General features: G+C 44.3%; 4 protein-coding genes across 7 annotated transcripts; 1 reads left to right on the forward strand and 3 right to left on the reverse strand.

Moving 5' to 3' along the window:
• Positions 1–7,565: 7,565 nt before the first annotated feature.
• mlpha (melanophilin a) lies at positions 7,566–21,264 on the reverse strand. 3 transcript variants are annotated; one of them, XM_085431188.1, is made up of 15 exons: positions 21,155–21,264; positions 18,700–18,921; positions 18,464–18,576; positions 18,312–18,356; positions 14,710–14,768; positions 14,539–14,622; positions 14,359–14,461; positions 13,646–13,839; positions 13,310–13,393; positions 12,989–13,225; positions 11,771–11,941; positions 11,052–11,213; positions 10,827–10,883; positions 10,404–10,446; positions 7,566–10,254 (listed from the first exon to the last, which is right to left on the reverse strand). In XM_085431188.1, the coding sequence occupies exons 1-15, from the start codon at positions 21,262–21,264 to the stop codon at positions 10,214–10,216; spliced, it is 1,725 nt and encodes a 574-aa protein (XP_085287314.1). In that variant the 3' UTR covers positions 7,566–10,213. The 3 variants fall into 3 exon arrangements, with proteins under 3 accessions (XP_085287314.1, XP_085287312.1, XP_085287315.1); XM_085431186.1 differs by having other exon boundaries at positions 14,533–14,622; XM_085431189.1 differs by lacking the exon at positions 11,771–11,941 and having other exon boundaries at positions 12,989–13,222; positions 14,533–14,622.
• A 31,351-nt stretch (positions 21,265–52,615) lies between these two features.
• Positions 52,616–58,413, reverse strand: LOC146693094 (atypical chemokine receptor 3-like). The gene is made up of 2 exons (XM_085433458.1): positions 58,117–58,413; positions 52,616–55,362 (listed from the first exon to the last, which is right to left on the reverse strand). Exons 1-2 carry the CDS (start codon positions 58,392–58,394, stop codon positions 54,249–54,251), a joined length of 1,392 nt encoding a protein of 463 aa, XP_085289584.1. The 5' UTR covers positions 58,395–58,413; the 3' UTR covers positions 52,616–54,248.
• Positions 58,414–63,495: 5,082 nt separating this feature from the next.
• On the forward strand, positions 63,496–101,027 carry LOC146693095 (protein NLRC3-like). Its single transcript, XM_085433459.1, has 8 exons — positions 63,496–63,652; positions 67,469–67,626; positions 84,174–84,458; positions 85,121–86,912; positions 93,844–94,017; positions 97,430–97,603; positions 100,151–100,197; positions 100,352–101,027. Exons 2-8 carry the CDS (start codon positions 67,587–67,589, stop codon positions 100,891–100,893), a joined length of 3,054 nt encoding a protein of 1,017 aa, XP_085289585.1. The 5' UTR covers positions 63,496–63,652; positions 67,469–67,586; the 3' UTR covers positions 100,894–101,027.
• Positions 101,028–113,969: 12,942 nt separating this feature from the next.
• Positions 113,970–126,711, reverse strand: LOC146693096 (sorting nexin-9-like). 2 transcript variants are annotated; one of them, XM_085433460.1, is made up of 17 exons: positions 126,526–126,711; positions 123,061–123,147; positions 122,910–122,984; positions 120,306–120,417; positions 120,066–120,222; positions 119,548–119,632; positions 119,343–119,468; positions 119,018–119,135; positions 118,812–118,942; positions 117,940–118,043; positions 117,532–117,635; positions 117,360–117,437; positions 116,457–116,533; positions 116,256–116,345; positions 115,889–116,003; positions 114,306–114,397; positions 113,970–114,215 (listed from the first exon to the last, which is right to left on the reverse strand). In XM_085433460.1, the coding sequence occupies exons 1-17, from the start codon at positions 126,535–126,537 to the stop codon at positions 114,168–114,170; spliced, it is 1,611 nt and encodes a 536-aa protein (XP_085289586.1). In that variant the 5' UTR covers positions 126,538–126,711; the 3' UTR covers positions 113,970–114,167. The 2 variants fall into 2 exon arrangements, with proteins under 2 accessions (XP_085289586.1, XP_085289587.1); XM_085433461.1 differs by having other exon boundaries at positions 120,066–120,210; positions 126,526–126,708.
• Between the last annotated feature and the right edge of the window lie 10,075 nt (positions 126,712–136,786).

Genomic DNA, 136,786 nt, shown 5'->3' on the forward strand with positions numbered 1-136,786 from the left:
AAATCCTTATATGCAAATTCAACAACCAGCCTATTGCATTTTTTTCAGTGTAGGAGCATGAGAGAGGTCGTACCTTGTCTTATTGTTTTACGGTAGGATTAACGTAGTTATGTCAGTTTTAGTCTAAGTGCCTTTTGTTTAGATGAACTACTGGACTTCTTCACTGTGTTATCTAGGGCGAACCATCTAGGGTGAGGGGGAGACTACCCTCTTCCTGACCAAGGATGTACCTTTTGTGCTTTCATGTTATATGACCCTTTGATCAGCAGGAACACATACACACACATACACACACACGCACCCACTGAAGTATAAATAAAGACTGGGGCAGTTTCTCAGCGCGAGTCTCTCAGTCTGGAGGCTGCCCTTGCTAGCAAGAAGTTCTGTGTGTTTCTCTTCTCTGAGTCTTTACTGAAGAAGTGTTTAGAGTATATTTCTTAACAGCACCCCACCTCCGAAGTGGCCCGAGCGAGCCCCAGGCTCCAGGCCCCGACAAGCAGCCACCAAGGAGTGAGCCAGTTTGTACCTGGACGCCCATCCCCAGACACAAAGAACCACCAACGCACCGATGTCTGAGGGAGTCTGCCACTGGCAGGGGAAGTGGTGGGGGGAGATAGGCCTCCATACCTTAGAGGGCCCGAGATGTCCCCAGAGAGGTGGCGTCTGATACCCAACCTGACATATAGACACAGACATACAGGAACACACAGATACAAACATCCATTCCCACCCTCATGCTCTCATATGCACTTACTCCACACTCAACCAACGTGGAGACAGACATAAAGAGACGCTGTACACACAATCACACTCCCCAAGCGTACTCTAAGAACCGGGTCTAGGTACCTTTGCCCCTGGAGGGGGAACTGCACCCAGACCCAGGTGGTGTTACCCTTTTCCCTGCGGTGGGGGGAGGAAGACCGCCCCGACTCCGCAGCAGCAGGGAGGCCCCACACTCCAGACCCCAGTCGGACGGCCAACTCCTCCTCCTAGCCCCCCCCCCCCCCCCCCCCCCCCCCCGCTCCAGCAGGCTGCAGAGAACAGGGGTGAGAGAAGACTCCAAACTTCCCTCCACCCGCTCATATGTAGTGTTGATGCATGTATGTTCTAAGGTGCATTTAAAACCCAGGAGGGCATGGAGCTACCTGCCAGAGAGCAGCAGGTAAGCGCATAGCCCCTCCTGCTAGCCCTCAATGTCTACGTGTAAATTAATTAATTAATTAAAATTCTTCATTGTTGTCAGAAAGTCATTGGAAAGAAATACACATCATCGCTTACATTTAAAATACGTCAAATGCCTGTGCAACACTGTGCTTTGTTGAAGACACTGTGGCAATATACTGCAGGCAGTCCCAGTGCTGTCAGCAGCACTCTCCTTATTCCATCAGAGCAGAATACTGAGGCATCTGTGAGTGTCACTCAAGCAGTCTGATCACACAGTGTGTGGCATCTGTCATCAGCAGCCCTGCTCATACACATTGACATACATTGTCTTACTTTTCTCTGTCTATTTAAGACACCAAATGTTTGTTTGTTTGTTTGTTTGTTTGTTTGTTTGTTTGTTTGTTTGTTTGTTTGTTTGTTTGTTTGTTTGTATGGGGATCTTTTGGGGGGACACTGATTGACAACAGCTGCACTCAGTGCTTAACACCAGCCTTAACCCAAATTAAACCTCAACACTAAAACCAAAAATGCCTTTAAAGGTTTGTGAAACGACCAGACACTATATCAAACTGGTTTCTATAAAGATAAACACACTTAAACACAATTTGAAAGCATTGCATTTGGAGAAGCACAGCATGCTTTGTGTGAAGCTCTCTTTGTTTGTCTCACTCTGACAAGCCTTAGTGCCTTAAAATAAGCAACCACTCTGTACTTGAAAACTTCTCCATCTCCCACCACTTTATTTATTTATGCATATATTCCTTTGTGAAATATGTTAAAACATGACAGTAAAGTTTTTTCTTAGATAGTCTGTTCAGAACCACATCTGTCTTCAGCAAAGCCTTCTAACTGAAAGACATGGATGACAAACCAAATGCCTACAGACAGTGTCACGCATTATATGACAAGTGTTAGTGAGCACAAATGTAAAGGCATCTCTGTATTGTCTATTCAGGCCTCCACCAGACTTTTGTTATATTCCACTGTGACACTAATCGAGTTAAACAAAGAATAGAGTTGTTGGCATTGTGGAAAAGTGTTTCAAAGAAGCATTTTTGGGAAACAAAAGCTGTTTTAATAATCATTGTTTGAATAGAAAAGTGGAAAAAAAACCTCTCAGTTAGTGTTTTGACCATTACCTGTAGCTCACAACACAGTTGTACAATGCATTATGCAATCCTAATATTAGCATCAAGAACAAAGTGTAACTGAGGGCATTTTAAAGTATGTAACTATGCAGGTAACTGAGCATAAATGCAACAAGTCTAGGGTTGTGACTTCTGAGTCTATCTTGAAGTTTGCACAGTGTCTGAGGTGGTTTCCAAGTTAATTGCGATTTGAAGATTGTGAAAGTATTTGTTTCTCTGTCCGGTGTCCGGGGATGGACTGGTTACCTATTCAGAATGTATCGAGGTCTTTTTAAAGATCTGTGGTTTCTGTTCTAAATCAGGACAAAAACCTTTCTTCTTTTCCATTTTCAAAGGTGTTTCCTTTTTGCAGTGCTGTTGGGTCACAAACTTTAAAGCCAGTATGATAGCCTTGTCCCACCAATGCTGTGAAGGTCCAGCTTGTCAGATCCAATTAAAATCAAATCACTCAAAAAGATCCTCTGGAAAAGAGTAGATTTCTTAGAATAGAGATTATTAAACAGTGTCATATGAACAGCAGAAACCAGTACATTTACCAGTATATTTAAAGCAAACGAAAGCGAAGCAACCGTGTAGAGCCTTAAAGCACAAACAGAAAAGACACACAAAAAGACAGACAGGAAAAAGCAGCAGTCCGGGTCAAATCGACCCAACGCTTATATACGATCAGTGACCCCTCCTCCTGCTGTTGGGTACCCTTTAATCCTTTGTTCTTTCTTTTCATCTTCCACTTATGATACATAACTTTCTGGCCCTACCACATAACTTCCCGAGAACCAGTCTTACATCCATCATTGAACTGGGTCCCTTTGTCAGTTTGCAAAACGGCAGTTAACAATTCAACAATTTGACAATTATTTCGGGCGTGCATGCCAAAAGTAAACTGCTATCTATGCTAAGAAAGGGTTTTTCTCAGCTTCTGGCAGCTGAGGTGGGAAAACAGAACCCCAGGTGCATGCCTGGTGGGGCCAGGTTTGTTTAACGTATAGGCAATGGAAGGGCTGGACACAACGTGGGGCGGTACAGATGATTGCAGATGAACACCGAGGAAGGGTTTAACCCAATATCTGGACTAGTCACCGTTGGCCATAACACAATTAAAGAATAGAATAGAATTATAATTCAACTTTATTGTCATTGCACATGCACAGGTACAGGGCAACGAAATGCAGTTTGCATCCATCCAGAAGTGCTTTAGTGATATAGATATATTACAATATATATTAGCAATAATATAGATATGTGAGTATATTACAGAAATGGGTCTATTATGGTATGTTATAATGTACACGGTATGAAGTATGTTGTGAATATTCTATAACTATAAGTATGTACAGGCTGTAGTGAGTACAAGCTATGTACAGGCTATGAACAGGATATAAATATGAAAAACTATACAGAATATGAAATAAATAACTTTACAGAATCTGAGATATACAGCTATACAGAAATGGGAACTGTGCAAGTTGTAAACAGTTGTAGGATTAAAAATTATCGTATGTACAGAATGATTATTTACACAGAGCTATACAGTAGTGCAGTTAAGATAAGTGAGATATAATTCCTACAGAGGCTATATAAAGTGCTGGTGGTTGTGAGTGGTGGTTCAGTCCATGTTATTATTGTGTGTTTGAGGGTACAGTTGTCCATTGTGGGTGTGTGTATGTTCAGTCCATGAGTTTAACGTGGGTCAGATGTCAGGAGGCAGAGTTCAGGAGTCTGACAGCTGTGGGGAAGAAGCTGTTCCGGTACCTGGTGGTCTTAGTCCGGAGGCTCCTGTAGCGCCTCCCAGAGGGCAGGAGGGTGAAGAGTCCATGTGATAGGTGACTGGGGTCTTTTCAGATACCGCTTCCTGTAGATGTCTTTCATGGCAGGAAGTGGTGCTCCGGCGATGCGCTGGGCAGTTTTCACAACCCTCTGCAACGCCTTCCGGTCCGAGGCAGAGCAGTTCCCGTACCAGACTGTTATACAGTTGGTCAGGATGCTCTCGATGGTGCAACGATAGAAGTTCACCAGGATGTCTGAGGACAGGTGGTTCTTCCTCAGAGTCCTCAAGAAGAAGAGGCGCTGGTGAGCCTTCTTGACCAGCTTGGAGCAGTTGGTCGTCCAGGTGAGATCCTCGGAGATGTGGACTCCCAGGAACTTGAAGCTGCTCACACGCTCCACAGCCGTCCCCTTAATGTGGATGGGTGGATGTGGGTCAGCATTCCTCCTGTAGTCCACGATGAGGTTACTTAAGGTTACTTACTGATCCTAATTACTACATTTTCAAACAGTATTGATCAACATGTGTTCATACAGCAAGTGGCACAAACTTCCATTAATATACTTGAAGATAATATTTGACCTATGGTCTTGTGAGGAAGTGTAAGTGTGTTTTTAATGTGATTCATGAAAACAAAGCAGCACACATTCAACCATCTTCAAACTGTCACATCTCTGATATCAGGAGTCATCATCAAAGTGTCAATCAATGAACAGATGATGGATCAAAAACTGCAGCTGGATTGTGTTTGTTCTCTCCATCAGATTCCTGTCAACTCACAATCGACACAAACACAGTGAACACAAACCTCCAACTGTCTGACAACAACAGGAATGTGACAAGTGTGGAGGAGATTCAGTCATATCCTGATCAGATTTGAAGTTTTTCTTCAGCTGCTGTGTAGAAATGGTCTGACTGGTCGCTGTTACTGGGAGGTCGAGTGGAGAGAAGACGTTTATATATCAGTGAATTACAGAAGAAAGGAGACAGTGAAGACTGTTTGTGTGGAGACAATGATCAGTCCTGGAATTTGGACTGTTGTCATGATGGTCCTTGTTCAGTCAGGCACAGCTGCTCTGCATTTCCAACAAGCCTGAGCTCATTAAAATGAATCCAAATGTCTGGTTTCTCTTTCTTAATGGGATTTTTCCATCATGGGTGAATAAGTGGACATCCAGTAGTGCTCAGTGTATCAAATATTAAAGGCATTCAGAATATCTCATGTTTCCGTCATTCTATAAAAACAGCTGCTTTTAAAAACTGATCCAATCAAAGAAACATGAACTTCCATATTGATCAGATCAATATGTACAGCTCTGATGTCACTTACATGTCCTTGAACTTTTCATGGATGGTGATTTGTGGCCCTCTGCTGGTGAGAAGATGAACTGCATGATGTCGGTTGAATGAACACAGATGACATGAAGTGTTTTTAAATCTGGTTTCATCAGCTTCAACAAACTCTGACTTTCAAAATAAAATCAGTTGATGTGACTGTTTTTGAAAGCTCTTATTTTGGAGGGAGCTGACATTTAATAATCAAATGTCAGTGTGGACACAGTATCTGAGCAGCGATAGGAATACATTTACAGAGCTGTAACTCAGACTAAACACATGGTCGGAGACTCGCTGTGCTTCGGGTCTTTATATTTACAGTCGAACCCTCACCACCCGCTCTGCTCATCTCAGTGAGCTAAACCAGTGCTACCATTAAGAAAACAAATATTATTGATCATTTTCAGAATAAGAGTGGAGATTACAGTTGTTTCAGGACAAACTGCCATGGTTTGAGTTGAGTTGAGTTGTCTGAGTTGGACAAATCCTACTTCAGAATTGATTTTAGTTGCAAGAAAATGAGTTATCTTTTCACTAACTCATCTACTGACATGTTCAGATTTTTCAGAAAGAATTCAGGAGAAATATCTTTAATTTAAAAAGATTTAATTTGCTTCAGCAGCTGAAATTACAAGTTACAGCGGTGGACCTCTGTGTTAAATCAAACATCTGTCTTCACACAAAGGATGACCCTCATCGGGCCATAAAGCTTATATAGTGTGACAATAACAAATGATTATTATGTCTGTCAAACTCTGGAACCCATCCTTATGTCTCCATTCAACCTCCTCTTCAAACTGTTCCCGGCAGGTTTTTGCAGTGCACAGTTTAGGGTAAATAGTCTTCCGCACGGCACATTACAATGTCACTAAATTACCATTAAAGTGCTTTATTGCAACGGCTGCAGATCAGTGACAAGTAGCATACAGAAACGGAGCTGGGCAAGTGGCTCCTCCTCCTTTGCGCGCTCTCATAAATGGGGCAACAGTTTTTGGCACGAAACTGGATGTCACGATCCTGGGTCTTTCGACCCAGCGTTTTGAGTTATGCTTTATTTTGTGTCAGCTGTTTCCCCATGTGTTTCCACTTCCCCTAATCACCCCTGTGTGTATTTAGTCTGTGTGTTTCTGCTCATTCATTGTCATGTCGTCTGTTGTTTCTCCTCATGTTTCCGTGTCTACGGGTTTTTTTCTGTGTTCAGGTTTTTACGACATTCTAAGTTTTGTTTTTTCGTTGCGTGTTTAGCATTTAGTTTCTCCCCTGTGTGTATCTGATTTTTGTTTTTCCACCTTTTTTATATTAAACAGCCTGCTTTTTGTTAATATTCAAGTTTTCTTCCATGTTCTTTGTGTCTGCATTTTAGGTCCTTTCATCAATGCATACACTCTGCCTCTGCCAGACTGTGAGACTGGAAATAAAAACACACACAGTTTGTTGTGTGAAGAAATCAAACATGAGCTGAACAAACAGTAAAGTTCGTAAATAAAAAAAGTTCACATGCTGGTTAGTTTTTCACCTGTGTTTACGTCCAAAGCTCTACCAGTCTGTACACATCTGTATGTTTCATGTTTGTAGAAGTCCTTCAGTCACAACATGGTTCATCTTCATCTTTACAAGCTAGCTAGCTAACTTTCTGCTAGCCTCTAACTTAGCTCGTAAATGCTCTTTTTCATGACGTGTGTACATTTAACACTTTTATTGGAGCTGAGTGAATTTGGAGTGTTTCATGGGTTTGCCTGATGTCATTAGCCAGTAACTAGACACTCTAAGTACTTGGACACACTGTGAGCTCGTATAAAAGGAGCTACAAAGTGCCCTCTATGGATTAGATAGTCCACTTCTCCTTTATGTAGAATCCACCCTCCTTTGCAGGAATTATCGCCCCCTGCTGGTCAGAGGATGGACTGCTTCAGTAATCTCAAGGCTGAACACACTGATGGTAAAGAATCCTGTAATTTTCTCATGAATATATGAAATAAGTTAAAAATGCAGAATTGATTTGATGTTTTATGGATCATAAAGGCAAATGCAGATCAATGTTATCAATAATCAAAGAAACTAAATATGTTAAACTCTAAATGTGATCAGTTCTGATGATCAGTACCATTCATCCATAAAATCAATACATGGATCAAATAAGAACAGGGTTTGATTTTAAAATTTATTGATCGTATCAGCAGTGATACAAACACAAGTTTAATAAACAGCTGACCAAAGTCTATAGAAGCTCAGTGGTGCCAGAATTAAACATAAAAGTAAAAAGTGAATTGTCTGTCTGAGCCAATCAAATTGCGTCAGAGGAGATTAAGTTTAGAAATGGTTTTAAAGTTAATAGATTTTATTTTGAAATAAAGTTTTTATATCTGTCTTCTGTCAGTCACCAAAAGTTGATTCTGTTCATCTGGACTTTTTCAGTGGGAGAAATGTTTCATCCAAGTGACTTCTTCAGTCTCAGCTGACTGCAGGTTTCAATCTTATAAACAGGACATTTGCATAATGACTGAAACCAGCCCACTGAAGGAACAATGGGCTGGGAAGTCAGTTCCTTGATCATTAATATGCAAATACTCATGAGCATTGATCAAAGCCCACTGATCAATGGCCATTAGTACCATTCACAGAGAATTGGGGAATGGCTGCAATCACAGCATTGTAAGATGGTGACCCTTAGGCCCCTCCTCAATTCAGAGATGGTCTTTCCCTTTTCACGTAAATGGCCTCCTTGACTCCGCCCTCAAACCAGCGTTCCTCCCTGTCCAGGATCTGTACATCCTCATCATTGAAAGAGTGTCCACTGGCCTGTAGGTGTGACTAGACTGCAGAGTCTTGCCCTGACTAGGTGGCTCTTCAGTGTTGTGCCATCCGCTTCGCCAGAGGGTGTCTGGTTTCCACGATGTATAAGTCCTGGCAATCCTCCTGGCACTTAACAGCGTACACTATGTTACTCTGTTTGAGTTGGAGGACCGATTGTTGGGGTGGACCAATTTTTGGTGCAGCATGTTTTGGGGTTTAAAAGCCACAGAGACCCGGTGTTTAGAAAAAAAGTGTCTCAGTTGTTCTGATACTCCTGACACGTACGGGATCACTACAGGTTTTTGCTTAGGCACTGATTGCCCTTCTCTCCTGGATTGGCTGGAGCTTTCTTTCGGTGCCGTCCCAGCTTTGACAAATGTCCAGCTAGGATAACCACATCTACTCAGCGCCTTCTTGATGTGATGTTCTTCTGCTTCCCTGACTGCTGTGTCTGTGGGGATGGTGTTCGCTCTGTGTTGTAGCGTCCTGATGACACCCAGTTTGTGCTCCAGTGGATGATGAGAGTCAAACCTTAGATAATGGATTGGATTTATATAGCGCTTTTCAAGGCACCCAAAGCGCTTTACAATGCCACTATTCATTCACTCTCACATTCACACACTGGTGGAGGCAGCTACAGTTGTAGCTACAGCTGCCCTGGGGCAGACTGACAGAAGCGAGGCTGCCATATCGCGCCATACTGATCCCTACGCGTAGGTTTCCGGTACACTTTAGCTTTTAGATGTCCCCCATTACTGATGGAAATGTCACAGTCTAAGAAGGCTAACCTGCCACTTTTCATATCCTCCCTGGTGAATTTGATGTGTCGGTCCACCGAGTTAATGTGATACATGAATTGTGGTACGTCCTGAAATTTGATTTTCACCCAGGTGTCATCCACATGCCTGAACCAATGACTTGGTGGTGTTTCAGGGTAGGATAGCAAAGCCCTCTTTTCCACTTCTTCCATGTACAAATTGGCCACAGCGGGTGAAACTGGGGAACCCATGGCACACTGACCCTTGTATGTGAAATATGTGGAAAATATGATCCCTGATGCTGAGAGTGGTCCTGTTGCTAAGGTTGGTGTCATCCTGTAATCTCTTACTACCGCCAACGCTTCCGTGACTGGGATGCAAGTGAAAAGAGATGTAACATCGTACGAGACCATGGTTTCATCTGCCTCCATAATGACATCTCTCACCTTCTCAACAAACTCCAAGGTGTTCTGGATGTGGTGTTCAGAGCTGCCTACCAGCGGGTTGAGGATCGAAGTCAGAAACTTTGGGTTGTTATAGGTGACCGAGTTGATCATACAGACAATCGGTCTTAAAGGTGCATCCTGTTCATGTATCTTCGGTAAACCATACAGACTTGGTGTTGATTACCCTGGGTACAGCCTGTGGTATGAGATCAAGTCCATAGCATCGTCTTGTTCTAACTGCTTCAGACAGACAGTCCACTTCATGGGCCTCGTTTCAGGGGCTCATAAGTATTTTTGTCACTGAGTAGTAACAAAATTTTCTCATGACAGTCTTTCTGGTTTAGCAATACTGTGCACCTGCCCTTGTCTGCCGGAAGGATGATGATTTTGTTGTCATCACTAAGTGATGTGAGTGCCTTCCTCTCCTCCATGCTGATGTCGGATGCTGGGGGCTTTGCGTTGCTGAGACAAGCCGAAACTTTGTCAGTGTTAAAACGAAATATTTTGGATTTATACATTTTTAAACATTTTCATGTTACTTCATTCCCATGTAATTCTCTCCAGCTGCCTCTGAGCTTCAAAAAATATTGTAATGACTGTACATTTGAATACTCATTTAGTTTGGTACGTACTTTTTCACGTTTTCTCATATTTTGTCTAAATCTACCAGCTGTAATCATGGGTTATGTTTCTAACACATAAGCAGCAGCAGTTACAGATAAAAGTTGCTCTTTGAGTTGCTCTATGATGAAGGCTTCATGACGAAGAGGAGCAAGCAGCAGCTGCTGAAGGTCTGTTTCTGCTTCAGAACATGTTGTTGGATTTCCACTGAGTGCCGTTAGCTTCTGAAACAAGAAATGCTCATTAACACGGTTCTTCGCTGTTAATGAACACGCATCACAACTTTGTAATGTCATGGCCTGGAACGTGACTGTAACATGTTTCAGCTTCTTCACTTTAAACGTGCAGAAAGCAACGTGAGTGTGTTTCTTACTCTGAAAATCCTGAGTCGACTTTTTTCTCTGAGTTCCTGAAACCTGCAAAGAAACATGGAAGTTTTTAACTTAGTCCTGAGTGATGTTAGAAAGAAACTGTTTCCATGCAGCTAACATGGCATCCAGTCAACCGTCTACCTCTGAAAACCAAAACCTGCAGTTCCTCTGGTGTCCACTAGAGGCTCCAGCAGTGACTCAGTCCTCATATACTCCCATGTTAAAATTAGGGATGGGTACCGATATCCAGTGCCATTATTTCTCTTCAGTAACTCAGTCCAGTCTATGCTCTGAGTTTCCCTTCAAAAAGGTTACACTAGAAAAGTGATGACCGTCTAACAGCTGAAGCCCGATAACTTTTTTATTTGTTCCTGTGAGTGAGCACACGTTAATGTAACCTTGACATCATTTCCTCACACACTGACCTTCTTCTTGGATCCGGCGGCGCTCAGAGCAGCGATTTTACTCTCAATATCAGAGACCTGCAGATGGAACAAACATGAAGGGAAACTGTTGAGTTTGCTTATTAAAAACAGGAAGACTTGAAAAGCTTCCTGTAAGTAAGAAATTTGTGTTTATTCCAGCATCAGCCATTTTGTTCCTAGACACCGCGTAAACATGACCATGTCCATCCAGAGCCATTGACCCACCTCGCTCTCAGCACTCTGGACTCTGGCGGCGGTCAGTGCCACCACGTCCTCAAGCTCAGACAGTTCCGAGTCCGTCGCCCCTCCAAACTGATTCTTGGCACTCTGCTCGAGCCGCCGCAGCTTCGACTCCAGCTCGTAGGACTGACCGGCCGTGATGTACACCTAAACAGGTAACAGGACAGACCCCTGGGTCAGCTGACACGCCTCCAGACCACTGAGAATGATGGTGATGATGATGAAGACAGGCCTGAGCATCAGTGAAACACACTGGTTCTCTGACTGACTCAATCACTGAACAGGTAACAGGAGAAGACCTGGTCTCATCAGAGGATGTAGAGTTCAGTCATGACATTATGACCTGATGATGAAACTAGAACAAATCCCTTATATTGTACACATTCTCCTAACGGGTCATTTTTACTGATAGCTTTAAGGCTATTGAACAATAATGAGCATCGACCTGGTTTTACCAACTGTTCTGGGGCATGTTTCAAATGATCACGTAACCTTTTCCTAAATCTAGAACTGCTGTAACTGGACTCAAACTGGACTGAGACTGGACCCAGTGTGTTTGACCGACACCAGCCCTGTCGCTGATGGACGGACACACAACAGCCGGGAAGGTTAAAGCCAGTCCAGACATTTCCGTCATGCTTCGGACGAGGTAGAGGGTTGGGTTTCAGGGACAATGAGGTGTGCAGTTCATGTTGGAGGCTTACATTTTCCTCAAGTTCCCTGAACGCATCATCGGCCTGCTTTACGTCAGTGCCTACTAAGTGGGACCTGTCGATCGGCTCTGAGAGGCCGTACTCGACCATAGCGTTTTCTGTGGCATTAATGGTTCTCAGGACCTCAGTGGTGAGGTCACAGAGGGCGGCGGCAGTCGATCTCTGAAAGCCATGTAGAGGGACAGATGTTAGCAGCTGGAAAACAACATCCCATCCTGCAGCAGCTACCGGGCTGGATGCCCCACAGCACCACAGCATTTCTTGTGTCTGACTTGTGTCTCTGGGAGGTCATGTTGCGATTAAAAAGGACTCTGCACATAAAAAAAACTTTCTACTTTTAAATGTGGTGCACACCTTTTGTTCCTAAAATGGTGGCATGTGTTTCAGACAGACCTGACTACAGTGTTAAAAACTATGCTGCTGATTCCCCAGCTATGATTCAGAGGCAGACGAAGAGGTTTCCCAACACTCAGTGCTTTTACAGATTTCTCCTTCTGTTTGGTGTCACATGACTGAGCAGAGGTTTAGTTTTTAGGTGAACACCTGTACAGGTGAGGGGTCATGTGGTCCAGGCAGGTAGCTGCTGAGCTTCACAGTAACAGTAACCTAACAGACGGCTGTTAGTCAATGCAGGAGGCAGCAGGTTAGTGAGGACTAGTCCGTGATGCATCAGAAAGAGTTCTCCTCCATCAGGAGGTCACTGGACATCTAGTCTGTAGATGTGGATTTACTAGGACAGGAACCACACCTCATTTCTCATTATTATTTTTTTGTCACAGATGGAATAAGAAAACCAATGAGAAGTTTAGAGAAACGTTCAGTATTTTCAGGAGTGGATGAGGACAAAAACATGAGAATGAACAAGAAACATGGTGTTCAGACCCGTTATAGATGGAGTAAAACAGCGTTTTTGGGGAGAAGCCAAGCCATGCTGTAGAAGCACTGAATGTATCACACGTGGGAACCTGGATGTTTATGAGACATCGGACAAAATAAAGAGTTAAAAAACCTTTTAGACTTTATTTTGTTCTTTGAAAACAATGTTAAAAACGAATTCGCCATTAAATGATTGTGCACTGATCCAAAAGTAAGCTTTTTATAACATCGGATCCACTGATGGTCTGAGAAACCTCCAGGTTCCCATTCTCTGGATTTATGGGTTGGAATTCAATTAATTCTGTAAACAGTGGACTGAATCAGTCTTCCTACCTTTTGAGCCTCAGTGGGCATCTCATCACTGGATGAGCTCAGTTCTTTGTTCTTCCGGGAGTTCAGAGCGATTGCTGGGCCACCCTTCAGTCCGGCCAAACCTTTACCCACAGAAAAGGACTTCTTCCCAGCTTCGTCGTCCGATGACGGGCCCTTATCGCTCAGGTTCCCCGCCAGCTCACTAAGCTTCCTTCTCAGTTTCTCCTCCTCATTCTGAGCTGATGGATTTGATGCCTGCTGTAAAACAAAGTTACAGAATGTTTGTACCGACTGGTTTCAGGAAATGATCTCACATTATCCCACATCCTCATCGCATCTCACCTCGTTTACACCAGGTGTAATCTTTTCCTCCAGGCGGCTCAGCAGACTCTCGATGGCCAACATTCGTTTGCTCAGTTCATTTATCTGCAATGTAAAATCAACATGAACACCAAGGAGATGATTTTGTATGACAAAAAGACTCCGTGTCAGTTAACAATATCTCCTGGTTCTTTATGGCTGAGATTATACGGACTGAAACTTTTTGTACAAAATACCATGAAGAAGAAAAAAAGGCAAAACATAGAATTAAAACAGGTTTTCCAAGAATCAAGAGAAGAAAATCCAATGTTTATGCCACCAAAATTTAACTTAAAGTGACTGGTTGATTGTCCTTACCGGCGGGGCTTGTCCCAGGTTCTCCTGGGAGGAGGTTCTACTGCCCCTTCGGCGGTGGGGTGGTTGTTGGTACATCTGCGGGTACCTCTGGTACTCCTCCTCGTCTGATGTGTCAATGTACTGCTGCCGAGCCACCGACGAGGTAATCTTGGACAGAGAGCGAGTCCGGACCATCCGATTCTCTCCGTTGTCATCTGATAACAAACACAGGTAAACATGGACACACAAAAACACCCAGGTGGATGCAGATCTACAAAGATGGACAGGTAGGTAAAAACATTCAGGTAAATGTACATGTTGGAAATAAAAAGCAGCATGTCGGACATCCAAAGTAGAAATTTTTTCTAAACCTGATAATAAGTAAAATTTGCAATTAGTTATCCAGTCTCACAGGTTTGTTTTGAAGGCATCTGTTTGATGTGATAAATCTGTGAAACAAAAGCTGTGATTCCTCCAATAGACAGCAGGTGGAGCCCCAGTGAAAACAGCTACAGGACAAACAGCATTTCCATTAATTCCCGCATTTCCATAGGGTTACTCCCAGAAGTTTTCTGTGGGAAGGTAAATCATGGTGGACAGATTCTGTGGGCCCCAGTAACCCCCGTATAGACCACAGTGGTTTAAACAGTTTATTTTGTTGGACATGTGAAATTGGTTGTGTATTTTGGGACCTGCATCATGTTGCTGGAAGACTGGTATGCTGGTATACTGACCAGGTCTCATGGCATATCGGTCCAGGCTCTTCCTGCGGTTTCCTCTGTGGCTGTAATGGTCGTAGTCCACGTCATTCCTATAGTACCGATCATCCTGCTGCTGCTGTGAATCCAAAGTTACACACATGGTTTTAGATCTCTTTTGTATGTTTGCTTTTCATAACTTTGACTTACCTGTACAGACGGACGCCGTGAGTGAGGCAGATAATCCTCATTGTCAAAGTCCATAGGATGAACAGACAGCAGACGTTTGTTCTTCCTCATCTGAAAACACATCACGTTACGCCTGAATGTGGATTATTTCATAAAACAGATGTAGAATCACATCTTTATCACTTTTATGTTTATTACCACTTTGTAGCGCTGACCCTCGAATTCTCCTTGATCATCCTCATTGCCATTATACGCGTCTGAAAATGCAACATGTTTTGTCATTATTCTGTCCAGTTTTAGTTTTAGATGATGCTCCTTTTGAACCATTTGATTCCACAGCTAATTTTGAACAGTGCTTTATAAAAAAGCAAATCATTATTAATGTGTACACATTTGTATGTATACCACATGGTTAACTATGGAGTTCCACAAGGTTCTTTACTAGGACCAAATCTATTCACAGTATACAGTGGGATGCAAAAGTTTGGGCAACCTTGTTAATAGTCATTATTTTCCTGTATAAATCGTTGGTTGTTACAATAAAAATGTCAGTTAAACATATCATATAGGAGACACACACAGTGATATTTGAGAAGTGAAATGAAGTTTATTGGATTTACAGAAAGTGTGCAATAATTGTTTAAACAAAACCAGGCAGGTGCATAAGTTTGGGCACCACAAAAAAAGAAATGAAATCAATATTTAGTAGATCCACCTTTTGCAGAAATTACAGCCTCTAAACGCTTCCTGCAGGTTCCAATAACATAAGATAAGATAACCTTTATTAGTCCCACGCGTGGGAAATTTGTTTTGTTACAGCAGTGGACAGTGCAAAGTTGCATAGAAAAATTAGAAGAAAAAAACACTGGAATAATATATTCATAAGATACTGTACACAATAGAATAGAAGAAAATAAATTAAAATAAAATACTATATACAATCGAATAAAATAGAATACAAATGCTATATACAATATGAGTATAATACAACGATGCCAGAAAGAGTATTGTACTTAGTGTTATTGCTATTGCACATGTGTGGATGTGTTTAATCAGTTGAAGTCTTTGTTGTGGAGTCTGACAGCAGTGGGGAGGAAAGACCTGTGAAATCTCTCCGTTCCACATCGTGGGTGCTGCAGCCAGTGAAGGAGCTGCTCAGTGCTGTCAGAGTCTCATGCATGGGGTGGAAGATGTTGTCCAACAATCAGAGTCTGGATTGTGGTTGAAGGTATTTTGGACCATTCCTCTTTTCTCTAGTTCATTCAGGTTTGATGGCTTCCGAGCATGGACAGCTCTCTATAACTCACACCACAGATTTTCAATAATATTCAGGTCTGGACTGAGATGGCCGTTCCAGAACGTTGTACTTGTTCCTCTGCATGAATGCCTTAGTGGATTTTGAGCAGTGTTTCGTTGTCTCGTTGAAAGATCCAGCCCCGGCGCAGCTTCAGCTTTGTCACTGATTCCTGGACATTGGTCTTCAGAATCTGCTGATAGTGAGTGGAATCCATGTGTCCCTCAACTTTGACAAGATTCCCAGTCCCTGCACTGGCCACACAGCCCCACAGCATGATGGAACCACCACCATATGTTACTGTAGGCAGCAGGTGTTTTTCTGGGAATGCTGTGCTCTTTTTCCTCCATGCATAACGGCCTTTGTTATGCCCAAATAACTCTGTTTTAGTTTCATCAGTCCACAGCACCTTATTCCAGAATGAAGCTGGCTTGTCCAAATGTGCTTTAGCAAACTTCAAGCGGCTCTGTTTGTGCTTTGGGCGGAGAAAAGGCTTCCTCTGCATCACTCTCACATACAGCATCTCCTTGTGTAAAGTGTGCCGAATGGTTGAACGATGCACAGTGACTCCATCTGCTGCAAGATGATGTTGCAGGTCTTTGGTGCAGGTCTGTGGGTCGACTCTGACTGTTCTCACCGTTGCTTCTGTCTATCCGAGATTTTTTTTGGTCTGCCACTTTGAGCCTTAATTTGAACTGAGCCTGTGGTCTTCCATTGTCTCAATATGTTCCTAACTGTGGAGACAGACAGCTTAAATCTCTGAGGCAGCTTTCTGTATCCTTCCCCTAAACCATGATGGTGAACAATCTTTGTCTTCCGGTCATTTGTGAGTTGTTTTGAGACCCCCATGTTGCTACTCTTCAGAGAAAATTGAAAGATGAGGGAAACTTATAATTGACCCCCTTAAATACTCTTTCTCATTATTGGATTCACCTGTGTATGTAGGTCAGGGGTCACTGAGCTTACCGAGCCAATTTCAGTTACAATAATTAGTTCTACAGGTTTTGGAATCAATAAAATGACAACAGTGCCCAAATTTATGCACCTGCCTGATTTTGTTTAAACGATTATTGCACACTTTCTGTAAATCCAATAAACTTAATCTCACTTCTCAAATATCACTGTGTGTGTCTCCTATATGATATGTTTAACAGACATTTTTTTTATTGTAACAACCAACGATTTATACAGGAAAATAATGACTATTAACAAGTTTGCCTAAACTTTTGCATCCCACTGTACGTGTGAATAGACATGTATTTTCACTGCTATGCAGATCACACACAACATTATCTATAAGCCAGATAACACACACCAATTACTGTAGTTTTGGACCCAGATTACCCCGTGAGGCTCCTGACTACTGTAGCTGTAATACATCAAGCGGTGTGGCTTCGTAGCTTACCAAAGTCATACTAAAATGGCCTGTATTTGTATAGCGCTTTACTAGTCCCTAAGGACCCCAAAGCGCTTTACACAAGCAGTCATCCACCCGGCGAGGCTGCCGGACACTGGCGCCACCGGGCCCTCTGACTACCACCAGTAGGCAACAGGTGTAGTGTCCCCAAGGACACAACGACCGAGACTGTCCGAGCCGGGGCTCCAACTGGCAACCTTCCGATTACAAGGCGAACTCCCAACTCTTGAGCCATGATCGCCACTAAAACACTTTTGACAGATTTTTGAGTGCTGTGTACAACATAAAATGGGTTTGAGGTCAGTAAGCACAACCAGAATTCATATATAAGGTGCACCGGATTATAAGGCACACTGTTGATTGTTGAGAAAATAAACGATTTTAAGTGCCCCTTATAGTGCGGAAAATACGGTTGTTAAACTGCAGGAATGTCTTAAAGACCTGGATGACCTCTAATTTTCTGGTAGTCGTTGTACTTTCTGGTACTCTACTCTCTACTCTAAGCCTTTGAGCGTATGTTCTTTTGATTGGCTAAGTCCCGGTGACGTTTGGTGAGTCTTAGCTTTGGACCAGCAGCTGTTACCTTTACATGATTAATTTGAACCTTTGCCCATAATTAGAATAGAATAGAATAGAATAATCCTTTAATTGTCCCACAAGGGGAAATTTGGTTGTAACAGCAGCCAAAAAGACAAATATACAAACAAACAGTACACAGGACACGGAAAAGAAACATACACAATTTTTCTTACATATTTACATTACATACTAACCCCTAACCCTAATTACCAGGAACATTTAATAATAATAATAATAATAATACATTTTATTTAAATAGCGCCTTTCAAAGCACCCAAGGACACTGTACAACAGATAAAAACTGGAAATATACACAATGGTAAAAATAGAAGATAAAAGTTAAAACATACAGAAATTTAAGAATAGGCAATTTTAAACAGATGAGTTTTGAGGGTGGACTTAAAAAGAGAGAATGAACTAATATTTGACAGTAACATATAAATAGCATGGTAAATGGGAAGAAAATTTCCAATTAAAATCTATTAATAGTAAAACATTTAAGAAACTCACGACTGTGGACATCCGGCATACTCTGCGTGTCATCATCACGCCCACCTGAAGCACCAACACAAGTTGTCTGTTAGCGTGTAACTTCAATAAAACCCTAAAAAGCTCACAGTTGACTCATTATCTCTGAATTCTTTAACATAAGGCAAACTCACCTTCTCCGTTCAGCCTCTTGTACAATGACCTCATCACTTTGGCACTACCAAAGCGTTTGAAACGGTTTCTCACGTTGTCATGGTACCAGCCCAGAGTCCCGATCTTGAGCACCCTGAACAACACAAGTGCAGAATATAGAGAATATAATAAACATCTACCATAAAAGAAACTACCATGACCACCAAATAACTCTGAGCTTACGCTGACGCAGTGCTCTCCGCTGCCGGAGGCTCACCTGTTCATGCGGCAGTTGTCGCACACCCAGCCGTGCTCCTTCTTGTTGTAGCGGCTGCAGGACTTGCAGGTGTACATGCGACAGTCCAGACACTGGCGTTTGCTGTTCACCAGGAACTTGAAGGGCTGCAGGCAGCGGATACAAAGCGAGTCGGACAAGTTGCTCTGAGAGCCCAGCAGTTCTCGTTTTGAGTCCTCCTTCTCAATCTTATTCTTCAGCTCACTGCAAAAGACATGAAAAGATAGTCCCCGAGTTTATCATGGAGTAGAGACCTTGAGGTTTGGAAACTTAACAAATATAACAAATGAACATAGATTTCATAAAATTAGAACACTCTGACCAATCCAAGGAATGCACAAACAACTAAAACCATAACAGAGAACTTCTTGAGGAATTTTGAGGATCTGAAGGAAGACCTGATGATGAAGATCTGGAAGATCAAACACTAGAAACAAAGGCATTGACATTTCGTTTCTCAAGAACAGTGTGGTGATGGATTTGCTTTCCAGGACAAAGAGTAGGTAAATCTCTGTTTGAGATGTTTGGCTATGTTTGGTTTGTGCCTATCTTTATTCAATCAGGCTCGTGATCAGAGTAAAGCACCAAAGGATCAAACCTCAGCAGCATGCTCCACAAAAACGGGAAAGGTCGGCTGATGCCAAATATCCAAAGGTCCAGATCACAAGGTGCAAACAACAACTCAAATTCCACTCCAGGTGATCTTATAGAAACCTTGAACCTCGCTGACAGGTAGAATAAAAAACAAAGGAAGACGAACCAGAACAAAGGAGCTGATTCCCTCTGGAGATGGAGCTACCATGGACTGTTGGATGAAGGTATTAATTATTAAACTGATAAAAAAAACAACGTGAGACTTCGGTTCTTTACATTTTCACAGAGAAGAGAGGGAACAGCAGTCATAAAGAAGATAAATGACCAATCTGTGACTCACCCACAGCCCCTCAATAATTGGCTCTGAATGAATCGTGTGTTCTCCCTGCTTCTTGTGATCCATCCCTTTAGTAATGTCCACATGGAGGCCCACCAGCCTCAGACTGAGAACCATGGAGGGGCTGAGCCACAAAAACCTTCAGAGTATGTGACGACCACAACTGCAAGTCAGATCTGTTTATCTGGCAATGGGTCACAGGGACAGGAATGGAGAGAGACCTCCCTCTCTGCAACCACCAACCACTAGCTTATCTGGAGTAACACAGAGGCCTTCCCAGGCCAGCCCAAGGATCTAATCTCTCCTGCTGTCCCGGATCTACATCAGGCCTGCTCCTCCTGGTAGGAGCTGGCAGTGTGCTCCTTTTGAACTCTAGTCCAAATCCCTCCCAAGAGTCTGAACTCCTCACCTGTCCAGTTTATCAGTCCACAGTATAAAAAAAGTCTTCTTACAGATTTCATTTTGGCTTCTTTCATAGTTTTAAATGTTGAATTCTGATCAGTTTTTATTGATTTCTCGGTTTGTTTTGTATGCTTGTTAAAGGATGAAGATGACAACATGTTCCTGATGATTTCTCTCCAGTCATGAGTCCCTGTGAGGCTGCTCCCTCCCCCCGGGGGCTGATGGGAGTTGGAGTGTTTGGAGGAGACACAGAGCGTCTTTGTGAGGCAACTCCGTGTGACCGGGGCGTGATCGAGTGCAACAACAACAACGTCTTTCACGCTGGAATTCCTGCAAACTTCACATGAACGAAAACAGTTCAAACTCCAGGACTCACACAAAGTTTAGCTTCAGAGTCACAGAGAGAAAGTCTGGGAAAGTCTGGGGTTTATCTAAGATACAGGTAGTGGACTCCAGGCCTCGAGGGCCGGTGTCCTGCAGGTTTTAGATGTGTCCTTGATCCAACACAGCTGATTTAAATAGCTAAATGACCTCCTCAACATGTCTTGGGGTTCTCCAGAAGCCTGTTAATGAACTAATCATTTGATTTAGGTGTGTTGACCCAGGGTGAGATCTAAAACCTGCAGGACACTGGCCCTCGAGGCCTGGAGTCCCCTGATCCAAGACTTAAAAATAGCAACTCTGAGAGGAAAGCATGCCAAAAACAGCTCAAAATTCACTGAGGGAATGTCTGAAGATCATTTCAGTTTGTTTGTTTTTACTGTTTACTTTTGTTTCACTAACCTGACAACATATTTGATGCTTAATCAGTTTCAAAAAGGACTTAATTCACTCTCTGATTCTTTGTACATTGATTGATTTTTGATTTGCCCGTTTTTTGCCCAATTTTTAATAACACTGAATACAAACAATATTAAAACTTCCATTAAAATGTGTAGAAGCTTCAAAGCATTTTTTTATTTATTTTGTTGTATTTCTGCAGCAAGAATTTTCTGTGTGCTATTATTAATGCTGATATTTCAGCTTCAGTTTGAAAAACACCCTGAAACTTTAGTAATGTTTCTGATATTTGTACATGAAAACTCTGAGTGTGGGAACGAGTACCTGAGTCTCTCTTCTTCTTTCTTGCGGAGGTTGAAATCTCGTTGAATCACTTCCCAAACATGTTTGGCCTCTTCATCCGTTAGACGGGAAAGATCCAGCTTATGCTCCATGACACTAAAGGAATCACTCAATCAATCAAAAAAACAATCAATCAAACAGTCATATGAGGTGGCAGTGGTTCTTCAGGGTTTCGTTGTTGGTCCTCTGCTTTTAGTAACAAGGTTTTCTTTTTTTTAAGTTGTATAACTTGTTAAAATGTAAGGATATTCTAGAAATACTTGAAGTAATGAATAAAATATTTTAGAAAAATATAGTGCATATATAATACTTTGATAATAAAAGCATGAAAAAGACAAAAGTTTTCAGATTAAAAAAACTTTTCACTTAACAAATCTTTAGAACCAGATTTTGTGATAACACATTTTAGACAAACAAAATGAAGGTTTTATAATTCAATATAATGAGAAATTTGAAAAAGATATCTTAATAAATAAATAGTAAATTCCTATTAAAGCAAGAAGCTGGAAAAATAATTTACTGTTTATGTGCCTTCAGAATAAAAGCCTGTCCGCAGTATGAAGTTAAATAAAGACAACTCAGTGAGCGCTGTGTGATATGTTGTGTGCGACAGAGGCTTCATTCAAAGCTCAGATTAGATTTAAAAACTAATTTGTTTAAATTTAAAGTTTATAAATGAGATTAAAATTCAGTGAAAAACAGTAAAAACTCACCCGATGTGTGTCTGCAGCTCAATGATGAGATGAGCGAAACTGAACTGAGAACCTCAGCTGATCATATGACGACACCTCTTGACACAGACACACACACACACACACGCACACACACACACACACACACACACACGCACACACACACACTGTAACACATCTGCAGGCTAAACTTTGAAAAACGAAATCAGACATCCACGGTGCAGACGACAAACATCAGGGACACAAACTGAAATTAAAAGTGTGACAAGTGTGAAGCATTCAGAGTCAAAGCTCAGTTTGTCCAACAGCAGGTCATGAGACCTGAGATCATTTGACATCATCAAACGCTCAGTGAAGACTTTTATTCTGACATCGAAGATATGACTGAACACACATTAGATATTAAGACTTAATACTAGATATAATAAATACAAAAACAACTTATTCTGAATGAACTTGAGCGTATTTATCTTTAATAATAATAAATGTGACTGTAAGCCACTTACAACCATAAATACACATGATATGGAGAGAATCTGATAATGTTGTTGATAATAATTTAATGTCTTATAACATGATGTCATAAAATCACAAGGTGTTCTCTCTTGGCTCTCGGCGAAGGTGGTCGCACTTTTCTCCTCTCCTCCTCTCCCTTAGTTTCCCTGCTTAGCTCTTATGCCCTCATCTAGTCTCATGTTTTTTGTGTTACTTTCCCCTGAACACTCGCCCACAGTCTGTTCTCTAAAACCTAAAAGAGAATTATGGATTCAATCAACTGGTCCCTGAATGCTATTGACACCCTTTTCTCAACGAGAAGTCTGGGCTCGGGAGAGCCTGAGTTTCCTGGAGGTACTTTCCCTGCCAGATACACGATGGACGGGTGGCAGCAATGGAGAATCGTGTGTCTGGCGGGACTGTCGATGGAAGACGCTGAAGATATCTACCTATTCTGAACCATAGTAACAGGGTTCTGGCTTATCGGAGCTGGCTTGGCCCTGGCTTATCGAAGAATTAAGAAAGCGGAACCAGCTGTTCAAACCCCCACAAGGCTGACACTGGGATTGAAACCAGTGAGAGACCAGTGTCGGACTGTTAAAAACAGCTTGAAATTCTCATGAGTTGTTCGCACTAAAGAAGAAAAAAGCACCATCATAATGCGGCTATCCCTTCAGTGCCAGCTGTGGGCTCAAGTCTGGAGCTGAACAACAACACCCTGATAACGACTGTGCTTAGACTGTTCTTCCCATCCCATGCAAGGCCACCTGGGTTGGCTGGAGGACTGTTTACTTAGGCTGGCAGGGCGAAGGACACTGTCTCAGCTGAACTCTGGACACACATACACTGATAGGCACTCACTCATCCCCCCTCCCTTTCCAAACGCCTTCGATGTTTGTTCCCTCCTGGAGAACATGGCAGGTCTGGGCCCACGCGGGAATGGTTGCGCTGGGCAGGATGGCTGCTGTGTTTGCCTCGGATTACTCCTCATACCCTACCCAACCCTGTTGCTGGTCACGTGCTCTATAATGTTGTGCTGTGGACATTTATGTGCTTTTTGTGAAGAGGAGTTTTTTTGCGTCCTGTTCTCATGCTGTCCTCCCAGGAGCTCAGCATGGGTAGAGGTCTCTTTTTCAAATCAAATTCAAATCAAATTCAAATTCAAATTCAAATTTTATTTGTCACGTACACAGTCATACACAGTACGATATGTAGTGAAATGCTTGGACAACTGCTCGTGACCTAAAGAAAACAAAAAAGGAAAAGGCTATGAATAAGATAGGAAATAAATATGAAAAATTAAAAAGGGTAAATTTAACTAGGAAGGAATAAAATATAAATTAAGGTTAAAAATGAAATAACTGTACAACACAAATTAGAATGAAGGGTAAATTTAACTGGGAAAGAATAAGATAAAATATATAAATTAAAGTTGAAAATAAAATAACTGTACAACAAAATACACAATATCGAACTATATAAGAATGTATGAAGAAATATAAATATAAATAAATATATACACAATAACAGCAGCTGTACAAGTATTAACTGGAAATGAAGAATATAGTGACCAGTGTTGTGCAATCCACATTATGTCTTGTGCAGTGCAAATATGCTTAAAGTGATTTAAGTGATGAAGTGAAAACAATGTCCAGAATGTCCAGTGTGTGTAAGAACCATATGTGTGGGTCAGTACTGTGTGGTGGTGTGATTGAGAGACCGTATCGCCTGCGGGAAGAAGCTCCTCCTCAGTCTCTCTGTGTTGGTCTTCAGGGAGCGGAATCGCTTTCCTGACCTCAGCAGAGAGAACAGTCTGTTGTTGGGATGGCTGAGGTCCTTCACGATCTTCCTGGCCTTGGTCCAGCACCGCCTGCTGTAGATTGAGTGCAGGTCAGGGAGCTGTTGTACTTTCCCATTGTAGTGTACATTTCTGTACTGCAACCGATCTCCAACCTGTATCCCCATGTGATGTCTGTGTTGTGTGTGTAAGGTCGGGGGGGGGGGGTCCCATTTCACTGCAGGCCAACCTGCATGTGCTGAATAAAGCCTTGATTGATTGATTGATTGATTGATTGATTGATTGATTGATTGATTGATTGATTGATTGATTGATTGAAACTTTTTTCCCCAGTAAAAAGTTTATTGTCAGACTTTATGCGTCATTGCTTTAGCATCACAGACTGGGAAGTCTTCCGGACTGCCGCGAACAACAACACCAACAATTATGCTGAGTATTCTTAAATGCATCAATGACGTCGTACTGCAGGCTGTTGTACAAACTTACCCTAACCAGAAGCCGTGGGTTAACAGAGAGGTCCGCGCAGATCTACAGATGATGCAATAGCAGTTGCACTTCACACCACCTGCGACAGACTGGCGACCTGTCCAGGGGGTACCCCGCCTCTCGCCCTATGGCAGCTGGGATAGGCTCCAGCGCCCCCCGCAACCCTGAAAAGCATAAACGGAAGTGAATGGATGGATGGATGGATGGATGAACCCACAACACGATTCATAAAGATTTAAAATCAGTGACCTAAACACATTTAAACATTAAAAACAGTCTTATTATCGTACTGGAAACACTTAAAACATAGATGTTTTAATTTATTTTAAGATTAAAAGTACTTTAAATATAACTATTTAATTTAAATGATCCTGCTGTAGTATAAATAATCGGCTGAAACACGAAGCTGCAGTTCCTGTGACGTCCAGCAGGGGCAGCAGTGAGTTAGCCGCCCATGTTGCAGTAAACAAGCTTACAGCCTGATACACAAACAGGTTGGTCATTTGACCATTTAACCAAATGGGTAAATTTAGCCCGGTAATAGTAGGTGGGTGCTAGGCAACATCAAAATATGTGACCTCGATAAGAACCTTCAGGTGCTTAACATGTATGGGTGTTGCATGTTTGGTTGCCGAATTCCTGATGTGTAGGGGCAGTTCATGTATGCTGGTGATGTAGTATATGCACGATGTTCTGGAAGAGGCAAGTATAATGAGTAGAATGACAGGACTTCGAAGAAGTCACGCAAGGCTGCTTAGTTGTAATAAACTTATAATAACAGTTCTTTTACATTGATTAACAGAATTACTCATTGACTTTATTAAAACATAGAATTTATTGTCTTGACTTTTATTTGCAGTTCAAATGCAAATATTAATAACAAAGAAAGGAATGAAATAAACGTGCCTGTTCTGCCTTTTATAACTTAAACTGAATATTACGGTTGTAAACTGTCCTAGAGCTCCTTCTAGTGGCTGCTTTGTAATATGGGTTTGACTACTTTGGGAAAGAAAAAATGGTGGAAAGTGATGCCGTAATGTTATCGTTCTAAGCTGATACGGACCTTAAAATATTGTTGCCTTGGACAGGATATGTCTGTAAGTATGAGTGACTGTGACAAAGTGGCTAGGACAGAATTCATTTGCCATTCATCACTTGCATATATTGTTATTTTGTGTTCTGTTATCTTACAGTCTATCATAATGCTTTAATGTAAACACAGCACATGTAACCTTGGCTCTACATACTATCCCAGGTCTGTTTGTGGTAGCATTGGTTATATTCATTTCATCTGTGTAAATGTACTTAAAGCTAAATGTCACTTCATCATTAATTGATTTGGATCTTTCATTTGTTTATGTAGTTTGGTTATACTTACCATTGTGTGTTCCTTTGAGCAGGTCCTATTGTCATGGTGCTGGGTCGTTGACCCAGCGTTTTGTGTTTTATGATTATTTTCCTCTGTTCTAGTTATTCTGATTTTGGTATTCTGTGTCCTCCCCCCTTGTGTCCGGTTCGTGTTCTAGATTTCCTGTTTTATTCTGAAGGTCTCTGTCTGTTGTCATTGTGTTCAGCTTGTGTCCTCCAGTCATCATGTGTATTAGGATCAGCTGTTCTTCCCTCCTGTGTGTGATTACCCGATTACCTTGTGTGTGTATATTTAGTGGGTGTCGGTCTGTGTTCGTTGTCGGCTCGTCTGCCTTCGTCTGCATTTCTGTGTTCCATGGTGTTTCGTTCCTGTCTCTGCGTCTCTCTGCCGCGCACCCCTTTTGTATGCTCTCAGTTTTGTTATTTAGTTCTCCCAGTTTTATTTTTCTTCAGTTTTGTCATGCCTCACTGCTTGCTTGCCACTATCCCACCTTGTAAATAAACATCACACTCTTCATCAGTCAGCTGCCTGCATTTTGGGTCCTTTTCATTCCACAACACGACTGCTGCCCCAGCCATGACAGTACGAGCCGACCAAACATGGACCCAGCAGCATCCGCACCTTCCCAGGAGTTTCGGGAGGAATTAACTGACTCTGTTTCAAATCAAATTCAAATTCAAATTCAAATTTTATTTGTCACGTACACAGTCATACACAGTACGATATGTAGTGAAATGCTTGGACAACTGCTCGTGACCTAAAGAAAACAAAAAAGGAAAAGGCTATGAATAAGATAGGAAATAAATATGAAAAATTAAAAAGGGTAAATTTAACTAAGAAGGAATAAAATATAAATTAAGGTTAAAAATGAAATAACTGTACAACACAAATTAGAATGAAGGGTAAATTTAACTGGGAAGGAATAAGATAAAATATATAAATTAAAGTTGAAAATAAAATAACTGTACAACAAAATACACAATATAGAACTATATAAGAATGTATGAAGAAATCTAAATATAAATAAATATATACACAATCACAGCAGCTGTACAAGTATTAACCGGAAATGAAGAATATAGTGACCAGTGTTGTGCAAAAACAAAGTCCAGAATGTCCAGTGTGTGTGTAAGAACCATATGTGTGGGTCAGTACTGTGTGGTGGTGTGATTGAGAGACCGTATCGCCTGCGGGAAGAAGCTCCTCCTCAGTCTCTCTGTGTTGGTCTTCAGCGAGCGGAATCGCTTTCCTGACCTCAGCAGAGAGAACAGTCTGTTGTTGGGATGGCTGAGGTCCTTCACGATCTTCCTGGCCTTGGTCCGGCACCGCCTGCTGTAGATTGAGTGCAGGTCAGGGAGCTCGGAGCGGATGGTGCGCTCAGCTGACCGCACAACCCTCTGTAGAGCTCGTCTGTCCTGCATGGTGCTGTTCCCGAACCAGGTTAAGATGTTTCCCGCCAGGATGCTCTCTATGGTGCACGAGTAAAAGTTCCTGAGCACCTTGGAGGGCAGTTGGAAGTCTCTCAAGCGTCTGAGGTGGTAGAGACGCTGTCGGGCCTTTTTCACCACGGTGTTGATGTGACAGGACCATGACAGGTCCTGCGTAATGTGAACTCCGAGGTATTTGAAGCTGTCCACTCTCTCCACTGGGCACTCGTTGATGACGGGGGTCTGGTAGTTCCTCTCCTGCTTAGTGCTGAAGTCCACTATCAGCTCCTTTGTCTTACTGACGTTTAGAAGGAGGTTGTTCCTCTGGCACCAGTTCTCCAGATTCCTAATCTCCTTCAGGTAGGCCGTCTCGTTGTTATCAGAGATCAGGCCCACCACGACGGTGTTGTCAGCAAACTTGATTATGGTGGTGGAGCTGGTAGTGGCCACACAGTCATATGTGTACAAAGAGTACAGCAGGGGGCTCAGAACACACCCCTGGGGGGCTCCAGTGCTGAGAGTGGTGGAGGCTGAGACATGTCCGCCCATCCTTACTGCCTGTGGTCTGCCAGTTAGGAAGTTGGAGATCCACTGACACATAGATGAGCTGAGTCCCAGATGCTCCAGCTTGGTGGTGAGTGTGGAGGGAATTATGGTGTTAAATGCAGAGCTGTAGTCTATGAAGAGCATTTTAACATAATTCCCCCTTCTAGTGTCCAAGTGAGTGAGTGATGTGTGGAGGAGATGAGAGATGGCATCGTCTGTGGAACGATTTGGACGGTAAGCGAACTGTAGTGGGTCCAGTGTGTCTGGTAGTGAAGAAATGATGAAGTCTCTGACCAGGCGTTCAAAGCACTTCATCACTACTGAGGTGAGGGCTACAGGGCGATAGTCATTGAGAGAAGCAGGGTGGGGTTTCTTCGGGACAGGAACAATGATGGACTCTTTGAAGCATGTGGGGATCACCGACTGAGATAAAGAGATGTTGAATATCTCAGTGAACACAGGAGCTAGCTGGTATGCGCAGTCTCTTAGGATACGACCTGGGATGCCGTCTGGTCCTGCTGCTTTCCTGGTGTTCACTCTCTTGAAGGCTCTCCTTACTTCATGCTCGGAGATGACGAGCACGTTTCCGGTGCTGGCAGTATCTTCCTGTCTGCAGCCGTTAGCGCCGCCAACACTAGCATTGTTGGAGACCTTAGCTGCAGCCTCGAAGCGAGCATAGAAAGTGTTCAGCTCGTCTGCCAGAGTCACGGCCGCGTTCGTCATACCGGTTGTTGGTGCTTTATAGTCCGTTATTGTCCTTAGTCCCCGCCACAGGCTCCTAGAGTCACTCTGTTGGAGTTGTGACTCTAGTTTCCTCCCGTAGCGCTGCTTCGCCTCTTTCACCGCCCTCCGCACGTTATATGACGCAGGTTTGTACGGGTCCATGTCCCCCGTCATGAGTCCCGTGTTGTAGGCAGCGGTGCGGGATCTCAGAGCGTTGCGGATGGTTTTATCCACCCACGGCTTCTGGTTGGGAAACGTTGTGATAGTCTTTGTCTCCACGGTATCATCCGCTAGTTTCCCGATGAATCCCACAACCGCTTCCGTAAACACGTTGACGTCATCGTCGGAGCTGTTTCTGAACATGCCCCAGTCTGCGTCATCGAGTGCGTCCTGTAACGCGGCCACCGATTGGTTGGTTAACCTGTGGCTCGAACGTGAGGGAGAGGAATTTCACCACGCTGTAGAAGCCAGGCTACAGCAATTACTCTCTGCTCACCCCTGGCTACTGGACTCTCTTCACCCGCTCGCACAGGACTTCATTCTGAACGAACTCCATCTTCACCCTCCAGCTGCTACCGCTTCCCGACCCAGCCCAGCGGTGAATGTTTTGCATTGCCCGCCGGGGAATTTGCGGCCCGGCCTGCCGGGGAATCTGTGGCTGGCCCGCCAGATGTGGAATTACCCGGCCGGTCGGAGCTATCCCCGAGAAGGAAGCGACATTCACGCCGCCGACGTCCATCGCCACAGCCGGGTCCCGAGACTTCTGAGTTGCCGGGTGTGGTGAGTGGAAAAGACACTCTTTCTGTTTCGCCAGACCTTGTGACTGCTTATACCGGGGCTGTGTTTTTTGAGTTAGCTGCCCAGCTAGAAGCTCAGTTAGCTGCCCAGCCAGAAGCCCAGCCGTCACCTCCATCACATTCAGCCCAGTTACAGTCACAGCCAGACTTATTACAAACTATGTTACAGTCCATTGCCCAGTCAATAGCTCAGTTGGTAGAGGAATCATCAGCCTTATCGTCAGCTCAGTCTCCAACTTCACCACCATTATTTTCCCAACCTTTTCTTCAGTCGCCCTCAGCTCAGCTACCTATTCAGCCATCATCTTCACCTACTCCTCCGGTACAGCAAGCTATGTCTATTCAACCCATACAGAACTGTTCTACAACCTCTAATCCTAAGCAGAGAGACAAACCACACATTATTGTTATCAGTCCTCAAAAGCTGGCCATTTCAGAGACTGTGACACACTTCAGGCCCCCCCCCAGAGGCTGAGTTTCAGCCCTCGGCCCACTCTGGACCCCTGGAGGCTAAGAACCCAGCTGAGGACTGCACCCGGCTGTCGCTGCCTGAGCAGGGTCAGTGCTCCGCGCAGCTGCAGTCAGCCATGTGTGTGCCAGGGGCCCCTGTGCCTGCTGGTTCAGTGACTGTTTCCGCTGGGGGTTCTAGAGAGCCCGGCCAGCCCGTCCTCGTCTCTGCTGGAGGGTCCGAGGGACCGCTCCAGCCTCCTGTCTCTGCTGGAAGGTCCGAGGGACCACTCCGGCCTCCTGTCTCTGCTGGAGGGTCCGAAGGACCGCTCCGGCCTCCTGTCTCCGCTGGAGGGTCCGAGGGACCGCTCCGGCCTCCTGTCTCTGCTGGAGGGCCCGAGGGACCGCTCCGGCCTCCTGTCTCCGCTGGAGGGTCCGAAGGACCGCTCCGGCCTCCTGTCTCTGCTGGAGGGCCCGAGGAGCCCATCCAGCAACCTGCTTCTTCACCTGCTTCACCACCTCCGGCTCCTATGCCGCTGCCTGCAGCAGCAGCTTCACCCACATCACCTGCAGCAGCAGCTTCACCCACATCGCCTGCAGCAGCAGCTTCACCCATGCCTGCAGCAGCAGCTTCACCCACGCCTGCAGCAGCAGCTTCACCCACGCCTGCAGCAGCAGCTTCACCTTCATCATCATTGTCGCCTGGTCCAGATTCAGCTTCGTCTTCAGCGTCGCCTGCAGCAGCCTTCGAGCCTTCATCCTCGCCTGCAGCAGCTTCCGAGCCGTCATCCTCGCCTGCAGCAGCTTCCGAGCCTTCATCCTCGCCTGCAGCAGCTTCCGAGCCGTCATCCTCGCCTGCAGCAGCCTCCTCATCCGCTTCATCAGCGTCGCCTGCAGCAGTCTCCTCATCAGCTTCACCCACGCCGTCGCCTGGTCCAGCTTCAGCTTCACCCACGCCATCACCTGGTCCAGCTTCAGCTCCGGCTTCATCCTCGCCTGGTCCAGCCTCCGAGTCAGCCTCGTCCTCGTCTGGTCCTGACTCCGAGTCAGCTTCGTCCTCGTCTGGTCCTGACTCCGAGTCAGCCTCGTCCTCGTCTGGTCCTGACTCCGAGCCAGCTTCGTCCTCGTCTGGTCCTGACTCCGAGTCAGCCTCGTCCTCATCTGGTCCTGCCTCCGAGTCAGCTTCGCCGTCGCCTGGTCCAGCTTCAGCTTCACCCACGCCGTCACCTGGTCCAGCTTCAGCTCCGGCTTCATCCTCGCCTGGTCCAGCCTCCGAGTCAGCCTCGTCCTCGTCTGGTCCTGACTCCGAGTCAGCTTCGTCCTCGTCTGGTCCTGACTCCGAGTCAGCCTCGTCCTCATCTGGTCCTGACTCCGAGTCAGCCTCGTCCTCGTCTGGTCCTGCCTCCGAGTCAGCTTCGTCCTCGTCTGGTCCTGACTCCGAGTCAGCCTCGTCCTCATCTGGTCCTGCCTCCGAGTCAGCTTCGCCGTCGCCTGGTCCAGCTTCGGCCACGTCTGGTCCAGCTTCAGCCACGTCTGGGCCAGCCTCCGCTTCCACTTCAGCCTCTGCCTTGCCTGGTGCAGCGGGGGCCACGCAGCCTTTGGGTCCCAACCTGCCGCCTCGACGTCGGCGGTCATCTGCCAGGCTGCTTGTTGGGCGTCATCGCCACTATGGACGACCTCCCAAACGCCGCCGCTACCTTCCACACGGTCGGCTGCCTGAACTGTTTCCCCGTCGCCGCTGTTGCCGTCCGCATGGGTGGCCGCCTGAAATGTTTCCCCCGTCGCCGCCGCTACCTTCCACACGGTCGGCTGCCTGAACTGTTTCCCCGTCGCCGCTGTTGCCGTCCGCATGGGTGGTTGCCTGAAATGTTTCCACGTCGACGCCACTGCCTTCCACATGGTCGGCCCCCGGAGATGAACTGTTCTAGACTCCTGAGTTGTCAGCCTCTGGGCCGGCCTCCTGAACTATGTTTTGGGACCCTGTTCAGGGATTTCAGTGTGTGTGTGTTGTGTTTTGGACAATTCATTTGGATCACTGGAGCTTGTTTTTTGTTTGGTTTTGGTCCCTCCGTCCTGGACCCCCCGCCGCCCGCCCTGGGTTGGTCGTCTCTTTTTGTTTTGGGCTGTCTGGAGCCAGCCTTTGGAGGGGGGGTACTGTCATGGTGCTGGGTCATTGACCCAGCGTTTTGTGTTTTATGATTATTTTCCTCTGTTCTAGTTATTCTGATTTTGGTATTCTGTGTCCTCCCCCCTTGTGTCCGGTTCGTGTTCTAGATTCCCTGTTTTATTCTGAAGGTCTCTGTCTGTTGTCATTGTGTTCAGCTTGTGTCCTCCAGTCATCATGTGTATTAGGATCAGCTGTTCATGAAGTGATTAATGCTCTTCCTCGCATGAGGATGTGTAGGGCCAGTAGAATCGGAGGACCTGTCCTTAACAGGGTCCAAAGCTAAATTAAAATCCCCTCCATTTTCTCCCTCCAATGTAGAGAGTAATAGAAACAGGTCCTCAAAGAATTTGAGGTTGTCCTCATTAGGACCGTACACGAAGACTAAATTGAAGTTAGACTTTAAGAAAGTGCCTTGTACTATTATATCTACCTGTTACATCTCTGATAATATTAGTCATCTCAAAAGGGATGTTCTTATTTATAAGAATCAAAGTCCCTCGTGAATGTGAGCTATAAGGTCCTGCCACCTTCTAGTCATTACCTGTATGTTAGTCAAAAGGGGAAAGATTATATTTGTCTGCATCCTCCTCAGTCTAGTCAATACCTGTTTCACCTTACTCACGTTATTTAAACCCCTACCGTTCCAGGATGTTATCTTAATATTCATAGATTGGGACATAATTATAGATAGTAAGTCGACTGCAGTAGATTAAAGCTAAAAATAGCCATTCTTGGGAGGGTGAATTAGTAATAATAATAAATTAAAAAAAAGAGGAGAGAAAAAATATAAATATCAAAAAGAAAAAAAGAAAGAAAAACAAATGAAAAGAAATAAAAAAAAAAACATTATCCTTACCCCTGTATAACCCACAACTAGAACATTAACCCTTAAACAGTTAAACCTTTAACCTCTAGCAACATTTAAAGAAAGTTCCCCTCTCCTTCTCTTAACACTCCAACCTATGTCAATAGCAGCTACTCACTAACTTATTAGAAAAACACTGGAATAGGATAAGAATATGGTCGCTCCTTAAACTCTTCTGTAAACATCAGACATCAGCAAAACTGAGGTGTTGTAAAGTGTGGAGAGTTTCCTGTTGTTTTGTTTTCACCCTGCTGTGAGTCTGTTAAGTCTTTATTTAGATGCATATGGCTGCAATCACAGCATTGTAAGGTGGTGAAAGATGTACCCTTAGGCCCCCTCCGCGATTCCCTTTTCACGTAAATGGCCTCTTTGACTCCGCCCTCAAACCAGCGTTCCTGGTTGTTTGGTTTCCCCGGTGTATATATCCAGGTGTGGCAGGTGCATCCGCCTCCTCTGCACGGCACCGCAGGCCACGCCCCGCCACACCTGGTAATCCTCCTGGCACATAACAGCGTACACTATGTCACTCTATTTGTGTCGGGGGACCCAATCGTTGGGGTGGACCAATTGTTGGCACAGCGTGTTTTTGGGTTTAAAAGCCACAGAGACGCAGTGTTTAGAAAAAATGTGTCTCAACTGTTCTGATTCTCCTGACACGTACTGGATCACTACAGGTTTTCTGAAAACTGTTACTCATGGCCATTGATCAGTGGTCTTTGATCAATGGTCATGAGAATTTGCATAATTATGATTAAGGAACTGACCTCACAGCCCTTTGTTCCATCAGTGGGCTGGTTTCAGTCATTATGCAAATGTACTATTTATACGATTGGGGAAACCTGTAGTCAGCTGAGACTGAAGAATTCACTTGGATGATGACGAAACATTTCTCCCACAAAACGCTACGTCCAGATGAACAGAATCAACTTTTGGAGATTTACTTACCTGGATGATTGAGCATGCATCAAGATCTCCCTTTTTGTGTGTTCAGTGATGTCGTTTCTTCTTAAATGTTATTTATTTTTGTATCTTAGTCATGTCTCATGGACATTTGGACTTCTGCCCATAGGTTCGCAGATAGAAGTGGTCCAGGTACCCATCTGAAATCTAAAGGGATCCATACCTGAGCACCAAAACTGTTCACATCTCCCTCTTCACATACTGACTTCATGGCATCCCTAAACAGCTGAACACGTATCTGTCCAGACTGGCACCTGGAAAGTATTTTATTTGATCCAGGTTTGCACAGTTGAAACATCTGTTTCATATCTCAGCTGCTGTGCCGGATTTTTGTATTTTTACTTTATTTATATAGTGTAAAATCATAACAACGGTCAGCCCACGGTGCTTTATATTGTAAGGTAAAGACCCTACAACAATACAGAGAAACTCCAACTATCAGACAAGACAACGATGGGACGCAAAAACTCAATTTTGACAGGAAGAAACCTCCTTCAGAGCATGGTGTGGTAAACAGGTAAACTCTGAAGTGTTTCAGTGCAACTCACACCGGGTCGTTTTTTAATCTATCTGAAGTTGGTTAGTTCACTCCAATCACAGCTGCAGAGCTTTCTTCTTCTTCTCCTTCTGTGGATTCCTAGTTTCTGCTGTGACATATATAAAAGACAAAGGTGCAGAGTGACAGCTAGCTGAGGGTTATAAACCAGCCCGTGACCCTGTTTCTGATGATTCCTGATGGGGCCAGTCTATTTCCTGCTGACAGTTTGTTGCTCTGGCCTCAGTCAGCTGTTTCTGTCCTCTGTCAGTGTCTAATTAAAGACTCACCGTGATCAGCACACCTATCACAGCCATATTCACGTCATATGAACGTTGGCATCCTCGAAAGCCAACGTTCACATTTTGGACAGAGAGGACAGTGAAAGAAGACATTTACGTCCACTGTGAGCGACCATCTTTGAACAGAGGCGGTGGTTTACGACACCAACTCTCTGCCATCTATAATCCAGTTTTGAGTTCCCTTCCCAGATGCCTTAACGCCCACTCACATCCTGGGCCATCTGACCTCAGGAAATCACATGATAGGGTGGGGCCAGGTTTCACAATGAGCTCACCTGAAACCCTGGCTGATTGGGACCCACACCCGCTTTCACACCTTGGCTCATGTGATCAGGTAGAGGATCATCAGGGGGTCCTTTGTCCCTCGTTGGGGGGAAACTCCCACTGGGTTTAAATCTGGGACTCTCCACCAGTTGACCCTTAGAACTGAAGAAGCTTCTCGGATGAGAGGTGAAAGGTCTTCAAGCAACTCAAAGAAGTCCAGACGCTTTTCTTTCCAAGCTCCTTAGACTACGATGACCTGGATGACTGAGAACCTTCACAGACATATAAAAGTGAGAAAACACAAACACACAGAGAAGGACTGACCTTTGACCCCAAACCTGTGTGTGTCTGTGTGTGTTTGTGTAAAAATCCTTAGATTTTTTTTATGTAAAGTTTACATCTACTAAGACGCCAAGCTGTTTAAACAAACTTGTCAACATTTCTGACCCCACAGAGCAGACGGTTTCAGTGTAGAGGGTATCGGGCTGATCGCTGCTGGACTCTGTCCACTTTGGTCAAACTCGTTGTTTTTAAATGTCCTGTACAAATAAACCTGACCTGAGAGTTTCAGCATGTTTGAGCCTCCGTACAACCATCACACCAAACACGTGTGACATCTGCGTGTCAGTGCAGCGTGTGGGGCAGGTGTGGGCTCAGCACAGGTGTGCTTTAAACCCTCCCCCAGCTGTGGTGACCTCACAGCTGTGTCAGCTGCTGGGTGCAGGGAAACATCGCCCTCTGCTGGACGTCCTGCTCACCATCTGAAACAGGAAGTCCAGCAAATGTCGTTGATTTTTAAGACTTTGATGTTTCCACGGGGACCGGGAGAACTATTGATCAGATTATTGATTTCTCCAGAATAAAGCTTCACTTCCTGTTTAATAAGTCTGAACAGCACAGAGTGGCTAAAGAGGAACTTTGCAGGTGTGGACTCTCAAACGTCATCAGTGGTCTGATCATTGATCCGTGTATTGATCAGAGGCTGGTTTCTTCCTGTCGTCAGAGAAACATCAGCCTGCAGCTGGATGGAGACGTGTGTTTAATGTGCAGCTTGACCTGTTTGGAGCTCACACATCGCCCACCCTTCATCATCATCATCCTCAGACTACCCTCAGACATGTGATGACCTCACAGAGGGTGAGGTCATCATTCTCAGTCAGCTAAGTGTCCAAGCCGAGCTCCTGTGGGTTAGACACTTGAGCTGCTTGCTGATCAGGTGGTCAGGTGAGCACGCTGACATCATGTCCACTGTGTTATCCTGCTCAGACACCAAGGGAGCCTTTGGGAGCAGAGGTCACATGATGGACTGGTTGCCAGGATACCAAATCAATATGGGTCCTCAGGAAGTACAAACTGAAATCCAACCTGGTGCTGACCTCCTACCACTCGTCCAATGAGAGCCTGCTAACAAACTGCATCACAGTATGGTACGGCAGCTGCACTAAGGCAGACAGAGGGAGACTTCAGAGTGTCATCAAGGCAGCACAGAATATCATCAGCTGCCCTCTCCCCTCCCTGATGGACATTTATTCCTCCCACTGCCTCAGCAGAGCAACAAACATCATCAAGGACAGCTCCCACCCTGGTTTCAACATGTTCAGCTTGCTTCCCTCAGGGAAGCGTTACAGGTGCATTAGCACAAAGACCCCCAGACTCAAGAACAGTTTCTTCCACCCATAACCACCCTGAGCTCACACATGCACTGACATCATAGTTCTACCCCCCATTCCAAGAATTCCCTCTATAACCCACCACTGTGCAATAACCCAAACTGTACATACTATTTATTTACGTATTTGTTTTCTTTTTTATGCAATTGTACATTTGCACATTTTGTATATTTTTTCTGTAAATACTGGCCATATGTATATAGTGCTGCAGAAGCTGTGCACATCAGGGTCTCTCCAAAGATCCTCAGGATTTTCTATACAGGCGCTGTGGAGAGCATCCTCACACAGAACATGACATCGTGGTTTGGGAACAGCTGTGTGAAGGACCAAAAAGCTCTCCAGAGAGTGATCCGTACAGCAGAACGCTGCTGCAGGATTGCTCTCCCCCCGCTTCAGGACACCTATACCAGGAGATGCCGGACTAGAGCAGCGCAGATACTGAAGGACCCGTCCCATCCTGGCAACAAACTGTTCCAACTTCTGCAATCTGGTAGAAGGTTCCGCATCTTCCGGGCAAGGACAGAGAGACTCAAGAGGAGCTTCTATCCCCAAGCCATCCGTGCCCTAAACACACACACCCGCCCTCTCACATCATCTATAATTGACTGAGACAGGACTCTCTTCCAGACACTAAACCAAGGCACAATGTGCATTTCAATTCCTTTAACTTTAAATATGTTTATATTGTCTATCCTGTAAAATAGTCAGATATCTATTCATATTAATGTACAGAATTCACCTGCTTGCTGCTACTACTGCACATTCACCCAGTGTATATACTATATATATATATATATATATATATATATATATATATATATATATACTAACGGAGTTGCAGAAAGGTGCGACGAATAAGGTGCCTAAGAAATACAGCAAGCTGTCCATACCTGAGGCCTTGGAAACTGCCAAGCAAAGACTCACAGCCTTGGCCAGCCGCTTGAGGAGGTACACCAGAGAGATAGAAGGCAGGAGAATAAACCAGCTGTTCTCCACAGAACCAGCAAAGGTGTACTCTCAGTGGCAAGGGAACAATAAGAGAACAGCACCACCAAGGCTGGAGACGGAGCAATACTGGAAGAGCATATGGGAGAAGGATGCAACCCATAACGGCAATGCTCAGTGGCTAGAGGATCTGAGGGCAGACCACAGCGACCTCCCTGAACAGGGTCCAGTAACCATCACAGTGGCAGATATCCAAGAAAGGGTCTCCAGTATGAAGAGTTGGACAGCACCAGGGCCCGACATGGTTCACGCCTACTGGCTGAAGAAGCTAACTGCACTCCACGAGCGTCTGGCAGCACAAATGAACCAGCTGCTAGTTAACGAGAGACACCCGGAATGGCTAACTGAAGGCCGGACGGTCCTGATCCCCAAGGACCCCAAGAAGGGACCGGTCCCCTCCAACTACCGACCAATAACCTGCCTCAGTACTACATGGAAGCTCCTGTCAGGCATCATATCGGCTAAGATGAACAGGCACATGGGTCAATACATGAGCGGGACACAGAAAGGAATTGGCAAGAATACCAGAGGCGCAAAACACCAGCTACTGGTAGACAGAACAATCAGCCGAGACTGCAAGACCAGACTGACCAACCTGTGCACTGCCTGGATTGATTACAAGAAGGCCTATGACTCAATGCCCCACAGCTGGATACTGGAATGCCTAGAATTGTACAAGATCAATGGGACCCTAAGAGCCTTCATCAGGAACTCAATGGGGATGTGGCGTACAACACTAGAGGCCAACTCCAAGCCCATAGCACAAGTCACCATCAAGTGCGGGATCTACCAAGGAGATGCTCTGTCCCCACTGCTGTTCTGCATAGGCCTGAACCCCCTCAGTGAGATCATTAACAAGACTGGCTACGGATACCGACTACGGAACGGAGCAGTTGTCAGCCACCTCCTGTACATGGATGACATCAAGCTGTATGCCAAGAGTGAACGAGACATCGATTCACTGATCCACACTACCAGGCTATACAGCAATGACATTGGAATGTCGTTCGGACTGGAGAAGTGTAGTCGGATGGTAACAAAGAGAGGGAAGGTAGTCAGAACTGAGGGGATTGAACTACCAGAAGGCAACATTGCAGACATAGAGGACAGTTACAAGTACTTGGGGATCCCGCAGGCGAATGGGAACCATGAAGAGGCCGCTAGAAAAGCTGCAACCACCAAGTACCTGCAGAGGGTCAGGCAAGTCCTGAGGAGTCAGCTGAATGGTAAGAACAAGATCCGGGCCATCAACACGTACGCCCTGCCCGTGATCAGGTACCCTGCTGGGGTAATAGGCTGGCCAAAGGAGGAGATAGAAGCCACTGACATAAAGACAAGAAAGCTCCTTACCATGCATGGAGGGTTTCACCCCAAGTCCAGCACCCTGAGGCTGTACGCTAAGCGGAAGGAAGGGGGCCGGGGACTGGTGAGTGTCAGCACCACAGTCCAGGATGAGACAACGAACATCCAAGAATACATTGGGAAGATGGCCCCAACTGACCGAGTGCTCAGTGAATACCTCAGGCAGCAGAAACCCAAGAAAGAGGAGGGAGACGAGGAACCATCATGGAAGGACAGAGCCCTGCACGGTATGTACCACCGGCAGATAGAGGAGGTGGCTGATATCCAGAAATCCTACCAGTGGCTGGACAAAGCTGGACTGAAAGACAGCACAGAGGCACTAATAATGGCAGCACAAGAACAAGCTCTGAGCACAAGATCCATAGAGGCTGGGGTCTATCACACCAGGCAAGACCCCAGGTGCAGGCTGTGTAAAGATGCCCCAGAGACAATCCAGCACATAACAGCAGGGTGCAAGATGCTAGCAGGCAAGGCATACATGGAACGCCATAACCAAGTGGCCGGCATAGTGTACAGGAACATCTGTGCGGAGTATAACCTGGAAGTCCCGAGGTCAAAATGGGAGATGCCCCCAAGGGTGGTGGAGAATGACCGAGCTAAGATCCTGTGGGACTTCCAGATACAGACGGACAAAATGGTGGTGGCTAACCAACCGGACATAGTGGTGGTAGACAAACAGAAGAAGACGGCCGTAGTGATCGATGTAGCGGTTCCGAATGACAGCAATATCAGGAAGAAGGAACACGAGAAGCTGGAGAAATACCAAGGGCTCAGAGAAGAGCTCGAGAGGATGTGGAGGGTGACGGTAACGGTGGTCCCCGTGGTAATCGGAGCACTAGGTGCGGTGACTCCCAAGATAGGCGAGTGGCTCCAGCAGATCCCGGGAACAACATCGGAGATCTCTGTCCAGAAGAGCGCAGTCCTGGGAACAGCTAAGATACTGCGCAGGACCCTCAAGCTCCCAGGCCTCTGGTAGAGGATCCGAGCTTGAAGGATAAACCGCCCGCAGGGGCGTGCTGGGTGTTTGTTTTATAATGTTCTTCCTCTACACCCCCCCCCCCCCCATTTTTGCACATGTCGAGGAGCGTGTCAGGCTACATTTCACTGTGTGTTATACTTGTATAACTATGCATGTGACAAATAAAGAACCTTGAACCTTGAACCCTTGAACATCACCCCCCCCCCCCCTCAGAGGTCAAAGGTCACACAGCTGTGGAGGCCATGCTCTCAGCCTCTTCTCAACCACAGCAGTCCCAATCGTAAGCTCGCCCACAGCCAGAAGAAACATCTGTAAATATCTGTATTGCTGTGAGCCAATCAGCTCAACTCAGACCTGCCGTCCACAACACAGATTCAAAGCGTCACTGAGCGCACTCAGACAGACTGCACCTGCTGCACCAGGAGTTCCTGTCCTGTCCTTTGGTCACCGCGTGCCAGAGGACCCCACTCATCCTGACAAAGAGCCTGAAACATCTGGAGACATCTGAAACATCTGGAGACATCTGAAACATCTGGTTCACTGAGTGTAACGCTGAGCGTGGCCAGCAGAGGGAGCTGTTTACTCAGACTGCCTGTGTTTAACACATACACACACAGGGAGGATCCACAGAAGCTCTGTTCAGGCTGACCTTTGACCTCCATGCTGCCAGCAGCTGAAGGGATTTTATGATGAAGAAACTCACTAAAGTGATGTTTCTGTGTTTACAAAATTAAAGACCGAGCTTATCTGATGGGGCCTGCATTCCTCCACAATAAAAGCCTGTGTTTACATACCTGAGGAAGCAGCTGCAGCTCAGACTCATCAGGGAATACCTCCTCCTCCTACTCCTCCTCCTGCTCCTCCTCCTCCTCTGTTAAACTCCAGCATGAGAATAAATATTCTTGTTTTCATCACAAACATGTTTTAAGTCTTTCAAATTTTTATTGTTATATATCTTATATAAAATAAAATATTTTCATTCTGAAATTTGTCTTAGAAATTTTGTTTCTTCTTGAAATATTTTTGATTTCTTGTATTTTCTGTTATTTAAAAAATGACCTGCAGAGTTTATAATTCATATTTTTATTCGTGTGTCTGCTGTGGTTTATCTCTGTTACGAAAATAAGAAAATTATGTTTTAAATCTGTGATCAAAAATAATGTGTGTGTGTGTGTGTGTGTGTGTGTGTGTGGAATGTGCTGATCTGCTGAAGGTAAACACACAAGGTCAAAGGTCAACGGTAGTCACTTCTTCTGTCTTTTTCTTCTGTGGTGGCAAAATGCAGCAGGTCAAAGGTTAGAGCGTCACACACACACACACAGTCATATTTGAGCTTCTTTCTTGAAGCTGCTGCTTTTAATACTCATGTTGTTATGATCACCGGTAATCAGTGATCAATAAAGCAAACCCCACTGAGCATGCTCAGTTGGAGCCTCTGTGCCTGCTCTGATTGGTTCCTTTAACATGAGGAGTTCCTGATGACCGTCCCTGCTCACAGAAGTCCATTCAAAAAAAGATTGATTTAAGACCAGAAGACAACAAACACAGTCCAGCTACTATTAACACAAACACACACACACTGTGAGGTTGCTTACTGACGTCACAGATTCCACAGGCTGACCTAAAAATCCTCAGACTGAGAGACAAATGATCTGCATCAGAGTGAGTGCAGACAGGAGGAGGTCTGGGGGACTCCGAGGGGCTGTGAGGGGGTCTGAGGAGGTATGAAGAGGCCTGGGGGGGCTCTGAGGGGGTCTAGGAGGTCCTAAAGGATCCTCCAGCCCTGAGCTGCCTCTGTAAGTCTGATGGTGACTCAGTGTGTGAGCATGAAGCAGAGTGAGGGTTTGAGGAGTCTGGTTTTTCAGATGTTCCAGGGGTCTTTTAAGGGTTTTGAAACTCCTTGGCTCATCCTGGATCAGACTATAGAGGTCCTTAAAGGCATGAAGAGGTCTGAAAGCTCACCTGTTGAGCATGCTACAATTTCCTAATGTTGTAAACCTCAACATCTGGCAATAAACCCATTCTGATTCTGATTCTGATGCTCAGAGCCGTCGCCATGATGACTCGGGTCCCTCTCAGGCTTGTTGAAACTCCTCCTGCTTCTCCTCCCCTTCTTTCAGTGGTTGCCATGGCGTCCGGCACGGTATCCGCAGAGAGGCCCGGCAGCATTTTAAGCTTTCTGTGATTATTTAAAGAGTTCGCCTCCTCTCACCCGCTGAGCACACTCAGTCTCTGTGACCTCAGCACTCCCTTTGTTTGGAGGTGAGACCTGCTCTCATTACTTCACTCAAATCCTCAGATAATCTGCAGATCAGCCGCTCACAGAAGTCCATTCACAAAACGCTCGATTTAAGCCAGAGCCCGCTGCGCATGAACAGCTCCTCCTCACCTCACGAGGATGTTTCCTGAGAGGTAAAAATGATACGGATTTCAAAAAATGGTTTCCTGACGCACGCTGAGAGGTCCTGGAAGGACGTTTTAAAGTGTTTTAGGTCCACAGTTGGGTCAGAAGCTCCTCCCACTTTTTCTCAAACAGGTGTGGATGTACCTGCCCTCAGAATCAGGCTTTGACCTCACGCAGGTTGTGAGCCTCTGATTGGCCCACGCGTCTTCATGGTTACAGTTACATAATTTCCTGTTGCTTTAGTGTCTTTCAGGGGTTTTTTTTAACTTTCTTCTGGTCTTTGATGTTTTTAAAAGAAAATCCTTTTTAAAGAAGAGATTCTGGCAAACTGTCAGGCGTCTCAGGAGGGGAAAGCGGTGCTCTACCTGCACTGTGTATAGTGCTGGCGAGGACCTCCGTAATCCCACTGACACGTCTTCCGAGGAGGAAGCAGAGTCTGGGGATGAGGGGGATGACCCGCCAATTTCTGAGGGCGAGGTCACTGAGGCAGTTAGACAACTCCTTGGTGGCAGAGCCCCTGGTGTGGATGAGGTCCACCCCGAGTTCCTGAAGGCTCTGGACGTTGTAAGGGCTGTCTTGGTTGACACGCCTCTACAATGTTGAGATCAGGGGCAGTACCTGTGGACTGGCAGACCGGGGTGGTGGTCCCCATCTTTAAGAAGGGGGACCGGAGGGTGTGTTCCAACTACAGGGGGATCACACTCCTCAGCCTCCCTGGGAAAGTCTATGACAGGGTGCTGGAAAGGAGAGTTCATAATAATAATAATAATAATAACTTTATTTATAAAGCGCTTTCAAACAAAGTGCTGTAGAACTAAAGAGATAAATAAAATAAAAGCGATACATAGCAATACAGGTAAAAGACACAATACAAGTTAAAAACAATAAAAATGTAAAAACTAAAAGCCATAGAATTAAGACATGTAGGATAGGGTGAACAAATGTGTCTTCAACTTAGTTTTAAAAACCTCCACAGAGCATGCCGAATATCTTGAGGGAGGTTGTTCCACAGAAACGGGGCACGAAAAGTAAAAGCTCTCCAACTGTCTTTTTTCTGGCTCTAGGAACCTTTAGAAGGCCAGAGTCCTGAGATCGGAGAGCACGAGATGGAACATAAAGATGTGAAAGGTCGGAGAGGTATGAAGGTGCCAGTCCGTTTAATTAGAATTAGAATTAGAATTAGAATTCAACTTTATTGTCATTGCACATGCACAGGTACAGGGCAACGAAATGCAGTTTGCATCCATCCAGAAGTGCTTTAGTGATATAGATATATTAGCAATAGTATAGATATGTGAGTATATTACAGAAATGGGTCTATTATGGTATGTTATAATGTACACGGTATGAAGTATGTTGTGAATATTCTATAACTATAGGTATGTACAGGCTGTAGTGAGTACAAGCTATGAACAGGCTATGAACAGGATATAAATATGAAAAACTATACAGAATATGAAATAAATAACTTTACAGAATCTGAGATATACAGCTATACAGAAATGGGAACTGTGCAAGTTGTAAACAGTTGTAGGATTAAAAATTATCGTATGTACAGAATGATTATTTACACAGAGCTATACAGTAGTGCAGTTAAGATAAGTGAGATATAATTCCTACAGAGGCTATATAAAGTGCTGGTGGTTGTGAGTGGTGGTTCAGGCCATGTTATTATTGTGTGTTTGAGCGTACAGTTGTCCATTGTGGGTGTGTGTATGTTCAGTCCATGAGTTTAATGTGGGTCAGATGTCAGGAGGCAGAGTTCAGGAGTCTGACAGCTGTGGGGAAGAAGCTGTTCCGGTACCTGGTGGTCTTAGTCCGGAGGCTCCTGTAGCGCCTCCCAGAGGGCAGGAGGGTGAAGAGTCCATGTGATGGGTGACTGGGGTCTCTGATGATTTTCCCAGCCCTTTTCAGACACCGCTTCCTGTAGATGTCTTTTATGGCAGGAAGTGGTGCTCCGGCGATGCGCTGGGCAGTTTTCACAACCCTCTGCAACGCCTTCCGGTCCGAGGTAGAGCAGTTCCCGTACCAGACTGTTATACAGTTGGTCAGGATGCTCTCGATGGTGCAACGATAGAAGTTCACCAGGATGTCTGAGGACAGGTGGTTCTTCCTCAGAGTCCTCAAGAAGAAGAGGCGCTGGTGAGCCTTCTTGACCAGCTTGGAGCAGTTGGTCGTCCAGGTGAGATCCTCGGAGATGTGGACTCCCAGGAACTTGAAGCTGCTCACACGCTCCACAGCCTTCCCCTTAATGTGGATGGGTGGATGTAGGTCAGCATTCCTCCTGTAGTCCACGATGAGCTCCTTGGTCTTCTCGGTGTTAAGCAGCAGGTTGTTTCTGTCGCACCACTCAGCCTTGAGTGGTGCGACAGAAACTTAAAGCCTTGTAGGTGAGCAGCAGGACCTTAAAATCTGCTCGACCCTGACAAGGTAGCCAATGCAGAGATCTCAGAACAGGGTAATGTGCTCAAATTTCCCAGTTCTTGCTAAAATGCGAGCAGCTGCATTTTGCACCATCTGTAGACCTCTGAAACTTTTCTTTGGTAGCCCATACTATTGTTTGAGTACTTACGATTGTTTTTTTTGTACTTTTTATATTTTACATTTATATTTATTATTGAAACTTGCACCAAGGGAGTGGCACTCCAATTTCGTTGTACTCTGTACAATGACAATAAAGGCTATTCTATTCAGAAAGAAAAGCATTGCAATAATCAATACAGGAAGACACAAAAGCATGGACAAGAACCTCTGCAGTGTCGCTTGACAAAACTTGTCTGATTCTGGCGATGTTCCTCAAATGATAAAAGGCGGTCTTTGTTATCTCTTTTACATGAGATTCAAAGGAGAGCACCATGTCTAACCACACACCCAAGTTTTTTACCTTGTTCCTGCAATTTATGACACTGTCATCAATTCTCAAGATGAAATTTTGGGACAAGTGCTGAAATTTGTGTGGCTCAATGACCATCAACTCTGTCTTATCATTATTTAGGAGCAAGAAATTATCCGATAACCAGCCCCTAATTGCAGATAGACAAGATTATAGTTTAGAGACTTCAGCACAATTTCCAATGGTTAAAGGAACATAAAGCTGCAGGTCATCAGCGTAACAATGAAAGGTTACATTAAAAGAACGTAAAAGAACACCGAGAGGCAGCAGGTACATAGAAAACTGCAATGGTCCAAGTACGGAGCGCTGAGGGACCCCATGCCTCACTGCACAGGTCTCAGAGAGATAATTTTTCAAACTAACAGTCTGAGACCTCCCAGACAGGTGAGATCTCAGCCACGATAAAACATTTCCTGTAACTCCAATAAAATGTTCAAGCCTATCCAATAAAATGCAGTGATCCACAGTGCCAAACGCAGCACTTAGATCCAGCAGTAATAAAACTGAAGTGCGATCATTGTCTGCATTAACCAGCAGATCATTTACCACTTTGACTAAAGCTGTTTCTGTGGAGTGATTTGGTCTAAAAGCAGACTGACATGGTTCAAACAGATTGCTTGTTGGCAAATGCTCAGTGAGCTGCTTAAAAACCACTTTTTCAAAGATTTTAGATAAAAAAAGACAGATGTGAGATGGGTCTATAGATTGCAACCATATCAACATCCAGTCCAGGCTTTTTCAAGATCGGCACTACCACAGCTGATTTAAAACATTCAGGAAAGACTCCGGTCGTCACTGAAGTATTTAAAAGAAACAGAATGTAAGGTCCTAATACTGACCACAGTTCCTTTATAGCCCAGGCTGGTAGAGGATCCAAAGAACAGGTTGTACATCGAGCTGCTTTTACAACCTTAGTTAATCCAGACAGAGAAATAACCTCGAAGTCAGAGAACAGTTTATCAGCACCAACAGGCAAAGCAGCTGAGTAGTCTAATGAACAGCTTGAGGAGGGAGTGATCTGATTTCTAAGTGTTTCAGCCCTGTCTCTGAAGAACTTAAGAAAGTCATGAGCTATCAAATTAGAACAGCAGAGAGTTGACTTACTCTCTCTAAGTTGCGACACTGTGTTGAAAAGGAGTTTTGAGTTTTGCTTATGACTCATGATGAGATTTCAGAAATAATTTGCTTTCGCTGCTGACATCACTGATGGAAGTGAAGACAATGAGTCCTTCCAAGCCTGGAGAAATACTTCTAGTCTGGAAGATCTCCAGTGACCCTTTGCTTTTCTACAATTTCTTCTCAAGTTCAAGAGCTCCTCATTTAACCAAGACATAGGGTTCCTTTTTTGACATTTCAACTTCCTACGGGAGCAACAGAGTCCAGTAGTTCAAGAAGTGTATTATTAAGGTTCACAGTCAAGGTGTCTACACATAACTCCTGGGTAAAAATAGGGTCCAACACATCAGGTAGATGTAATTTAACTCCAAGCAATGCTTCGAGGCTAATATAACTATGATCCCCTCTCAGAAGCTGGAGATTTAGGGATTAAAATATAAAATAAAATTGCTGGGTGGTTTAGAATAGGTAAAACACAACTTTCAGCCATTGATACATTCAGCCCGTAGCCCAAGACAAGGTCTAGGGTGTGTCCCTTACGTGTTGGCCCAGACACAAATTGTGTGAAGTTTAAGGAATCAGTTACATTTAAGAAATCTTTGACTCGGGGTTTATCCTCACAACAGAGATGAATCTTAAAGTCCCCCACTATAAGAATCATTTCATAGTGAGTGATAATGTCAAGAAGTCTGAAAATTACGAAATAAACAAGTCATTATATTTAAATGGATGATAGATGACTATAATTAGAACCATGGGACAGCCTAAAGTCAGGAGTTGGGACTCAAATCAGGTAAAAGCACCAGGACTTTGTATGGGTTTGCATTTAAAACTGTCACGAGCCTGGGTCTTATGACCCAGTGTTTTGAGTTTAGTTTATTTGGATGTTTATATGATTAAGCTCATGAGGTTTTCTAGTTCTTTGTTATTAGATTCCCCTTATGTCTTCCAACCCCTGTTAAGTCTCCCTTGCCCTTCATGTGTTTCATGTCTGTTATGTTGTCAAGTTCATGTAGTCATGTCTGCGTTTCATTATGTTTCCCATTTTATTTTCTAAGAGGTTCTGTGTTTTGTTTTACTCTGTCCCTGTGGCGTTGTTATGTCCACGTCTATTGTGCCTTTCTGTCCCATGTTTCAGGTCCCTATGTTCTGTCTTCTCAGTTGCTGTTAAGTTTGCAGTCAGTGTGTTTCCTGTTTTACTTTGAAGGTCCCTGTCTCATGTGAGTGATTCTAGTTTTGCTTCCCTTGTCTCGTCCAGCCTGATTACTCCCAGCTGTGCTCTCCTTCTGTGTCTCATTCCCTCGTTATCCCTCTGTGTATTTAAGCCCTGTGTTTCTCTTTGTCACTGTTGTAGTTTCCCTCATGGCTGTGGTTCCTTGTGTGTCAGTTTATCCATGTCCCAGTTTAGTTTAGTTTAGTTTTCCATGCCATTCTGCAATAAAGCAGCTTTTTCAGTTTAATTTTGTTGTCGTGGGTTTTGTGTTTGGGTCCTTCTCCTGCCTGTACACAGCTGAAACATGACAAATACAGTCTTTGATGATAGAGACTACCCCGCCTCCCCTCCCAGACAACCTGGGGGAGCTGAAGAAGCTGGCATCGGTGGGGCAAAGTTCCAGCAAGGGTGCCACTTCACCAGCGCAGCCATGTCTCAGTTAGGAGCATGACATCCAGCTTATGAGTGCCAAAAAAGTCCCAAAGAACATGAGCTTTATTTGATACAGATCTTGCGTTTAAGAGAGCTAATTTAACTCTCTGTCCATCTGTAGTAGCAGGCAGTAAGTGTAGGTTGTTCATATTTGCTCCATCTCCCCTCGTATCCTGCTGGCATGGCGACCAATAAAGCAGCCTCGGGTGAGGGTGCTCCGATGACGTCGGGTAAACAGGAAGAAGGCAGCGCTGTTTGAGGCCAAAATAAAGTCCTAAACAGCCAGGGTCACCGATGGTAAGGACCCGCTGCATCCAAGTTCTGACCCGAACATGCTTCGCAGAGCGCATGCCGCGCATTCATCCACTTCTCCAGCGCTTCCATTTCGAAGGATTCCAGGGGGGATCACGGCGATGCAGTTCCTCCGGTACAGACACAGGGGGCGGGAGTCCTCCACATCGCTCGCTAACGTTGGGGAGCTTCAGTAGTGAGTCACGGATATTAAGCAGCGTCTGTCACTCATATACCAACAGGGAGTGAGTTTTTAAAACTTGCAGGGACACCACTAAGAACATAAAACATAAACATTGCCGAACCGAGAGTCGGCGTCCCATGACATCCGGCGCCATCTTCTTCCAAACAGTCGAACCTCAGATTCAGGAGGTCCTGGTCGCGGAACACTGGACCAGCTCTTTATCCTCTCGAGGATACTTGAGGGTGCATGGTAGTTTGCCCAACCAGTCTACATGTGTTTTGTGGACTCGGAGAAGGCATTCGACCGTGTCCCTCGGGGTGTCCTGTGGGAGGTGTTGCGGGAGTATGGGGTGTCTGGCCCATTGCTACGGGCCATTCGATCCCTATACAACCGTTGTAAGAGCTTGGTTCGCATTGCCGGCAAAAAGTCGGACTCGTTCCCGGTGGGTGATGGGCTCCGCCAGGGCTGCCCTTTGTCTCCGGTTCTGTTCATAATTTTTATGGACAGGATTTCTAGGCGCAGCCAAGTGGCGGAGGGCTTTCGCTTTGGTGGCCTCAGAATCTCATCTCTGCTTTTTGCGGATGATGTGGTTCTGTTGGCTTCATCGGGTGAGGGCCTCCAGCTCGCACTGGAACGGTTCGCAGCCGAGTGTGAAGCAGCGGGAATGAGGATCAGCACCTCCAAATCTGAGGCCATGGTTCTCAGCCGGAAAAGGGTGGAGTGCCCACTCCGGGTCGGGGATGAGTTCCTGCCCCAAGTGGAGGAGTTCAAGTATCTCGGGGTCTTGTTCGCGAGTGATGGGAGAAGGGAGCCGGAGATCGACAGATGGATTGGTGCTGCAGCTGCAGTAATGCAGACGCTGCACCGGTCCGTTGTGGTGAAGAGGGAGCTGAGTGTAAAAGCGAAGCTCTCAATTTACCAGTCGATCTACGCCCTGATAAATATCGCAATTCTTTGATCTTTGGGCTGAAGTAATGCCACTGTTTTGCACATGTCTCACTCTGTATATTTTATTTTATTTATTTTATATATTTTATTTATTGTTTACTCTATTTAATTTGTAAAATATGTGTACACACACACACACACACACACACACACACACACGTAGAAAAATATTTAGTATACACATCCAGAAATGCATATACTATTATATATTGTACATATATTTATTAGTTTCAGATGTAGCCATTCTTGTATTTTGTTTACATTATTGTATTTTGTATTCTGCTCTACAAGGGCCTGTGTTACGCCCCAAGTCTGGGCGTGTTGAGACGCACAAAAGATTCTGAGGAGAGAGAACCAAGTACCCGCCCTAGTTCCCAAAACAAACCACGAACCCGGTTATGACCAGAGATAGGCGCATTACTGTAATCCGATTACTTTTTTCAAGTAACGAGTAAAGTAAGGGATTACTATTGCAAAAATGGTAATTAGATTACCATTACTTTCCCGTATGAAACGCTGCGTTACTGCGTTACTAAAACCGTGATTTTTTTGCGAGAATGTCTCATGACAGTGACGTAAGCGAGCACGACGTTCGTGACAACAGCTGTGTGCAGATCAACAATGGATCATATATCGAGTGCAGAGAGAGTATGAGCGTGCAGCGTTTAAAGCGTGGAAGTACTGACCTTACTTTGAGTTTGATTCCATAAAAAGTGACAAAAACATTAGTGTCCGCTGTGCGTGGGAAGAAAACTTCTTTTTACAGCGAAAAAACCCCTAAACTTCCAAGCAAGCACCGAGTAGCTACGACGTAATGGGAAACTCACAGAGAAACTCGCGGATTCTTCCACTGACCGCGGCACACCTGCACCAGGGTAACCCTCCGCCTACCCCACTCCTGCTTTACAGGTGAAAATAGAGCAACAGGAGCGCTGAGTCTTTGACTTTATTTATTTTCTGCTGTGTTTTACTTGCATCTATTTGAAAGACTGAGTGTAAACACACACAAAAAATATATTTTATGTGCTGGAATGTGCAGAAAATAGGTTTAAATGTTAAACTAATTTCTTCCAGTCACAGAATGTTGCATATAATTAAATTTTTGCTTGATGCATAAAGTTAAAAGGTTAAAACTGATAAAAACAAGTTTTAAAAAGAGACTTTTCCATTTGATTACATTTTGTACGATGGATTATGTAGAAAAAGTAGAATTGGGCTGAAAGATCTATCGCTTTATCACCTATTCAGGTTGTAAATCGTGTTTTTAAAAAGTAACTAAGTAACTAATTACTTTTGAAAATAAGTAATCAGTAAAATAACGGGATTATTTTTTGGGGGAAGTAATCAGTAATTAGTTACTGATTACTTTTTCAAGTAACTTGACCAACACTGGTTATGAGTAAAAAAAAAAGGGTGATTTTATTGAGTGACAAGAAGCACAACCCCAGGGTGAACCCAAGCCAAAATAATAAACAAAACCAACCAAGTCCTGTCAGTGAAAACTAACTAAATCCTAAGAAAAAACAAAACAAACAAATGACAATAGCCCCCTTGCTTCCTAGCCCAGAAACAGGAGAAAAAGTGGCTCACCCCTTCAGCTTAAACACACGCCTTTGGCGGCTCTCAAAGAGCACGCATACACATATAAAGGATTACACAACGAATTTGGAAGCCAGGACCAGGTATGAGTCTGCTGTCAAATCGGTTCACTGTCGCACTCACTCGCTTCTCTCTCCCGGAAGCTGTCAGAGCGGCTTTAAACCCTGGTCACATGGTCATGCTTATCCAATCTGCAGCCCGGTGCTCTTCCTGAGAGGAATAACCTGCAGAGACTCTTAAACATAGTAAAAAACACAAAACAGCAGCTACACAAACATCTTATGGCCTCAGGCCGTGACAGCCTGATTTCCACTTACGAGGACATTACACTGCCACTGTTCTAACGAAATTTAAAGAGAATGTCCTAATATGTGTGGATATCAAGATCATTCTTTGTTTTTACATTCACCAGGTCCCAATTAGCCCAAATAGCAAAGAGAAATTAAAAATGTATGTCATGAAAGAGTCATCCTCACTCCTCTTAGAAATGAGCTCATTTACAATATAAAAGGTTTGTCATTAAAAACAGCTTTCAGTGCACATGTCTGTGTGCATGTTTCCATGTGAGTGCAGCGTGTTTTCCACATGCCTTGACACGCTTCTTGTGTATTTGTAATATTTCTGGTAGCAGCTGTTTATCATTCCAGGCTGGAGTGTGTGTGTGTGTGTGGTGGAGGTTTCCAGTAACTACTGGTGACTCAGGACTGGAACAGTCGGTTTTCATGGTAAACGGGCTGGTTCTCAGAACTCTTTTCCACTCTATCTGAGCACTCAAAGCATTTTATACAACTAACACATTCACCCACTCACACAAGCACATTTTTCTAAACTGTTTAGTGCTTACTGTCATTGGAGAGTGTCTTGCCCAAGGATATTTGGCATGCAAACTGGTGGAGCCTGGGATCGAACTGCCAACCTTCCAGTTAGTGGCTGTAGCTCAGGTGGTGCTCTACCACCTGAGCTACAGCCACTCCGCTTTTTGTGGAGCGTTTAGTTGGAGCATCACAAGAACTTTGTTTTGGCTACAATAGGAGTTTCACATTCACCGCCAAAGCAGCAGCCCCCACACCATGCAGGTTGAATCATTCCAGCCCCTCTGTGATGCTGCTTTCCCTTCGCCAGCTACGGGAGTAAAAGTTGTTCAGTCTCCCGCCTGTCTCCATGTCCATCCCGCAGCAGACAAGTGCTGCATTTTCCTCACCGCAACCGGTGGCTGCTTCCAGCCATAGCAGCGCCAGGCTCCACGACCACGGCTTCCAGGAGGAGGCGACGTCCACGTCGCCACCACAGCTTACAGCAGCATGAGCTATGAAGAGACTGTTCATGTTCATGAAGTGAATAAGACTGAGAATTTACCCGCCAAGTCTCCCTCGGACTGTCACAGTATGCAGCACTGTATGAATTTGTGAAGAGGACCCAAAATGCAGACATCAAGGAAAGTGTAACAAAACTTGAATGTTAACAAAAAGTGAGCTGTTTAATAGGCGGATAAAAAACATTACAAAACAAAAGGCACACGGACACTGGAGGAAAGCTAACAGAACTAAACTGGGAAAACTGAATGCTGACCACAAAATACAAAGAGCAAAACCTTAAACGTAGAAAATCCTGGCAACATGGAGACATGAAAACATGATGACCACAACAACAAACACACAAACATGAACCACACACACACTCATCTTCATCTCCATCTTTATTACAGAGTGAACCTGAAGCAGAAACAAGCAGGAACGAGCAGGAGATCATACAGGAAACAGGAGCTTTTTTACACAGTTTGGTTCTAGTGCAGGAGCTGTAATACAGAAATGAAGCACATCGTCACAGTCTGGTAACCTGACAGCAGACAGATTAAATATGCTGATAATGAACAAAAAAAAAACAACCTTTGTTTCTTTCTGAGTTTCAAAATAAAGTTTCCTGGAAAGAGCATGTGGATATTTGGCAAAAACATTACAGAAAACAAGAATTTCTGCCAGAGACAGAAAGTTCTTCCTAATATTTTGTTGTTAATGTGATGTTTGTGCGTCATTCGCCAGTTTGAACCCAGAATTTCCTGTTAATAGTTTCCAGCTTGTTGGACAGAAACGCGTCCACAGATTTCAGGGTTGTCTCTGAAGGTGAAAAATGTTTTTCTCCATCATGTTTCCACCTCCAATTCATATAAAGTGGAAAAAAACAACTTTTTTTTTACTGCCTTCAGGTGATCCTGTGAGTTTCAGGTTCTTCAGGTCATCTCTCAGGCGAGTTTCAGCCCTCAGCTCTGACTGTCAGGACAAACAACTACATGACTGAAGGTTTGTGGATGCTCACTCTACATAATCCAGTGTTCCTCTGACCTGTGAACTTCGGTTAGGTGGTGAAGGATCTGAGCCAGGCTCAGCGAGTAGCTGTTCCTGACACTGACCTGCTGATGTTTGAGCCTTCATTCATTTTCTATGTAAGAGAGTTATAATACATCTAGGAGGTCATGGCTTTCACATTCAGTGCATTATGTTGGAGTATTTAATACACAGAGTGTGTCAGAAACAGGTGAAACCTCAGTGAGTTAAAGCAGCTGATCGGAGCAGCGCTGACACGTTTAGTCATGCTGTCCACAAACCTTAGTGCTGTCTTTGTTTTGATTACTTAGAAACAGCAGAGCATGAAGAAAAGTCTTTTTTTATAGATACAAATGATTACCTGATGGCCAGAACATCTTTCTGTCACCAGTCGATCCAATAACATACGACGTGTCAGATAGGTGTTAGGATGCATTCCCGAGTCCTAAAAAGCTTCTAATGACGCAAAAAGCATTCCCAAGAGACATTGGCCATTAGGTCAATAACCCATCCAGGAATCACAGCTGGTGCGGTTCACCTGGCTCAAGCTGGAAAAGACTGCAGCTAGCACTAGCAGATGGAGGAACCGACTGCAGGTCCTGAACGAGTTGAGCCAGCCCAGTCCATTAAAACTGCTAAAGCACGTACACCCTAACCTGGTGCAGGTCTGAAGGCATACTCGTCGTTGCTGTAGTAGTTCCTCTGGATGAAGTTAGGTGTGCCACCAACAGGGGTAGGTGGAAGTTATTTACAAGTCTTTGAATGAGTCCTGGAGGGCTCTGAAGTTCACATCGGGCTGTCCGTGGTCATTGCTGAATACTCGGTTTCTGAGACATGCGAGGCATCGATGAGCCTGGTGAGCCCGGTCTTGGTGGAGTACTTGAAGATGAAGGCCTTCATGAGGTCATAGCGGTAGTTCCTGTTCAGGGAGTTGTACAGGATGGGGTTGACACAGCAATGGACCAGCGAGAAGCACTGTGTTAGGTGCAGCGACACGTCCAGGAAGTTCTCCAGCCGGCAGCTAAAGGGCAGGAGATTCAGCAGGGACAGGGTGTCCAGCAGGAGGACAGTGTGGAATGGCAGCCAGCACACCAGGAAGACTACAATGTACGTGAGGATGATCCGCCGGCTGACGCGCCGCTCCTGGTCTGAGGTGGGAGGGATGGCCGTTGCAAGGAGTAGGTAGAAGATGGTGATGACAGGGAAGGGGATGGCGAAGCCGAGCGCAAAGAAGCTCAGCTGGATGCCCACCATCCACTCCTTCGGGTTGCTGGGCGGGTACACTGGACGGCAGATGGCGCCATCATAGTGCGCTGACTTCACCGCCTGCAGGAAGTAGGTGTCTGGGATGGAGGCCACCAGCGCCATCATCCAAACCAGAACACAGATCAGCCGGCGCACCACCTTCTTCCTGCGGCTGTCGGGGGTGTCGCCAAACAGCGTGACGGACAAGTAGCGGTCGACACTCATGCAGGCAAGGAAGAAGATGCTGCTGAAGAGGTTAACGCTGAAGACCAGGTGAGTAAGTTTACAGACGGATTCTCCAAACGGCCACTGACCGCCCTTCAGCAATGAGGTCACCCAGATCGGCAGCGTGGCCACGACGCACAGGTCAGCTATGGCCAGGTTCAAGATGTACAGGTGTGTCTCATAGCGGTTCATGTCGGATCGCAGGTTGACCCAGACCACCAGGGCATTGGCGGCGAGGCCCACCAGGAAGATGAAGATGTAGAGGACGGAGAGGGTGTGAAGGAAGGCGGTTTGGTTGACGGTGCCCGAACACCTCAGCGCCTCCACGTGGGACAGGTTATGGTCAGCGGAGGTCAGGTTCAGCTCCTCCCACAGCTCAATGAGCTCAGAGAGGTCGTTAGCACTCAGACTCATGGCGACGAGGTTACACCTGGAAAACAGGGAAAGTCAGAAATATTAAATAAAAAACAAAGATGTATTTTTGATAAAAATACATTTAAATTAATGCACTGAATAAATTTCACATAATAAAAATAATAATAAATAATATGAAAATGTCATAATGAATAAATAAACCCCCAAACAACATAATTCATAAAATGTAAAAACTGTGTATTTGACTATGTGAAAGTAAAGTTTTCTGAAAGTATTCAAATTTCAAATTAAAATCTTGATGTCCATTCAGCCCATGGACCTCAGGCTTGTTTATAAGAGCAGTGTTTCCCACCAAACTCCATTCAAACATTCTTTAATTTAAGAATTTTCTTTGCGCTCCCAAATAAAGATTAAAGCGGACAAAGCTGAACGGGAGGTCGTATCAGGCGTATTGATTACAAGCAGGTTCAGGACTCCTGCTCACAAACTGTGGCTCTCCGTCAACTCGACCACACAACGAGAACACCAGCAGCTGGACAGACAGACGGAAGTCAGAGCAGGTCAAACATCCAGACTTCATTAACAAATTGAAGTGACTGAACCAACAATAACGTCAGTGTGTGATCAATAACATGTGAATGAGCTGAGAGGTCTGAAGGTTTTACTGCTGCGTTCTTTTTCCTGCTCCCGCTTGAGCAGAAAAAAGATAACCACGTCTTCCTGTTTTAACCCTCGGGAAATTCATCAGGTGCAAAATCACTAACTGAAGATCGATAAGTTTGATTTGGCAGTGAACACAGATTTAACACAGGAAATAATAAAAGACTAATATTGGAAACAAGACACATGCTGATTATTTGCATCAATAATCTGTTCTTCTGCTGCGAGTGAAACTCTCACCAAACTCCATTAAAAAATTCTCAGATTTAAGGGTTCTTTGACTTTTGGATGTTTGGGAGGGAATAAAACCTATAAGATATCAGCTTATTCCTGACAAAATGTTAGTGAAAATCAAAAACCTGTCATATTTTATTAGTTAAAAAGTCATTATGAATAAATGGTCTTAAACGTCTCATTCTTCTGCCTCTAAAACTCCTACATCATAACATCGAAAGCTTTACTTTCTCATTTTAGTTCATTTTAATCAGATCAACATTACTATGAATAATTCTTCCTGTGGATTCAGAGCATATTTTAAGATTAAAACTGATCTTTATGAGTCCACGTTTGTTTTGAGAACATTAAAACCAGAGAAGAAGAAGAAAACTGAGCCCTCAGACAGCAGACGGAGGATGAAAAGGAGGAGGAGTGTTTTATTGCTGCTGCACATAAAAACTCTGTAGGGTGCTTTAGACTGAAAGGTCATGACCTTCAAAATCAAATTTTACCGCAGCGCTGTGACAAAGAGTCAATTAGCTCGCCAATAAAACTCTAACCGGTGTCTTTTAGACAGAAAGTCTCAGATTTTACCCAAAAAAAAGCATCTAAGAGCTGAGCTCAGCACCAGTCCCCACACACACACACACACACACACACACACACACACACACACACACACAGCTGATAATTATAATGAAGACAGCGGGCCTCGGTAGGCTTTAATGCATTACAGTAAATATGAGCTCTTTATCATGTGACTTACACACAGGTGTGCATACAGTAAGCACCAGCTTTGATGCTTTAAAAGAGTGGAAGCCAACAAGGCTCAGCGCAGCTGTTTGAAACATCTGGATGAACCTCCAGCCACAGACACACTGTTACATCTGTAATAAGTGACAGCGTGTCTGTGTAATAAAGCAACGTGGGTCACACCTGTGTTTACCTGCCGGGCTCGTGCTGAGTCCTCATACATACAGTCAGCACGGAGCTCCATTCAAAGGAAATCCAGGTCCCTGAACGCAGGGTGAGCCACCAGTCAGAGGGCCATAAATTGGCCTCAGCGCCCTCAGAGCCAGAGTCCGTTCAAAAATCCCCTACGGTTCGTTTGGAGTTTGAGGCATTTCAGCATGAAGTGTGAGGCCTGAGCGCTCGCACCGCCCCCTTTGTAACTCGGCTCAGGCGCCGTGGACACAGCTTTGCACGGACCCACTCTTTAACCCTTTAATCCCCGGATCTTCCTACTGCAGGCGCAGATCTCACTAAGATCCACGACAGTTCACGTGCCTGCGCGCTGAAATCATCTCACCTGCAGGCACGTGCACGCTACAAAAACAGCTCATGTTGGCGCGTGCACACGTTAGCTACCTGTGTGCACGCGCGCTGAGCTGACTGAGTACTGCGGGTTAAAAATGCGTTAAAACGTCCGCTAAGTAAAGTTTGCTGGTAAACACAAACTGCCTAATGCAAACACGAGTGTTCGCAAACGGACAAGCTGCGTGCCGAAGGCACGGCGCGACTCCAGCGGCTCGTGGGAACTTTCAGCCGTCCGCATGCATGAGACCGTGCACGTGCCCGCACAACTAAACTTAAATAGGACATTTTTTAAACCGAGTCTGGCTAAGCCGCTGCAGAAATAAGCTTTTCCGATCAGCTTTAGTGGAGCACAAACTGGAGCAATAACGAACTCCATTTGAAAAAACGCCTGATTTAAGAATTGTTTGCTCGATGGTGAAAAGTAAAGTAGAGATATTTAAGAAGACTGATGACAGGCTTCCTGTCGGCGCAGAGTCCGCTCTGCTTCATTGCCCGTTCATCTCTGAGTCACACCTGATGCTATAAACAGCTTTTACCTGTATCCCTAACCTGTAAAAACATCTCTTTTCCCAGCGGACCCTGGAGCAGACATCAGCCTGAACGCTGCACAACTTACAGCACAAGAAGGGCGGCTCGGTCCGGATCAGTCCGGATCCACGGCGGGTCAGAGGGCACAGAGTCCGGCAGAGGGTCGCAGGCGGTCTCCCCGGGTCCCCCCACACTGCGGTTTAAATGAGAGAAGAAGAAACGCCCACAGAGGCAGCCCCACTCTGCGTGATTTATTACAGCTTCAGCTGCGGAACAATGAAACTGCGGAGGCGTGAGAGAAAGCGCCAAAAACAAAGAGGAACGGAGGAAAGGAAGAAGGAACGCCACTAAACTTAAATAGTACATTTTTTAAACCGAGTCTGGCTAAACGTGACAGCCGCTGCAGAAATAAGCATCAGGAAGAAATAAAACATCCACTATTAAAACTGGTCAAATAAAATATAACAAAATAAATAAATTCATTACAAATAAATGCATAACAATCTTGTTTTTATTAAAAGTGAGGTTAAATTTCATAAAACATGTTTAAAATTGAATACTATCCAAGAACTACATGGTAATATTAAAAAATAAAATAGATATGATTGTATTCTTTCAGTATCATCAATAATTTACCGCATATTTATTCGTCTTTTATTTTCACATGTTAAATGAACCTCATTAATAAAGCTCTGATGGCGTCTGTAGCTTGGACCATCAGTCACAGAGGCCTGTGGGCTTCAAGTCAAGTCAAGTCAAGTCAAGTTTATTTATAGAGCACATTTAAAAACAACCAAGGCTGACCAAAGTGCTGTACAGTAAATACAGATAAAATACAATAGAACACAATTTCGTAATAACACCTCGCTGATAAAAATAAAATAAAAATATATAAAACAAATAAATTAAACCTTTCTAAAAGCCAATGAAAAGAGGTGAGTTTTAAGAGCGGTTTTAAAAGTTTCTAGGCTTTTGGAGAGTCTGACGTGAGGAGGTAAACTGTTCCACAGTCTGGGTGCAGCCACAGCAAACGCCCTCTCTCCCTTTGTCTTTAATTTATACCTGGGAACATCTAAAAGCATCAGGTCGGCTGACCTCAAAGATCTCCTGGGGCGATAAGTACTAAGGAGTTCTGACAGGTAAGAAGGTGCAGTGCCATTTAAAACCTTAAAAGCCAGCAATAAGATTTTAAAATCAATCCTAAAGGCAACTGGGAGCCAGTGGAGAGAGCAGAGAACCGGAGTGATGTGGTCTCTTTTTTTTGAACCGGTCAACAGGCGAGCGGCAGCGTTCTGCACCAGTTGAAGGCGATGTAGACAGGAACGATCTAGGCCAGCATAGAGGGAATTGCAGTAGTCTAGCCGTGAAGTAATAAAAGCATGGACCACTCTTTCTAGATCGTTCCTGCAAAGGTAAGACTTGACTTTGGCTAAAATCCGCAAATGATAAAAAGATCCCTTAACTACAGAGCTGATTTGTTTATCAAGTTTAAAAGCATTGTCAAAAATAACTCCAAGACTCTTAATGGAAGAAGTGCAATCGGAGGCTTCGAACCTCTCAGCAGTCCCCCCTCTGCTGTGTTGGCTCAAACCTGAAGGCCTTCCCTGATAAACACGTCTGCACGCAGCAGGTGTTTCTCTAAAACCTGTTCACTCCTGTCAGCACTAGCCTTTCCAGATGTGCCAGCTGTCAGCACCATCAGCAGCATCTAACACTGATCCCTGCACACAGAGATTCCTCCAGATTTTCTGTCTGTGGATGAAATGACATTCTACAGATGATGAAACTGAAACTGTTCTATCTAAGATGCTCTTCTTATACCCAATCACAGTATGGACCTGCTACCAAATAACCTTTTCAGCTGCTAAATGTTTCTACAGCTGTTTCTCCTTCGTCCCACCTACTTTTACAAGTTTATGTTGCCTGGTTACAACTTTCTGAGACATTTTTCAGCCACCAAGCTCAGTTTTCTTTGTTCTAATGTGAATAAAATGTTCTCTGTTATTCATGTTTGAAACGTTTCACAACTTTTTCAGGACTGAGTTGAAAAACACCAAATTAAACCAGGTTCTGTGTGAACCACAGTGTGGAGTGATGTGGGTCAGAATTTCAAAGTAAAGTCCAGACTGTATTTTAAAGATGGCTATCACTCATAGACTCTGAGCTGTACTCAGACACATCCAAATAAAGTCCAAGAACTTCACCAAAACGGAGCTTCAGACATTCAGGCTGTTATTGTGAAGGAGCTAACACTGTTGCAGCTTTAAAAGTGAAGGATTTTAAAATAAAACCACAGGCCCTGGTGTGCTGTGGTGTTAAAGGCATCTGAGGCAGGTTTGAGTGTAAACTCTACAAACAGGAAGCCAAACAATGAACACAGCTGAGTATTTGAATTCACAAACTTTATTCATAAAAATAGTGGGCTTCCTCCTCCTCGTCTTCCTCCGCTCCCTCAGAGGAACAAACACCGAGGATTCCCACAGACGAGGAGGAGGAAGGGGGGGCTCCCGGGCCTGCTGGTCACTGTGGCAACAGGCCGAGGTCTTCAGGTATCCAGATTCCAGGGCTCAGTTTGACCACAGGAGCTTAGCGAGCCCTGTCTGACCTTTGACCTGCAGCACACTGCTCATGTCAGCAGCAGCAGTTTGACCAAACACAGCCAATTAACTGTAGCTATAGACAGCAGCAGGAAGGTCATGCCCCCAATAATCAATGATCAATAATCATCAGTCATCATGAAAATAAATACAAATATTTACAGAAAGAAGAAGAAGTAAAACATTTAAAAACATAAAACAGATAACAATAAAGAAATAATAGAAAAATAATTATTTATAAATGTATAATGAATCAAATAACGTAAAGTAAAACAAATAAATAAAAAATAACTGACAAAAAGTCAATAAAACCACGAGAAAAACACAAAATAAATATAAATATTCAGGAACTTTAAAAATAAATAAAACAAACACAGAAAACAGAATAAATAAAATGACAATTAAAATAAGATGATAATAAAAATACTTTACTACTATGATTAATAAGAACAACAATAACAATAATAATTTTAGTCATGATGATGATGATGATGCTGTGCGAGGTCGCCTCAGGCTGTCTCGGATGTTTTTTGTTTATTATTGTGATTTTATCGTCCAGCTGCACGCCGTCCTTTGCAGGAAATTGACGTCTCCCAACAGGAAGTGCTCATTCAGCTGCACCTGGGGCACTTCCTGCCTTGTCCTGAGAAAATGAAGCTTCACACACACACACACACACACACACACACACACACACACACACACACACACACACACACACACACACACCTGGTCCTCTGAGTGTGTGTGAGACAGGAAGTGGAACAGAAGTGCACACAGAGCTGCCACAGACTCACCTGACCTCACCTGTTTGCCTCTGACCCACCAAGATGCTAACAAATACTTATTATACCACTACTAGTACTCAGTACCAGTACTTCACACAGTGCTAACAGCACCACAGGTACTACTGCTGCTGCTGATCACCACTTGCACTCGTGTATATATCATGTATATATCTATCTATCTACTTAGCACTTTTAATTCTTATTCTCATTTTTATTTTCATGTCTATTTAAGCTTAATTTATAACAGTATTTATAACAGTATGTTTGCACTGCTTTATTACCTATTCAGGTTGTAAATTACGTTTTTAAAAAGTAACTACCGTATTTCCCGGACTACAAAGCGCACCTAAATATTAGCCGCACAAGCTAAAATCAGGGGAAAATCCTGTTTTGTACATACATTAGCCGCACCTGACCAAAAGCCGCAGGTGTTTCAATGTTGACTTATCATATGTAAGAGAATATGCACAAAGGGAATTGTCAGGAAAGAGATGGCTGTTTGGAGACATCACTTTTATTAATATTTTGAAAAACAAGTTATGGGTACATATTTGCACATGTAGTACATAACAATAACCTACAGCACACCAGAACAATAGATTCGGCCTACCTTTTAGGCTCAGGTGCAGTGACACAGCTTTAACAAGAAGAAAAGTCAGTCATTCACCACCATCTTTCTCTTCTTCCTACGCACTAAAACCACCAAAGTCCTCTTCTCCAGTGTCGGATACAAACAGGCTCATGATGGCTTCGTCATCCACTCTTCTTCTCTCCTTCGTTGTCACTTTCAAAACCAAAGAAATCCTCATTGTCAGTGTCAGAGTCGAACACCCTCAGAAGGGCCGTGGCGGTGTCCTCCTCTCCATCATGCAGCAGTCCAGCCCTTCAAAATCCGTTGGTGATCGTGGATGTTTTCACACTTTTCCACGCTGTCAGAATCTACCGGTGGAGTTGGGCATAACTTGCTTTTTGGGCATAACTTGCAAGTTTATCGCCGCTCATCATCCACGACTCCCGCTGAACGCGTAGCGCTACTTTGAAGTTTGTTTTTCGCGCTACTTCGTACGGCACTACGTTGCCTGGCGGACGGACATGTGACTAACATACCACTCTTGAACCCCGATCCTTCCGCCAGGCAACGTAGTGCCGTACAACAGCGGAACACACAAAACAAATCGTCTTACGATATGACAAAAATCACGGACAATCCATAGAAAAGCCGCACCTGACTAAAAGCCGCAGGGTTCAAAGCTTGTGCAAAAAGTAGCGGCTTATAGCCCGACATTTACGGTAAGTACTTTTGAAAGCAAGTAATCAGAAAAGTAATGGGATTACTTTTGGGGCAGTAATCAGTGATTAGTTACTGATTACTTTTTTCAAGTAACTTGACCAACACTGCCCGTGAAAGTAGAAAAGCTCTATATAAGAATCGGTCCATTTACCATTTCATTGAGAGGAACTACAGTTAAAACTCACCAGTCACAGAGTGTCCCTGACTGCACACTGAGAGGTGAGACAGGCAGACCGCCATTACTGTGTCAGAGAGGCATCTCAGTGGATCGGACTCACGGAGCTCTGTGGGTGGTGTGGATGCCACCCAAGTGGGATACATTCATCCTCTCAGGGCTCCTCACTGTGTCAGCTCAGGATCTGTGGGACGGAGAACAGTCGTGTTTCAGGTCCAGACACATCCTGAAGGAGAGTGATTTAATCAGAGAGTCAGATGAGGAGAACAGAGGAGGAGTTCAGAGCCCTGCTCCAGTAAACAGCTTCCACAAACTCAGAGTCAACAGTCAACAATCAACATAAACAAACTCTGGTTGATGTTGATTGTTGACTTTCTCCTGTGGAGACCTCTGTGTGGTAGGACTGTTTCATTTTCTCATACATGTTTCAGTGATTCCACTGACTCCCTCCTCTCATGCTGACAGGGTGTCTCGGTCCTGTTAGACACTTTGTTTTCTTCACTCTGCTGATTTTTCTCCACCAGACTGTGAGTCATTTTTCATGCTGGCCTCTATGCTGAGGAATGCTCATGTGAGTTTATCTCAGACATCACAGTCAGAGTTCATGTCACAGCAGTTCCATAGTTCAGCGAAGCACACGGAGACACGAGGCAGCCACCCCCCGTTTAAGACAACAAGATTACAAGCAGCTGTGGATCAGAGGACTTGGAGGACTCGAAAGACTGCGGTCGACCTCAGCAGTCTTCAGGAAACCAGGTCTCGGTGTCACTGCGGTAAGTCTCTGATGATTCTCTATCGGTCCGTTAGCATCAGACTGTGAACCAGGACAGAAATATTAACCATGAAAGCCTGAAATTTTCAATTATTAAATGTATCCTTTGGGACAGATGCATGAAAAATGTTGGAGTACTGAAAGCGTCCAGCACTCTTGCAAAGTCCCAGGTGTGAGCAAACGCACTAATAAAAAACTTCATACTGTAGAAGATACCTAGTGAAATCATTTTGAAATATTTATATTTCTCAGTGGTGCAAAAATAAAGAATACTTTGTTTACTCGGATACTTTGTTACTTTGTTGGATGGAGCAAATATGACCATCTGTACCACAGAGATCATCAGCACATAGTCTGATCCCAGATTCCAGATGACACTCTGACTCTGAAAATAATCTTGGTAAATAAGTGCATGTGTGTACATATTTGTGCATATCCTTCATGTTTTATTTGGGAATATTAATGAATTGTAGCTCATTGAATTATCACGAATGTGGATTTTTTATGAATATGCCTCTGATATGTTTTAATGTCTCTCACATTACAGCTCCGCATTCACTTTGATGCTGAGAGCAGAGAAAATGTCAGATCTTTATCTTTGTTCCTTATCAGATATATTTATGCTCCAACATACGCCCCTCTGACTCCGCCCCTCGTCTGTCACTTCCTGGTTCACACAGCTGATGATCACATGAGAGCGCTTCACTCTGCAGCAGACCATCTTCATCTATGACGCTCTTATCTTCAGTCTGTCAACGGTGTGGGACAAAGATGCCACCATCGTGGTTTGATCTGTTCCTCTGATTGGATCACAGAAGTTCATTCCTGTTATGTTTCAGGCTCAGACTGTGATCCTCCAATCACAGCACTCTGATATGACGATGTGATCTTCACTGTGGCGTGCTTCTGTCACCGCTCTTCTTTTTTCCTAGCTCCTTACTGCCGTTCCTGCCCCCCTTTCTGTCATGTCAGGACTCAGGATCACTGCTGGGAGTCTCTGATCATTCAGCTCTCATTTTGAACAGCAGCAAACCAAGCTCAGTGCTCACTGAGACCACAGACTGCTGACACTTTACCATAAACAACACTCCAGCTGTCAAACATGAGAGGCTAAAGTGAACTTTATCAGAAAACCACTCAGATCTGAAGTTTCACTTCCAGAAATGAAGCAGCAGTAAAACAGTAATGCTGAGGACAATCAGCATGGACATGTTTGATCAAAGAGTCCCTGAAACATCATAGACAGATGTTCACGTTAAACGTTATAAATGAAGGGTTGGAGTGGCGACCTTTGGCTTTGTGGATATGTTACCTTCCTGATGAAGCCCTTTCTGTTATTGTTGATGTGAACAGTCACATTATCCCAGCACACAGTCAATATTCATCATAATGAATCCAGATCAGGCTTTCCAAACATCACAGGACAGATCCAGAACAGGCGCAGCAAAAATAGGTACACCGTTTGCTTTACTTGAACACATTTCATTGATCTTAAACTGAAAGCAGGTTAAACCACTCTTCTCCTGACATATCTGAGGGTTTCTTCTGCGATAACCTAATTATTATGGAGACCGGGATCTCTCTTTCCAGACTATGGTTCCAGTTAACATACTACCAAAGCTTCTCGGGTAATTCAAATTTGAGAGGTTTGCAGATTCCTGCTGTTTCTGGATTGTTTTTCCGCCTCGTGTCAGATTATTTAAATCTTTGAATTTTCATTTGCTGGGAACGTCTAGCAGAAGCCCCAGTCCGCGAGGTCTTCAACGCACACCTCCGGCAGAGCTTCAATAGCATTCCGAGGGAGACTGGGGACATTGAGTCTGAATGGACCATGTTGTGGTTGCTCCATTTTCCTTTTGTTTTGCTTTGTTCATTTGTCTCTTTTAATTCTATTTTTTTGTACATTTTCAAAATGTTCAAAATAAAGATTCAATCAATCAATCAAACCATGTTCAGCGTCTCCATTGCCGAAGCTGCTGCATTGAGCTGCAGCTGGAAGGTGGTTGGTGCCTGTCGTGGTGGTAACACCCGAACCAAATGGTGGACACCAGAGGTGAAGGGAGCCACCAGGCTGAAGAAGGAGTCCTATTGGGCTTAGCTAGCCTGTGGGACTTTGGAGGCAGCTGACAGGTACCGACAGGCCTAGCAGAATGCGGCTCGGGCAGTGGCTGAAGCAAAAACTCAGGTGTGGGAGGAGTTCAGAGAGGCCATGGAAAAAGACTTTCAGACTGCCTCGAAGAGATTCTGGCAAACCGTCAGGAGTCTCAGGAGGGGAAAGCGGTGCTCTACCTGCACTGTGTATAGTTGGCTGAGAGCTGCTGACTTTGACTGAGAAAATTGCGGTGGAAGGAATACTTCGAGGACCTCTTTAATCCCACTGACAATCCCACCTCATCCGAGGAGGAAGCAGAGTCTGGGGATGATGGGGATGACCCGCCAATTCCCGGCCCCGGATAAAGCTGTCATGGTCCTGGGTCGTGTGACCCAGTGTGTTATGCTTAGCCTATTTTGATGTTTATTATTTTAGGTTCTCTAAGGTAGTCCAGCCATTTGTATATATCACCCCTGCATTACGTCTCCCTTGCCCTTCGTGTGTTTATGTCTGTGTGTCTTGTACTGTCAAGTTCATGCTGTCAGTTATGTCACCTCCCCCTGTACTATGTCTCCCCGGGTCATGTCTCATGTTTCCTGTTTTACTTTGAAGGCCTGCATTCACTGTCAGTGTATTCAGTTTTACTCCTCCTGTGCTGTCGTTAAGTTCATGTGTGTCAGCTGAGTTCCCATGTGTGGTCACTTCCCCTGATCATCCCTCATGTGTATTTAGTCTCTGTGTTTCATACAGTCTGCGTCGCGTCGTCTGTGTTCCCACCCTCCGTGTTTCCATGCCTGGTCTGTTGTCTTCCAAGCCATAGCCTCACCATCGTTTGTTCCCAGTTCAGGTTTCTGTTTAGCCACGTTATCCCTGCTGTATTTGTACACCTTGTTTTCAGCCATATTAAAGGCTCGCCTTCTCTTAAAGCTCACTCCCGTCTGCTCACTCGTGTACGCACCTGGGTCCATTACACGCATTCTCCACTCGGTCCGTCACAGCGGACCATGACAAAAGCGGAAGAAGATGGATGGATGGATGGAATTTTCATTTGCTGATGTGGGAGCAGGAGGAGGTCGGGGGTCCATGTTATTAGCTAAAGTCATTTTAATGTCTTCAGGCACTGATGTTCCACAGCCCGGGGTAGGCAAGAACTAAAAACATAAAAAAGAAAAAGATAAGGACTTAGTAACAATAACTGAAGGGACACTGGATTATATGGATGGATGGATGGATGGAGCGACCATGGTTCAGGGGGTTGGGAAGCTCATCTTGTAACCGGAAGGTTGCTTGTCCGATTCCCAGCTCTGTCTGTCCTGGTCATTGTGTCCTTCACCCAACCGCCTACTGGTGTTGGCCGGAGGGGCCGATGGCGCGATATGGCAGCCTCTCTTCTGCCAGTCTGCCCCAGCGCAGCTGTGGCTACAACTGTGATTTGCCTCCACCACTCTCACATTCCACCAGTGTGTGAATGTGAGAGTGAATGAATAGTGGTGCTGTAAAGCACTTTGAGTGTCTAGAAAAGCACTATATGAATGCAGTCCATTATTATGAATGGAGGGATGTATAGACCAGTTTCAGGCCTCAATGGTGTTCACTTAAAAGTATCTGAACTCTCTTGGTGTGTGAATGCCATTAAAATAAAAACCCCTGTGGGCTTACTTTGTGTTTGGATAATGGTGCTGGTGGAACATGCTGTCTAACATGTCACTCCAAAATCTCCCACAGGTGTTCAGCTGAGATCAGCACTTCATCTTCCTGCTCATCAGAGCATTCAGCAGTTCTACCGACATCCACCTCTGCATTAGAGTTCCCACTGGATCATCCTTAGGTTTATGTTGTAAGGATGGATGGACCTGTAGAGGAGAAGAAGATGGGATCTGCAGGTAGGAGATAAGTTTGTCTCAGTACATGTTAATGAGGCAGAAACACATGCAGTCCAAGCTACCCAGTCATAGCTGTTGTTGTTTCCATGGAGAACCTGCTGCTCTTCATCACTCAGACCCTTAATGTCAGGGTGGCCGGACTGGAGATGCGCTAACTCCATAGAGGGTGTCACACGGTTTTCTCATAGAAACTCTGAGAAGAAAAAAAATCTGATCTGGATTAAAAGAGATATTCATTCAATTCAATTCTGTCCAAATTTATTTATAAAGCGCCAAGTCACACAGTCGCCTCAAAGCACTTTATATTATAAGGCAGATCCTACAACAATACATACAGAGGAAAAACCCAACAATCATATGACCCCTATGAGCAAGCACAATGGGAAGGAAAAACTCCCTTTTAACAGGAAGAAACCTCCAGCAGAACCAGGCTCAGGGAGGGGCGGGGCCATCTGCTGTGATTGGTTGGGGTGAGAGAAGGAAGACAGGATACAGACATGCTGTGGAAGAGAGACAGAGGTTAATAACAGATATGATTCAATGCAGAGAGGTCTGTTAATACATAGTGAGAAGAAGAAACACCCAGTGCATCATGGGAATCCCCCAGCAGCCTACATCTATTGCAGCATAACTAAGGGAGGATTCAGGGTCACCTGGTCCAGCCCTAACTATATGCTTTAGCAAAAAGGAAAGTTTGAAGCCTAATCTTGAAAGTAGAGATAGTGTCTGTCTCCTGAATCCAAACTGGAAGCTGGTTCCACAGAAGAGGGGCCTGAAAACTGAAGGCTCTGCCTCCCATTCTACTTTTAAATACTCTAGGAACAATAATATGTATATCCATATTGTTGTGCTGTGCACTGAACTAGTGATGGTAAATTTGATTCTTTTTACTGAATCGAGTGTTAATGAGTCACTCACCAAAGTGAATCGGATTTTTTGAGTCATTTGATTCACTGAGTCAGTTGACCAGAGAGTGCGAAAATTTTACATTTTCACTCAAACTTAATTTGTTTCCCTTTTCATGTAAATCCCACTGCTAAGACGAATGATTAAAAAAAAAGAACACACCTATTTTATAGAGAAAAAAAGAGCAAAAACATTTCTAAAATTAAACAATTGTCATGGTCCTGGGTCGTTGACCCAGCGTTTTGTGTTTTGTGATTATTTCCCTCTGTTCTAGTTATTCTGTGTCCTCCCCCCTTGTGTCCGGTTCGGGTTCTAGATTTCCTGTTTTGTTCTGAAAGTCTGTGTCTGTTGTCATTGTGTTCAGCTTGTGTCCTCCAGTCATCATGTGTATTCAGATCAGCTGTTCTTCCCTCCTGTGTGTGATTACCTGATTACCTTGTGTGTGTATATTCAGTGGGTGTCGGTCTGTGTTCGTTGTCGGCTCGTCTGCATTCATCCGTGTGTCTCTGCGTTCTATGGTGTTCCTGTCTCTGCGTCTCTCTGCCCTGCACCCTTTTGGTATGGTCCCAGGTTTGTCACTTAGTTTCTCCCAGTTTAGGTTTTCGTTTGTAATTACTCATGCTTCATTGCCTGTTTTTGCCACTACCACCCTGTAAATAAACGTCACTCGTATCATCAGTTTGCTTTCTACTTGAGCTCTCAGCTAAGGCGGTCGCACTTTTCTCCTCTCCTCCTCACCCTTATCTTCCCTGCTTAGCCTCTATGTCCTTGTCTTGTCTTGTGTGCATTTACTTTCCCTGGAACAGTCTCTCACTGTCGTTCTCTAAAACCTAAAAGAGAATTATGGATTTGATCAACTGGTCTCTGAGTGCTATTGACACCCTTTTCCCAACGAGAAGTCTGGGCTCGGGAGAGCCTGAGTGCCCTGGAGGGACTTTCCCTGCCGGTTACACGATGGACGGGTGGCAGAACTGGAGGACCGTGTTCCTGGCGGGACTGTCGATCGAGGACGCTGAAGATATCTACCTATTCGGAACCATGATAACAGGGTTCATGCTGATCGGCGTTGGCTTAGCCCTGGTTTATCAGAGAAATAAGAGAGCGGAACCGGCTGTTCAAACCCCCACAAGGCTGCCCGCTGGATTCGAAGCGACGGGACGAGGCGCGACCTCTCACAACGAACGTAATATGGTCAACACCTTGGAGACGCTTACAGCTGCTGTGAAGGCTCAAAACAACACCATTGAGCGTATGAGGGGAAACATCAGAGAAAGGCCTGCTCAAAATGACACCCTTGAGCGACAGTTGGAAAACATCGCGGAACGGATCACTGCAGTTGTGAGGTCTCAGAATCAAAAGACTGACAACACCATGGAACAGAAGTTTGATACCATCATGGGGAGGCTCGCGGCTCTCCAACGGGAGATCGAGGGACCAGTGTCAGAGGGCTAAATTCGAGCTGCTCACAAAGGAGAAATCAACAATATTCAACATTTGGACACCACGGCGCCAGCTGCTAGGCCCAAGGCTGGAGCCCACCAAAACAACTCCCTGATAACGACTGTGTGATGACTATTCTTCCCGTCCCATGAAGGCCACCTGGGTTGGCTGGCAGACTGTTTACTTAGCCTGATAGAGCGAAGGACACTGTCTCTGCTGAACTATGGACACGCACACACATACACTTACACTGATAGGCACTCACTCATCCCCCCTCCCTTTCCAACGCCTTCGATGCTTGTTTCCGGCGAGGGAACACGGCGGGTCTGTGTGCCGCGCTGGAATGATAGCGCTGTGCAGGGTGGCTGCTGTGTTTCTTCGGATTACTCCTCACCCCCCACCCACCCCTGTGGCTTGTCATGTCTTCACAATGTTGTGCTGTGGACATTTATGTGCTTTTTTGTGCAAAGGAGTTTTTTTGTTTCCTGTTCTCATGCTGTCCTACCATGGAAGCACAGCATGAGTAGGGGTCTCTTTTTTCCTCTTGTACTTTCCCCACTGTAGTGTACATTTCAATGTTTTTTCCTGATTCTACCAATCTCCGACCTGTATCCCCATGTAATGTTTGTGCTATATGTGTAAGGTCGGGGGGGGGGGGGTCCCATTTCACTGCAGGGCAACCTGCATGTGACGAATAAAGCTTTGATTGATTGATTGATTGATTGCTGCATCTTGGGTCCTCCTTTTCCTCCACTCCACACGGCTCACTCCGCCAGCCGTGACAGTACGAGCCGACCAGACATGGACCCAGCGGCATCCGCACCTCCCGAGGAGCTTCGGGAGGAACTAATTGACTCTGTTTCCAGGTTGGTTAACCTATGGCTCGAGCATGAGGGGGAAGAGTGTCTCCGCGCTGTAGAAGCCAGGCTACAGCAGCTCATCTCTGCTCACTCCTGGCTGCTGGACTCTCTTCACCCGCTCGCACAGGACTTCATACTCAACGAACTGCACCTTCACCCACCAGCCGCTACCGCTTCCCAACTCAGCCCGGCGGCGAAGATTTTGCCCGGCCCGCCGGAGGTTTTGCCCGCCGGAGGTTTTGCCCGGCCCGCCGGAGGTTTTGCCTGGCCAGCCGGAGGCTTTGCCCGGGAGGAAGCGACGATCGCGCCGTCGGCGCATCACCCCACAGCCGAAGACTAGGACTTTGGAACTGCCAGCTGTGGTGAGTGAAAAGGACCCTTTTTCTGTTTTGGACTGTGTGTCTGTTTATTCCGGGGCTGTGTTTTTTGAGTCGGCTGCCCTGCCGGTAGCTCAGTTAGCTGCCCAGCAGCCACTAGCTCAGTTAGCCGCTCAGCCATCATCTTCACCAACTCCTCCTGTACAACAGGTTAAGTCCATCCAACCTGAAAAGAACTATTTTTCACCTGTTCATGTCAAGCAGAGAGACACACCACATAACGCAGTAATCAGTCCCCAACAGAATAGAATAGAATAGAATTCAACTTTATTGTCATTGCACATGCACAGGTACAGGGCAACGAAATGCAGTTTGCATCCATCCAGAAGTGCTTAGTGATATAGATATATTACAATATATATTAGCAATAATATAGATATGTAAGTATATTACAGAAATGGGTCTATTATGTTATAATGTACACGGTATGAAGTATGTTGTGAATATTCTATAACTATAAGTATGTACAGGCTGTAGTGAGTACAAGCTATGTACAGGATATGGACAGAATATAAATATGAAAAACTATACAGAATATGAAATAAATAACTTTACAGGAATCTGAGATATACAGCTATACAGAAATGGGAACTATGCAAGTTGTAAACAGTTGTAGGGTTAAAAATTATCATATGTACAGAATGATTGTTTACACAGGGCTATACAGTAGTGCAGTTAAGGTAAGTGAGGGTGTGGATAATTTCTACAGAGGCTATATAAAGTGCTAGTGGTTGTGAGTGGTGGTTCACTCCATGTTATTATTGTGTGTTTGAGGGTACAGTTGTCCATTGTGTGTGTGTGTGTGTATGTTCAGTCCATGAGTTAACGTGGGTCAGATGTCAGGAGGCAGAGTTCAGGAGTCTGACAGCTGTGGGGAAGAAGCTGTTCCGGTACCTGGTGGTCTTAGTCCGGAGGCTCCTGTAGCGCCTCCCAGAGGGCAGGAGGGTGAAGAGTCCATGTGATGGGTGACTGGGGTCTCTGATGATTTTCCCAGCCCTTTTCAGACACCGCTTCCTGTAGATGTCTTTTGTGGCAGGAAGTGGTGCTCCGGCGATGCGCTGGGCAGTTTTCACGACCCTCTGCAACGCCTTCCGGTCCGAGGCAGAGCAGTTCCCGTACCAGACTGTTATACAGTTGGTCAGGATGCTCTCGATGGTGCAGCGATAGAAGTTCACCAGGATGTCTGAGGACAGGTGGTTCTTCCTCAGAGTCCTCAAGAAGAAGAGGCGCTGGTGAGCCTTCTTGACCAGCTTGGAGCAGTTGGTCGTCCAGGTGAGATCCTCGGAGATGTGGACTCCCAGGAACTTGAAGCTGCTCACACGCTCCACAGCCGTCCCCTTAATGTGGATGGGTGGATGTGGGTCAGCATTCCTCCTGTAGTCCACGATGAGCTCCTTGGTCTTCTCGGTGTTAAGCAGCAGGTTGTTTGTGTCGCACCACTCAGCCAGACGATCCACCTCCTCCCTGTAGGCGGCCTCATCGTTGTCACTGATGAGGCCAATCACCGTGGTGTCATCTGCAAACTTAATTAACAGCTGGCCAGTACAGAGACTGTGACGCACTCCAGGGCCTCCCCAGAGGCTGGGTTCCAGCCCCTGATCGACTCTGGACCCCTGGAAGTTAAGAAGCCAGCTGAGGACTGCATCCGGCTGTCGCTGCCTGAGCTGAGTCAATGCTCCGTGCAGCTGCAGTCTGCCTTGTGTTTGCCAGAGGCCCGTGCGCCTGCTGGTTCTGACCCGTTCCTGCCGGAGGCCCGTGCGCCTGCTGGTTCTGACCCGTGCCTGCCAGAGGCCCGCGCGCCTGCTGGTTCTGACCCGTGCCTGCCAGAGGCCCGTGCGCCTGCTGGTTCTGAACTGTGCCTGCCAGAGGCCCGCGCGCCTGCTGGTTCTGACCCGTGCCTGCCAGAGGCCCGCGCGCCTGCTGGTTCTGAACTGTGCCTGCCAGAGGCCCGTGCGCCTGCTGGTTCTGAACTGTGCCTGCCAGAGGCCCGCGCGCCTACTGGTTCTGACCTGTATGTTCCAGGGGCCCCGGTGCCCACTGGTCCAGAGACTGTTTTCGCTGGGGGGCCCGAGGAGCCCGTCCAGCCTCCTGCTTCGCCTGCTGGGGGGCCCGAGGAGCCCGTCCAGCCTCCTGCTTCGCCTCCTGGGGGGGCCCGAGGAGCCCGTGGAGCCCGTCCAGCCCCAAGACTCGTCAGCTGGAGGGCCCGAGGAGCCTGTCCAGCCCCAAGACTCGTCAGCTGGAGGGCCCGAGGAGCCCGTCCAGCCCCCTGCTGCAACATCATCATCTGCCTCGCCTGGCCCGGCTGCAGCATCATCATCTGCCTCGCCTGGCCCGGCTGCAGCATCATCATCTGCCTCGCCTGGCCCGGCTTCGGCATCAGCTTCAGCTTTGCCTGGCCCGGCTTCGGCATCAGCTTCAGCTTCGCCTGGCCCGGCTTCGGCATCGGCTTCAGCTTCGCCTGGCCCGGCTTCGGCATCGGCTTCAGCTTCGCCTGGTCCAGCCTCTGCTTCGGCCTCGCCTGGTCCAGCCTCTGCTTCGGCCTCGTCTGGTGCTGCGACGGCCACGCCACCTTCGGGTCCCGAACTACCGCCTCGACATCGGCGGTCATCTGCCAGGCCGCTGGTGGAGCGTCATCGTCAATATGGACGACCTCCTAGATGCCGCCGCTGCCTTCCGCGCGGTCGGCCTCCAGACTTGTGTCATCGCCGCCGTTGCTGTCTGCACGGTCGGCCGCCTGAACGGTTTCCTCGTCGCCGTCGTTGCTGTCCGCATGGTCGGCCGCCTGAACGGTTTCCCCGTCGCCGCCGCTGCCGTGTGCACGGTCAGCCCCCTGAACTGCCTCCGCTCCGCCACCGCTGCCTTCCGCTCGGTCGGCTTTCGGAGCTGTGTCGCCGACGTGGCCGGCCTCAGAAGATGAACTGTCCTGGACTTCTGAGTTGTCAGCCTCCGGGCCGGCCTCCTGAACTGTGTTTTGTTCTCGTGCTCCAGCATGTGTGTTTTTGTTTTGGACAATTCCCTCGGTTCGCTGGAGCTTGTTTTGTTCGGTGTTGGTCCCTCCGTCCTGGGCCCCCGCCGCCCACCCTGGGTTGGTCGTCTGTTTTTGTTTTGGGCTGTCTGGAGCCAGCCCTTGGAGGGGGGGGTACTGTCATGGTCCTGGGTCGTTGACCCAGCGTTTTGTGTTTTGTGATTATTTCCCTCTGTTCTAGTTATTCTGTGTCCTCCCCCCTTGTGTCCGGTTCGGGTTCTAGATTTCCTGTTTTGTTCTGAAAGTCTGTGTCTGTTGTCATTGTGTTCAACTTGTGTCCTCCAGTCATCATGTGTATTCAGATCAGCTGTTCTTCCCTCCTGTGTGTGATTACCTGATTACCTTGTGTGTGTATATTTAGTGGGTGACAACTGTGTTCGTTGTCGGTTCGTCTGCATTCATCCGTGTGTCTCTGCGTTCTATGGTGTTCCTGTCTCTGCGTCTCTCTGCCCTGCACCCTTTTGGTATGGTCCCAGGTTTGTCACTTAGTTTCTCCCAGTTTAGGTTTCCCTTTGTAATTACTCATGCTTCATTGCCTGTTTTTGCCACTACCACCCTGTAAATAAACGTCACTCATATCATCAGTTTGCTGCATCTTGGGTCCTCCTTTTCCTCCACTCCACACGGCTCACTCCACCAGCCGTGACAACAATTTCCTATCAAAATTGCTTAATAAACATTTATTTTGTTTATTTGTATTTTATTAGTATTTTCCTTAAGTGTGTTAAATATATATTTTCTCATCTAAATGTCCACTGCGCTGTGAGCCAGGGGGCGGTAATGCGCCTTAACATTGGTTGCCAACCAAGAAGAAGAAGAAGCTGTGAGCCAGGAGGGAGGGGGTGAGTGAGTGATTCGTTCGCTCGCTCTATGGCTGTGTCCCAATTCAGGGTCTGCACGCTTGAAGTACGCGCACTACGCGTACTACGTACGGTGCGTACTATAAGTACGAGAAGTGCGGAAGTGAGAGGCTTGTGAAATGGGACGGTATACGCTTCGTCACGCTGTTCAGGTTGCCTAGTAACCATGATACTAACCGCGAGACACGTTACATACAGCTTTGATTGACAGAAATGAAGGAGAAAAATGTTTTGTTGGTCATTCATTTTTGTCATGACATCACTTTAGTTGAGTATCTGAGGCTGAGACCACGGGACTGTGAAACATGATTGTTGGGGTTCATTTCTGTGCTGAACAGCCATTTAAGATTAGTTAGTAAATAACAATTAGTTAATGTTGTTCATGAGACTAAAGTCATCTCACTGTGGTATTGTAAATATAATATGGCCAATATTATAGGGCTTTGGAGCGTGATGTCACGGGGGTGGGCGTGGAAAGGATTTTGGCCCGATCCTCCATTTTGGGGGTCTAGCGCAAGTGAAAAGGGAGCGAAGGCACACACAACAGCCATGGTTCGTATTTGCCGTGTGGTCGGCTGCAATGTTCGATCACACGACCGGCAAGAGAATAAGCTTGAAAATTGTTTATCTTTTCATTCTTTCCCAACCTGGAAGCAACACGAGGCAGCTCGTGTATCGATGTTAGCAAACGAAGGCGTCTAGCCTGGATAGCAGCTGTGAGACGAGCTGACGTGCAGTTCTCTCCCATCTCCAGATATCTGTTGGTGCTCCAGACATTTTCATTCCAGTAAGTTCTAAATATTTTCATATCACTCTTTATAGCCTATTAGTTTTATTTTCGATGCGCTCTGAGGTCATAGCAAATTAGAACAAACATCCTACTGAGTGATTTTGCAGAACTACCTTCTATGTTTCACGGAGACATGGCTGACCCCCACCGTGCCGGACCAGGCCGTAACTCCGTCGGATTCATTCTTTGTGCTCCGCGTGGACAGAATGGCAGAGTCGAACAAAACCAAAGGTGGAGGAGTGTGTTTCATGGTAAACAGAAAGTGGTGTGATGCCAGGAGCATTTCTACTCCAGCGGCTGCTCGCCACATCTGGAGTTCCTGAGCATTAAGTGCCGCCCTTTCTATCTGCCCCGTGAGTTCACCTCGGTCATCGCCACGGCGGTCTACATCCCACCCCAAGCGGACACAGGTATGGCTTTGTCCGAATTACATGATGTGCTGAGCTCGCTTCAAAACAAGGACCCGGGCGCAGCCCTCATTGTAGCAGGAGACTTTAACAAAGCGAACCTCAGACAAGTCATGCCAAACTTTTACCAGCATGTCTCGTGTCCAACGAGAGGGGATCGGATTTTGGATCACAGTATGCAGGTTCATCTGTAACAGTCCTTGTGCCACAGATCAGCACTGTTGCTTCTACATAACAGAAGAGCAGTGACGTGGCTGCAGGTCCCCACGACTCCGTCCATGCAGGTGCAGCGGGCGTCTTCAACCTTTCCTGTGATGCTCACAGTGACCCATGGCTGCAATGCTGGTTCATTCAGTCTTTGAGAGTGCAGGACCTGAAACACACACAGACAAAGTTCATTTAAAGACAAGAACTATGAGCCAAGGCCGACACAAATGTGTTTAATCTACTTTATCATAAATGTAACAAAGTGTTTAGAAAGTTAGCACATACGTGTAATTTTTCATTTCTTTATGTGTCCATCTATAGAACGCTGCACGTTATAGTGTAAATCTGCCTGTTCTCTGTCAGAAACCTGCCTGCAGAAAATGAACCTAAAGTATGTAATGCAAGGATGTAATCACTTTCAAGATGGAGAAAGCATAAAGTGACAATTAGGAATCACTTAATATGATAAGGAGATTCTGCAGGTCATTAATCAATGTATAAAACTAAACTAAAATGTATTTTTAGTGACACAGGATACAAACATGGAAGCAAGATGTATAATTAGGATTATTTATAATAAATATGAATAAATTAGTGCAATTTCTTTAACCATAAAGAATAACTAAATCCTTCAGGACAGTGTCTCATCAATGCACTGAACTCACTATGTTATTCACCTAACAGCCTCCACATGTTCTCACTGTAATTTCCCCTCATGAATGAATTTATGCTGCACTAATCTGAATGTTTGCAAGGAAATCAAACGCATTTCACTCGCAGTACTCGAGCTGACTTACCTTTGTTTGAATGACGACTTGTAGGCGCTGACTCCACAGACAAGGTACGAAAATATGTCAGGCTACGTCAATAGCGGTTGGTCTTCAGGGTTTCTACTCCACGGCCGTATTTCATACGGGTCCACATTTCCAATGCAGGCTATTTTCTGCAAGTACCGCCGCTTCGCCTCTGAACGAAATCGGTCTCTATACAGTTCATTCTCTTTTGAGCTGCTTTTAAGCATCTTTCTTGTAGTCGTTGTTCCAACACAGTATGTTGTTTCGATTCGTAGACCCCGAAAATGGCGCCCTATAGTATTGTCAGATTATTATGGAAAAAAAAACACCCAGCACGCCCCTGCGGGCGGTTTATCCTTCAAGCTCGGGTCCTCTACCAGAGGCCTGGGAGCTTGAGGGTCCTGCAGTATCTTAGCTGTTCCCAGGACTGCGCTCTTCTGGACAGAGATCTCCGATGTTGTTCCCGGGATCTGCTGGAGCCACTCGCCTAGCTTGGGAGTCACCGCACCTAGTGCTCCGATTACCACGGGGACCACTGTTACCACTGATATATATACAGTATATATATATATATATATATATGTATACACACACATATATATATATATATATACACACATATATATACATACACACATATATATACATATATATACATATATCACTGACTTTCAGCTTGTTGTGTTTGTGGCTGACTTTAATTATTAAACATTCGCACATAAATAAGTGACGTCATATTCAGCACTTTTGACAGTTCACTCTTCGGCCGCTCCATCTTATTAGGGAAATTCCATATACATAAATGTAAATTTCAAAACTCAACCCCATCATTTAATTTGTTTTTGATTGAAATTAAACATTACTTAAACTCTCTTAAATTAACTTCCAATAAAAAAGGTTTATCATTGATTGAAATTCATTCAGAAATGTTTAATGAATGAGCTGTCACAACTTTCGAGTACAAAGTTGTTATGAAGTCTGTCACCCCCCCCCCCCCCTTTTTTTTTTCCTTTATTTATTCATCCTTCTTATTTCATTGTACTGTATATTGTTACTCTTATTTGCCTTGTATGTCTACTGTACAAACTGAACTGTAATGACTGACTGTTCGCTTTATAATTTCAATAAAGTTTGGGGGGAAAAAAACTTCTTCGGCTGCTCCCTTCTGCCGTATTTTGCGGCAAAATTCTCCACACCCACCGCCGCGCTATGAATTGTGGGATATATGGGACCACGAAGCGTGCACCGGACCACGCTTGATATTTGGGGAAATCGACGGCGCATTTGGAGTATGCATTTGAAGTACACTTCGAATTGGGACAGCCGTCGTCGCGTGGCGGTGACGTAACCGCACTTAAAATGCGTACTTCAATCGTGCAGACCCTGAATTGGGACACAGCCTATGATTCAGCACAGGAGGGAGGGGGTTAGTGACTCCTGAGTGATTCGTTCGCTCTTTGATTCAGCACAGGAGGGAGGGGGTGAGCGAGTCCTGAGTGATTCGCTTATGCTTACGATTCAGCACAGGAAGCGAGGGGGTGAGTAGCTCAAATGTGTTGTTAGCATGTTAGCAGCGCGATGCTACTCTGAACCGAGGAGCTATTTTCTTCCAGTTCAGAGCAGAAATGCTTTTGTTATGAAACTGGCTGTTGTTTTTCCCCCCACAATTTTAATTATAAGCTAGATATATTTCTACTAATGGAATTAGTTTGCTAATAGCAACAGGGATGAGTCAGTGAGTCAGTTGAGCTTGTGAATCATGATTCACGAGTCAGTAAAGTGATTCTCGAGTATTGAACGATTCGTTCACGAATCGAACATCACTACACTGAACCCTGTGGAACTCCATAATTAACTTCAGTGTGTGAAGAAGACTTTACATGCACAAATTGGAGTCTATTAGGTAGATATGATACAAACCACTGTAGTGCAGTACCTGTAATACCTAGAGCGTTCATAAGACCATGAGTTAATGTTTTACTTATATATTTGTATGTATTTAAATCGTGTCTTCTCACGTTCTAGTGACTGGTCTGTCTGTTTTTCTCCTATGAATCTCCTGTGAATCCATCGTGTGTTTTCCCTGCCGTCCACCTTCCTATGCCTCCATTCATCCTCCGTCATGTTCGTGTTCATGTTTGCTGTTTAGTAGTTTAGTTTGTCCCAGTTCAGATTATCTTTAGTCTCGTTTGCCATTTTCACCTTGTGTTTTACTTTTCAATAAACCTCCTTCGCACCTCCATGAGTGCCTGCACTTGGATTGTATAACAGGGTTAGGTTTGTGTATGAGATTTCCTATGCCCCCTGAATGCACCATACAGTGGGGCAAAAAAGTATTTAGTCAGCCACCGATTGTGCAAGTTCCCCCACCTAAAATGATGACAGAGGTCAGTAATTTGCACCAGAGGTACACTTCAACTGTGAGAGACAGAATGTGAAAAAAAAATCCATGAATCCACATGGTAGGATTTGTAAAGAATTTATTCGTAAATCAGGGTGGAAAATAAGTGTTTGGTCAATAACAAAAATACAACTCAATACTGTGTAACATAACCTTTGTTGGCAATAACAGAGGTCAAACATTTACTATAGGTCTTTACCAGGTTTGCACACACAGTAGCTGGTATTTTGGCCCATTCCTCCATGCAGATCTTCTCGAGAGCAGTGATGTTTTGGGGCTGTCGCTGAGCAACACGGACTTTCAACTCCCGCCACAGATTTTCTATGGGGTTGAGGTCTGGAGACTGGCTAGGCCACTCCAGGACTTTCAAATGCTTCTTACGGAGCCACTCCTTTGTTGCCCGGGCGGTGTGTTTTGGATCATTGTCATGTTGGAAGACCCAGCCTCGTTTCATCTTCAAAGTTCTCACTGATGGAAGGAGGTTTTGGCTCAAAATCTCACGATACATGGCCCCATTCATTCTGTCCTTAACACGGATCAGTCGTCCTGTCCCCTTGGCAGAAAAACAGCCCCATAGCATGATGTTTCCACCCCCATGCTTCACAGTAGGTATGGTGTTCTTGGGATGCAACTCAGTATTCTTCTTCCTCCAAACACGACGAGTTGAGTTTATACCAAAAAGTTCTACTTTGGTTTCATCTGACCACATGACATTCTCCCAATCCTCTGCTGTATCATCCATGTGCTCTCTGGCAAACTTCAGACGGGCCTGGACATGCACTGGCTTCAGCAGCGGAACACGTCTGGCACTGCGGGATTTGATTCCCTGCCGTTGTAGTGTGTTACTGATGGTGACCTTTGTTACTTTGGTCCCAGCTCTCTGCACGTCATTCACCAGGTCCCCCCGTGTGGTTCTGGGATCTTTGCTCACCGTTCTCATGATCATTTTGACCCCACGGGATGAGATCTTGCGTGGAGCCCCAGATCGAGGGAGATTATCAGTGGTCTTGTATGTCTTCCATTTTCTGATGATTGCTCCCACAGTTGATTTTTTCACACCAAGCTGCTTGCCTATTGTAGATTCACTCTTCCCAGTCTGGTGCAGGTCTACAATACTTTTCCTGGTGTCCTTCGAAAGCTCTTTGGTCTTGGCCATGGCGGAGTTTGGAGTCTGACTGTTTGAGGCTGTGGACAGGTGTCTTTTATACAGATGATGAGTTCAAACAGGTGCCATTCATACAGGTAACGAGTGGGGGACAGAAAAGCTTCTTACAGAAGACGTTACAGGTCTGTGAGAGCCAGAGATTTTCCTTGTTTGAGGTGACCAAATACTTATTTTCCACCCTAATTTACGAATAAATTCTTTACAAATCCTACCATGTGGATTCATGGATTTTTTTTTCACATTCTGTCTCTCACAGTTGAAGTGTACCTCTGGTGCAAATTACTGAGCTCTGTCATCATTTTAAGTGGGGGAACTTGCACAATCGGTGGCTGACTAAATACTTTTTTTCCCCACTGTAGGTGTGCATGTCCGAAGCTTCAGTTCAGAGACAAACGGCAGCTGAACAACGGACAGTGTGCACGTTCATGAAGTATTTGCTGCCAGCTCAGATTTCTTTAACCCTTCTAAACATGGATCCTCCTTTATTTTTCTCACACGGCTCATCCCTTTTGCCATGACACTAAAAGACACGTTGATGGTTTGGAGGAAGTAATTACTGAAGTTAACTCAGAAAGATCAATTGGAGAAAAAGCATCTAAATGTCATGATCCTAGGCCATGTTGGCCCAGCATTCTTAGTTTTCATGTATTCTTGTATTTTGTTCTTCATTTAGGCCATGGTTCCTGGGTTGCTCTGTTCAGTTGTTCCTTATTTGATTTCCCCTTGTGCCTTTTACCCCCTGTGTGCCCTATGTATCTGTGAGCCCTCGTCTCCCCTCCTTGTGTTTCATTCAATGTTTTACCCAGCCCGTTATGTCTGTGCTCTCTCTCTCTCTCCTCCTGTCTGAACCTCTGTGTACTTCCTGTTTTACTTTGACAGTCTCTCGTCAGTATGCGTCATGTTGTGTTCACTCCTGCCCTGTCTCGTTACGATTATCTGTGTCTGCTGTGTTCCCCGTGTGCTCCCACTTCTCTCGTTAAACCTCTGTTTATTTATGTCTGCGTCTCCCTCTGTTCGGTGTCGCATTCTCCCTCATTCATGGCCGTGTGTTTCTCTGTGTGCTAGTGTGTTGCTTCCCAGTGTAGTTTCTTATCAGTTTGTTTCGCCGTTTCCCTCCAGCAATAAAAGCTGTTTTGAGTTCATTCCTGCCTCTGTGAGCTTGCTTTTGGGTCCACTTCCTGCCTGCCACACAGCCGAATCATGACATAAATGAATATCAATGGTACTGAAAGTATGTGTAGATAATGTTACATCTGTGAGATGATTTTGAATTTTTCTCTAAAGGTTAAAATGTTATTTGTGAAGAAGTTCATGAAGTCATTACTAGTTAACGTTAAAGGGATGGTTGGCTCAAAAGAGCTCTGACTGTTTGTCAGCCTGGCTACAGAGCTGAAGAGAAACCTGGGGTTGTTCTTATTTTCTTCAATCAGTGATGAATAGTAAGATGTTCTGGCTTTGCGGAGGGCTTTCTTATAAAGCAGCAAACTATTTCTCCAGGCTAAATGATGATCCTCTAAATTTGTGACACGCCGTTTCCTCTCCAGCTTACGAGTCATCTGCTTTAGGCTACGTGTTTGAGAATTATACCACGGAGTCAGGTACTTCTGATTAGAGGCCTTCGTTTTCACAGGAGCTACAGTATCCAGAGTTGTACATAGTGAGGAGGCAAAATTATTAACAAGATAACTGATCTCTGTTGGAGTAGCGTTCAGGTAGCTGCTCATTGTGAGTTTGAATCTGCTCCATTAATATAACTACAACCTAAAATCCAGCCTTTCACAGAAAGCTCTTTACTCTTGAGACGTTGTCAGAATTTAAACTGTGTGTTTTTCTTCTATATTTTGCTATTGATCAACTATTTTGCTGCCATCCCATATACAATATTTTGGTCTCAGTGGAATTACCATCCCCACCCTAAATGACCATAGCCCCTCCACCCTTATTTATTTATTATATTATATAACTGCCCTTGTATACAGCCCCACAAAGTTTCTGTTTCAATGTTTCTACACATACACCATGTATATAGTTTACTCACATATATGTATAGATGCCAAATATCCTTGGGCAAGATACTAACCCCATGTTTGCCTACTGGTGGTGGTCAGAGGGCCCGGTGGCGCCAGTGTCCGGCAGCCTCGCCTCTGTCAGTGCGCCCCAGGGCAGCTGTGGCTACAATGTAGCTGCCATCACCAGTGTGTGAATGGGTGAATGACTGAATGTAGTGTGAAGCGCTTTGGGGTCCTTAGGGACTAGAAAAGCGCTTTGTGTTCCAGCTACCTAATTTCCCTGTGCAAGATGTCTGTGAAGGTTCTCAGTCATCCAGGTCATCGTAGTCAAAGGAGCTTGCAAAGAAAAGCATCTGGACTTCTTTAAGTTGCTTGAAGACCTTTCACCTCTCATCCGAGAAGCTTCTTCAGTTCTACGGTCAAAGATGGTGGCACAGAAGAAGAACAGAAGAACACAGAAGAGCCACCTCCACAGGACAAGACTCAGCAGTCCATCTGCATCTAAAGGTCAAAGGTCACTCTTTCGAGGATGCCAATGTTCACATTTTGGACAGAGAGGACAGATGGTTTGAAAGAGGAGTGAAAGAAGCCATCTATGTCCACTGTGAGCGACCATCTTTGAACAGAGGCGGGGTTTACGACACCAACTCTCTGCCATCTATAATCCAGTTTTGAGATCCTTCCCAGACGCCTTAACGCCCACTCACATCCTGGGCCAGCTGACCTCAGGAATTCGCATGATAAGGTGGGGCCAGGTTTCACAATGAACACACCCGAAACCCTGGCTGATTGGGACCCACACCCAGTTTCACACCTTGGCTCAGGCGATTAGAGGATCATCAGGGGGTCCTTTTGTCCCTCTGTGGGGGGAAACTCCCACTAGGTTTATATCTGGGACTCTCCACCATTTGACCTTAGAACTGAAGAAGCTTCTCGGATGAGAGGTGAAACGTCTTCAAGCAACTTAAAGAAGTCCAGACGCTTTTCTTTGCAAGCTCCTTTGACTTCCCTGTGCAAGAAACCGCACAATGATGATAAAAGGTCTAAAAATAATCAGTCTTTTCTTATTCGGCCCCTCACAGTTGTTCACTTTAACCAGAAAATGCTTGACTCTAAAGTTGCTACGAAGTTTTGAGCAACTGGTCAGGAAGCAGTAAATAAATCACAGGGAAACAAATTTAGGACATGTGGGGAGTTAAGAAATGTTACCAGAGTTCACTCATATTGAAGAGTGAGTGATCAGTGGCTCATATTCAATGTGTGCAGATTTCTGAGTGTGATGCATGTTTATGTCTCCTTCCTGTAGAGGAGAAGCTTGGGAAAATGCGGACAGAGTTTGTGTGGAGGGTGTCAAAAGAAATCCTCATACAGCTCCTCGAGGCCCTGGTTGCAGAAGGTGTGTTTAATGATTTGGAGAAAGAGAGCATTATGGAGAAGAACCGGGTTACAGCAGATAAGGCACGCTGTATCATTGACGCAGTGAAGAAGAAAGGAGACAAAGCCAGCGGCATAATGATCAGACATCTTCAGACCAGAGATCCAACTCTCTCCTCTCAGCTGGGTTTATGCTCCGGTCCATCAGCTAAGCACGGTGAGGTTGATGGCATCTTCTCAATAATCAATCAATAATCTTCTATTAGAGGGATAAGAGCATGCTGCAGTGGTTTGTATCATATCTATTTAATAGACTCCAGTTTGTGCATGTAAATGGAGAGTCCTCTTCACACACTGAGGTTAATTATGGAGTTCCACAGGGTTCAGTGCTAGGACCAATTCTGTTTACATTATACATGCTTCCCTTAGGCAGTATCATTAGAAGACATAGCATACATTTACACTGCTATGCAGATGACACCCAGCTCTATCTGTCCATGAAGCCAGATAACACACACCAATGAGTTAAACTGCAGGAATGTCTTAAAGACATAAAGACCTGGATGGCCGCTAACTTTCTGCTTCTTAATTCAGATCAAACTGAGGTTATTGTACTCGGCCCTGAAAATCTTAGAAATATGGTATCTAACCAGATGCGTACTCTGGATGGCATTACCTTGGCCTCCAGTAACACTGTGAGGAACCTTGGAGTCATTTTTGACCAAGATATGTCCTTCAACGCACATATTAAACAAATTTGTAATGTATTTGCAACTACTGAAGCTTCGGGACCTTCGGGTCAGGTAGTAATGCTTTTAATGTTTCTGGCCATTGACAGAAACATTAAAACATTAAACCTCTCTTCTTTTATTCATTTAGAGGCTCTTCAGAAGTGTCAGATTAACTTCAAATCAAAACTAAAGAAGAAGTTCCAGTGTGTGTTTGAGGGGATCGCTAAAGCAGGAAACCCAACCCTTCTGAATCAGATCTACACAGAGCTCTACATCACAGAGGGAGGGACTGCAGAGGTCAATGATGAACATGAGGTCAGACAGATTGAAACAGCATCCAGGAAACCAGACAGACCAGAAACAACCATCAGACAAGAAGACATCTTTAAAGCCTCACCTGGAAGAGATGAACCAATCAGAACTGTGCTGACAAAGGGAGTGGCTGGCATTGGGAAAACAGTCTTAACACAGAAATACAGCCTGGACTGGGCTGAAGACAAAGCCAACCAGGACATCCAGTTCATATTTCCATTCACTTTCAGAGAGCTGAATGTGCTGAAAGAGGAAAAGTTCAGCTTGGTGCAACTTGTTCATCACTTCTTTACTGAAACCAAAGAAGCAGGAATCTGCAGCTTTGAAGACTTCCAGGTTGTGTTCATCTTTGATGGTCTGGATGAGTGTCGACTTCCTCTGGACTTCCACAAAACTACAATCCTAACTGACCCTAGAAAGTCCACCTCAGTGGATGTGCTGCTGATAAACCTCATCAGGGGGAAACTGCTTCCCTCTGCTCGCCTCTGGATAACCACACGACCTGCAGCAGCCAATCAGATCCCTCCTGTCTGTGTTGGCATGGTGACAGAGGTCAAAGGGTTCACTGACCCACAGAAGGAAGAGTACTTCAGGAAGAGATTCAGAGATGAGGAGCAGGCCAGCAGGATCATCTCCCACATCAAGACATCACGAAGCCTCCACATCATGTGTCACATCCCAGTCTTCTGCTGGATCACTGCTACAGTTCTGGAGGATGTGCTGGAAACCAGAGAGGGAGGACAGCTGCCCAAGACCCTGACTGAGATGTACATCCACTTCCTGGTGGTTCAGGCCAAAGTGAAGAGGGTCAAGTATGATGGAGGAGCTGAGACAGACCCACACTGGAGTCCAGAGAGCAGAAAGATGATTGAGTCTCTGGGAAAACTGGCTTTTGATCAGCTGCAGAAAGGAAACCTGATCTTCTATGAATCAGACCTGACAGAGTGTGGCATCAATATCAGAGCAGCCTCAGTGTACTCAGGAGTGTTCACACAGATATTTAAAGAGGAGAGAGGACTGTACCAGGACAAGGTGTTCTGCTTCATCCATCTGAGTGTTCAGGAGTTTCTGGCTGCTCTTCATGTCCATCTGACCTTCATCAACTCTGGACTCAATCTGCTGGAAGAAACAACCTCCTGGTGGTTTAAATTATTTAACACACCAAAACTTCAATCTCTCCACCAGACTGCTGCGAACAAGGCCTTACAGAGTCCAAATGGACACCTGGACTTGTTCCTCCGCTTCCTCCTGGGTCTTTCACTGCAGACCAGTCAGACTGTCTTACGAGGTCTGCTGACGCAGACAGGAAGTAGCTCACAGACCAATCAGGAAACAGTCCAGTACATCAAGGAGAAGCTCAGTGAGAATCTGTCTGCAGAGAAAAGTATCAATCTGATCCACTGTCTGAATGAACTGAATGATCGTTCTCTAGTGGAGGAGATCCAACAGTCCCTGAGATCAGGAAGTCTCTCCACAGATAAACTGTCTCCTACTCAGTGGTCAGCTCTGGTCTTCATCTTACTATCATCAGAAAAAGATCTGGATGTGTTTGACCTGAAGAAATACTCTGCTTCAGAGGAGGCTCTTCTGAGGTTGCTGCCAGTGGTCAAAGCCTCCAACAAAGCTCTGTAAGCAAGGACATACTTCTCATTTTATTTTTAAAATACAGTCATTGAGTTTTGTTTTAAATTGATGGTCCATAGCTGCTGCTGATAACATGTTTTAGCTTATAATTTATTTGAGGTATTGTGGGATACGAATGATGAGCTTGATCACATTCTTCACACCTTTATTACCAGTTGTTGTACCTTATACTTTCACGGCTGCAGCTTTCCAGCCCCCAGCCAAATGTAACACGGTTAAAGGACCAGGGCGCCTGACTGCAGCCTCATAGACAATGAGCTATCAGAATAAGTTTCGACTATGGAGCCTGAGGGTGTGAATAAAACACAGGAAATCAAAGTCGAGCTCAAAATATATGTATTATGTTTGTTATGAGGAATATATAGACAGATGTACAAAAAAAAAAATGCATATATATCACAAACAAAATAATGTTGACAATACAAGACAGCTTATTGGGTTCCAAAAGGAGGTGGGATGAGGTGTAGTCCAGTATGTGATTTATTTTAGTTCCATGGACCTGTGATAGGTCATGTGTCAACAGTTTGATTCAGTCCATAGGTTCATAATTCCTACCGCAACGTAGCGGTGGTCGGGTGGCTCGCCATCTCGCGCTGATCAGGGCTGATCGCGGGAGAAAAAAGAAACCTGACCGTTGAGTCGATTGTGAGGTAGTGTAAAGGTGAATGAATTGGCCGGGTTATTGCACGCTGTCAACTGGTCTGTAGTGTAAAATTTGTCGATATCTGACAAGTACGCCAACCACAGGGACAACAGCAGCCAGAGGAGCAGGGACATGCAGCTGATTGACCCGGAACTTATACAGGGTTCATTCCCGCCACAATAAAGGGACTGGCGGAAGTGGGGTCAGAAGTTACCGTGGTTACACAAACACACACCAATAACAACAGTATGGACCCAGTTCAATCCGTTTTAAGCCAGCAAGGCGTGATTGCGGATGCCGCTCGGTCTGCCATTTGTCCCACAGCGATGATGAAGCTGATCTGGTGGCCACCGTGTGGACCAGAGGATGCCTGTGTGGCAAGTGGAGGTGGCACAGCAGTCACGGCATGATCCGAGGCTCCCAGGCGGCTTGGCAGGCAGCCGTTACGCAAGACCACACAGAGCCCCAGGTGGAAGGAAGCCTGGTCTAGACAGCACGCCAACCTCAGGCTTGGCAGGGTCCTCGCGCACCCCATCCCGGCTGGGAAGGGCTCTTGTGTGCTCTGACCTTTGGAACCTGCTGAGCAGGTCCCTCACGTGCTCCGACCTCAGCAGCCCTCTTCCGGGGAACAGGCACTTGTGTAGGCATCTGCCGGGCACCAGCCGCTTCCACCCGCGGAGTGGGTAAGAAGCTTTAGTCAGAAGCTGCTGCAGAGCAGGGCCAAACATTCCTACTGGCCAACTACTATAACTACAAATCCTATAGTATAACCAATCAAATTAACCTAAATATTTCCTGACTACAGAAGTTTTCCACCTGATTTGGCATCAAATTCATCTCTTTAATAGATCACGGGGGCAGCACCCTAAGCAAAAAAAACCATTCCTCCCTCTCCCCAGCCACCTCTTCCAGCTTGTCCGGGGGAACACCACGGCGTTACCCAATGTGTCCTGGGTTGCCCAACAACTTATCGGGAGATATCTTTGTCAGATACACGAACCACCACAACTGGCTCCTTTCCATGTGGAGGAGCAGTGGCTCTACTCTGAGCCCCTCCCGGTTGGCTGAACCTCTCACGCTATCTCTAATGGTAAGGTCAGCCACCCTTCAGAGGAAGTTCATTTCTGCCGCTTCTATCTGCACTCTCATTCTTTCAGTCACTACCCACAGCTCGTGACCACAGGTGAGGGTAGGGACGTAGATCCCCTCTGCGAATCACTACCTTATGGTGGTGGAGGAGTTTGTGTGTCCCAGGGATCCCAGGGGCTATTTTGTCCGGGGGCTTCTGCCCCTGGTAGGGTCTCCCATGGCAAATTGGTTGTAGGTAGGTGAGGAACAAAGAGCGATTCAGAAGACCCCTATGAGTAGAACACCAAGAGAACAGTTCACCCTGCCAAGCATCAGGTGGGCGGGCCTTAGTCCATGGGGCCTGGCCCTGCACAGCCCAAAAAAGGTCCCTTTTTTGGGCTGTGCAAGGAACCTGCTGCCCACCACCCGCAGGTGCCGTAGGGGTTGGGTGCATTGTGTGCCGGGTGGCGGGCTGGAGCAGAGGCCCTGGTGGATCAATCATCAGTTACCAAAGCTGGCAATTGGAACATGGAATATCACCTCTCTGGTGGGGAAGGAGCCTGAGTTAGGCATGGGGTTGAGAGGTACCGGCTAGATATAGTTGGGCTCATCTCAACGCATGGCTTGGGCTCTGGAACCAGTCTCCTGGAGAGGGGCTGGACTCAGTTGCCCCTGTCCTAGATAACTCTATAGATATTAGAATTATGAAAGTGACCAGCAGAACTGAATGCCTGTGACTGTAGAAAACATGGACGACGCGACAGCTCCCCCAAAATGAAGCTAAAATGTCTCTATTGCCCCTTGGTGTATGGCTGCAGGGCTGCAGTAAAGGTCATAAACTCCGCCTACTCCATGTTAGCGGATGGGATTGGGGACAGACAAAAGTAAATTAATTCTCATCAGATACATTTTTTCAGATACATTTTTTCCAAAGATTCTTTCTTTTGTTATCAATAGTTCTTATCACGCTGATTTGTGTCCAAGGGGTCTCCTTTCCCATAAGTTTGATTCTATCGCGGTGATGTTAAATTGGCGTGTAACTTCATCATAACAGTTTTGACTGGCAGCTGCAGTCACGGAGAAACTTGCGTATCTCTGTTCAGGAATAGCAGATAGAGTGTAGGCTCTGAGAGAAGGGCCAGAGTTTTTGTTACAAAAACACGAACGACTGTTTTAACCTGACAGCCTGAGGTGTTCTTCAGTAAACTGGACTACCCGACAGAAGGACTCGAGGCCCCACTGCACCTTTTTGGTAAGTTAAACGTGTTTGTAAGCTAATCCATAATTACCGTCCTTAGCTCGGTCCTGAGACCTAGCTAGCTAACATGAGCACTCGGATGTCGGGGAAACTTGTTTTGTAAAATTCGTTTATCTAATCCTTGCAGGTGAATGAATTTATCCTGGATAAAAAAAATCAAGAGAAACGCCCCGGGCTGCTCAGTCATTAATTACCGTTACTGTACTTTTATTACAAGTATTATACTGTAAAAGTGACAGGCTGCACTCTGCTTCAGCTCCTGTGCAGAGCTGATTATTAAATATGTGCAAACAACAGTTTTCAGTCTCTTGCCACATCTGTAAAGACAATAAATACCAAATTTAAAAAAAAAGCTTTTACTTCAGTCACTCCTCATTAATCAGTATTTATGGATTAAACTGTAGAACTGAAAATGTAAGAGAAGAGCTTCAGATCCTGAGTGTGTGAGGACAGAAGGATCAGCTTTATTTCAGATTTGAGAGATAAACTTTATAATTCAGTTTGTGATGGTTCTGTTGTCTTTGTGATTACAGGAGCTGCCCTCAGATTCAGACCTCAGCATCAGATCATCCAACATGTTCACATGTTAACTGCAAAATGAACTGATGAAAACAGTGCAAAGGTTAAAGTACCACATGTGCTGTAGCGAAAGCTGCAGCTTTATTGATAAAGTTAAAGATAAAAAAAGAAAAGGATTAATCACCCATGTAACTGTGTCACTATATATCAGCATTAACAGGACCTCAGTTTGGTGTTTTACAAAGCTGCTGATCTCAAACCTGCACAGCTTCCGTTTTAAACACTTGATGTACTCAGCTGCATGAAGAGCACATTTTTCTGACACAATTAAATAAAACCTGATGAAGGTCAAAGGTTGTCACTTGTATTCAAACTACAACCTTGTGATCTGGAATTCTTTCACAGTTTTTTGCCGATAGTGTGTTATTTACCATAAAGTAATTCAAAGTTATTTATACCAGAGTAACTAGAGAGGATCATATATTTTTAAATATATAACTTTCTACAGGACTGAGTATAATATCTCTATGTAAAAGTCCGGAGCCTCTGGGGAGTATCCGAGTATTTATAACATTACACAAAGCAAAGGTCTCCATCACAGTGTTCATGAAATGCTGGGTTTATCCATCTCCTGGGAGGAGTGCGGAAGATTTCCCTGTGAGGGAGCTGCTGGTGAAGATCATGAGTCCTGCTTGATCAATGCGATGAGCTTCAGTCTTCCTGGTGTTTCTTAAATGATGCCTCTCTCAGTGGGTCAACAGAACTTCTGGAACAGGACAGCTGTGATGAAAGAAAGGGAAGAAGTTTCTCCAAACCTCTGGACCCAGGAAACCCAGCTTAGTCTTCATGGTATCCCTCACTAGTTTCTCCCCAGGGTGAATGTAGCTGTTGATATAATATGGACTCTATTATTAAATGAAAAAAACAAATTAGACTAAACTACTGAAACGTTCTGCTGCTGTTTTTAAAGTTTCCATGTTTCCATGTTACCAGGAAGGGTTCAGAGGGCTCTGAACATTTAAACAGTTTTAGATCTATTACACTCAATCTTAAATGTTAAAATCTTAAAGGACAACGTTACATTTTTTTATATTAACAGTAACTCTGGGCGTGGAGTGTGCAGCTGATCTCATCGCTGTCTAAAAATGGATAACAAAACCTAAGGAGTGCTGAACAGTGTTGGTCAAGTTACTTGAAAAAGGTAATCAATAACTAATTACTGATTACTTCCCCAAAAAAGTAATCCCGTTACTTTACTGATTACTTATTTTCAAAAGTAATTAGTTACTTAGTTACTTTTTAAAACATGATTTATCCCCTAAATAGGTAATAAAGCAATAGATCTTTCAGCCCAATTCTAATTTTTCTGCATAATCCATCATATAAAATGTAATCAAATGAAAAAGTCTTTTTAAAACTACTTGATAGGTTTGAAGCATAAACCTATTCGCTGGAACGTTAAGGACAATTAACTACACAGAAAAAGCAAGACACAAGTAGGCAAAATTCTTTGTGTTACTCATGTATGAGGGAGAGAACCACGACAAGCGCCGTTCCTTCGCTTGACCCCAGTAGCTCTCGTCCGCTCCCCCATAACATTGTTCTTTTATTGAGCTCACATGAATATACATAGTTTCATTAACATAAGAGGTCTACATACACACCAAGAGTACCTTGCCTGTGCGTTGTGTAAGTTTGTGTGTGTGTGGGGTCAAGATGTGACCCTGTGAAGACTCCCCAAAGCTGGTGCCAGGAGTCTAGCGGGTCCATCTAAACAAAAGGCTCTTACACTCAAACAGATATACGTGTGTTTGCTATACCATATATCAGCAAGAGAAGATACGACCTCTCCAAGGAGGTGTGTGATCTATGCCAGAACACTCTGTAGAGGAGTGAACGCACCCCCCTCTTCATGCTACACAGATATGTTACAGAACTCCTAGGATGAGACATTCTTTCAATCTACAAATGATTATATACTTCTAAGCATATATGAGTAAATATTTCTAAGCATAAATGACAATAAACAATATTAGTTTTAATCTTTTAACTTTATGCATCAAGCAAACATTAAATTATATGCAACATTCTCTGACTGGAAAAAATTTGTTTAACATTTAAACCTATTTTCTGCACATTCCACCATATAAAATAAAATCGGTTTTTGTGTTTACACTCACTCTTTCAAATCGATGCACGTAAAACACAGCAGAAAATTAATAAAATCAAAGACTCAGCGGTCCTGTTGCTCTATTTTCACCTGTATAGCAGGAGTGGGGCAGGCGGAGGTTTACCCTGGTGCAGGTGTGCTGCAGTGGTCAGTGGAAGGATATGGCAGTTTCTCTGTGAATTTCACATTCCTGTGGCAGCGTATTTGGTGCTTGCTCGGACCTTTAGGGGTTTTTTTGCTGTAAAAAGAAGTTTTCTTCCCACACAGTGAGCAGCAGACGCTAATGTTTTTTTTACTTTTTACAGAATCAAACTCAAAGTAAGGTCAGCACCTCCACGCTTTAAATGCTGCACGGTCATACACTCTCCCGCACTCGATATATTATCCATTTGTGATCTGCACGCAGCTGTTGCCACGAACGTTGCACTCGCTTACGTCATTGTCATGAGACACTCTCACAAAAAAATAACAGTTTTAGTAACACAGTAACGCAGCGTGCTTAGGCGAAAGTAACAGTAATCGTTACTTGTAACGGGTTACTTATAATGCGTTACTGCCCATCTCTGGTGCTGAATCATTCAATAATACAGACTATTAGAGTAATAGGTGTGTAGCATCACTAGCAACAAGCCCCCAACACATTGCGTGTGCTAGCGGCTAATTTAGCAAACAACTTAACAACAGAGTGATTTTAGATCTTTTAGAACTATAAGATGATAAGCTGTGTGTCTTTTTCATAATAGTGACATGGTTGTAGTTACCTCAATTGAACGAGTCGTCAGTCGCGGTAAACCCATCAGCAAATAAACTGGGCGTGTTTGCGGTCACGCCCAGGGGGTGTGTGGGCGGGAGCGTTACACAGTCGCTCCACCTGAAGTCACTACCGCGCAGACTCTGGCTCCAAAAATGCAAGATGGCAGCCTCGGCAAGCGCGATATTTTGGCTTAATGTGAGGAGGTGCTGTAGCGTCGTCCATGTTTTCTACAGTCATTGGTGTCACTCTGTACTAGTATAAGTAAATCTAGTAGCTATTCACTGGTTTCCCTTTAGACTTAATAGAGGTCTAATTTACTTTTCTGTTAGGAAATTTAACTTAAAGTGTTTTATTTGTCCCAGGGCAAAATCTCAGTTAATTATTTTTTTTTAAATTAATTAATTAAAATCTGAACTGTGGTGCAAACTGAGATATTCATCTTGAAATCTAGATTCAACATTAAAATTATTTTTGTTTGATGAAAAATGTCATTGTTTCTTTAGCCTGAACAGGTGTAACCTCTCTGAGAGAAGCTGTGAAGCTCTGTCCATGGTTCTCAGCTCCCACTCCTGTAGTCTGAGAGAGCTGGACCTGAGCAACAATGACCTGCAGGATTCAGGCATGAAGCTTCTTTCTGCTGGACTGCAGACTCCACAGTGTATGTTGGAAATTCTCAGGTTAGGATTTTTTGACTGATGATTCAGAATTATATAAGCTGACAGCTTTTACATGTACCTTTAAAATGTGACAAATGGTCTTTGATTTGATATAAATGATCAATTCTCACAATAAAGATCTGAGGACATACAGTGGGGCAAAAAAGTATTTAGTCAGCCACCGATTGTGCAAGTTCCCCCACTTAAAATGATGACAGAGGTCAGTAATTTACACCAGAGGTACACTTCAACTGTGAGAGACAGAATGTGAAAAAAAAATCCATGAATCCACATGGTAGGATTTGTAAAGAATTTATTCGTAAATCAGGGTGGAAAATAAGTATTTGGTCAATAACAAAAATACAACTCAATACTTTGTAACATAACCTTTGTTGGCAATAACAGAGGTCAAACATTTACTATAGGTCTTTACCAGGTTTGCACACACAGTAGCTGGTATTTTGGCCCATTCCTCCATGCAGATCTTCTCGAGAGCAGTGATGTTTTGGGGCTGTCGCCGAGCAACACGGACTTTCAACTCCCGCCACAGATTTCCTATGGGGTTGAGGTCTGGAGACTGGCTAGGCCACTCCAGGACTTTCAAATGCTTCTTACGGAGCCACTCCTTTGTTGCCTGGGCGGTGTGTTTTGGATCATTGTCATGTTGGAAGACCCAGCCTCGTTTCATCTTCAAAGTTCTCACTGATGGAAGGAGGTTTTGGCTCAAAATCTCACGATACATGGCCCCATTCATTCTGTCCTTAACACGGATCAGTCGTCCTGTCCCCTTGGCAGAAAAACAGCCCCATAGCATGATGTTTCCACCCCCATGCTTCACAGTAGGTATGGTGTTCTTGGGATGCAACTCAGTATTCTTCTTCCTCCAAACACGACGAGTTGAGTTTATACCAAAAAGTTCTACTTTGGTTTCATCTGACCACATGACATTCTCCCAATCCTCTGCTGTATCATCCATGTGCTCTCTGGCAAACTTCAGACGGGCCTGGACATGCACTGGCTTCAGCAGCGGAACACGTCTGGCACTGCGGGATTTGATTCCCTGCCGTTGTAGTGTGTTACTGATGGTGACCTTTGTTACTTTGGTCCCAGCTCTCTGCAGGTCATTCACCAGGTCCCCCCGTGTGGTTCTGGGATCTTTGCTCACCGTTCTCATGATCATTTTGACCCCACGGGATGAGATCTTGCGTGGAGCCCCAGATCGAGGGAGATTATCAGTGGTCTTGTATGTCTTCCATTTTCTGATGATTGCTCCCACAGTTGATTTTTTCACACCAAGCTGCTTGCCTATTGTAGATTCACTCTTCCCAGTCTGGTGCAGGTCTACAATACTTTTCCTGGTGTCCTTCGAAAGCTCTTTGGTCTTGGCCATGGCGGAGTTTGGAGTCTGACTGTTTGAGGCTGTGGACAGGTGTCTTTTATACAGATGATGAGTTCAAACAGGTGCCATTCATACAGGTAACGAGTGGGGGACAGAAAAGCTTCTTACAGAAGATGTTACAGGTCTGTGAGAGCCAGAGATTTTCCTTGTTTGAGGTGACCAAATACTTATTTTCCACCCTAATTTACGAATAAATTCTTTACAAATCCTACCATGTGAATTCATGGATTTTTTTTTTCACATTCTGTCTCTCACAGTTGAAGTGTACCTCTGGTGCAAATTACTGACCTCTGTCATCATTTTAAGTGGGGGAACTTGCACAATCGGTGGCTGACTAAATACTTTTTTGCCCCACTGTATATGATGATGTAAGAAAAAAGTGATATAAAATAAGACTTTTTTTGCTGATACAAAAGGTTAACAAAACATGATGAATCAAGATAACTATATTATTAATAATTATTATTATTACTGAGCTAGAAGAGATGGGTAGAGTCTGGACTTCTCTGCTGCTCCCATGAACCGAACCTGGGTAAGTGGTGGACAATGGACAGATGGATTCTCCTTCTCAAATATATATAAAAAAAACCCTCTCACCCCTGCGGACTGTCTATCCTTCAAGCTTGGGTCCCGTTTGGTTCTTTTGCCATCAGAATTATTGTCTGAAGGTCAAGAAAGATACCCAACAGGTTTACTATACCAAGTGGACCATCCCGGCCTTGCCATGTTGGTCCATTTGATTGACCTTTGTTTTTATTGTTTATGTATTTAATTTTATTTTTCAGTTGCTACATATGGAACAGACATGACTATTGGAAAGGAAATGGAGAAAAAAGAGTGGGAGGGAAAGAAAAACAGCGGGGAAGAGGGTGATAAAGGGCACAAAAAAAAGGGGGGGGGGGGCGATACAGCTTAAAAACACTACAAAAGACCAAGAATAAAAGGATTAGATCTGCCTAACTTTCAACACTAGTTACGCATCACTATTTACACAACACTTCAATTTATCTCAGGATGGCTAAAACATACATTATTAGATTACTCTTGGCTAGATGTAGAATAAGCAATAATCTAGAAATTTCAGATCTACTATTTATCAGCTCAAACATCAAATGACATGAATGCCCCAGGGAGGGGCCACTTGCCCCTACTTTCCTTCCCTCCCCATCCCCAGCTGCCTCCCTCTTCCCGCTCCACCACAATCACCCACACATGCAGGGCCTTGGGGTGCAGGTGTGTCACCAGGGTGCAGGGGAGCCATTCATGCCCTGGGGGACAGGGCTACCTTAGAACACACAGGTACCTAGACCGGGAGTATAGAGTACGTCTGGGGAATGTGATTGTGTGTACAGTGTCTACTTATGTCTGTCTCCACATTGGGTGAGTGCTGAGTATTTGCATATGTGTGCATGGGGGTGGGAATGGATGTTCGTATCTGTGTGTGCCTGTTTGTCTGTGTCTATACAGGGAGTGCAGAATTATTAGGCAAGTTGTATTTTTGAGGAATAATTTTATTATTGAACAACAACCATGTTCTCAATGAACCCAAAAAACTCATTAATATCAAAGCTGAATGTTTTTGGAAGTAGTTTTTAGTTTGTTTTTAGTTTTAGCTATTTTAGGGGGATATCTGTGTGTGCAGGTGACTATTACTGTGCATAATTATTAGGCAACTTAACAAAAAACAAATATATACCCATTTCAATTATTTATTTTTACCAGTGAAACCAATATAACATCTCCACATTCACAAATATACATATCTCACATTCAAAAACAAAACAAAAACAAATCAGCGACCAATATAGCCACCTTTCTTTGCAAGGACACTCAAAAGCCTGCCATCCATGGATTCTGTCAGTGTTTTGATCTGTTCGCCATCAATTTAATGTTTCCCTAAAAAGAATGAGTTCTTAGGACCCATTCTTTATTTACTTCCATATGCATATATTTTATACCTGGAGTACCTGGAAAACTCTAATGTAAAATAAAATAAAATACATTAGAATGTATCTATTTATTCACTTCCTGCAGTGTCCCTGGTTGTATGATAACAGAAGAAGGCTGTACCTCTCTGGTCTCAGCTCTCAACTCCAACCCCTCCCATTTGAGAGTGTTAGACCTGAGCTACAATCATCCAGGCATTTCTGGAACACAGCTGCTGTCGGCTGGTCTGAAGGATTCACAATGGAGACTGGACACTCTCAGGTATGGATATTTGTATTGTGAGGTACAGACCATACAATGATACAGACAGGATGAAACCTTTGGCAGAACCAGGTTCAGGAAGGACAACCAGTTGAAGGGGAGGGATCAGTGGAGCCAAATGTCTTTTATAAAAAGCAGTTAACATGAATGGGTAGTCTTAAATAATCACAAGAAAGTGTGACAAAGGGTAAAATGCATAAGGGTCTAGTGCAGTGTAATTTTAGAGATGTTGCACAAATGGAAGAACGCAGTCTTACATATTTGTTTAATATGTGCGTTGAAGGACATGTCCTGGTCAAAAATGACTCCAAGGTTCCTCACAGTGTTACTGGAGGCCAAGGTAATGCCATCCAGAGTACGCATCTGGTTAGAGACTATATTTCTAAGAATTTCAGGGCTGAGTACAATAACCTCAGTTTTACCTGAATTAACAAGCAGAAAGTTAGCGGCCATCCAGGTCTTTATGTCTTTAAGACATTCCTGCAGTTTAACTCATTGGTGTGTGTTATCTGGCTTCATGGACAGATAGAGCTGGGTGTCATCTGCATAGCAGTGTAAATGTATGCTATGTCTTCTAATGATGCTGCCTAAGGGAAGCATGTATAATGTAAACAGAATTGGTCCTAGCACTGAACCCTGAACTCCATAATTAACCTCAGTGTGTGAAGAGGACTCTCCATTTACATGCACAAACTGGAGTCTATTAGATAGATATGATACAAACCACTGCAGCGCAGTACCTGTAATACCTACAGCATGTTCTAATCGCTCTAATAGGATATTATGGTCGACAGTATCGAACGCTGCACTGAGGTCTAGCAGGACAAGCACAGAGATGAGTCCACTGTCAGAGGCCATAAGAAGATCATTTGTAACCTTCACTAAAGCTGTTTATGTGCTGTGATGAGCTCTGAAACCTGACTGAAACTCTTCAAATAAACCTCTGCAGATGATCTGTTAGCTGTTTGACAACTACTCTTTCAAGGATGTTTGATATGAAAGGAAGGTTGGAGATTGGCCTATAATTAGCTAAGACTGCTGGGTCTAGAGATGGCTTTTTGAGTAAAGGTTTAACTACAGCCAGCTTGAAGGCCTGTGGTACATAGCTGATTATTAGAGATAGGTTGATCATATTTAAGATCGAAGAATTAATTAATGGCAGGACTTCTTTGAGCAGTTTTGTAGGAATGGGGTCTAAAAGACACGTTGATGGTTTGGAGGAAGTAATTATTGAAGTTAACTCAGAAAGATCAATTGGAGAAAAAGAGTCTAAATGAATATCAATGGTACTAAAAGTAGCTGTAGATAATGTTACATCTGTGATTTGGTTAAATGATGATCCTCTAAATTTGTGACACGCCATTTCCTCTCCAGCTTACGAGTTATCTGCTTTAGGCTACGTGTTTGAGAATTATACCACGGAGTCAGGTACTTCTGATTAGAGACCTTAGTTTTCCAGAGTTCCCCACTTGTTACGTTCCCCTGAGGGGTCTAGGCGGTGAGGGGGAAGTAACAAAAAGTGTCCGGGTCAGAAAAAGGAGTCAAGGAGGCAAAAGGGTTAAATTAAAGAGTTTTATTAAAGTTTCTATTAATACTAACTAAAAGAGATGGACAAGCCGCTATTACCGTTTAAAGAAACAAGCAAAACTCAAGCGTTAGTCAATAAAGTACAAAGTATGTCAAAAAGAGTGCAGCTCACTAGCTGCAAACACTCAGCTCACTAGCTGTAACCACACTAATGGCACTCTGGAGCTACAGTATCCAGAGTCGTACGTAGTGACGAGGTAAAATTATTAACAAGATAATCGACCTCTGTTGGGGTAGCGTTCAGATAGCTGCTCTGCTCTGTGTTGGTACAGGGCATTGAAGATGATAACAGTGGGTGGATTATATTCTTAAACTTAGTTACAGCGCTTTCAGAAAGACATCTACTTTGATAAAGTCTACTCTCCACCGCTGTGTAATCAATTATTGTAAATGTAAATGTTATCAGGAAATGATCAGACGGGAGAGGGTTTTCAGGAAACGCTGTTAAATGTTCAGTTTCTATGCCATATGTTAAAACAAGATCTAGAGTGTGATTAAAGTGGTGGGTGGGTTCTTTTACATTTTGAGAGAAACCAATTGAGTCTAATAACAGATTCAATGCCATGTTGAGGCTGTCATTTTTAGCATCTACATGGATGTTAAAATCACCCACAATAATGATTTTATCTGAGCTGAGCACTAAATGAGATAAAAAGTCTGAGAAATCAGACAGAAACTCTGTGTAAGGCCCAGGTGGACGGCAAAGCTGTGCAAGGAAATCACACATTTCTTTTCTAATACATGTTTCTAATAAATAATCTATGGAATATTCCCTCGTATAGCAGCACCTCTTTAAAAGTAATGACTCAGATGGAAGGATCCTGGTGATCATAAAATATTCTCTCCACTTGAAATGTTCTTCTTAAGATCAACTTACATGCTTACAGAATGGTGGAGCCACTCTGTAATGTCCATGTGTGCATGCTGACTGTGCTGCTCTGACCCCCCTCCTCCTTTCAGGGTGGAGCCTGCTGGAGTCCGATGGTTGAGACCAGGTCTGAGGAAGTGTAAGTGTGTTTTTAATGTGATTCATGAAAACAAAGCAGCACACATTCAACCATCTTCATCATTCTGATGTCAGGAGTCATCATCAAAGTGTCAATCAATGAACAGATGATGGATCAATAACTGCAGCTGGATTGTGTTTGTTCTCTCCATCAGATTCCTGTCAACTCACAATCGACACAAACACAGTACACAAAAACCTCCAACTGTCTGACAACAACAGGAAGGTGACACGTGTGAAGGAGGTTCAGCCATATCCTGAACATCCAGACAGATTTGGTTATCGTCTACAGCTGCTGTGTAGTGATGGTCTGACTGGTCGCTGTTACTGGGAGGTCGAGTGGAGAGGAGAGGTTCGTATAACAGTGAGTTACAGAAGAATCAGAAGGAAAGGAGTCAATAATAACTGTGTGTTTGGAAAGAATGACCACTCCTGGAGTTTATTCTGCTCTGATGATGGTCCTTATTGTGTCTGTCACAATAACATAAAAACATCCATCTCCTCCTCCACATCCTCCTCCTCCTCCTCCGTCTCTAACAGAGCAGCAGTTTATGTGGACTGTCCTGCTGGAACTCTGTCCTTCTACAGAGTCTCCTCTGACACTCTGATCCACCTCCACACCTTCAACACCACATTCACTGAACCTCTTTATCCTGGATTCAGAGTTTATTCTGGTTCCACCGTGAGTCTGTGCTGAGTTTAATCATTTAGTCTAAAGAGTGTCCTCCTGTTAGAGAAACAGGTTGAACAGATTAGGATTCAGATTCAACTTTATTGTCATTACACATGTATAAATACAGGGTAACGAAATAAAGTTTGCATCTAATCAGAAGTGCAAGAGCAGTAAGTGCTCTTGCACTTCTGATTAGATGCAAACTTTATTTTTGATTAGAAGTGCAATAAGAGTAGATTATATACAGGTAAGTGTAGAAAAGGTCGGAATAGTTCTGAACAGATTATGTACAAATAAGTTAAGTCTACAGATGTGTCATGGTCCGGAGTCTGTGACTCCGTGTTTATGTTTAGTCTATTAGTATTCTGTGGTTTTGGTTACCTTGGGTGTTTGTATTCTTCTGTTCATGTTCCTATGTTCTGTGTCCCCCAGTCTGTGTTAAGTTGGTGTGTTATGTCATTGCGTGTATGTGTTTCCTGTTTTATTGTGAAGGTCTGCGTCTTATGTGAGTGTTTTCAGTTTGCCTCCCTAGTCTCGTCACGATAATCACTCCCAGCTGTGTTCCCCACCTGCGTGTAATCTCCCTGTGTTCTCTGGGTGTATTTAAGTTGTGTCTTCTGTCATGGTAGTTGCTGGTTCGTCTGCGTTATTTTCCTCGCCGCCATTCTGTGTTTATTTCCTCCAGCTTCCTGGTCATTCTCCCTGCAAGGTACCCTCGTTAGTGTTCTGGTTTCGTGTTTACTTTAGTTTTCCCAGTTTAGAGTTATTACCGTTCTGTTTCTCGCCACCCCTTTTGTTGTTCTTATCCGGTTGTAAATAAAGCTCATCCTCCACTTAAGCAGTCTGCATTTTGGGTCCTATTTCATATTCCACAAGATGTTTATATTGCTATACAGAGAGCAAGTATACATATGTGCTACATATATACAGCTGTACCGGTGTGTGGTAAACAGATCTACAGAGTGCTATGAATATAGTACTCTGAACGGACTATAACAGTGAACCATGTATGCACTGTAACAGAGACTACACTATCATGATCATGGTCATTGGGAGGGATAAGGGGGTGTGGGTGGAAAGGTTCAGCGGGGACTGACTTCAGTAGGGTGACAGCTGTGGGGAAGAAGCTCCTCCTAAACCTGCTGGTTTTAGCCTGAAAGGTCCTGTAGCACCTTTTGGAGGGGAGGAGCTGGAAGAGTTTATTGGCAGGATGAGAGGAGTCTCTGAGAATGATGCGTGCTCGGCGTAGACATCTCTTCTTGTGGGCATCCTCAATTGCAGGAAGTGGAGTCCCTGTGATGCGTTAGGCAGTTTTCACCACCCGCTGCAGTGCCTTGCGGTCAGCAACAGAGCAGTTCTCATACCAGACTGTGACACAGTTGGTCAGGATGCTGTCTATCCCATAGCGACGCAATCACGGGTAAGAGGCAAGTGGAACCAAGCTGACTTCTGCTAAATGGGTCAAACTGGGCAGAAAGTCTACAAACACATAACATCCTTACAGAATATGATGTAACACTATAGATCAACTTAGCTCAGAATATATAAAGCATATAAACAATTACAGCAACATGATGCAACAAACACAGCAGCTACTGATCCAAAATACTCAAAGCTTCATAGAACTGAAACCAACATTTATTTTAGCTCCATTCTGCTGCTGATACAGACTTTAGGTTTCTGAACATTAAACTTGTTTCTGCCTTTCATGGTGTGTAACCTGAAGGCCCTGAGTACTTTCTCCCACACTGGAAACACTGGGATGATCACATTATTTGAACATTACCTAATAAGACTGATTCAGCACAGACAGTTTTGTTAAACTTTCCTAGCAGTCCTTCACAAACAGGGAACAGTCTGTCTATTCTCTCCATCTGTCAGCTGCTGCTGGCTCTTCCTCCTCCTCTTCCTCACACACTGCTGAGTTTGTCCTGGTGGATCATCAGGGCTGCAAAGCCTCACAGATGATGTGCAGCAGTGGGTCCCTCAGTCTGTCCTCACTCTGGACACTTGCAGTCGTCACACATGGAAATCAAATGTGTGATAAGCTGCAGGATTCAGACACAAGTGTAACTTATAAACACATGTTCATACTTTTATTACACAATCAGAGAGAAAGAAACAGAGAGAGAGTGCAGGACAGACAGACAGGTGACAGTCTCAGGTGTACACACTGCTACACAACAACACCAGAGAAGCAGGATTTAGTGTTTGTGTTATTACGAGTGTAAACAAGAAGAGTTCCAGATGGTGCAGTGGACACATGTGTGACTGCTGTGGTTAAAGCATCTTTCTTTCAGCTTAACGAGTGAACCGTCAGCTCGTTCAAACACACGTTAAAGTCCGTTTGGCTCGACACCACCAAACAGAGGCAGCAATATAACATAGCTCACATTAACAGTGCAGTGGATCCTGCTTGTGCCGTGATGTTCAGGACTGCAAACCGAGCAGCATCACTGACTTTCAGCTTGTTGTGTTTGTGGATATATGACTGACTTTAATTATCCACAAAATCATCACATTCTCTGTAAGATTAAGGTCGACTATTGAACGGCGTAAATTTTAAAGGCTTTAAAACCAAGTTAGTACAAACGTCACTAATGTCACATGACTTTCCCGACATAAATAAGTGACATAATATTCAGTACTTACTTTTGAAAGTTCACTCTTCGGCCGCTCCGCTTCAGCCGTCTGCCGTATTTTTCGGCAAAATTATCCACACCCCCCGCCGCGCTATGAATTGTGGGATATATGGTACCACTAAGCGTGCACCGGCCCACACTTCAAATTTGGGGAAATCGACAGCGCATTTGGAGTATGCATTTGAAGTACACTTCGGATTGGGACAGCCGTCGTTGCGACGCTGTGTATAATAGGTCTCAAAATGCATACTCCAAAGCGTGCGGTTGCTGGATTGGGACACAGCCTCAGAAACACATTATCACTCAGATATTTAACTGAACCGCAGGTGTGATCAGTCCTGTGTGTTTACGGGCTGAAACACAAACCAGAGTCCATTTAAAAAAGTCCATATTTAATGTCCCGTGGGAAAAAATGAGTGGATAATGATGAGCGGGAGAAACTGTCACGGCTTTAAATTTAATCAGGTCTCACATCATTTTCTTTCTTTTTCTTTTTTTTTGTAAATAAAGTAAATACAATTTTATTCAAGATAAGAATAATATTACAGTCCTTTACAATGAAATGCTAAAATAAAGACAGAAAAAAGTCTCCTTTCATCCTCAGCCTTGTATTTTGCACAGCCAGCGGGTCCTGATCACATGACCTCAGGGATCTGCTTTGAGTGCATTGATGTAAGTTCACTGATGTAAACTGATGCTTGTCCATGCTTAGCTCTAGAAGTCAAAAGTGAATCTGGAACCAGGATCTCACAACAGTGTGATTCGAGTATTCATTACCATAGGCACAAATCTCTTTAGGAGACAAAAACATTTGAGTTATTTGTTTTTATTTATATTAAAATAGCATAATAATCTATGCAAGATTTGTAACTTAGAAACATCTTAGGCCTTTAAAGAAACACATAACGTTCACGTAAACGAGAACGAACATCTTGTAGATTTGCTGGAACATAGATAAGTTCGGAGGCGTGGTCCGGCTCCTGAAATTCAGATACTTTATTTTCTTTTTTTCTTTTTTTTTGCTTGCCTGTCCCGTTTGGCTCTTTTGCCATCAGAATTGTTGTCTAAAGGCAAAGAAAGATGCCCAACGGATTTACTTTACCAAATTGACCATCCCAGCCTTGCCGTAATGGTCCATTTGATTCACCTTTTATTGTTTATTTTATTTTCACTTACTGAATACGGGACAGACTTGACTGGGGGAAAGAAGGGGAGAAAGAAAGAGGGAAAGAGAAACAGCTGAGAAGAGGGACGGGGGAGAAGGGCAAAAGACAAAAACCAACAGAACTGGCAGAGAAAAAAAAATGCATATATCAATCACCTGGATCACCTGCTGAGAAAGAAAAAAGAAAACAAGCAGAAGAGAACAAGAGTAATAGAATAAACAACATCACAATGATATATGGGAATATGACAGTAAATATTAAATATTAAACATTATTGTGCAGCACATAAGATCAACAGAACACAGTGTGCTTTGAGGTAGGAGCCAAAAAGGGTGTAGTTTGTGGGTGTGATCACCCGTGTGTACACCTGTGAGCATGGACGCGCTTGTTTTTTTTAAAAGGTTCCTTCATGTAATGATCTGCTAGAGGGTGTGGGGGGGCCACAGCCCCGTCCTCCAGGGCATGAAGCAGGACTGGAGGAGATCAAAACTCCAGACATCCAGAGGCCCCCAGAACACAAGAGACCAAGGAAGACCAACAGAGGGGCAGCCGCGCCACTGTCCCAGAAAGAGCTGAGGAGAGTCCCAGATGAGGGCTCACTCAGCAGCCGCGGAGCAGAAGCCAGGGGGAGTTGCAGTGACGCGCCCGTGAGCTCCGCCGGCAGCCAGCCGTGCCTGAGTGACCGAGCCCCAGGCCGAGAGGCCGGGGGCACCCCACCTCCGAAGTGGCCCGAGCGAGCCCCAGGCTCCAGGCCCGATAAGCGGCCGCCAAGGAGTGAGCCGTTGTGTACCTGGACGCCCATCCCCGGACACAAAGAACCACCAACGCACCGATGTCTGAGGGGGTCCGCCACTGGCAGGGGAAGTGGTGGTAGGGGGAGATAGGCCTCCAAACCTTGGAGGGCCTGAGATGTCCCCAGAGAGGTGGCGCCTGACACCCAACCTGACATATAGACACAGACATACAGGAACACACAGATACAAACATCCATTCCCACCCTCATGCTCTCATATGCACTTACTCCACACTCAACCAACGTGGAGACAGACATAAAGAGACACTGTACACACGATCACACTCCCCAAGCGTACTCTAAGCCCCGGGTCTAGGTACCCTTGCCCCTGGAGGGGGAACTGCACCCAGACCCAGGTGGTGTTACCCTTCTCCCTGCGGTGGGGGGAGGCAGACCGCCCCGACTCCGCAGCAGCAGGGAGGCCCCATACTCCAGACCGCAGTCGGACGGCCAACTCCTCCTCCTAGCCCCCCCGCTCCAGCAGGTCGCAGAGAACGGGGGTGAGAGAAGACTCCAAACCTCCCTCCACCTGCTCATTGTAGTGTTGATGCATGTGTGTTCTAAGGTGCATTTAAAACCCAGGAGGGCATGGAGCTACCTGCCAGAGAGCAGCAGGTAAGCGCATAGCCCCTCCTGCTAGCCCTCAATGTCTACGTGTATTTAACATTGAGAGGTGGGCAACGACGCCAGGGGTGGGGTGTACACCCTGATGGTACTTTGGATTCCGTGTATCGTGCCCACCCCCAAGATCCTATATGTATGTGTAATGAGAGTGTGAGTAATGTGAATGTCTAAGTTGTGGGATAAAATTGAGGCAGAGGCAGCCAGAAGGGGACAGAGGGGGGGGGGGGGGGGTAGCCTCCTCTGCACCCTGGTGACATACCCCTACTCCAAGGTCCTGCATGTGTGGGTGGTTGTGGTGGAGCGGGAAGAGGGAGGCAGCTGGAGATGGGGAGGGAAGGAAGGGAGGGGCAAGTGACCCCTCCCTGGGGCCAGCTCCCCCGCTGACCCCAGTAGGCACCCCCATACTCCGCGACCCGCCAGGGAAAGGGGGCCCAGGCCCATCCAGACCGGGGCCCAGTGCAGCAGCGCCTCCCGGCCCCACAGAGCCCAGGACAGTCCACCCAACCCCACCACAGAGAAAACTGCACCCACCCCACCATCCACTCATCTTCCAGACTACATAACACCCAGGCTGAGATCTTCCTCCACCTCTCCTGTATCTCCCCCTCCTGCAGAGAGAGCTCCTGAGGAGAGGAAAGCTCCTGCAAGATGTGACAATCTCCCCTCACATCATTTTCTGACCTGATGCAGGTTAAGAACGATGCAGTAAAACCTCAGTGATCGTCTCACAGCAGGTCAAAACTCTGATCTTCATGCTGCTCATCCGTCCTTCCTTTAAAGTCCAAGAGAAAAAAAGGAAACTAGACTTCAGTTCAGCAGTGAATGGACTATACAAACATACAATACACCTGAAATAAGTTCACACTGCACACAAAACAAACCAGATGACTGTGTTCAGTCCACAAGGCTTCGCACAGCAGTTAAACAGTCCTGTAGAAATAAAATGAGCAACTTCCTCTGTTCTAGACTTTCCATCTGCTAGCAGACATCACAACAACCCACCTGAATAAAGAAACCTGGAATTTACACCTCAATGGAGCTCTGGTACCTGGATTCACCATGGCAACAAGTAAATAAGAGCAGAGCTTCCATCGCCCGGTACGTCTGGTATATTGTAGTAAAAGACAACATCGATGTTACGGTCCACAGGTATGAATCATGTGATACCAGCATGTATATCAGACAGAGGATGTTCTCAGTGTGTGAAGACCTGAACCACATTAACATGATCACATGTCCAGAAGATCACATCTTAGGCCTTGTGGTGTTCCTGGTCAGCAGAGGTGAGGACCTACAGAGCTAGGGTTGCCAACCGTCCCTTAAAATACGGAATCGTCCCGTATTTAGAAACAAAAGTACACGTCCCGTATTGAGCTAATAAGGGACGCACTTTGTCCCGTAATACAGTGAGAATCAAAAGTAGTCTATAAATGTTTATGGAATTAACGCTTTGTTTGAAAACATAATTCCCAGCCCCTCTCCTGCTTTGTGACCAATGAGCTGACAGCACACTGATGACAATTCGAGTATGACAATTCAGATTACCGCTCATCTCATTGGTCGAGGAAAGGTCGCTTACGGAGAAAATACCGGAAGACAACAGATGACCACAACAAGAAGCATGGCCAACAGGGAAACAAACGCCGTCACTGCGGTGCAAGTCTCGGACGACAGTACACCTAAAGCTGGGCAGACACTGTGCGATTTTTTCAGTCGCGCCATTCAGCTCCTGCTCAAACTGCACGATTGACTCGCAGGGATTAGACGTTGGTAGGTCACGATGCAGGTCTCACACTATACCGCCCGATGCTCTGATGCGACCTGAGTGCTCACACTGTGCCTCCATAAAATTAAGGTTATAACAGAAAATCTGTCGCTCGCTCTCTCTGTCTCTCACTCACACAGACACACCACCACCATCAACTTTGCTAAATTGCTAATGAAAAACATGATCAGGCAGCTGTGACTGAGCAACAGTGTAAATCCAACTATTTTCACGGTTGTTGTGGTCGTGATAATTTTGTGAGGCCACATCGAAAAGGCTCGGATGAGCTTTTCAAAGTTCTACAAGTTGTGCCTCCATCGCTTGTGTCCAGATCACACGCTGCACAGCCGTGCTGCTCCGTCTTTTTCACGGCGTTTACGTGTTTGCGCGCGAGCAGTGTGAGCGGCTGTGGTGAGAACCTCACGAGCGATTGATGATCGGGAGCTGGTCGTGAGGTGTTAATCACTTCTCGTTACCCCACGTATACTACACGATGAAGGCCAAAATCGGTCCGATCACTCAAAAATCGGCTCAAAATGGGCCTAAAACCGCACAGTGTGAGCCCAGCGTTAGAGCAGCAATGTTTGTTCGCTCAGAGAAAGGGAAGAATGGGAAAAGGAAAACACCTGGCTGGAAAAAGTTAATATGGGCATGTGCAGTGAATATCAGCGCTATGTGGCCAGACGTGTGATAATATAATTTATTTTGTGTAATAAACGACTGCAAGGATAGATGATTACAACAAATAGATGACTAATACATAAAAGTAATACATAGATGAATAATGATGATGAGTTAAGATGCGTAATCATGGGAACAAGTGGGTTTACAAACAGGAGCAGCTGATTAGCATTAGAAAAGCTGAAATAATACCTCAGCTGAAGCCAATTGTACTAAATGCACTAAATGTGCACTGTTACAAGAATGTTTTTCTTTCTATTGTTTTCTATTATTTTAAGTTAAGCAGGACAGAGTTCTTTTAAAGAAAGATTTACTTATATTCTCAAAAGTTAAGCATGACAGGCTTCTGTTTAAGAAAGAGACCTGTTTTATGTGTTAATGTTGTCATTTTGAGCTAAAAATAAATGGCTAAATGATCATTTGTTTCACATGTGTTCATATCACAAAGAATACACATCTACTTAAATCAAATTCAAGTCAAAGGGTTAAAAAAATAATTTCACACACAAAAAAAGAGCTAGAAAATTCACCACACTGGGAAGGGTGAAGACAACTGGGTCGCCCGGCCCTGGCCACGAGGTGTCCCTTATTTATTTTTCAGGGAGTTGGCAACCCTATACAGAGCAGAAAGCAGAATATTCATGTTTTCTTTTTACAAGGATCGGATTAATTCATGAAGAATGAATTGAAAAACAGAAGGCACAGACAACACTAAAGCTTTAATAATCGGGTTATGTTCACACACACATAAGATTCACATTCCTCAGTGCATCACAGCACCAGGTTAAAATAGACTGTAGTAAAGTAAAATTATAATAATTCTGGTATTCTATGGCAAATGCCAGTCAGGCTCCATGGTGCCGGGCAGTGAGCACAGGGGTCAAACTCCAGCCCTCGAAACTTTTACCTGTTCCTGCTGCAACACACCTGAATAAAATTAGTAGGTCATTTGCAAGACTCTGTAGAACAGGGGTGGGAACTCCAGGCCCCGAGGACTGGTGTCCAGCAGGTTTTAGATAGACCACCTAAGTGATTAGTTCATTACTTCAAGACATGTTGAAATGGTCATTTAGCCCTTTAAATCAGCTGTGTTGGAAGAACAGGACACATCTAAAACCTGCAGGATGCCGACCCTTGGGACCTGGAGTTGGACATACCTGCTATAGAACTTGCCTGCATGCTGAATGGCAGTTCAGTCATTTGATGCATGTCACAGCTTGTCATGGTGCAAAAGGACTACTTTTGACACCACTGCACTAGAGGATGTCGGGCCCTCAGACCACCCTCATGAAGTCTGGTCAGGAGAGACAGAGAGGGAACATCAAACACGAGAAACACAGGAGGCAGTAAAGATGGCAGACATGATGACATAAACCTAAAGATTACATAACAAACCTAAAAGCAGAAAATACAAACACTAAACGTAGAAGAAATACAGTCACGACAACCAGAAAGATCAACATACATAAGTCTGGGTCACAGAGATCCAACTGTGGGTTTCCTGTTTTATCTTCAAGGACACAACAATGACGATTCATGTTGATATTGATGAGACATCCTGTTAACAACTATGTTTATCAGTGTCTGCTCGCACTCACTTTTTAAATAAAGTTTAAATAAATCACCGCCCATGTGTTCCCGGTGAACAGTCACTAGAGGGCAGCAGAGCTCCCTCACACTCACCTGAGACTCAGAAACATGTCATCACTCAGGTATTTACCTGAACCACAGGTGTGATCAGTCCTGTGTGTTTACAGGGAGAAAACAAACCAGGTACCTTAAAAAAAAGTCCATATTTAACATCAGGGAAAGGGAAAGTCTGGAAAGGCCTTCAACTTTGGCTACCAAGGATCTTCCACTGATGGGTAAATCCCTTTGAAGCCAAAGATTAAATCTTTGTTATATTGAAGTTATGAGGGACTAAATGTTCAGATAATCTAGCATCTTGGTCTTTTTGAATGATAATACCAAGATATTTAGCCTTATCTTTAACAGGAACACCTGATATAATAGTATCTGTGCAGCATTTAACTGTGAAAAGATCACATTTTGGAATGTTGCGTTGGAGACCAGAGGCTATTGAGAAATTTTTGATGACTTTGAGAGCTTCACCAATTTGAGATTTATCCTTTTAAAAAAGTATTGTGTCATCCGCTAGTTGAGTAATAGATAAAGTTCTGCCAGCAACATTACACTGCTGTTTTTAAAATGAATAGAAAGTCTGCATAGGAAGAAGGAAAAGATATGCCGAAATCGGACAACCTTGACGGATCCCACGGTTGATATCAAATCTCTTCGTTGTACCATACAGGAGTTTGATTGAGCTTTTTGCATCTGCATATAAAGTTTGAATGGATTTTTTAAACATATTTCCAAAACCAAAAATATCAAGTGCGCTGAACATGAATTCATGTTCAATGGAGTTGAAAACTTTATAAAAATCCAAAAAAAGAATGAAACTATTATCTGTGATTAAACCTGAATGACCAAAAATATTAATTATTATGTTGTTTGTTATGTGTCTGCCCAGTCATAAAACCAGAATGTGTTTCATCAATAATATCATTAAGTGCACATTTTAATTTTTTAGCCAGACATAGCAATTATTTTATGATCATTATTGAGCAGTGAAATAGGTCCAAATTTCTATCAAAAGGACGTCTTTTTGAGGCTTGGAAATCAAAGTAATTAGTCCCTGAATCAAGGAAGGAGGGACTTTTTCATTAGCAATGCTTTCAATATATACTTTATGTAAAAGCGTGAGAAGTCCTTTAAAAATAATTTGTAAAATTCACAAGTCCACCCGTCATTCCCTGGACTCTTATTAAGTTGCTGTGATGAGGGCATCAGACATAGTTTTATTATTGTCAATAATTGTTTTAATATTACCTAAGGAATCATAAAAAATGTTCATGACTTCTGTAGAAAAAATTGATTTATATAAAGTTTTATAAAAAAGTTCACAAGTCTTGGTAATCACTTGAGGGTCTTGTGTGATGACCCATCTGAACACAGTTTAGTCATGGTGCCAAGTGTGTTGTGATGTTTTTCTAATTTGAAAAAATAGCTGGAGTTTTTGTTCTCCCTCTTAGACCCATTTCCTTCTCACAAAGGTACCTTTTGCCTTTTAAATATATATATTTTCTAATTTAATGTAAAATTTGAAGTCTGTTCCTGTTATCTTCAGATAAATTATCAGGTGATCTTGACAAAGCCATAATTTCAGAAGTTATTTCCAACTCTTCTTTTTTTCTATTTTTAACTATTTCAGCTCCTCTTCTCATTAAGAGAGATGTCAATTCAAATTTCATGAACTCCCAATTTTTACTAAAAGCATTTTCAACACATGCCTTTTCCAATACTCATCTATTTTTGTTTTAATTTCCTTTACCAAAGAATCATTCAGTATAAGAGAATTATTTAACTCTCAATATGAATTCACTCTTTTAGACGGTAGTTTTATGATCTGTTAAGGGTGTTGGCAACATTTTTAATATAGAAACATATTTGGATAAAGGATCAGAAATTAACCAATAATCAATACGAGACTGTAAGAAACTTGATCTATTTTTTCATGAAAATTCCTTAATTGTTGGAGTTTTAAGTCTCCAGTTATCAATTAGGTCTCTTTCCTTTATAAAATCCATCATATAATTGCTACTTTCCTGACTTTTACTCGGCCATCTACCTATCATGGTATTGAGTGAATGATTCCAGTCCCCTCCTAATATAATCTTTAGATTAGCAAATTTACTCATTAAAGACTGATTTCTTTTCATTTACTATAAGTATTAGGTCAGTATTCTCCTGTTTGTTATTGTAGCCATAAATGTTTCCCAGTAAAAGGGTCTGATCATCAGCAAAATAAAATGTCCTCTTTCGGATCAGTTTCTGAAGATATATTTTTTCCTTAAACTTATGTTTCAGAATCAGTTCCCGCTGGATGGTTGGTGCCATGAGACATCCATAAATCTTCACCCCATTGGGATTTCCAGAAGTTAGCGTCCTTAGGTTCAGAATGGGATACTTGTATGAGACAAAAGTCAGTATTCAAACGTTTAGCATATAAAAACAGAGCCTTCCTTTTGGTATTGTCCCTTAGTCCTCGAGCATTTAAAGAATTAAAGGATAGAGATGAAACTTTGAAAAGTAAATTAACTTTTTACCCTGAGAAGAGTGTGTAAGCTTCAGAGAGAACAGAACTACTCTGTCTAAAAAAGTGCTTCAAAAACGTTTTTAGCAACAACAGCTTATTATAAGTCTTTAGAACAATAAGGAAAAGAGACCTTGAGGCACATCCGCAAACAGGACTGAAAGGGATTTCAGTGAATTTCTTTTCTGTTCACGAAAGCACGGGCTCCGACGAAGTAGACAATTTCCCCCTCCTTATGTGCTTTCTCCACCTGTGGCCATAAGTGGTTGCATCTCTCTCGGTTCTCAGGAGAGAGATCTTCTTCGAAATGGAGCTTCCTTGTCTTCAGGTAGTCAGATCCCTTCAACGCCTTTCAGGTGATGACTCGAAAGTGTCTCATGGTAAATTGCAAGATTATGGCACTGGGCAATGGCACAGAAGAGGACTCACGTCGTTGTCCGATCCTGTGGACTGAATCAAGTACCTCCGGGAACTTTAAGCAGAAGTCAGCCTGTTTAAGGCTCTGATGTCTATTCTGTATGACTTAAAGCAGTTATGACATGGTCTGATTTTCTCACCCAATAAAGGAATATTTCATATATCAGTCTACTCTTCATTCTATCAGACACAGTTATCACAGCTCGTACATTTTCTTTTTACACATAAAATGGTAAATGGCCTGCATTTGTATAGCGCTTTTCTAGTCCCTAAGGACCCCAAAGCGCTTCACACTACATTCAGTCATTCACCCATTCACACACACATTCACACACTGGCGATGGCAGCTACATTGTAGCCACAGCTGCCCTGAGGCGCACTGACAGAGGCATACACATGTATGTAAGCATTGAGCCAAATTTAGTAATGCCAACATATTAAAAGAACAATATTTGTCTCTCATATATAATACATCTATATATACACTGTCACAGATACTGGTCTTTGAGTGAAGGTATAAGGTGATAGGAAATATAAATAACTTCCAATTTTACAAGCCTCGCACTTCTGGCCTTAGCGGTCTTTGAGTACGCGGCCCTTGTGGACTGTTAAGGCTGCGTACTCTAAGGCTGCAGACCCTGAACTGAGATATAGCCAGTGTTCCTGCAGCTTCCTGAGTCAGGGTCAATAATCATGATGTTCAGCCTGAACAGATCTGCAGCTGAAAAAAACCTTCCCTGTTTTACAGTTTCGATGGAAACTGAGCAGCTTATCCCGCACACATTTAAACAAGTTTTCTGCACTGTCACAGTAAAATAATTGCTACTGATAATATCAATAAAGATGAGGTAGAGCCAGGTGGAGGCGTAGAAAGTTTTATTAAACGTGTAAAATCAACTGTTAAAAAGTTTTTAAATAAAGCAGAAAAAGAAGGAAACTCATCATTAATCATTATCATATCAACATTTACACTATAAAGATTATGAGGCTTTTATTTTGTTAACAGTGACTCAGGCTGTGATGTCACATGTGACATCACATGGTGGCGGCGGCGTCCTCACAGCGTGGTGAACTGGCTCAGAGCTTCTCTCAGCTTATCTGCGATCTGACCAATCAGAGAGCAGATAGGAGACGACATCACAGACCTAAACACGCAACCAGACTCCGCCCACCCCGCCTCCCGCCTGGCGCTCACCTGCTGGTAGAAGGTGACCTGCTGCTCCAGGTAAAGCTGCATCACTCGGTTGTAGTCGTAGATACGGTTGCTATGGAAATGGTTCATCTCAGCTGGAGGAGAGCAGACAGCGGCGAGTTACCCTTGGACATTTTTTTATTTATTACACATACAAACATTAACTTTATACTATTGTGGTATCATTTTATTTACTTTATTATTTAGTTCTTAGATCAGTCGTTCTTGGATTTTTATTTTGGTGGAATTGACATGAACCCAACATTATCATCTCTTCATACACATGTGGTATGTAGGTGGTGGCTGCAGCTCAGGTGGCACAGCAGGTCAGCCACTAATCAGAAGGTCGGTGGTTCGATCCCAGGCTGCCTCCTGGCTGCATGTCAAATATCCTTGGGCAAGATACTAACCCTATGTTTGCCTACTGCTGGTGGTCAGAGGGCCCGGTAGCGCCTGTGTCCGGCAGCCTCGCCTCTGTCAGTGCGCCCCAGGGCGGCTGTGGCTACAATGTAGCTTGCCATCACCTGTGTGTGGATAGGTGGATGACTGAATGTAGTGTAAAGCGCTTTGGGGTCCTTAGGGACTGAATAAAGCACTATACAAATGACATTTACCTTTTTTTTTTCTTTTTTTTTTTACATGTGAAACAGAAACAGCTGAAACTATGGCCGGTGATGAGGTAACGCGATGACATCATGAAAAGGCAGCAGGTGACTAAAGCTGAGTGTCTGACGAGACGAGCTGAGCAGGAAACACCCTCACAGGGTTTGTACATGTGACCGTCTACTCTGCTGTCAGACAGAGCAAGACAGTTTTATTTTGAAGGGTTGCATGAAGTCCCTGAATGATCCTGTGATGCTAAAGGTCAGCTGTGTGTCTCTGTCTCCTGAGTGACCGCGGCCCCTTCTCCTTCTTCTGAAGCTCCTCCAGATGTGATGTGTCCTGATGGGGATCTTGGTCTTCGGCTCAGGCCAAAGATTAAAGTTGGGGCTCTGAGTGGGTGGTGGTAACGCCCATTCTGGTCTCCTGCAGCATGTTCCTCAGCAGGATCGTCGTGGTTCTCTCTGAGTTTCTCCTCACTCCTGTTGTCCACACTTGGAGACACTGTGATAACTTTCACTCTTCTCCTCAGGTCTGAAGTGATTTATAAAGTGTCTTTGGATTTGGGACGCTGCTTTCTCAGATCAAACCCTCACAGATGTGTTTATACCAACTGTAAACTGGAGAAATTCCTTGGTTTGGTCTTAATTTAACATCTTTGAGTGTTACAGAGTGAACACAGGTCATTGCACAGCAGGTCCAAGCTGTGAGTCAATGACAAGCTCAGTTCTTCAGGAGGACAAACTGACTGTGGTCATGTTTGTCTCTCTGAAATTATTCTGTCATTGTTTGTAAACAGATTTATGCTTTTTAAATAAAACAAGCATGTTCAGAAACACTGCGCAGAAAATCCATCGCTCTGCTAAAAGCATGACAGCTTTAAATTTCACCAGGGGCTGATAACTTTATCAAAGAGATTACTTTGACCTTTGGGTTTGCTGGGATTTTTGGGTGGTGTGTGTGTGTGTGTCTGTGTGTGCTGTTACCCTGCAGGGCGTAGCTCATGCAGCTGAGCCGCTGGTTCATGCACTTCCTGTCGCTGTTGTTCATTTTTCCTGCAGAAACCAAACGATCACCTTCCTTCACTTTATCTGCAGCAGCCTGAAACACAAACACACACACACACACACAGGTGAGACCACGCCCTCCTCAGCACATCTGGAGCCCCTCCCATTCCCCAATTAATGTTGCTCTGACAGCGATTGAATAAAAACCTCCAAAATAAAAGCCTCAGTTTCCAGCTTCAGTCTGTTTTATTGTCTCATGTTTTCAGACATTCTCTGTGTGCACCTGCAGTTATGTGTAGCAGTACTGTGTGTAGTATAGTCACTACACACAGTAGTTCTGCTGTACCTTGTGTACAGCGATGATGTCTGGAAAACATGCCAGCAACCCTTTGTACTCGCTGTTAGTCTCCAACAGGAAGTGGAGGTCCTTCTGAGGCTGGAAACATCAACACAACAAAGAATGCAGTAAGAGAATAAACAAATATTATTGTAAGACTGAGAAAACACAGTATACTGTGTATTTATACATAGGTGTGTGTGTTTTTACCTGCTGGGCGACGACCTCAGCAATCTCCTCGTAGGTTTTTCCAGCAGCCGTCAGAGCGTCGGTCAACGTCGCCTCGCCTGCATCGCAGACACTTAAAAGTCTGTACTTATACCACATAATAGATGTTTACTGGATATTTACGTATTTCACAATGGAAACCAGCTTTAAGGAAAATGGTTCAGAAAGAACACACTGAGCTCAGAGTCCCTGAATGCACCGCGGGAGAGCTTCAAGTCCTCCGAGAATGTAAACAAAACCGTTGGTTAGTCAATAAAGTTGTTCCTGTTTAAGTGTTGCTGGAGTCCCTGCATTGTGATTATCTTTCCATCCTTCCTCCCTCCTTCCATCCACCCTCCCTCCTTCCATCCACCCTCCTTCCATCCTCCCTCTCTTCCTCCCTCCTTTCTTCTATACTTCCATCCTCCCTCTTTCTATCTTTCCATCCTTCCTCAGTCCTTCCACCCTCCCTCCTTCTTTCCTACCTACTTCTATCCTTCCATCCTCCTTCCTTTCATCCTTCCTCTCTTCCTCCCTCCTTTCTTCTATACTTCCATCCTCCCTCTTTCTATCTTTCTATCCTTCCTCAGTCCTTCCACCGTCAATCCTTCATTCCTACCTACTTCTATCCTTCCATCCTCCTTCCTTTCATCCTTCCTCACTCGTTCCTTCCTCCTTCCTTCCATGCTTCCTCCATCCTTCCACTCTTCTTCCTATCCCTCTATCCTCCCTCCTTCCATCATTCCCTCCTTCCTTCCTCCCTCCCTCCTTTCATCCTCCTTCCATCCTCCCCTCCTGCCTCCTTCCATCCTCCCTCCTTCTATCCTACCCTCCTCCCTCCTTCCATCCTTCTATCTTCCATCCTCCCTCCTCCACCCTCCACCCCCACACTCCTCCCTCGCTCACCTGGATATTTGCTGGTGATGAATACAGTTGACAGGTTTCTGAAGGCTTGGCCGATGCGCTCATACTCTTTAGGAAGCGCTGGTTAAAAACAGATGAACACATTACCACCCAATCACAGCTGTAAGTATTCTGTGTACATGTACACGGAATAACTTTAAATGTATGCACTGACGTCCGGTGCAGCGTTTCCAGTGCGCGTGCCCGACGTTCAGCAGCTCTCTGATGCCGTCATCCATGGACTTTGTAAAGCGGCTGTAGTGTTCACACCTCTGTTCACTGCACACACACTCAGAGGTCACACAAAGGTAAAAAGCCACAGGTAAAAACATGTGAAACTGAGCTGCTGTTTGATGGAAGAACAGTGAAAGTACATTTATAATAAGGAACAGTAATGGGCCCAGTACACCGCCCTGTGGCACTCCCAGTGAGCTACAGCTAAAAAAGGGATTGACGCCTGATGACTGGTCATGTGACATTTGACAGACACAAGTTAGACGACCCTAATGAGCGAACCAATCAGAGGTAGCCTGACAGACCAAACCCAGGGTATAGGCCTTTACGAGCAGACTGAGTGACTTACACCTGGATGACATCGAGCTCTGCAGCTTCAGGTTCAACCAAACTGAACATCATTGGACCCACCGTCTCGTCTTTCTCTGCCTTCCTCTTCCCCGCCTTCCACTCCTGAAACAACAACAAACAGCCTTAGCCAATCAGCAAGCAGCATCAGATATCATCACACCTGACTGGCTCAAACATAATCTCCATAAAAGACCATACAAACATTTATAACCTATGGGTGGGGTCTGTTCTGTACCTGAAGCCTTCTGGTTTGTGTTTGTAGTCTTTCATTTGTTTGTGAGTAAACAAAAAATACATCCCAGAGGCTTAGACAGCAGGTTCTCAGGTTTTCATTCATTCATTCATTTATTTATTCATTTTCAGGCACAACAAATACCTATATTGAACATAAAATACACAAAACAAAAAATAAAAATTTCCTGAAAAAGGAGTGGGACGAAGAAAACTTATTAAATCCCACCCCTATACTCACTCATCAACAAAAAAAATAATAAACTTCCCGCAGCTACGCCCATCATTGCATACAGACCCATCAACAGCTCCGGGCACATACAAGCATCTAAGCGGCAGCTCGCAACCAACAATTAGAGCCTTCATAACTGAATACAGAATATATAAATTATAAATTGCATTACCACAGGTAACAGGTAGTAATAACTACAAGTAACAAACACACATACATATACATACATATATATCTACACACACAAGTACATATATGTACATACATACGCACACTTTATTTATTTTTTTTATTTTTTATTTTGGAATCCATACCAGCAATGGTAAGAGGACAGACATTACAGAGCACACTAAAACCCATCATTGAGTACCTGAAAGATGTAAAGCAGGAGGTGGAGCTTCACCTACCTTCTCATCTCTGTGGGTGAGGAAGAGCTGAAAGACTTCACTCTGAGAGACGATGGGGTGCCGACACATCCGAGTCATCCAGGCCTGCAGACCCTCCATCCTCATCCTAATGAAGTCATCATCAAACCTGCCTACAAGCACGGGTGAGACTGGTAAGGTCAAAGGTGTTTGCTGGGTCATACAGGGTAGCTATGGCGATGGCTCACCTGTCACCTGTTTGTCAGGCAGTGAGGGGATGGGCAGTATGGACCCAAACTTCTCCAGCAGACGCTCATACAGCCAATCAAAGTGCTTGTAGCGATGATTGACAGGGCTGTTGGTTGTCTGGAGGAAGAGGGAGAAGTCAGAGATTGATACCCAGTGATACTGCAAGTACTACTAAGTACTACAGAGTAAGTAAAGTAAGTAAGTAAAATTTTATTTATATAGCACCTTTCAAGATAAAAATCACAAAGTGCTTCACAGAAGCTAAAACCTAAAAATAAAAATCAACCAAAAGCAAGTTTTAAAAAAAAGTGCTACTAAGCTCACATTGGGTGTTATCTGGTACTCGATGAAGCTCTTCAGTCCGTACATTTTGGACTCTTTCTTTGGATCAGCAATCACACAGTCCAGAGGAGACGTCGGGTACAGCCAGACGGGACCTACTTCTCCCATCTGATCGGACGAGGACCAAGAGCCAATCAGAGCAATCAACACCACACATCATTAACCAAGAGAAAAATGTTGGACTCACGTAGACAGGAAGCCTCTCTCTGCTGTCAGCCGGAGGTCGGGCTAACATAAAGACTTCTGGACTCGGACCTTTGGAGAACGAGAACCTAAAGACAAGAAGGCATCACTGTCTTCTACTCGTTTCTACTGATTTCTACTGACATCTACCGAATTATACTGACATCTACTCATTTCTACTGATTTCTACTGACATCTACCAAATTCTGCCAACTTCCACTGACATCTGCTTCCATTAATTTTTAATAATATCTAACAACTACCAACATTCACTCCCTTCCACTGAAATCTACTAGGGTTTACCATCACTACTGACATCTACTGACATCTACTGAACTCAACTGATGTTTAGTAAGCTCTACTGTCTTCTACAGGAATCTACCAACTGCTAACCACTGTGACTGACATCTAATGACTCCTACCAGTGTTTACTTTGCTCTATGGACCGACATCTACTGGACTCTACTTTTAGCTCTACTGTGAGTCGTCTGTTATATTTGCATATTTCAGAAACATATGTACTTATTGAGGGAGATCTTAACACTGGGTCCATGGGCGCTTCGTCCTGAGGCTCCGGCCTCCCCTTCCGGTTGGTTGTTGTCATGGTAACTGCTCACCGACTGGTCATCCCATTCGTCGTCCCACTCGCCGTCATCATCCTGAACAGCTGATAGGGACACTGCTCGACATTCCTGATGTAAAACCTTTTTCCTCACAGTAACACACTATACTTGAAAATGAGCTGAAACAAGCGTATGTTACCGTGCTGTGTGGGATTGTATCCTCGACTGTCCCATCCCTGTGTGTGACTGACAAAAGCCCCGCCCCCCGAGCTCAGGTCGCCGCCTCCTCCAACACCACCAGTGTTTCTGATCTGAAACATGACAACATCTTTAACAAACAGATGTTCCTGCAGACGATACAGACTTTACTGTAGCCATCAGAGCAGGGTGCTACCAATATGGTCGCAAATGCAACCAAATTTTTCAATTGTGCGACTAAAAAAAATCTTGGGTCACACCAGTTTGACCAACTGTTCGAGTACGAACAAAAAAAAGCCTCGGCAACTCTGAAGATCTCCGTGTGGTCAACAACAGACACGCATTATGCCCCTATCGTGGTCTGAACCAATCAGAGATAGTCAGGGGTTTGAAAGTGCAGACGGACAGAGAGGTGAGTAGCTTGAATAAAGCGGTATCGATTAATTAAATCCTGATTGAAATATAAATGTATTCTGGAGCTGAAAGCCGACAGCTCACTGACTCTGATGTGTCGGCGGGTCCGTGCTTTGTGTTTACATCTTTTTTGAGCTAGATTCTGAGGTGCAGGTTTTGTCTCTCTCTAACCAAAATTCGCTGAACCAGCAGCAAAAGAAGATCCAAACTATGCTTCACATTTGATAAATGTCATCATTAATTCCCTCTTACGTTTGCTGTTTTGCTTCCACCACGATAAAGTCACACTTCATGCACAGCTCTCTCTCTCTGTCTGTACTTTAAGTACAGTTTCCCATCTAAAAGTCTCTCCTTTCTGCATTATTCATTCGCTTATTGCCCACCAGTCTACCGTTGTTTACAGCGCTGTCGGCCACTCTTTTTTTTTTTTTGAACTTAAATGACCTTGGACAAGAAAGCTTAATTTCTGCTGTTCAATACTGATCTTAGAAATATGGTATCTAACCAGAGTCTTACTATCTTAATGACCTTGTAGTACCATATCACCCTATTAGAGCACTTCGCTCTTGCTCTGCAGGCCTACTTGTTGTTCCTAGAGTATTTAAAAGTAGAATGGGAGGCAGAGCCTTCAGTTTTCAGGCCCCTCTTCTGTGGAACCAGCTTCCAGTTTGGATTCAGGAGACAGACACTATCTCTACTTTTAAGATTAGGCTTCAAACTTTCCTCTTTGCTAAAGCATATAGTTAGGGCTGGACCAGGTGACCCTGGATCCTCCCTTAGTTATGCTGCAATAGATGTAGGCTGCCGGGGATTCCCATGATGCATTGAGTTTTTCCTTTCAAGTCACCTTTCTCACTCACTATGTGTTAACAGACCTCTCTGCACTGAATCATATCTGTTATTAACCTCTGTCTCTCTTCCACAGCATGTCTTTATCCTGTCTTCCTTCTCTCACCCCAACTCGTCGCAGCAGATGGCCCCGCCCCTCCCTGAGCCTTGTTCTGCCGGAGGTTTCTTCCTGTTAAAAGGGAGTTTTTCCTTCCCACTGTCGCCAAAGTGCTTGCTCATATGATTGTTGGGTTTTTCTCTGTATCTATAATTGTACGATCTACTGTACAATATAAAGCGCCTTGAGGCGACTGTTGTTGTGATTTGGTGCTATATAAATAAAACTGAATTGAATTGAATAAGAAAAGATGAAAAGAACTATTGATACATGTTTTGTTAAGGCCTGATCCGTCTGAAATTCATAGCCAGTGCTCTGAAATGGAGCCATCAATCTTTGAACGCTGAAAAAGCACACAGTGTATCCAGAAAACACATTATATGCTGCAATAAATGCACTGCCCAAGTGTCCCCTCTCCCCACTGCCTTTCAGCAGCAGGCAGCAGCAAACAGGTCGTCAGAGGAGCCGATGTGATGATTAGGTTTAACATTGCCTACAATATTACCAAAGAGTGCCGAAGCACTTCAAGCACAAGCACTTTTTCACTAACTTATCTTTCTGGTAGAACTGTGCTCCAAATAAAGAACTTTGTGTTGACAAGATTGTTAGTTAATCGTTTACAAATCAATATTGTCTGTATGGACAGCAATTTCCGCCCCCAAAAAAGTGCACATGTAAAACTGCGGTGTTAAGTGATGCGGTTGAAAAATTTGGGTGCGCCTAACTTTTGTGCTGGTGCGCCTAAGAAAAAAAGTCAGGCACACCAGTGCAACCGTGGCAAAAAGTTATTCTAGAGCGCTGCAGAGGTTACACTGTGTGGTCCAGTGGTCTCCATGGTGGGTTTATCACTCTGTGCTGTGATTTTCAGTATCTCTGTGAAGTGTTTGTGCCTTTGTGAACTTGAAATCAAATAAAGATGAAATATCCTCGGTTTTAGTCTCTGTCGGTTTGGTAAAATAAATGATTGCAGTTTGCCCAATGAAGCCCTGATGGACGTATTTATTGATGTTTGGACGTCTATCAGCCTGTGAGTCAGCTGCTTGTTTTCACTGAAATACTGATTTTCTGGCCTCTGTTCTGGAATCTCACTGAAACTGAGCTGAATTCAAACAAACAGTCAAATAATAATAAAAACTAAACTCAAAGGTAAGTGTTGGACAGAGTGTGTGACACTGATGAAGGTGAAATTCGCTGATCTGTGCCTCTTTGTGTTGACACGACATGAAATAATGTCACAGCGCTCACCTGTAAATATCCCTCAGGTACAAGGCCGGTTTGTCCGCTGGAGTTCTGGGCCTGGATCCAGCCTCCACCCACAGTCTGAAGAACAGGGACACGTGAGGGGGTGGAGCCGTGTTTCCTTTGCAGTGTGTGCAGTGTAAACACCTGTGTTTACCTGGTCTGTCACAGTGATGGTCTCCCCCTCTCTCACCGACAGCTCGTTGTTTCCTGGCTCCGCTGTGAAGTCGTACAGAACCAGAGCCTGGAGAGCGCACACACACACACGCACACACACACAAACACACACGCACAAACACACATGCACACAAGCATGCACACAAGCATGCACACAAGCATGCACACACACACACACACACACACACAAACACACGCACGCGTGCGCGCACACACACACGCACACACACGCACAGAGCTCAGACTGGTACAAACTAAAGTTTAGGGGCAGTCAGAGGAACCAGCTCTGGTTTGGGCTCAGAGGAAACGTCTGGATGTCAGTGAAACTACAAACTCTCGAACCTGACTTCCTGTTGGACCACAGTACTTCCTGACATCCACATATCAGGAACTTCCAGGCTTTCTGGGTTTTTCTTTCCAGAGAAGCTCACACAGAGACATTTCCATGTGCAGCGATGAAACGTCGTCTCCTGCCTCCACACGTTTATTCATGAACACAAATATGATTTCTGCTTGTCGCATTGACAAACACGTCTGCAGAGCCGAACAGTCACAAAATAATTTGAAGTTATATTTGAGTTCAGGACTAACGCTGATGCAGGAGCGCTACGTCGTTGCAAGTCAGTCATATAAAAGTTTACTCTGTGGAGACTGTCACAAACTCTCTCACTGATTAGAGTAATTGTGATTGTTATATTACAACTTCTTTCTACTTACAGTAGAAATGATCATGTGAGTTTTCCATTGCCACGCCCCCACCTGAGGACAACGACGGTCCCCATCACCCTCAGGTCTGTTTCACTCCAACACACCATCACTTCCTGCAGCACCACCCACGCCCACAGCTCAGTCTCTGCCCCAAGCGTGATGGTGGAGGCTGCAGACCTGTCACCACGTCTCCCTCATTGTTAAACTGTTACCATGGTTTCATCCCTCGCATCACTGATCCCCGATCAGGACGCCGTCCTTCAGTGAAACCATCAGAGTAAACATGAGATGTCTGATTGATTTATTCATCCAGGCTCTCATTCCCACCACACCAGCAAAGGTGCAACAGACACAACAGGTAACGAGACATCAAGTACAAACAAGTACAGATGTGTCAATTTGATTATTCCTGGAAACACCAGCAGCACATTTGAAATCCTGATTTTGTCCGATTCCCAGGGCGATCATTTGGATGATGCTGTGAATGCGAAGGCCGTGTTGGTTGTTACACATATAAACACGAAGGTAAGAGGAAAGCAGGCCAAGCAGGGCTTCATAGACAAGTACCAGCCAATGGGAACATCCGCAGCAACACGCAGAGAACAGTGAGCCACGTGATTTCCACAGCCAGTAATAAACCTGAAGCGTGGACAACATCCAGGTGTTTGGGTGATGGGCAGGTACATTCATATCATGAAGCGCTTAGAGTCAAGTTTAAAAACAATCTGAGGTCTTTATGAGCTTCAGCTCTCCGTCTGCAGCACAGCTGATATCTCACACCCAGGCATGCCAGCGTTATTTTAAATAAATCAATAAGCGATGAGTTCTCTGACTGTCAGACAGTAGCGGTTTTAGATACGGGCGACACGGGCGGTTGCCCGGGACGGCATCACGGGCATCAGCAAAAAATAAAAAATAAAAAAATTGCTCGTACTCGTGCTGCCCCGACATCAGCCAGCGCATATTGGGAATGGTACAGGGACCGATCGGTTTTCTATCGCCCATTTGCTGGGAGTAAGGGCGCCCTCCGTTAGCGAGGTGCGCCTGCTGCTTGCGGCGCAGCGAGGAGAGGGCGGCGCGACGCAGCGGGGGATTCACTGGCTGGCTGGAGCAGCATCTAATAACCAACTCGCAATAAAACAAAATAAAAACAAAACAACAAACACGAAAACACCAGACATCATGATACAGACTTATAATTTGCACCGATGTTTTTTCAAAATTCTATACGCGAAAAGTGAACGCGAGCCCTCGGTGCACCTGCTCGCTGCTGAAGTCAAAGTAAACTTTATTGTCATCTCCGCTACATACAGTCCAGTATATAGAGAGACGAGACGACGAGGCTCCAGTTACAGCAGTGCAAGTAAACAAACAATAAATATAAGAAGAGTAAGACAATAAATATACACTTTAGGACTCGGGGTAAAGGGATCAATAACAATTTAAAATTTATAATTTACAGTTTGATGATTTAAAGTCTCACACACAACCCGTCGAAAGGGGAGGAAGACCTGCTACTTCCAAATAGAGCACATTTCATTCATAATGTTGTAAATTATGTATTCATGATTTGAATCCTGGATTGTGCGAAATCTCAGAAATAAACCTTAGACAAAGTGAATCTGTGAACTAAGGTGTAGGTCTGTTAGATCATGTTGCGGTGATCCTCGATATGGGGGATTTGTGTTCATACCGGAGTGCAAAATTAAAACCAATGTAAGGTGGACAAGAAAAGTTCAAAGCCATCAGGAGCTCAGTTTAGAAAAAATAAAAAAGAAGAGGAGGAGAAACGAGCAACAGATGCAGGTAAGCAGATGTGTGATTGGATAATGGCAGGTCATCCTGAAACAATCAGAATCAGAATACTTTATTAATCCCTAAGGAAATTGTGTGGATTACAGTTGCTCCAAGAAGAAATGGTAAAAATACTAAACTCCAAACAGTACATTATGTTACAGGTTTTAATATTAATTGTCAATTGTTGATTTGTCCTGTTCTCATTGTATGACGAATTATGATGACTGTTTGGTAGCCGTTTGCATACAATGCATACTCTCTCTCTCTCTTCATATGTGTGTTTCTCTGGCAAAATTCAGTATGTTTCGACAACAGTTTTATCGTAATGTATAATCCTTAATATGTTTTTTGTGTATGTGGGGGGGCGCCAGAGGGAGTGTTCGCCCGGGGCGCCAAACAGGCTAGGACCGCCACTGGTGTCAGAGGACTGTGCTGTGGGAAACAGGAGACCTCCTCACACTGACAATCTCTGAGTTCGTCCTCACAATCTAAAGTTTCTGATATATCGCCTGCAGACCTCACTGATCATCGCAGGGATCAATAACTCTCATCGATCTCTCCTCAGCAGCAGGTCTGTGACTTTTGACCCTCCTCTGAGCTTCTCCGACAACTTTTAAACGTGGGCTGGTGTTCCCGCACATGCGCAGCAACAGCCTGTGCGTTCCTATTTTCCCAACTGGATGTTGGCAGTTCTCCCCACGGCTGTACAAGCCGTGCCTGCCGCTCTTCCCTCCCCCCTTGTCTCCCCCGTGTCTCCCCTGTGTCCCCCTCCTCTCCTCGTGCCGCTCGCTGCACCTGTCTGCTGACACCTGCCGTGTCTCAGGTGTGTCCCCGCCGTTCTGTTGCTCCCCGAATCCGGTTCGGTTCAGCGCGCTGATTGGAGCCAGCCGCGGGGTCAGAGGTCACCGCAGATAGGTACGCGTGCAGGCGATGGTCTTACCTGAGCAGCCATGGTGACGTCACAGGAGTAGGTTCGATCCCGGTTCTTGCCGTCAGCTCGCGGACCGACCTGAGCCCCGCTGCGTCAAGGTAGGGAGCGCGAGGACGGCACTTCCGCTGTGGCGCTTCACAATTAAAGCACCGCAGTAGCTCTAGGGCAAACAAACCTATAAAACGACACCTTTAGTGACGACACTTTAGTGACGTCTAAAGAAGCTGTGAACACAGGCAAGTTGAATTCATATAATAAAATACAGGAATGCGTTAAATAAATCACACAGATTCACTTAGTTTTATTAATTTTTATTTTGAAAGTCCGCTTCCGTTAGTTTATTTTTGTGCTCTGAAACCTTGACCACATATGACGTCATACGCGGAAGGGCTATTCCACTGGGCGTCTCCTGAAAACTCTCCAGTTACACGCTGTAAAAATACTGCAGTTGAAAATACTATTGAAGCACATTAAAATACTACAAAATACACAGACGAACACTACAAAATACAAAATGCTAAAATATTACGAAATACTTGTTAAAATACTGCTATTAAATGCATTAAAACACTACAAAATACACTAAGATCATTAGGATCAGTGTGCAGAGTGTAAAATATGAACTTTAACTGTAAATTTAATAACACAGTAAACAGTAGTTTTTTATAAAAAGTAAAAGTACAGATAGGGGGCGTGGTTATGGCGCTGAACTAGGCACACGTATTTTTGTGAGCTCCTGGCGATATTTTAGTAAGTTCCTGAAAACTGTCCTTTAACTGCGTGAAAAGTGATAACTATTGCTTGTAACGAGTTATTATCGTATATCCGCGACATTATGCCGGCTAAGAAAGCACAAAATAAATCTAAGGCACACTCTTCTCTGAGTGAGGAAGACGACGTCTCTGATGCTAGCAGTCAAGCTAACTCTGCAGGTGATGCTAGCCCTGGGAGTCTCCTGGACGTGAGTACTGGAATGGCCCATAACATGGATGTTATTCAAATACTCGACGGAATCAGAAATGACTTTTCCACAAAACTTGATGTGGTCCTGTCAGCGATCCAAGATGTTAAAAGAGACGTGCAGGACTTTTCGGTGCGCATGGATGGGGCAGAGATGCGCATTAGCAGCGTGGAGGACGCCATTAACTCAGAGAAAGGCAAGATAGATGCGCTAGTTAAACAAGTGGCTCTCCTCACGAACAAACTCGAGGACCTCGAAAATCGCTCTCGTCGTTCCAACCTACGACTAGTTAATGTGCCGGAGAAAATAGAAGGACATGACGCGGTGGCTTTCCTAGAGAAGTGGCTCCCCGAAGCGCTGGGACCAGCAACATTCCCGAGACAACCTCTCATCGAAAGAGCTCACCGGTTGCCCGGCCGGACGCAACCCAACCGACCACCCTCACCGAGAGTCCTCATCGTGAAGTTTTTAAGCTTCCAAGACAAGGTTCGGGTGATGCGGGCGGCTATGGCCAAAGGGAAAGTTATCTGCGGGGGTCAAGAGGTCATGTTCTTCCCGGATCTTTCTACAGATCTCCACCGACGGAGGAGGGGCTTCGACCGGGTGAAACAGCAGCTCAGGGCGATGAACGTACGTTACGGATTAATTTACCCGGCGAAGCTACGAGTGTCATCTGGTGGACATACGCATGTCTTTGAGACCCCAGCAGATGCGGAAAAGTTCATCCGAGGTTTGCAGAATACAGAGGACTAGCAGAATATCTGATGGGGACTGCCGAATCCTTCACTATCTGCCCATAACAACTGTAGTTTGAAATTGTTGGATTTAATGGTCAATATCGCTCATCCTTACTGTTGAATTTTTTGGGGAGAGTATTTTTCTTTTTTGTATTTACTTTGGTTGACCGTTCCTTCGTTCTCCTCAGTTGTATTGGGCATTTTATTTATCCCTTATAGATAACTAGCCACGCCCACTTGTTGATTGGGCTTTCATTTGTGTCTTGGAGTACTGGTTGTTCGACATACAGTCGGCTCTCCGGGATGAGAGTTATGCTACAAGAAAGTTTGTAATGATCATTGTATACATACTTGTTCATGTAGGATATACATTTTCGTCAGGAGACGCAATTGTCCAGGTGGTTTGGTTTTGTTTGACCATATCAGCTCGGTTTGGTCTAGCTGCTCCCTTGTTTACATTGGATCAGCGTGTGCACTTAACTGCAGGGGGAGGGCGGGGTAGGGCGAGGGGCTGTCCGGTTCAGGTTGACAGCTAAGGGGGTTCATTTATGGCAGATTTTGTGTTATTTCTTTGTGTTTTTGTATTTTTCACAACGTGTTGCTTTTTACTGGTTTACTCCCACCACAACAGTTAGAGATACTGAAAGGTTTACCAACAACCAAATGAAGATACTATGTTGCACAATCTGTTGTATTAATAAGAATAGATGACTTCATATAAGACTTTTAAATTTACTTCTTGGAATGTGAGAGGAATGGTAAAAGTGGTTAAACTAAAACAGGTTATTACCAGGCTTAAACAACTTGAGTCATCAATAGCGTTTATCCAAGAGACCCATTTACTCAGAGAGGATCTGGTGAAAGTACGTAGGAGATGGCCAGGCAAAGTGCTAGCATCCTGTTGCCCTTCGCACGCGAGAGGGGTTATGGTGTTAATTCATAATTCAGTGCCTTTCCAAGTAAATAACACTATTTATGATAAAGCTGGCAGATTTTTGGTGGTTCAAGGAACTCTCTTGAAAGAGAATTTCAATTTAGTTAATGTTTATGGCCCTAATGACGATAACCCTTCATTTTTTGAGAATTTATTTCTATTGATAGCTACCCTTCCTGGTAGGATAATATTGGCAGGTGACTTAAATTGTACTCTGGACCCGAAGCTTGACCGCTCATCAGGGATAGACACTTCACACTCTCAAACAAGAAAAAAAATACAACAATATTTGAAAGATCTGAACCTCTGTGATCCATGGAGAATTCAAAACCCCAATAAAAGGGAATTCTCATGCTATTCAGCAGTATTTAAATCCCACTCCCGAATAGATTATTTTTTAATCTCCTCATCTTTGCTACCCAATATAACTAAGTGTATATATGACAGCATTGTGTTGTCAGATCATGCCCCAACCTCACTATTTTATGAGGTAGAACAAGTGAATAGCCACTCAAACAAGTGGCGCTTGCACCCTAAATGGATACATGATTCTGACTTTATGAAATTTGTAGGAGAACACATTGATCTCTACTTCTCAATTAATACAATTCAAACAACTGCAGCCGTAAGGTGGGAAGCTTTTAAGGCATATATTAGAGGACAAATGATAAGTTTCACCAGTTCTAAATTTAACAAATTCAAACAGACAATGAACGAATTAGACAATAAAATTAGAGAATTAGAGAGAGAAGTTAACATAGATGATTCAACACAGAAAAAACAGGAGTTATTGACCCTTAAAGCTAAATACGAGGAGCTGTCTATGCTTAAAGCTGAAGATGGTTTAATAAGATTGAAACAGACGTTTTATGATCAGGGTGAAAAGCCGGGTAGACTACTAGCTTGGCAGATAAAGAAACTTGAATCTGACAGAGCCATTAATATAATTAGGAACGATCAAGGGGAATTATCTACAGATCCCACAGAAATTAATAACACCTTTGTCTCGTATTATAAAACCCTATATAAATCTGACAGCCCACTGGACCTGGTAAGCCAAAGTGCTTTCTTGGATAGATTGATCTTTCCCTGTATTTCTGAGGATGTGAAAAATGAATTGGAGAGAGAAATAAATTTCAATGACGTTTCTGATGCAATTACGAACATGAGAGGTGGTAAGGCTTCGGGTCCTGATGGGCTTCCGATAGATATTTACAAGCTATTTAAAGCAAAATTAATTCCCCCATTATTAGATGTTTATTTGGAATCCTATGAAACAGGTCGCCTCCCTGCTACATTTCGTAGTGCCCTGATCACTCTCATTCTAAAACCGAGCAAAGCGCCAGCCGAAAGTGGTTCTTACAGACCCATATCGCTGTTAAATTCTGACTCCAAAATCATAGCTAAGGCTTTGGCTATGAGGCTGGAGAGGGCTCTTCCAGCCATTATACACGGAGATCAAAATGGTTTCGTTCAAAATCGCCAGGGGTTCCACAATGTGAGGAGAGTTCTCAATATAATCCACGAATGTGAAGAGTTACCTGATACTGCAATACTATCACTCGACGCGGAGAAGGCGTTCGATCGAGTTGAATGGCCCTATCTAATTGAGGTGCTTAAGCGTTTTGGATTTGGTGATCACTTCCGCCGATGGATTGAAATTTTACTTGCTGATTCGGTTGCAATGGTATCTACCAATAGTCTCATCTCTAGTCCTTTTGAGCTATCTCGAGGCACCAGGCAAGGGTCTCCGATTTCACCTCTGCTTTTTGTACTAGCCATGGAACCTTTAGCGATAGCAATTAGATCACATCCCTCGATCCATGGTATTAAAATCGGGGAGATGCTACACAAAATTGCAATGTACGCTGACGATACTGTTGTGTTTCTATCACACCTTGCAGAATCAATACCATCTCTCCTGAAGCTATTCGATCAATTTAGCAGTTTCTCTGGGTTCAAAGTGAACGAAGAAAAATCATCCATTATGTTTTTAAATATGAACGAGAGGTTGAAACCAGTTGTATCCCACCCATTTGTGAATGCCGCAGAGGGATTTAAATATTTAGGCATCAGAGTAACCCCAACAATAAGCAATCTTAGTTCAGCCAATTATGAGCCCCTGGTGGTAGGGTTGTCGGATGAGATCACTAGATTAATATCATTGCCTCTTTCTTTACTGGGAAGAATAAACATAGTAAAGATGACTATATTACCTAAATTCCTATATATCTTTCAGTCAATTCCGCTGGCCCCTCCTCCTTCTTTTTTTTCCAAGACCAGAAAGCTTCTTTCTAATTTCATCTGGAACAATAGGAAGCCAAGACTCAGACTCTCCCTCTTGTATTTACCATATGATAGGGGAGGACTACAGTTTCCAAATTTAAAATGGTACTATTGGGCTGCTCAGCTGAGGACCACTATGTTTTGGTTTTCAAACGATATTTCCCTTCCCTGGTTAGCAACTGAAAGAATGTCCTCAAAGGGTCTGTCGTTAAATAGCTATTTATACTCAGCACCCTTTAAAACTTTAAAGAAAATTACTACTAATCCCTTTGTAAAAAACACTGTTGTTGTTTGGCATGAAGTACAAAAAATGTTGAATGAATCTTCTGGGTTGTCCTGTTTCTCCCCAATTTGGGGTAATGAACTCTTTGCCCCGGCTAAGAATGACATGGGCTTTAAAGCTTGGCTGAACAAGGGCATTGCGAAACTACAGGACGTATATGAGGAATATTCTCTAATGTCATTCAGTGAATTAAGGGCAAAGTTTGATTTACCGCAGAAACACTTTTTTAAGTATCTGCAACTTAGAAGTTTTATTCTGGCACACTTAAACAATTCAGTGCACCAACCCTCACTCTCCATCCTAGAAACTCATGTTACAAAAAACTGTTTTGGTAAAAGACTGGTGTCCCAGTTTTATAGCCTGTTAGTTGAACACCATAAGGATAACTCTGATAGTAAAAGACGGGAGTGGATTAATGACTTACAAGAAGATATTTCATATACTGAATGGGGTAAAATATGTTCAAAAACACACACTCAGACCATTAACACTCGTTTGAGAATGATACAATTTAATTGGATAATGCGAACATACATATCCCCTGTACAATTAAATAAATTTGATCCTAATATAATTGATCTATGCTATAAGTGTAATAGGCATCAGGGTACACTATATCACTGCCTGTGGAAATGTGAAGAGATCCAAAAATTTTGGAGCTCTGTGTTAAAATATATCTCTCAGATCACAACTTCTCCTGTACCGCTTTGCCCTAAGTTATGCATTTTAGGCTTGTATCCAGATGACTACTCTGTCTTGTGAGGAAAGAAAAATGGTCGATCTTTGTTTGCTACAGGCCAAACGCTGTATCGCCTTATGCTGGAAGAATGTTGGTTGCCCCTCTTTTAACCACTGGTTAAATAACTTAACATCGAGTTTAGCTCTTGAGAAACTGACCTATATTGTTAGAAAGAAGGCTTCTGAATTTTACAACATCTGGAAGATATTTTTGGATCTACTGAGGAGTGGGGATGTGGGGGGGGGGGGCGGGCGGTGAGTGAATAAGACAACTAGATAATGAATAATGTCTGACTTGCTGTTGGGAATATACTATGTAACCTATATTATGATTTATTTTTTTATTTTTGTTTATTTATTTATTTTTATTTATTTTTTATTTTTTTTTATTTTTTTAATTGTATTTATTCGTATGGTTTAATTTAATTTATTTAACTATGCATTTATTTGGAACCCTTTAGGATTAACACTTCAATTATCGTTATTATTATTACTATTATTATTATTAGTGTTGTTACTATTATTATTATTATTTTAATGACTGCCATACGTTCATTTTATGTTGGTGTTGATACTGTTGAAAAAACAAATAAACATACGTTTAAAAAAAAAAAAAAAAAAAAAAAGTACAGATAAAAACTGTAGAAACACAAAAATAAACAGTGCGTCATAAAACTGTATGATTGTTGTTACAGTGAAACACACATGTGGGGACTCGGGCTTCACTCTGTCTGCTGTGTGTGGTCTCTGGGGGGCTGGGTGGGCTTGCCCTTCCCCAGCCAAACTACAGCTACACCCACAGGTTGGAGTAAACGCTCCTGAAATCTTAAAGTTTGTGTGTTTTCTGGAAAACAAAGACGTGTTGTTGATTCGGAAACAATTTCTTTGCTCTGGTCGATAAACGTTCGTCCTCTCTCGCCAAATGTTAAAGCATGTTGTTGCACACAGGTGGGGATGCTCACATAGGAGGAAGTAGAACTACAATCAGGAACTCCAGAAAACCAACCTTCACACTAAAACAGGAAGTAACCAAAAGACTAAACACACAGAGACACCAACACTGACCCAGGGAGGAGAGTGAACAGAGACAGGAGAAGTAACCTGTAAGCAGGAAGCAGCGCTCTAAGAGTGTCCCTGAAACAAATGAGTCACATTAGAAACAGGTAAACAAAGAGCAGCGCAGCAGGAAGATGAAAGTGAGTCAGCGTCATGTTGATGAATCCAGGGTCCTGCACATTTTTAAACCTCACAGCTGGAACTCAGAATGACTGCAATGATGTCAGTCATGTATAGGGTCACACTTCATGTTTCTAGACTCTATCAAACCTTTAAAATGCTGTTGGACATCTTTAATGACAGAATCTCAGTAATGTTTCAGCGTAAAATGTAACCAGATTACAATCAAACTGTCTCTAAGTCCATGTAGTTTAAGTCTTACGGTGTGTTCACACCGAATGCGATAGAGGTGGCCAGAGCGTCAGGTTTACATGTAAAGTCAATGGAAAAAGCGCGATGATGAAATTGGGAAGCAGATTTGTATCGCGAAAACGCGTGAAACGGGCGTCAGTGTACCGCGTCTGCCGCGTTTGGCTCGCGAATAAAACCACACGCGTCAGTTTTTGTGTTGCATTTGTGCATACGCGCGTTTCGCGTCTACCGCTCGAGTTGGAAAGATCTGAACTCAAGCGTCAAATCACGCCACGACAACCAATCAGGAGCCTGCTGACGTGGCTCTGACCAAAGGGGAAATGGTCCAAGGGGCAGATCCAGCCAAAGCCCTTCATTCTTCATTCAGTATGGAGGAAAAGCTCATCACTGCCGTGGACCCTAGCAATCAGTCGTTTTCTGATGAGGCAGCAGCTCTCCAGGGCAGAAACAATGCTGTTATTTTTCTCCTCCTTCTCCCTGAGGCTCTTCCACTCCAAGCTGGGTCCTTTTTATTCCTGTCTCTCTGTAAAAAGTTAAATGTTATATATTTATGTTTAATGTTTTTGTTAGTGAATTTATATATTTTTTCCAATAAACATTTGTAATGACTAATGTCTCTGTTCTACTACACAGCAAATATTGGCACCCGACTTGACACAAGTAGAATTTATTTCATATTACACTAATAACAAAATATACCAATACAGTGGGATGCAAAAGTTTGGGCAACCTTGTGAAAAGTAATTATTTTCCTGTACAAATCGTTGGTTGTCACAATAAAAATTGTCAGTTAAATATATCATACAGGAGACACACACAGTGATATTTGAGAAGTGAAATGCAGTTCACTGGATTTACAGAAAGTGTTCAATAACTCTTTAAACTAAATCAAGAAGGTGCATAAATTGGCAACACAAAAAAAGAGAAATGAAATGAATATTTAGTGTATATCAATGTGTGTGTCTCCTATATGATATATGCAAGTGACATTTTTTACTGTAACAGCGATTCATACAGGAAAATAATGACTATTAATAAGGTTGCCCAAACGGTTGCATCACACTGTATATAGGAACATAGTGAAGACAAGTTATTTAAGAGAGTAAAGAGAGGTCAGTTTATTTTGGAGTAGAGCTGCATTTATTAAGAAAAATTAAAAAAGACAGGAACACTCTTTAGAGGTTTGTGGGTGGCTCTTAAAAGAGCCGTTGTGGGGAAGTCACTCAGACTTCAAACAGGCTACTCCTTTGGTTGCCAAGACACAGCTCCCTCCGCCGAGAAGTGGGCCATGAACTTCTCCCCCACCAGGACAGCCTCTCTGGAGGAGTTGTTTGCTGCTACATGACCCAGGCCTTGCAACGGCTCCACCACAGCAGGTGCCACACCCCTCACAGCAGGTGCCACACCCCTCACAGCAGGTGCCCCTCTCTCATCCAAACAGCGCAGAAAATTGTGGAGAACACAAGTTGCCTTCACGCATTTCTCCGCAATTTCAGGACGGAGCTCCATGGAGCGCAGATACAACCTCTACTGTGATGGAGAGAGGGAAGTTCCAGCGCTCCTGGAATCCCTCTGCAATGGACCGCCAGTCTGCAGTTGAAGGCACAGCCATGAAATCATCCACTAGACAGTCCCAGATGGCCATCGCTACCTGGGAGATGATCTGGCTCACCGTGGACACACCAACTCGAAAACTGAATGCGATGGTCCTGAAGGTAGGGCTGTTTGATATAACGATATATATCGGATGACGATATAAAAACGTCTATCGTTTCATTTTACGCTGTCGTTTGTTTCGTGTTGTTGCAAAATAAACTGTTTACGACAATATTTTCTCATGGTTCTGATGGTCCCTGTAGTGGTTATATTCATTTCTTAAAGTTCTCTCTTTCTCTTATATTTAATATAACCGCACTACAGACGGGCAAGGGCCTGTTTTTGTGCGTTGTGGTTAGCAACAACAATGGTAACACCATCGCGTGTTCGCTTGTTTATGTTCCACATAAACCTTTCACAATAAAGCTCAAGATCCTGTTGAGACTTTTCAAAATAAACTGAATCACATGAAAGAGCAGATTATTTACGGATGAGAAGTAAAAAGAGCCGCCAGGTGCTAAAAAATAAACCTTAGACTCAAACGTTAGAACAGGCTTTTCCCCGCAGCACGCCGTGTAATAAATACAAAGAAAACGGCGCCGTTACAACTTATGTCTAAAATGTATTGTTTCATGCATCGGTTAAAACACTCGACTCCAGCTACACGACGCGCAGCTGGAAACACTTCACGCAAGTCGAGCTGCCCGAGATTCACAGAATTGACAGAAAATGTTACATTTTTGTGATTTATATCGTTATCGGACGATAGATGTCTTATATCGGGATATGAGATTTTGGTCATATCGCACAGCCCTACCTGAAGGAGTCCCCGGTGGCAAGGAACCTGGACAAAATTGTTTAAAATTAGTATTATGTGTACTGCAGTTACAAATGCATTATTCCAATTCCAAAACACTTTTGTGATTCAGATTTAAATTACAAAGCATAAATCTTACATAAAACCTTTTGTAATTATAAGGATAATTACATAATGTATATTAGATATAATCTAAAACAGTCTGCAGGGATTATATACAAATATTCAACTATCCCAGAATTAAACCAGGTCTAAATAAAAGAAAGGAGTGAGTGTCACTACAAAGATTAACCCTGTGGTCCTCGTACGACAGTTTGATATCAGCAAACACCGAGAGCATACACTGATAGACACCACAGCCATGCTATCATTGCAAACACTGATAACAGCATAAATCGAATTAAATCGGGACTTGATGAGACCTTTCGAGTATCACTAGAAATATTATACACAGTCGTCTCCGTACCACAGTTTGCTTTCAGTAAACACC

Source organism: Copadichromis virginalis, linkage group LG15 (genome assembly GCF_057382275.1).
Source record: "Copadichromis virginalis isolate Kocher_CV1m ecotype Utaka linkage group LG15, C_Virginalis_male_GT1.1, whole genome shotgun sequence".
Taxonomy (NCBI): domain Eukaryota; kingdom Metazoa; phylum Chordata; class Actinopteri; order Cichliformes; family Cichlidae; genus Copadichromis; species Copadichromis virginalis.

Coding starts and splice junctions, on each gene's coding strand:
- mlpha (XM_085431186.1), bottom strand. CDS start 21,264: ATGGAGCATAAGCTGGATCTTTCCCGTCTAACGGATGAAGAGGCCAAA. Junction 13,394..13,645: donor ACCTGGGACAAGCCCCGCCG/GTAAGGACAATC, acceptor TTTACATTGCAG/ATAAATGAACTGAGCAAACG. Junction 11,214..11,770: donor TCAGGGAACTTGAGGAAAAT/GTAAGCCTCCAA, acceptor TTACCTGTTTAG/GTGTACATCACGGCCGGTCA.
- LOC146693094 (XM_085433458.1), bottom strand. CDS start 58,394: ATGTACTATTTAAGTTTAGTGGCGTTCCTTCTTCCTTTCCTCCGTTCC. Junction 55,363..58,116: donor CGAGCCGCCCTTCTTGTGCT/GTAAGTTGTGCA, acceptor CCTGTTTTCCAG/GTGTAACCTCGTCGCCATGA.
- LOC146693095 (XM_085433459.1), top strand. CDS start 67,587: ATGGATGGACCTGTAGAGGAGAAGAAGATGGGATCTGCAG. Junction 84,459..85,120: donor CGGTCCATCAGCTAAGCACG/GTGAGGTTGATG, acceptor TTATTCATTTAG/AGGCTCTTCAGAAGTGTCAG. Junction 100,198..100,351: donor GAGACCAGGTCTGAGGAAGT/GTAAGTGTGTTT, acceptor TCTCTCCATCAG/ATTCCTGTCAACTCACAATC.
- LOC146693096 (XM_085433460.1), bottom strand. Junction 120,223..120,305: donor ATACAATCCCACACAGCACG/GTAACATACGCT, acceptor AATGTCGAGCAG/TGTCCCTATCAGCTGTTCAG. Junction 119,469..119,547: donor GAGAGAGGCTTCCTGTCTAC/GTGAGTCCAACA, acceptor TCGTCCGATCAG/ATGGGAGAAGTAGGTCCCGT.